This window comes from Platalea leucorodia, assembly GCF_965183815.1.
Source record: "Platalea leucorodia genome assembly, chromosome: 4".
Classification (NCBI taxonomy): domain Eukaryota; kingdom Metazoa; phylum Chordata; class Aves; order Pelecaniformes; family Threskiornithidae; genus Platalea; species Platalea leucorodia.
Genome location: NC_138826.1, coordinates 96084121 through 96228299, shown reverse-complemented (window position 1 = coordinate 96228299; position 144179 = coordinate 96084121). Strand labels below are relative to the sequence as shown.

The window sequence follows — 144179 nt, the reverse complement described above, 5'->3', positions numbered from 1 at the left end:
CAGCTTAGCTGGAAAGGCTAAAATGAAAACAGTTTGGGACACTGCTGACAGCCAGCAATATTTTTCAGAACTGAGGGGAAATAAGGATCCCTTTTGACTAACTGGACCGAGGTCATTCTGATCTCATTCAACACTCTGAACTAATTTACCTATTTGTCTCAGAGTTCCTAAAAGAAAAAATCTACTACATTCAGATAGCACTTTTCAGCATTACAGGGCCTTACTCTTGTTTTAGGGTAACACATGTGCTGTAGGACTAGAAAATAAACAACAGTTTATTTCATATATTTTCATTCTAACGTCTAAAGGCAGATTTGGTATTGAAAGAGTTACTTTGTTTATCAGTCTGGCTTAAAACCAAACAGTTTCATGGCTGCTAATCAGACTAGAGCAGCTGCCAACTTCAGAAGAACACGTGTGCCAGGATGTCTGCTGCTTGCTTTGTAATTTCCCAGTACAGCTCCACAGGCTGCCGAGTCCTTCCTCTCGCATCTGAACCTTGTGGTCAAAGAAGAACAATTTTCTGAAATGAGAGTTTATAGATCTACAGTGCTATCCACCTGGAAAGAGGATGTTTTGTAGCACTTTTTATAAGTTTTTCTATTAATGCCAGCAGCCAAGTTTTCTCCACCCCTGAAGAGCTACAGCACTTGCTGGCAGCAGCACCTGCAATGCAGAAGCCAGAGAGGGATCCAGCCCTTGTCATCTGCACATGGAAGGGAGAAGACTGCCAATGGAGACCTGCTCCCGGTGGTGTAATAACCCATATGGGTTATTCCCACATGGGTCAAGCCTTGCTCTTGAGTTTAACCTGGCCCATTTGTTTCTCCTTCTAAAAAGTAGGAGCTGCTCAGATATTATGTTGGCCATGGAGATCCATACTGGATAGTTGTCAAATCTGCAGCGTATAGTAGGTTTTGATCTTACAGGTGTCATGCTATCAAGACAGATTACAACAACCAAATACAAGGACACATACTATAGAGGAAAACAGGAGATTACTGACATTTTTTATTAAATTTTCTGTAGAGCAGGCATTCTCTTCCATATCTCACAGATGTCTGAACTAACCAAAAAGAGTTAGTGTTTCCTGCAATGCCTTTTTAGGACAGGCAGTTTCACGAAACTTGGCCAGAGGACACTGTGGGTGCAACTAGTCTACTTGGCTCAAGAGGAGACTGATGATGAATTCGAAAGACACCCGCTGGGCACCTTTCTACTGGTTAGACTCACTAAGTAAGCAAAATACATCCAGGAGGGTAGGTGGGAAGCATCATATACATCTGGCATGCTGTTGCACTTATGACCACTGTTGGAGACAGAATGCCAGGCTAAGTGGACCTTTGGCCTGAGCTGCTACAATCATTTCACGTTCTGACATTAATTTATGATAATTATGGTAACTTTAATTATTATTTAAATGCAAGGTATTTGAAAGGACTTTGCATACATTGATACTAATAATTATTAATAATGCATTGTTAATTACATTTAAGGATGACCTCAGTGGGACCATTCATGACAATACATAGAAACATTGAAGGAATATTTGCAGGACAAAACTTTTGGGCATTTGCCATATCTTCCGTGCTTTTTAAACGAGAAAAAATAACCTTGCTTTATAAGTGTTGTGTGATAGCAATAATTCTGAAGCTGCTTTGTTAAGGAGCCATAAAACATAGCTTTCTTTTCTGCAGAAATAAAAATTCAGTCTTGATCTCATATGCTTTAGATTATGGGAAAAGAGGTTTGTGTGTGCAGAACTAAACCCATTGTATTGTCATAAAGTCTCTTCAAACTGTCAAAACAAATATCTCTTGAAGCTTGAATCAAACTACACGCAGAGAAAAAAAAACAATGCCATGAAATTGAACATTAATAAGCTCAATATCTGTGTAGTTTGTTTCAGCACTTCCCATGTAACTTCAATAAATGTGCATCCACTAGGATTAAGATATTCTCTCTCCCATAGGGTACACTCTTGCCAATTTTCCATTTATATTTTGCTTTCAGGGAACAAACTGATCGAATTAAAGTATCATTTTAAGTTTCCTACAGTGACTTGTAAATTCCAAGTTGCTTTTTTACTACCCTTTGCTGATACAGCCTATCATGAGACTGGAAGATATTAAAGACTATTAGCTAACCAAAATGATTTCTCTGATAAAATTCAATTTCCCCAGGACAAAAGCTTACCCTTTCTTCCCAAACCTGTAACAGTGCTAATACAGACCAAGAATTAGTCATTCTCAGAGAAGAAGGTACCTCCTAAAATCTGCTTTAGCTGATTCCTTTTCCTAATGTTCATTTTATACTGACAGTAATCTTGAAGCTATCAGTTACAAACATAACGAAAGTTAATTGCTTCTCATAAGAATGGGACCATCACCTCCTTTTACCTTCCAACCCCAACCCACAAAAAACAACCAGAGAAGTTTGTACCATCACCCTAAGCATCTCTCAAACACCCATCTCCCACCATAGCCAGCTGTGCTGGGCATGAAGGCGACTGGCAGTGTGCCGCATTCCCTCCTGACCCTTCTCTGTTCCTGAATGGCTTCATCATCTCAGTACAATCTTCACCATCTTTCAGCAGCAAATGGCCCTGCTCCCTCATGCCTCTGGGTCTCTTCATGCGTCCGTCAGCTGCAGGATTTGGTACGGTGAGGCAGCGTAGCGGCGGGTAACACAGTGCAAAGGCAGCACGCCCTCCGTGCTGCCTGCATTTACACTCTCAGAGTTTCTCAGCTGCAGTTTATGTCTCTCCCATACTTGGTTAAACTCCTTTTCTGCATTCTTTACTTTAAATATAGCTTTTAAAAGGGCTTTGCAAAATTGAAGCAAAGCAAAAAATACAAAAACGGTAATGCTTTTTCTGGATTTATTATTCTCTTCATTTCTTCCTATCTGATCACTCACTAGCAGTTTTTGCCATTTGCAGGGAAAGGTTGGGCTGTTGCGTTGCATCTTGATATCTCATCTTTACGTTTTTAGCCATTGGTTCATGCAACATAAAATGCTCTTGGAGACATTTCTCCAAGAATTTATTTTGGTCATAACGTGTAATCTTTTAATAAAATGTCCTATGCTCTCATGTTTAGAAGTCTGGATAAGTATTTTTCAGCTTTGAGGTGAGTCTTCATTTCAAACTGTGGAAACCACTTTGTACCTTAAAGAGATACGGCCAAAGGTTGTCGTTTCAATGAACACTTTCTTTGATGCTCTGAAGTAATGAGAGGTGCTGCCTTTGATCTACCGTCCTTGAGAGGGTGGCACAGCAGCCTCTTCTTATTCAAGTTAAAATAAGGAAGTTAGTTACTCTTTGTTCAGTAATTAAACAGTAGAAGCTATCACCCAAGTGATTGACAAACTAGATTTATTTGGCAAAATAGAAGGTGAGGCAAGCAGGTAAAGATGTTTCTATGGGATCAATTGCAAAAAAAAACCCCAACACAGGAAACTGCCTCCTGCTGCTCCTCCTGTCTGTGTTGCGGGAAATCCACTGCCGACTGCATTTCTGTAGATATTGAGGGTTGTGCTAAAGAAATACTTGAATCTTTCAAGAATTTATCTTCCAAGGAAAACTTTGCTAGCAAGGCCCTGAATATTTTGTGCCAAGTGGCAGAGCTTTCATCAGTCATGCAGAACTGGCTGCGTTTTGCAAGAGAGACCACTGGGACAATGTTTCTAAACATCACCAAAAAAGTTTCTTTTCTCTGTGAGGAAGCAGAGAGGCAATTTTTACATGGCTGTATTGATTTTTACAGCATAGTCATCTTCCTCCTCAGAACATCCCAACAGAATAAGAGTATGTTTAAAACAATACGGAAGTGCCATATTAACTTGATGTGCTGATGATCATATTCTACATAATACACCTGCAAACACCAACAGGAAAATGAGATATCAAAACTCAAATGAGAATTCAAAGAATTGGGAGCACAACATGCACCAGGCCTACATTTTAATTTTTCCTATTTTTACATAGCTATGGCCCAAGTGATTTGGTAGTGCTTCTCTTAACAATGTGACCATCTTTTAGACCTAGAGGAAATGTATACCAAGTAGACAAGGGCCAAAGATGACAGAGGGAAGCAATTTAATACAGTGGGTAAAAATTACTTTATATCTTATGCATTCATTTGCTTGCTTGCTTGACGTTTGTAAAAATATTAAGTAGGGTTTTTAATAGGGAAAATCTTGATTGTTAGAAACTTCTAAAATAAAAAAAAAAAAATCTTGATAAATTGCCATAAGTTATCTTTAGCTATAGTAGTGTGCAGAAGATTTTAGGCATGGGAACCAGCTTGTTCTACCCAGTCTGCCCACAGTCTGCATGGGAAGCTGCCAGGGAAAGGGCACCTGAGGAATATTACAAATTACTAAAAGTAAGTTCCTCACCCAGAGATCCTAGACTCCTAAAGGACATGCTGGTGTCCTTTCTTTGATGAAGCTCAAAGATATAGGGGATAAATCAAGAGGGGAAAATGCAACAGAAGGTTCACAGCTGTCCTCATGTCTGAGTTACTTTCCTCTTTCGTTTTCCACTTTGTTTTCTTTTTCTGCCAAAAAAGAATATATCTTCTAGCTCATAACCTGGTATGTTACAGTTATATCAAACGATTCATTCTACCAAAAGCAGAGTGTGGGTCTAATTGGAGTGAGCAGTAAATCTCTGCAGAGATTTCCTTGTTTCCCACCAGAGTTTTGTGTTTCTGGGACACAGTTCAGCGGCTGGACATGTGGATGCAGCTTAGCATTCACCTTGGGAATTTCAGTATTTGATTTGCACGTATCTCTACACAGGCTGATTTTGGCAATTCAAACACACATATTAGAACAAGAAAAAAAGCTGATTCAAAACACCTCTCCAGACTGTATAATAATCTGTTTTGCAATTTTTTGTTCCTGCTTACAGATTTTTAACATACTTGCAATCAATTCCAACAGTTCAACTTTTAAGAGATATAGCGAGTGCCCTTTATTAACTCAGTGAATTTCAGTGGAGTCTTTTGGGGGATTTATAATAGTTTTCTCCAATGTTTTACCTTGCAAAATTACAGCAGCTGCTAATAAATGTAGTTAGCTGATTAAATTAAATTCTGCTCTTTGCACTCTCAGATCTCCAATCCTCGAGAGGCAAATCAAGAACCATATTCAGAGGCCACATGGATCCTTTCACCAAACAGGGCTTGACAAGATACTGTTCCTTATTATACCTATTCAGTGCTAGCATAGGGACAGTACTTTGAGTCACATAGGCAGTAATGTCATGCGCCCTGGCTTTTGGTTTGACAATTTGTCATCAAAACAAATTGCTGCAAATACCCTAAAAGCATTTTATATATAAAAGCATTTGAACAGATTTGTATCCAGGCAACAGTTGTAAGTTTCTAGATAAATTGCCTATTACTCATTGCTTGTAAATTAGTTGCAGCTAATTTCTCCTAGCAAACGAGGTCTGCATAGGCCTGATAAAGGGAATTGATTAAAACAAGTATTAGGAAAGCTGACAGAACAAGTATTGTTTTACCAGCCTCTGGCTCTGCTTTTTCTGTGGATTATGAATCTGAGAAGGACTCCAGGATTCTTAGCAGTGTTGCGAATTCTGACCATTGCCGAGTTGCTGACAAGGCTGCATGTTTCTTTTCTCTAGATGGAAATGCTGCCTATTATTTGCACTCCTAAGAATTATAATGACAATATAAACAAAGCATAAACCAGCTGAAAAAGCATCCCAATGAAAAAGAAGTAACAAGGTGAGTGCAGGCCCCCGTGGCTGCAGGCAGATGCCCTGGTGACTCCAAAACCTAATGCTAGCTACAGGCACATAACAGCGGAGTTCAGGTTTTTGTCATAAACTGACTACAGTTATCTCTAGCTTCAGGATCTGGTTTGTGGCAGATGCCTTCAGAAGTTAATATAACGCACAGCTGTTTAGAAACCACTGCCCTGCTTACAGACCAGTTGCTGGACTTTGTGGTCACATCTATATTGGCAAGTAAAATGGAGTGGGAGATGCTCCTTGGCTCTGAGACAAACAGTATGGCACAATGCAGGTATACAGCTAAACCCTCTGATCCACTTAAACAAAGCACTTGTATTAGCATTATCTAGAGAGTAATATTGATATATTATCATATTATTATCTATAATATTAACAAAAAGTGATACATTATTATATTTTATATAATAATATAATTATTATGTATCTATATAGAACATGATACATTATCTATATGGTAATTAATAATACTAATATATTATTATATTACTATCTATTAAACTAATATATTACTATGTATGCATTATGTAAATATATTTTATTTATTAAATATATACTATATGGTAAATTAATGTGCTAGTATTAATATTATGCATAAAATTTAATATATTAATGTGGCTGTTTGGGAATGGTCTCTGGCTTGTGATAACCACCCCAAGCCCAGAGGTTGTTTGGGAAGCACTAGCTGACCAAGGCCAGAACTGGGCCAAAGTCTGTGCAAACATTTTAGCAGATGGTGAGCACATAACAGAGCTCAGCTTTGGTCCTGTTAATGTATTAATGTGCACAAAGCCTATAATGCTTTCAGCCTCAGACAAATGCCTTGTAAAAGACAGATCCTCAGTTTAATCCTGTTGGGTTGGTATGGCTTTCAGGATACCAGCCACCGCCAGAGGAGGAGGCATTGCCTGGACGTGTGGGTCTGGAAAGAGAGGCAGAGATGAGGCTTCTCCAAGTCACCCCATATAGCGGCTCTGGGGCACAAATGGTATGAACGGTGCTAGGGGTCAAGCATCGTATATCATCTCCTGCGTCTCCTGCCTAGGGAAAGCAAAGGTGAGGATGCTCACCCCGCGGCTAAGTCTGAAATACAATCACTGCCTTATTTGTGGAGAGCAGAGCAGCCCACTCAGATCAACAGCCTGTCTCGAAGACCTGCCACAGTCATTTTTTTTAAAGGAAGGTACAGGGAGCCACGTAGCAGGCAGTCAACAGCTTGAAACCAGAATCCTCTTGTCTGGGGCTGGTGAATGTGCATTGGACGCTATTGGAATTTCAAAATACCCAAGAAGGAGCAACGTAGTGCTTCTGCATGTTTTCAGTCTCTCTCTTTTTTTTTTTTTTTTTTTTTTTTTTATCTCTTGTGTTTAGATGCTTTCAATTGCAAGCTCCCTATGAAGATATTTTTTATATTGAAAAATGCTAATTTGTAGAAACTTTTGATAAAAACAAAGTTCCATGACAACAAATCCACTTCAATTCACATTAAAGTGAACTCATTAATGATGGCAAGAATAAGTGTCTTTTAATGCACTGGGAATCTATTTTTCTCTTCTTGAATTAGCATGCATTAATATGCACAATGTAATCTAACAGTGCACACCTTCTCTATTTGCAAACATTTGCCCATTGCAGTTATTCAGGTATAATTCATTCAGATATAACCTATACTTATAATCCCAGAGAAAAACTGTAAAACAGGAACTGTAAAGTTTACAGTAAGCTGTTAAAATACAGAAAAAGTATTCACTCACACACACATATTGTCCCACAATAGCTCTGATTGTAATTAAGGCCTTTTAGTGTTTAATTAGAGCAATCCGATTTTTAAAAGCTTTATTTTCTTTCAACTCTTCAAGGTGTTATACCTTTCTTTGTTGTCTCCTACTAGTTTTATACAGGACTGTAATAGAAAAATATCTTGATTTTTACAAAGGCACTTTTAAATATACCCCAGATCTTGTTCCTGGATGTGAGTTGATTTCTATATTCTCTTCCAAGCCAGTCTTCTCAGTTATGCAATAGATACTTGCATCTAAGTCCTCCAGGCAGAAGTATTTCCATTGGCCTTAGCAGGATTTCAGTCAAGCTTTAAGTAAGAAGACATGAATAGATTTTCTATATAAATTGTCTCTTCACCCTTCTTTTGTGACCCAGTGAACACATGCATAACAGAACCAATTCACTTGTCTCCTTCCTTATTACTCCTGATGGTTAATATGTACAAGAATGTCATTAAGCCATTGCTCACGGGAACTGTTTTCTAGAAAGGGGGACTATCAACACAAGCCAGCAGAGAGACCTGGATTTAAAAAATCAACATGCATAATTCACCTTCTTAATCAGTGACAGAGCAGTGTCATGTTTCTTGAAGCTCCCAAGAGCAAAAGCAAAATCCTCCTCCTGATTTCTTCCATCAGTTTTAATGGGACAAGAATCCCTTCCCAGCTGCAGACTACTATTTTAAAGCTATTTTGGATATTTTCCCTAGTTGGAACTGATAGATTAGAAATACCACTTCTACTTTTTACTTGCTACCTCTCCCAGGCAGTGAAACTTGGTTTCCTGTTATATATATTTATAGATAGCTAATGCATATGTAGGGACATCTTTACCAGAAACATTGACTCATTTGATTAGCTTACCAGCTGTTACTGCTTACCATGAATGTTCAGCTTCCCCCATTTGGATATCTACCCTGAGAGCAAGATTTGCCAAACAGGACAGACAAAGTAAAAATAATTGCTTTGTTAAATAAGCTATAATAGTTGTTTAACTAAATAAGATCCATTGTGCTTTGGAAGAAATATATTTGCTGCTCTCACATTCTTCTGTTTCAGTCTTTCCACTCTGCTTAGATATATATCTATCATCAGCTGTGTTTTCTTCCTTTGTTATAGATTATTTCTGTTGATATCATTAGTTTGCCCTTCTTATTTGGCAGTGTATCTGTAGGGCTTCTGTGGTGGTTATTAAGCTTCTTTAGAAAATCCCTTCCCTTAAGCCTCTTCACAAAAATAAGAGAAGTGACATATACATGGATGCTGTTTTTTTCCCCTCAAATTTTCTTTGGGAGACAAAAAAGACATTTTCATCTTTATTCCAATAACCAAGGCAAGAAAACAAAAGAAGGGTAATCATAGGTGTGAGCGCCAGGCATCAAACCACTCACCAGGGAATAGTCAGGGCTGTTGATTTCACTTGGGCAAAAAAAAGCATCTTTGCTAGAATGGTCTTATCCCTAAATCTGTCAATATACTTCCAAGGAGCATAATGTTTGCTTTTGAAACAGATTAAAGATGGCAGGCTTTGAGGAGGAGGTGAGGAAGCTGAGGAGGAATGTTAGGACAGTTGACCTTGAAATTCACATTTCAGGATTTTCAGATACCCACTCCATACTTCAATGTATAAAGCGTGGCATTCTAACCTCCCTTCGGCATTCTTCTTTTTTTTTTCCTGATTTCAGCATACACACAGAGAAACACCTCTATAAAAATGTTATTTCCAGCCTCTACAACTTTCTTGAAAGTCTGGCAATAAATAACATATTAAAGCCCAGGCTGCTATATTTAAAACATTGCATGAGAGCCTCAGGTACATTTCTAGTTTTCGTATTTTCACCAAAAAGCATAAGATGACTCAAGCATGGACTAAATATTTAAAACAAAGCCAAGCAACTCCACCTCCCAATATATATTTGTTCATTGGCCTAAAATCATAGAATCATTTAGGTTGGAAAAGACCTTTAAGATCATCAAGTCCAACAGTTAACCTAGCACTGCCATCACGCTTCATTGCTTTGGAAGAACCTGTGATTCTATTCCTGTTTTAAACTAGCAGCATTATGACTGCTACACCTCTACAAACAGTGAAGTAAATCAGTAGCAAAAAATGACTAACACAGCCCCTTTCAGCAGTATACCACAGTGTGTTTTTTGTAGTTGGCCATAAGTCCTGAGTAGAGCTAGCATCCTCCTCAGGCTTGCAAAGAGGGGCAGAAGGAAACATCAAAGCTGATATTTGGCTCCTTATTATTTAGGAAGAAAATTCTGGAAGACTTTCAGTCGTCTCATACCTTTGGGACATAGTTATGGGGCGTGCAAGTAGCTGTGCAACCACATCGAGCCTGCCTTTGAAGGTCTCAGTCCTGAGGATACGAGGAAGAAGTGAATGCTGTAAGCTGGCTGGGCAGGAGGCCTGTTTATTTATCTTCTTAGACAGACTTTCCCAGGATCCCTGAAGCATCTGTCTCCTTAGGGTCGACAGGGAAAATGCCTCTAGATTGAGTAGTCCTAATCTTTTGTTTGCCTTAAGTCACAGACAACACTTTCACTGTAGTTTTGAATGGGGGCTGGACAAAACCTGAAGCCTACCCAGAAAGGAACTATGGAAGCCATTGCTTAACCAGAGAGGAGTTTTAGTGCATTTTCTACATGGATTTTTTTCAGCAAGTTCTCACTAAACTGAGACCCTTGCAAGTGTCTTGTCTCTCCTATTAAATGTTCTGTCCAACCAACAGAAGAAATTCTTAGACATCTGAACAAATATGAAACTAAATTTAATAAAACTGCTCTTGACTGCATTCTCTTTAAAATATTAAAATTGCCCAAGACAACAACTTGGGCTATACTAAGATTGTTAAACAGTATTATTTCTAAAAAATTAAGTGGCAGCTATGGGGAGTTCGTTATCACTAGGCTAAATTGGTCTCACCTGGAAGACATCCCAATAAATCAGTTGTCTTGTATTAGCCAATTACAATTAAGTGGAGAAATGGCACCTTCAAATACATACAGAAAGTGAATTAAGTATAATCTCAATGGGGAGCTGTATCTTTAAAAGACTCTTGTAGAAGGTATTCAGGTGAGTTAAGCACATTGAATGAACTATACTTCTGTTCAATTTTTGGCTATTAGCGATTACTGAACCCATGATCAGGAGTGTCAGGAATATGATGTAACAGGAATAAAACCAAGATAATTCCCTAAGTGGAAGGCTAGAACAAGTACAGCCTCTGCAGAAGTGAAGCTTTATAGTATACTGAAGACATTTAAAGAGGGCTTCGAGATACATTAAAAAAAAGACATTAAAAACGCCTGAGAAGCCAGTGAAGTTTTAGCCATTCTTCATTCAATCAGACAGAAGGAACTAAACACTAATTCCCCTATATCTGAGTAGTTTGACAGAGGTGGTGTTGTATGCCACAACAGTGTCTAGGCCTAGAGTAGGCTGAGGTGGGGGTTGTAATATTATCAATAGTCATGTTAAACCCAGTATTTCAGTAAAAACATAAGGCAGGGGACCAAATGGAACAAGATTCAGGATGTGTGTTAAGGAGCAGTTCTTCAGCAGCAGTTGAGGTGTTCTCAACAAAGCATAGAGTAAAGCTGAAAGAGCCCATGAACTGTGTTTCATTCTACTTGCCCTAAAGTAGAGTTAGAAGACAAGATGAATAGGTTAATTGCTCATTAAGTTGCAGAGTAATTCCTTACTATATCTTCATGGAAAATTCTTGTATCCTTGAGTGGAATGACCTGCAGTTCTTTCCCTGTACAAACCTACTGCTGGTAATAGTACTAGTAACTAGCAACATTTCTACTGCCTTATTTCCCTGTTCTAGTATCAGCAAACACACACACACACGTGTATGCATTAGAAAAGGACCTTTGTGGACCCGCTACTTACATTGCTGAACACTGTAGGAGAATTTTGAGTAAATTCACTAAAACTTCCACAGGGTCACTCTTCAATGCTGTGTGATTTGTGAGTTTGAAGCCTCACAATCTGAACAGAAAACTGAACCTAAATGTCCCCCTTCCTGGACAAGTACTCTCACGATTAGACTGTAACTTCAGAACCAGGCACCAATAATGGCCCACCAGATAAGCCAGCCTTTCACCCATTTGAAAAGGAAACAAACTAAATATTAGCTCTGTTCATTTCTCTGGGGGGTGCAGGGGGAAGAGGGGAGCAATCTCCAACAGAAGACTCAGCTTTAGAGACAAAATCACAGAACAAAAGAATTTTAACTCTAACTCTTTCTTGTGTGGGCCTTGACACCTGTCCTTTGCAGTCTACTGGGTGCGTAGGCATCTCATAACAGTACTCTTGGGTCCAGGCTTCTTCCAACCACCTAACTCATGGCAAGGTCCGCAAGGTCCCTTGATGGATCTTGCTCTTAATTCCCAACTCCACTTGTTAAAATCAGTGCTCTTTTTGTATATTCAGCTCACTAACTCTAGTGCATTTATACAGCCATAAAAATACAACTAGACAATGAAATTGCAGTAATCCCTGCTGACATAAAGTACAGAAATGACATATCTGATCTTCCTGGAACTATTTAGTTATATATGATTTCTTGCAGCCATCCTTTTGTATGTTTGTCATGTTTTTACTTTATACTGTCTGCATTTAAAAACATTCATAACAGAAATGAATTATACCATCTGGTCTAGATGACGAAAACCTTTTTAGATAAGAACATTTGCCATCTAATGGATACTAAAAGGCCTAACTATGAGACAGTTGTTGTCAGAATGGCACCAAAGTTTTCAAAGAGTTGAAGCAAATGTGAAAACAAAATGATGTACATTGTGCAGTTCAAATCCTTTGGTACCTGTGAATGAAGTCACATCTTTTTATCCATCCTGAGCAACAAGAGGAACAGACAAATTTAGATGAATTACTGTTCCTAGGCAGCACTTCAGCATAGGGCAGGATCCCTACTGCATTTCTAGAATTGGCTTGAGCTTGTTCCCAAGTCCAAACTTGCCTCTCAACACATTTTTTGCCAGTCAAAGAGAGACCAGAGGCATACTCACACTCACCTGCAGAGTGATGGGGCAGGTGTCACCCTCTTCTGAAATACAAGAAAACACATCAGCTCCCAAGGAGTGCTGCTGAGTGTACACATTATCTTCAGTCTGCAAGTCCCTAATGAATGTAACCAGATCGTTCCAATGGGAAAGACTACATCCTTGTATATCATCTGTCTTGTAAAATTGTCATCATAGCACTGCATCCCTTCTAGAAGGACTCAGTATTTCTGCAAGGATTGCACATGGGATTTCTCAGCAAAGGAGATATATGTAGGTTAAATTTCCTGTAAACAAAGCTATAAACTAATAAAAGAACATGCTAGTGATGACAAGCAGAATTCCTCTTCTAATGAAATATATGGCACAGTCAGAGATTACTTTTTAGTTCTACATAATGGAAGGAAGATATACCTCAGAAATAAAATGTGTTACGTTTGAAATGGCACCAGGAGTTAAAGGGAGACTATTTTAGTTCATTTCCACTAGTCTCTGCACACGCATTATAAAGTTGATGTGTATCATTGGAAAGTCTATGCTGCCTATACTTGCCAAACTACTGTTCCCTCTCTGCTCAACAGGCCAATGTGGAAAGTCACAACAAGACTCTGAGATCAATGTCTTATCTCCAAGGCATACAAGAGTTGTCAGTCTGTCCCACATTCTCCTATTGGACCCATGGACAATTTCCTATAAATAACCCTGACCCAGATTGAATATGTAGTGTAACATAGTTTAATTGTTGTCAGATAGCTTTTCCAGTGTGTCATTTACACACATATAGGGCAGAAGCTGTGAAGGAAAGTAGCTGGAAAAAAAATCAAGCTGTGGTATAGTTTACTTCTTTTCATGTAAGCAGTTTTGTGCATGTACACTTTTAGCTGCCCTGAAGGGCATACATCCTTGACTGTATTGTTTTATGTATCACTTTGACTATACCTGTTCCTAAACCAATATAATTACTGTCATCGCCTGTCCCCCTCAAAGGACAAATTTCCAAATTTCTATGTTCTTTGCCTGGGAAAGGCTACTGGCTTTTTAAGATCAGCTTCTGTGATCCCAGTCCACTTAGGACAGCAATCAAATAGGCTCTGACAGCTATCCCAAGCAAGGCAGAGTTAAATGCGAAATATATAAATTCTGGCTTGAATTTAAAGTGTTCCAGCACTAATTTCAGTACAGTTTCAAAACTGAAGCTGTAAGGAGAGTTTTGCCAGCTTGGGATCACCAACTGCCATTACACAATAAAATGTTGCTAACAAAGCTTCCAGCTAACACTGTAGTCAAGCTATGTGTTGATCTGTCGTCGAATGAGATGAGTGTAAAACCTAAAGCAGCATTTTCCTCTGTCCTTGAAGTTGCAACCCCCTTTGAAGCACACCGCAGTGGCTCCCTACCAGTCCTGCTTCCTGGCATCCTCTTTTAAGCCTGCTTTGTAAATGCAGCAAGTCATGTCCTGACTATGGATGGACATACACTGCACAGCGACTGAAGGGAGGAATAATACGCCTGCTGTTCAGCATCTGTATCCCCCTCCTCTTTCTGGTTAGAAAGGTTAAGGCTAGAAAGGTCATTAATCTGACGATTGCCTGCATTTTGGTTTCATTCACCTCAGGGGAGGTTATCTTGCATTTGTCACAGGTATCTTAAATAATGTTCTTTTACTTTCCTTAATTGCATTTTAGAATAAGAGGCAAAGAAGGAAGTGGTTATTTGTTTCTTGGTCCAGCTCCTCTAGACATAACCTTTTAAAATCCTTTAGAAATCCTCAAAACTGAAAAGGCTACATTCTTTCCCTGCATTCATCCTTAACATTAACTTATCCAAAATCTGATTTATTTTCCACAACGGATGATGTAAAAGTTATACACCCCATCCTCAGACCTGCTACAAAGCTTTGTCCAGAGACATTGCTATAGTCCTTCACAGCAAAACAAGCTGCTTCTTATTCCTGCTCTTATTTACTGCAAACTGGACACAGCTATCTGAGAATGATCTGAACTTCACTGTATGTCATTGTTTATGAACAACAAAATGGCTTATTCATGGCCAGATTCTGTGTCAGGGTGCCTTTTTCTTTTCTTACTTTCTTTCTTTCTTTCTTTCTTTCTCATTTTTTTCCTTCTTTCTTTGAAAATCAATGATCAGATTTTCAAAAATGAAAAAAAAAATGGTAGTTGCTTTGTGCTGACTGCTTGGGAAAACCAGGCTACTCAATTAAGGGACTAAATGAATCCTTGTGGACTTTAGCTTCAGGAGCTTATTTATCACAACTTATTTTTTCAGCTACTCCACAGTACCCTCATTAATGACATTATCCTGCTGCATCTGAGTACACTGTTAGAAATCAGCAAGGCTCCCTGGCTGACACGAGAAGAACACACCCTACAAAAACTTTTTGCAATTGATGCTGCTGATGCTGATGGTGATGAGTAAGCAGGAGATCTTCCAGCTTATTTTTACTTTTTCTATCTTTAAAGTATTCATTCAAGCACATCTGTGTGTCTCTAAATGCACTACAATGTTGGATGACGAGCCTGTTGCTAGGCTACTAACAACATGTCCTTTTATATGCCTAAAAATACATTTAACTTCTGTATTTAATGATGATACTTCCTCTGTATTCTAAAGCACACATGATAATTGCAGAGCACCTTGACGCTTTGGGAAGATGAATGTCTTATTCCCTGGTACGCAGACCTATTGTTAGGATTGTTACAGAATCTGGGATGAGGCATGAGTGCTCCTGTTTCCTAATTCATATATGCTTTCTTGGCAATCGTAAGAAATAGAGCTGGAAAGGACTTTAAAGGTCATATTACTTATCTGTCTATATAAGGCAGGATCAACTAAACAACTCCTGGCAGACATTTGTCAAACAAGAGTCTGAAAGTTTCTAGTGATGGAGATTCTTTGACCTCCCTAGGTAACCTAATCCCATGCTTAAATATCCCCACTAGAAGGTATTTCCCCAATATCCAACCTAAATCTCCCTTGCTGCTCTTTAAATTCCTTATTGCTTTTATGAAATGCAGTTCATGGGTGTTGCCTGACTAGACAGATTGAAAAAACATAGCCAACAACAGCAAAATTAGGTACCAGGCCTTTTTCAGACTACAAAAAGAGAGTTATTTCCAATAAATAGAATAAAGGCAGCTCTTGCTCCTGTTTCAGACTGAGATGCAAGTTTCTAAAACATTTTAAAAGCGGAAACTTCAATACATTCAGAATTCTGTATCTATCTGGTTTCTTCTCTTCCTGATGGAAAGAAACACCATAGAAGAGACCTGATATGAGTTTGAGGGATTATTGAGGGAGGTCAACATGGAGGCTATACTGAAAACTTCCATGCAGCCTTACATTCCCACTTGTCCAGATTGCTCCCCATAAGTACAAGTGAGTGAAAATGAGCATACACTTAATTCCTTACCAAGTCAAGGCCTTGGCTCTTACGGGCTGGAGAACCGAGTCTTTGATGATGCAAGTAGATAGTGGACAGGGTCCTACAGTCCTGTATGAGTAAAAGAGCAAATTTTCCATGTCATGATGAGGAACACCACAACAACCTGCTTCAAAAGGATACCTGCACAAAGCCCCAGCACATGCAGGGTGGTGATGGATTTCTAACACTGTCACTGTGAATAACGTATTTTGAGAAAATAATGGGTATTTTGGTCTAGCTGCTGAACCAGAAGAGGAAAAGATGAGAAAATGAAGCCAAAAATGCACAAGTGGTGGTATCAGTGAAGTCTGGTGCCTTACAGATTTGTATCTTAAGGGTGATCTCAGGCATGGATTCTCCACAGCCTATCCATCAGGTCACCAGAAGGATCTCTCTCCTCTGTCAAGCTACTGACTTTCATGAAACATGGAAGACTCTACCCTGCTTTCAGGTTCAGCCAACCAAAAGTTATTTCCATGAGAGATGCAGATAGTTCACATGTTCTGATCAAGAAGGTCTCCAAAATTAGGTCAATTAGGTTAAATAAATTTATTGCTCTGAAGTAAACAATAATCAGCATTTTGAAAATGTCACAATGGAATGGTATGACATTTTAAAAATAAGAATGACAACCACAGCCTCAGAACACATTAAAAATGTTAAACTGAGTCCTTACTAAAAAAAAAAAAAAAAAAAAAATAATCAAATTAAAGAAGCAAACTACCAAGAAAATGGCACTGTCTAGCTCTCGGCAGACTGTCTGCCCCACCCTGAAAAATCATAAAAGAAAGAATGAGCTCGTACAGTACCAGAAAACCTGAGAGAAGACAAGAAAATACCATGAAATGAAACAATGTGTTGGAAGATTTGAAGAGGTGAACAATCCTTTGATGTGACACTGGTGTTTTTTTCCCTTTTTAGTAAGGGCTGGATGGAATCTACACCAGAAAGGGTTCAGGATTAATTGGGGTTTCTACTCAGAAAAGACAGCTCTTCCCAGGAAAGATATAAAAAACTCGATGCAGTGACCTCTTCACTCTTAGTGTAGTACAGATCTCTTCAGCTCCTCAAGACTCACACTCCCCCACAGCTATGCTTCCCAGGCAGAAAGCACCATAATCCCTAACTAAGCAAAGCCTCTTCTTTTTGTTAACTAATTGCCCTTCATACAGCTATCTGAGCTAGAAATCTGCCTGTATTTTACAGAACCCTCATACAAGATAGCGATTACCAGAGGTGGCAGAAACAAGAGCACTGGAAAGAAATGAGACTTTGTGTTTCTTCTATGTATTCTCCAAGGTACTCATGTCAAAATCCTCTTCCAGGACAACTGATACAATAATTAATTCAGTAATAACAACTTCAGTTGCTCTAAAAAAACTTCTGGCAGAGACAGATTTGTGATCATCCCACTCTAGTCATCGCCTGTTATGCTGCATCTGGAGTACTGTGTCCAGTTCTCGTCCCCACAATTCAAGAAAGACATGGACAGACTGGAGAGGGTCCAAAGGAGGACCACAAAGATGATCAAAGGGCTGGAGAACCTGCCCTATGAGGAAAGACTGAAGGAGTCAGGTCTCTTTTCTCTGGAGAAGAGAAGGCTCTGGGGGGACCTCATCACAGCATTCCAGTACTTAAAGGGTGGCTACAAAGAGGATGAAGGCTCTCTCTTCACAAGGAGCCACATGGAGAAAGCAAGGTGCAATGTGTACAAGTTGCACCAGGAGAGGTTTTGTCTCAATATAGGAAAGAAATTTTTTACAGTGAAAACAATCATTCACTGCAACAACCTCCCCAGGGATGTGGTAGATTCCCCATCATCTGGGGTTTTCAAGATGCGATTGGACGGTTCTATAGATAATCTCATCTAGGCTCCCTTTTGCATAAAAGGTTGGAGCAGATGATCTTTTGAGGTCCCTTCCAAGCTGGGCTGTCCTCATATTCTATGATTCTAGGAAAATGTAAGTTTACATTAGAATTCCTTCTGTTACTTTGGCTGAAGACATCAGATCTCAATTGCAGCCTTTCTGTATGTTTGCACATACAACAAAAAGTATGGTGTCACCTGTGAGGTCTCATTCGACAGTGACTGGAGTCTCCTTCCTTTATTCCAGGACAAATAAGCAAACATTAGATTAGGAGCTGGGCTGAAGAAGAATATATATGTTCTTTGGGCTGCTGTGGCCTCAAGCAGGCAAGGCATTGCAGCTGAATAAATTACTTTCTCAGAGAAAGAAGTTTGCCAGTTCATTTGGTGGATCGCAGAAGCAGAGTGACCAAAGAGAGAAGAGAGCAGAATGCCATCTATACATGCATTTGTCATACTCAGGAAACCTTTTGTTCCATGACCCGTTAATGCTGCTATTGTTACAGAAAGATACTGCTTGACTTGAAACAAGAGTATTTAATCTGTCACATCTGACTGCATTTGTGGCTTATTGATTGTAAAAGTGTCCCTTTGCACAAATCAAAACTGTAACAATAAGCAGCCAAACCAATGCTTCCAATTTTATAATGTAGTCATGACCCAGATGATGTGATAGGGCAAAATACTGCTTCAAAAGGTGTTGTTGGTGCCCAATAAAATTCTCTCCAAGAAGAAGAAATCATGTATGTGAAAGATATTCTTCATGCACTGAGCAGCACTATATGCCTACAAAGGTACATTCAAAATAACTTTGATGGCTAAATATCTGTCATTGGTCCCTTGCACTCAGAGTGACTAAATTATTTTTCTTTTGAATCAACAAATTTCCTCCTAATTTAATTCCTTATCTAAGTTGTCATAATAATGTAACAAATTTTAGAACATGGCAATCAGTGGTAATAGACCAAGCTTGTCAAAGCTGTAAATAAACCAGCAATCTAATCTTTTCAACAACTACTATCATCACATATGAATTTGCAAAATAAATAATTTTTTTAAATTTCCTGAATGTTTCTTTGCTTTACAGAAAATAGATTAAGATGAGAGGCATTCAAATAATAGCATGGACTTGGAATGTGATAGAAAGAATTTATCAAAGGCTTATGAGAATGTAAATTAGCAGTAGCCCAGAACCAAAATCTTGAATAAACCACTTAAACTTTGGCTAGCTAAAATCCTAATGTTAACTTTTCTACACCTAATTTTGGGGAGCTAAAACTAAAATGCCCCAGAGCTTGGGCATCAGGAACAGCTGGTGCAAATAAAATCAGTTCTTTTTCCTTTTGAATCTGTAAATTAACAGCAACATTGTTCACCATTGGTTGTGCCTCGAAAAATCACTTATACCTGTGCAGAGCATTGTGGCAATAATCTAGCTGAAGACTATGTGAGGTGCAAATCTCTGGAGAACAACAACTCATTAGCATTTAATTTTCTTTGATTGCTGCTTTCCACAAATTATGGTCAATGTTGTCATACCTTATCATATTTTCTCAGAGGTACGTTCAAAGACAGATTTCAGATGCAATAGAAGGGAAGGCTGCATGCAAAATAAAGAAAGGATAAAAAACAGTAGACTCTGGGATTCATCTTAACCCATCTTTAGATGCATAAATCTGCACTAGTCATCCCAAGCTCACATTATAATCACTTTAGAATAACAGAGACTTCCAAAGAGGGTTTTGCATAACCCATCATTTACTTATTTCCCATCATTTACTTACATAACCCATCATTTACTTAATGATGAGATGAACTACCTTTTGGAGACGCCCACTGACTGGAAGAGAGACTAAAGAGAATCTCGTTCAAGATATTCTGACTTTTAGATGCCCAAATTGGACTCTACATGTCACAGTCTTAAGCCCATGAAAGAGGAATGTGTCCCTCTATCCATACTTAAAATGGACCCCTTGATGATTGGCATCTTCTTTGTCTAAATGTTGCCTTGTTGCCTGCGGCTGAGGTTCAGCCCTGTGCAAATGTCCAGAACTGCTTTGGTTGAGGAGCTAAGCACATAACCTCCACCAAAATCCTATTAGTTTCCAAAAATAAGTCCTCCGAAGGGACCAATCTTTTAGAAAACAAAATAGTCCTATTTAAACATAGTACTTCCAATAACACTGGGTCTCTCACTGGACAGTGTAAACAAGTTTTGGAAGGAGGGGAAAGAATGTTCCCAGGAGTTGCAGCATTTCACATGTAACCTTGTGTCTAACTGACTTTTATTAGCATGCTGGAATCAGTTCCTGGATCAATGCTTGGATTTTCTGGATTGCTTCACTAAATCAGCTAGTCTTTCAGGACTGTGTAAAAGCCCTGGTATTAGTGGACTTTGCACTACACTCTGGAGGATCAAACATCTCACATGTAGGAACTGCCACAACTAACTTGTAAGAGTTTATGGGTGGGATCACAGGAACTCTTTCAATTAAATTACAGTAGTCTAGGAAGTGGATGTCCCCTGATAGTAATTTCTGTCCTTGGACTAGAGATTACAGTGCCTACAGGAGGGCACTGGGATGGAGGGTGGATCCACTTTAGTGTACACTCACTGAAAGGTGCACATTTAGCTTGAATCACCTTCAGCAGTGACTTAACATCACTGGAATAGATCAGGTATGTTGATGTTGTCTCTAATAAAATCTTGTGTTAGTTGGGAAATACTTTCCAGCTGAAAGGGGCTATTCCTGGAGCCAGAAGCTGCTACAAAGGGTGCAGGTGAAGCTTGACAGCCACACAGCCCTGTCACATCACTTGGAGGGTGTGAACTGCACTCAGAAGGGCATGTGATGAGCAGCACTCCCAGATACCCATTCTCCCTAGCACCTGTCAGTAATAAACAGCTGGAGTTTAGGAGAAAGATGTAATATTTTCAAATCCCACAGCTGTTTCCAAAGTCATCATGCCTTTACTGTTGTAAAGCACATCAAATTGGGCTTTAAAACTGTGGAGATCCACATTTAAGGAGCACCTTATCATTGAATGGCGCTATTGCACAAATGATGTCAAGACAGTTTCATATGCACAAAGATTTATTAGGGTGGTCCATAGCTGGTGGCATACATCAATTATAAGAGTGCAAGTTACTTCTCAGACACAATAAAAACTAAGAGAGAGAGAGAGAGAGAGAGAGAGAAAGGGAAGGGGAGGGATAAAGGGAAAGGGTAGAGAGAGGGAGAGGGAGAGGGAAAGGGAGAGGGCGGGAAGCTGTCTCCCATTCACTGATTGGAATATGCTAATTAAGTGCAAGTGCTGCACATCCATTGGCTGTTAAGTTCCAGCACACAAGTATTATCGGATAATATTTATCCTGTATTGAAATGACTGCTATTTACTTTGCTGTGCTCTGTATTTGCTTTTTCTCTGCTATAAACTAAAATCTGCAAAACAAGAGGTGAAGGAAAGAGGGGGAAAAAGGCACAATTCTCACGCCGGCGGTAGTCACCTCCCATGAGAACCCCTCTAACAACAATATAGAGGTTTGCAAGCACAAGGTCATGCGACCAAAGGCACCAGAATAACACATGGGGAAAATACTGCCACAGTGACTGGAGAAACAGTATCATGGCACCTCGGGGTGAGACTGCATCAGTAAGGCTGAGATACAAAGGCACCTAGGGCACTATACGACAGTGATACTGACCGTCTTCAAAGGAGGACAGGATTAGCACAGAAACAATTGCTTTTCAACTTCTTCTTTGAGAAAGTCTCACCTAATAACATGAACACAACCCTGGAATACACATAAAAAGTCAGCAAACAGACCTGAACCAAGTCTTTTCTTCTCTGATGGCAAAAAAACCCAAGCAAAAATAATAAATTAACTCACTGGCACACATCTGTGGAACGATGCAGATTAAATAGTGTCTATGAGAAGCAATCATTAATATTTATAAAGAATCTCAGCAGCAGCTGCCAAATGATGGAGGGAATCTTTGGAAAATTTCAGACTAGCAATAAAACAACTTAGAGTTATAAGAATGACAAGTTTGCATATGAAACCAAAATGTATCAACTTACTGAAAGTCTTGTACTATATGTTCCTCCAGGGTTTCAGTATTCCTACACTGAGAGAGAGAAGACATTTTTTAAATAAACCATTGCACTGAGATCTGACAGGTTTTGGTGACTCTTGAAATTAGTACTGGGAATCTTTATTCAAGTCCTGCAAAATACATCAAGAAGTTCAACTAAAATACAGTCGAAATGAGTCCACAGACAAAGCTTTCAAAAGAAAAATTACTCTGGCAGTAAAAAAAATGTTCCGTCTTTCCTACAGAACTGCTCCTTGTTACAGAGACAGTTGCTGAGTGCTCAGATGAGACTCTCACAAGATAAGCAGCAGAGGGAATATTCCCCTCTATCAATTGCTCCATGCAGTAAATTTTATGTGTAGAAGTTTTATAAACGGAAAGTGCCTAAAAGCTTTCGCTGTGTGAAATGTAGTGGAAAAAAAATGTTCTGGTGTAGAAGTCTGTAAAAGAGCAACAAAGGAAAGCAGCTAACACCAAAGCTGAAGAAGGGGTCACTTCCTCTCGCTGCTAGCAGCAGTGTGTGTCCATGCTGATGTGTTACTACGCTTGAGTCTCAGGGGCCCTTTTATTCATAAGAAATTCAGCTCGATGTAAAAGACTATCACTTGTCCTATACAAAACTTTCGTTTCCATTAAACATGTCATAATAATAACAAACCGCAAGTCATGCATAGGCTTTTCACCTTGGAAACAAGCTGAGAACATCATTGACAGAAAAATGTGCTTTTATATAGCCTGACATTTTTCCTGCCTTACAGATCTCCATACGCCATGTTCATACTGTCTGCTTCAGGCAACCATGTTTCTGTCAAAGGACCATAGTTCTCACTTTGCTCTGTAGCCGTGTTTTGCCCCCAGCATATCCCCTCTCCAGACACAGACCTCAGGCTTCCCCAACTGCACATGACTGGGTCCAGTATGGGAGAATACTGCCAAGGAGGACAGAGCGAATTTCTCATTCCCCTTCAAGCAGTGATGAACGCTATCAAAACTCATGTCTGAAAGGAATAATACAGGGCTCTACTTAAATCACATTGTATTCAGAGCTAGGGTCAAGCAGAAAGCAAATTAAACGGATTAATGTTACAAGAACTACTTCAATAATGAGCTGCTGTGACATGATCTTTTCTTCAGAGAGATTTCAAGCAAAAATAATTTTCATGTCTGGCTAGAATGACTGTTCTGGGCAGCACACAGTTTATTTTGTTTCTGGGAGACCATGAACAATGACTTAAATAACATAAAAATAAACAGAAGCAGATCCAGAACAAATGTGCAACTAAGAGATATGAATATAATTAAGCTTTTATCTCTGCAAACAAATGGTAGGAGATATGGGTTGTAATTGCAGTAGTTTTAGACAGATGGGATTGATTTGTTTCCCTGTAAATGGTACACCTGAAATGCTTGAAAAAGAAAATATAATACCACTCTACATTTTCAAGGTCACCAGTAAATAGCACCCAATGCATTGACACCCAGATGGATGAATGATTGCATCAATGGCACAGTGACGGAAGCAAAGAAACATCTTAGGTTTTAGCAGATGCAGTGTTAGAAAACCAAGAAAATGCTGCTCCATTCTTGACAGGCATGAATGTGAAAAAATTTATACATCTTTTCAGGATAAAATACACCCAAACAGAGAGGCATTTGACCCCTTTGTTACAGATCATAGAATCATCGAATCATAGATGCTTTGGGATAGAAGGGACCTTTAAAGGTCATCTAGTCCAACACCCTGCAATTGGCAGGGACATCTACAACTACATCAGGTTGTTCAGAGCCCCATCCAGCCTGGCCTTGAATGTTTCCAAGGATGGGGCATCTACCACCTCTCTGGGCAACCCGTTCCACTGCTTCACTACCCTCATTGTAAAAAATTTCTTCCTTATATCTAGTCTGAATCTACCCTCCTTTAGTTTAAAACAGATCTTAAGTTCCAGCTTCATTCATTTTATTTCCCCCACCTATAGAGGATATTTTCAAATAAGAGCATGTAAATTCAGATATGTGTGTTCTGTCAGTATCGGTGCATACTTTACTGATAAATCCTCCTGTGCCATGTGAGAATGGCCACTCCAGTCTCAGTGGCTTGGAATTGACCATATTTGACCTGAAAGAATATCTCCAAAAGAGGCTACAATAAGTAATATCTCAATACTCATGATTTGGTGATTTTTTTTAATCTAGTGAGATGGAAATATCTGATGAAAATCTTTGCTACAGCAATAATAATTGAACTAAATGTAAATGAAAGATTCACAGCTGAAAACAGAAAAGATAAAAAAATAGATAAAATACAAACATTACCAGAGACAGAAAATCATCAGGCTGTGAATATTGTCCTTTGAAGACTAAGACACATTTGTCCAGGGATTCTGGTAATGATGAGGATAATCTTGAGTCAACTTGCAGAAATGCAAATAACATCCCATCTGCATATAGTCACTTACGTACAATGACCTAAATTTTATTCCACTATACACATATATACAGAGACATGAACACTAGACTACAAGAATGTTAGGGCTTCAAAATCAAATGGTTAAATCGACTACCATCAACCATATGTTAATCCAGATAATCATAATGCACACCACGTCACATATATTGGTAGACAATGTAGAAGCCCGTATCTTCCCTGTGTCTATAATAGGCATTAAATTTAATGTCTGATTGCTGCTCTTTTTTATGAGATCTTTGTGTCATTCAGTACATAGACAGACAGAGTTCAAAAACTTTCTGTTATTGTTTGATGATCATCTTAATGCTTTAGGTGTTGCATGCCAATCAAACTTTGCATTGAACATGCGAATTCCTCATGGACTTCCTCTATACTATTTGTCTTTCCAATATTTGAGCATTGCATACATAGAAATGCATTTTCACAGCATCCTGTTGAGATCATGGGTGTTACGAGCCCTGCTTTACAGATGTGGAGCTGAAGCACAAGGAGAACAAGGCTATAAATAAACCCTAATTTTCAGAGCCTGGTCTGAGTTGCACATCACTTGATTTTTCAGAGTATTTATCCTTATAGAGGAATTTGTCCCTATAAAACATACAATACACTCCTTTTTATGCCATAGCATACAAAGAGGGAAAGATGTTTTTACCCTCAAGCTCTTGATGATATTTCAGATTATCTGGATTTAGACTCTCAAATGTAATGGTATAAGAACAAAAATCCTGAGCTCAGCTGTGGCAAGCTAGTGTGAAGAGCTGAATGTAGAACAAAAGTGCCCATAGTAGCCTGTGTTGCTGAGGAACACATGGTCACATTGTGTACTACTTGGAGTTTCCTAACAGTTGTAAATCTCTTGGCTAAATATATCCAAATATACTTTTGTCCTGTGTTTCCCACTGTGCTCTAGTTGGGAAATGATTAAAAATAGACATAAGTATTGAAAGATTGCCAGAGATCTGTATTTGACTGCACTGCTTTCCTGCAGAACTTCTAATGAGAGATAAGCCTTATACATGGCCTCACGAAGGACTGGTGAGAAAGTGAGATAAGTCTACAATGATGCATATTCATGTGTTACATGAAGAGCTGAAGCTTTGCATTTAATCTGATTTTCTATATCCTAATTAACCAGCTAAACAGCAAATCATCTAAAACAAAATGGTATATTTTTGGACACTTTTAAAACCATCAATAGGTGGTTTTCATAATTATTTTAAATTCTGCAGGACAATCTAATAATAACGATACACAGTAATATTGTTATCACTTTAAATTATTGACTGCAGAACTGTGATTATAGAGGCAGGCCTTTCTGCCATTTTTGAGATAACTGTCATGATGTAAAAAAGATCTGCTCATATGGTATCTTACTCATGCTGTCCATGGCTTCTAAGGAGATCCTTCTAATAAGGATGCTCAATCCTTTACACAAATAGACTTCAGTATTCTCCATGTCAATACCTATCAGACAGGAAATATTTTCAGGTTATGACCGTAGCTGCACATTGCCGTCAAATTCTGACAAATTACATACCATATTGTCGTGGTTTAACCCCAGCCAGCAACTCAGCACCACACAGCCGCTTGCTCACTCCCCCCTGGTGGGATGGGGGAGAGAATTGGAAGAGCAAAAGTGAGAAAACTCATGGGTTGAGATAAAGACAGTTTAATAGGTAAAGCAAAAGCCACACATGCAAGCAAAGAAAAACAAGGAATTCATTCACTGCTTCCCATTGGCAGGCAGGTGCTCAGCCATCTCCAGGAAAGCAGGGCTCCACCACGCATAACAGTTAGCTGGGAAGACAAATGCCATTGCTCCAAACACCCCCCCTTCCTTCGTCTTCCCCCAGCTTTATATGCTGAGCACGATGTCATACAGTATGGAATGTCCCTTTGGTCAGTTGGGGTCAGCTGTCCCGGCTGTGTCCCCTCCCAACTTCATGTGCACCACCAGCCTCCTCACTGGTGGGGTGGTGTGAGAAGCAGAAAAGGCCTTGACTCTGTGTAAGCCCTGCTCAGCAATAATGAAAACCTCCCTGTATTATCAACACTGTTTTCAGCACAAATCCAAAACATAGCCCCATACAAGCCACTATGGAAAAAATTAACTTTATCCCAGTCAAAACCAGCACATATATCTATGTTGTTCATGTCAGTGCCACAGGCTAATAAATAGTGTACTTTTGGAGTGGTTATTGCTTTGGCCAAGCTAGAAACTTAGTCAAGCTTTAGTCATTCCATTTCTAGTTAAACATAAGAAATGAACTTTTTCAGCTGTTCATCACCTATGCAACAGAGACATTAATGGAATGCTCTGAGGAGGATTTTTTCACATGTGCTGTCCATGGAAGGTACTCTGCTTGATCTGCTACTCAAAAATAAGGAAGAAGTGGTTGGGGATGTGACAGTCAAAGGCACCTTTGGCTGCAGTGACCACAATGTGGACCCTGAGGGAAGTGAGTAAGGTAAGTAGCTGAGTATCTAGTGTGAGGGTATAGGGAAGATGAAACCAAAGTCTTCTTGAAGGTGCTCAGTGATAGGATGATAGATGAGGGTCACGAGTTAAAACAAGGCAAATTCTGGGTAGACAGGTGGTTGGGGTTTTTTTAACCCTGAAAGTAATCTAACACCAGAAGAGATGGCCCAGGAAATGTGTGGAACCTCTGTCCTTGGTCCTGAGCAACCCGACTTAGATCGGACCTACTTTGGGTGTGGGACTGGACCAGATGATCTCCAGAGGTCCCTTCCAACCTAAATTGTTCTAAAAACTATGACAAAAGACCCTGGACTTTAGGACAGTGGAGTTAGGTTTGTTCAGGGAATTGTTAAACCGATCCTCCTTGGGAGGCTGTTCTCACAGGCAAAAGTGCCCAGGGGAGCTGGCTGATCTCCAAGGACAACCTCCACAATGTGTAAGAACAATTCATCCCAGTTTGCAAGAAAATGCACAGGCAGAGCAGAAGGCTAGCTTGGCTAAACAAGAAATTCCTAAATTCCTAACTGAGCTAGATAATGACCAGACTGATAACTAGAAAAAGGCAAATACTACACTCATCTTCAAAAAATGGCAAGAAAGAGGGTTTAGGGAACTATAGGCTGGTCAGTCTAGCCGTAGCCTCACGACAATTCTAGAGCAAATCTGCATGGAAGTCATTCTACACGACACTGAAGTGCTTTATTAAGTAACGCACAAACCATACTTGCAAGGAAGTTTAGTGCAGACTTCTTAATGGGCAGCTCTAGACAGCTATTAGATGCAAAATGAGTTTTGAGCAGATAATGCAACAGCTTGGCTGGATTATTTAATAGATTATTTAATAGATTCAGCATAACATTCAGACTAAAAACTAGAGACTGAAAACCTAATCTATTACTCAATAATTAAATTAATATTAATTAAATAAATTTAATTTAGTCAGAATGCTATGCTGAATGATCAGTAGCCTACTCCCCTTTTCTCCTGTTTTGAGGTATTAGCTGTATTGCTATGATGTTTGCATATTACCGAGTTGTCAAGAGGACATGGAAATTCTTTTTTTTTCCTTTTTTTTTTTCCCCCCACAAGTCTCATCTTGTTGATTGAATTAATGTTTAGACTGTCCTTTCTCCAGCCTCCCACCACTACTCCTACTTTCCTAGAATCCTACTAAAGCTACTTCTGCTTTCCTACAACAGTGAGATTAATCAGATCAATGAGCTAATCTGACAGAAAGCTAACACACACCCTCAAAATGCGTCCATTACTCCTGAGTTTAAATGAGATCAGTTTGTGAACATGAAAGCTAGAACCAACACAAGGGAGGGAAGGATACAGAGAGCTAGGAATGAGTGGAAGGTCATGGACCAGTTTTCTCAATTAATTTTCTGGACCCAGCTCTCATCAGAGTCTGTGTCAGCACAAGGGAGAGGCTGGGGATGTAAGATCACGAGCACCTATGGAAAGCAACTGCTCTTCTCAACATCAGCAACCTGTTAGATTAACTTAACAACAGTACTCTCAGAAAATCCTGGCCATATGGAATAACTCTACTTCAGGAGGAGTATATTTATGCATAGAATTGCCCATTTAAAATGTTTTTGACTTCGAAGATTTACTGTTATTGTTCATTATTTACCTTACTGTCCTGCTTAAGCTCTGTCTGAGATCAGGACCACACTGTGCCAGAGGTTGTACCTATTTAAAGAGACAACTCCAGCTTCAAAATAGCTATGAGAGATGAGAGGTGAAAGAAAGGAAAATTATTATTCCCCATTCACAAAAGGGAAACTGAGACACCAAGCGATTAATGATTTTTTTTTAACTTCCTGAGGGGTGTGGATGCTCAGTTCCCATCCATTTTAATAGGAGTTGAGTATTCAAAGACATGAAAAAGCTTTGTAAATCCTACACTGAATGGATTCCCAAAAGCCTCCCTGGAATTTAATGTAGCTTCTTTTTTATAAGCATTTAAAGTAAGATATGTGTATATGCCTATGTCTGTATATGTTTGTGCACACTCTGGCTTTCAACAAGCAGCCAACTCAGCATATCTTTGCCTGAGTTGGATTTATTTGTACTGCTCTGTGGAATATCACATAATCCATTTACAGGACAGTGTGTAAGTGTTTTGGGTAATATACAGGCTGAACAGTTTATCCTTATACGCTTACCCAGACATGGGCCCTGTAAACTGCTTGGCTTGCTCTACTGACTGAATTTTCTAAATATCATGGTCAGCTGTTTGAGATTTGTAGGACACCACAGGCAAATTTTCCACACTGCTTACAGTGCCAATGGTCCCTAAGAAGTTCTCTCTTTGCAGGGTATTGCCATTGTCCAAATTGCAGGCATAGGCAGGCTCCAGGCTATGCAGTCGCCTGCTAGCCACACGCTTGGCTGCTCCAGCCTCTTCTCTGGCCATCCCAGAAATATTGGATGCCAAAGCTGCCCCCAGCCAGTCAAACTGTCTCTCACACATGTATGCATGTATAGGAGACTTAAAGTAGACACACATATAATAGACTTGAAATCGCTAGAAAGTTTGCCACCTATTTTGGTTGTCCAATCACCCAGTTTCACCCTTTCCTCTCAGTCAAGCCTGCAATCCATAAAAGACATTTCTGCTTGGAATATGACCCACACCTGTGTCCACACAAATCCCAGTGAAGATTTCATGTAGCCCTGGCAGTGAAATGAAGTAAGTATATCTTCCTGATGTGTGCTGTAGATTAATTGAGAGAAGAGAGGAAGGGGACAGATTGAGAAAAGAGATCTGAAAGACAGAAGAGCTTTCTGGAGATGTTTTGGGCTTAGCAGGTATGATTCAGAGTGGGAATTAGAAAGCAGACAAGAATATAGTAAAAGGTAGTCAAAAACAAAGACAGAAAAAGAAGCTGATTGATTGTTACTAGGTTGACTTTAAGCTAATAAATTGAAGAAACTGTGGGTGGAAGGAACAAAGGAAAACAGCAGAGCAGCCTCATTCTCCTAAAGAAACATTAGCTGACTGAGCAGGAGGCCTCCGAGCTGGATACTGCAGCCCTGCAGGTAGCCGTCCCTTCTCAGCCTCACCAAGGAGGCACGATTAATACAGCATTAGCTGAAAGCAGATACCCTCAACTCTCTGGAGGACCCCTTCTGAAATCACACCACCTCTAAACTCTGCTCAACTACTATACAGTGGCCGTGCTATGTCTTGACAGACACTTGTGATGGGGAAAAGATGTTCAATTCACATCATAGTTTAAATAAAGTCAAGATCAAAGGCACACATAATTAATTTCCAGTCAGTGAGCTCAGGATCAATACCACTCAAAATCAGTACCAGCAATACAACAGATATACCACAATACCAGACACTTAAAAAATGTTAACATATACCCACAAATTTCTAAACACCCCTCTATGACTAATACTAAAAAGTTCTACTCCCCCTGACACACACCAGCACCCAAACACGCTTGGGTGCACACACATCCCACATGCCCTCACCAGCGTGGGTTATATGCACCATACTCTCCTGAGAGTGAGGGTTCCCCCACTTGTACATCCCTCCTGTTGCAGATGTGGGTGCTCCACATCCCATACTGCTCCCTACAGCCCCCTAATTCAAAGCTGGTGAGAGATCATCACACAAGGTCATCTAAGCATGCCCCAGGAGTGGGTCCTTGCTTGGTGCACCCCACACTGTCACTCCAGCTGATGGATGCAGGCTGCTCATCACATCCAAAGGGGAGGACATGCCATCAGACAGTGGCAGAGCTCGTGATGCTGGTGAGGCAGCTTCTGAGAGTGTCAAACCAGATTTACATTACTGCTCCATTCCCACTCCAACGTCTCTCCCCACTGTTACAAATTTTCATGTTCATACTGCTTCTCAAGCTGACTCCTTGGTCTCAGAAGTCTCTTCATAATTCCCTGGTACCTGTTTAATCTGGCCAACAGTTATCCTCCTCTTTAGCATTGTCAGTTGGGCAGACACCCTCTCATACAGTTTGGGGTATCTTATTCGCACACCCTGTGTACATTCACACTCCCATCCAACAGCAGTTGTTATTCAGGCCATCCTGCCAAGGGTGGGCTGTGCAGGCACCCCTGCAAGTGCTGCTGACACTGCGCCTGAGCTGCCAGATCATACTTGATGAGCATATGACAGTATCATCATCAGCCTCAGGGAAACATCTGTGAAGATGCCAGTAAAATCTGTGGGAAGATACCTCACATTCCTTGTGGAAGCTGAGCCCTAGACATAGGCAAAGCAGTGCTCCACAACCTTGCTCCAAATATCGAGGTACTGGGATCGTCCCCAGGGTGCCTGGCTGAACCCCTCATCACATGGATCCCCAGAGACACGGCTCTGAGCAAAGAAGACAGAGCTACCAGCTACAGCTGCAGAGCCACTTCCAGCAGCTTCCTCAAGCAATAAATGCAAAAGAAACCCACGGTTTTCTGCTTGTCCATTGTTAAGATATGTGCGAAGGTCCATTGTCACGTTCATTGAGCTGTTTATTTCAAATACATCAGAAAGTTATTTTATTACCAGACTGCATTGCAATCAGTCCTTTGTGCTTCATGTAGCAGGTACAGTAGAAAAAAAACATAAATAAATGGAGAGGTGGTTCAAAATGATTGTTGGTGCATTACTGTCAAAATAATAAGTTCTAAGAGTTCACTAAGTATTTTTTTAATCTAAGGAGTACATAAAGTTATAATCTTTTCATTTCCTCAAAGTACTAGGAAAAGGAAAAGGTTTAAAATAGCAAGGTCTTAACATATAAATCAACAACCCATTAATATTTAATGTTTAAATGAAATAAAGATTTAAAATATTTATCACACTTCCTTTGTTCACGAATCTGTCTCAAAGAAACAAGGACAGGGACAAGAAATAACATGTCACTTGGTTGTCACAATGATGTTAGCCATCTTACTATCACTCCTCCATTTGTAAAAATCTAGCCTACTCGTCAGACAATTAGTGATAAATGAATCCACTTCTAATGCTGTCTGCCCCCATTAAAGAAAAAAAATATTGTCTGTCTCCTCTATCATGACCTTTCTCACTGAACATTTAATCTTTTCCAAACAAGGTCCTGCTATCCAAAGATCAGTTTTATCACCTGCAGTATTAACTTTTCCCATTTGGGGCTTATGTGGACCCCTCAAGGTGTCATGCCTGCTTATCCCTTACCCATCTTGCTGTCATTTTGGACATTTTTGAGACCCCTTTTCAAAGAATTATATACCTCTGTGCGTGTGGAGCAGAGAAGTAATACAGGGTAGCTTTAGATAACTATATTAGTCAGCTAACCTGTATAGGCTGCCCAAATAGTTAATATAAGAGTGATTTCTCTGGAGATGATCTCCAAACATTCAAGATGGGGTCCTGCTCTGACCTGCCCTCCATCCTCCCCTGACTACATATGAAACCTCCCAGCTGGGGCTCCTATGCCATCCCTGCCACAAGGCTGCTGCACCCTTACCAGCCTGATTCTCCAGCCATCCAGGCTGGGAAAGCGCTGGAGGGCAGCATGGTCACTTCTCTTATTTGTGGATACAAGGACACTAGTATGGAGGCAGGAAGGATGAGGAGAGTATGGTGTCCTCCTCTCACTGCCACATTCAGATGTGGCTGGGCTTGTAACCAAACCAAAGAGCAAAAACAAAATCAAGCACTCCCATGTTCAAGAGCAGACCTGTTGCCTAAATTAGATGCTAGCTTCCAAAACACATACCAAGAGCAAGGCAGCATGAACTTGTTTGGGCCAGGTCCAGACAAGCAGACACAAAGGGTGACTCCAGAGAGTTGAGTGGTCATTTTCACTTTATTCACTAACCCTCCATTCTAGCAGCGTGCTAGTGGCAGGTCAGCACTAATGATGAACTAGCTCTGAGAATGCATACAGACCAATCCTCCCATCCTGTTAAAATCCTTCCTGCAAAAAAATTAGAGATAAATAGAAAGAGCGTAAATTGCAATCTGAGAATTAAAAAAAAAAAAATCAACATGTCTGAAGAATTGTCGTGAATGGGTGATTTAGAACTCTTAAGGAATCACCAACAAAGGTATCAGCAAAAGTAGTATTAATATGATGTTGTAAAAGTGCGACTTAAGAAAGTACGATGGCAAGGTTCACTCTATTAATTCCTGCATGGAAGAATCATACAAAGGAAAATTGAGTTACACTCAAGTTAGAATGATTCACAGAGAGACCAGAGAGGCAGAGTAAGGAAGACCCTCCCATTCAGTCACAAGGTTCAGAGTAGACCCCCTTGCTTTCTAAACTCCTGATGGAGCTTAGGTGTGGCTAGTTCCAATCTTAGTCTCAGACTTGGTCAACGGTTTATGTCTAAAAGATTGTATGTGCAAAATTTATGTAATGTTTCATTAGCATCAATTCAGCATGCAATCAAAGTAACCAAGACGAAATCAAAGTTACCATACTACAAGGTTATGCACGATATCAGTTGCTTACCAAAGATCTGTTGTGGTAAAAGATCTCTCTGCCTTGAGGAGCAATCTTGAGAGGCGTCCCAGCTCGAAGGAAGATCACTGTCATGCAGCCACACTGCCTAGAAGGGAGAGCTCAAAGAAGACTCACTTAGGCCGTCATATTTATAGGATAAAGTGGTTGGCTTGTAGTCAAATGTGACTGATAGAAAAGTTATGCACAACACTTCTTGTACCCTCAACTTTCTTTGTTACTTGAGAAATGAGTCTTGGAAAAGCCACCTGTTATTCATGTGTCAATCACATGATCGGTGTTCCAAGCTCATATGCACCGATGCTCACTGTGTCACTCTGCTCCTTTGTGGGTTTTCAGAGAACAGCTTGAAACTAGAGGAGTTCACGGCCTGGCTACAGCTCAGGCCTTTACCTCTTCCGGAGCCTGCACCAAACCACTGCCAGTCTGGTCAAGGAGTCAAGCGCATCCATCACAAGGATCCATAAAAGATTTTTCTACTACATGGTCAGAACTTTGCAGTATTCCAAAAATACATCACATAACTCTAGTTCAGATGCAAAGGTAAAGATTACGCCATGATGAAATTCAGAATAGGAGCCAACTTCTTGGCTGTTTGTATATTGGCATAACTCAAGTATGCTTGGGAAATAAAATATACAAGTATTATGGTCTCAGAAAATTGACTGTGAAAAATAGAATAAATGAGCTTCCTTAAAATCCCCATCCGTAAGTCTTGCCTAATTAGAAAAACAGGGGTTTGAGCCAAAAACAGAGTTGATGACGTTTATAATGTAGGCAGCATTCTCTGCTGGACAAGCCCCTGATCAACCTGAAGTAATTACACCTGTTTTGAGCAGGGGGTTGGAGGCCCTTTCTAACCTAAATAATTGTATGATTCCATGATACAATATCTAGACCTTTTTCTTTTAAAGTTAATCCCACTATAATTTAGTACAAATTCTCAGTTTTTGATGGGCATGTTCTTCATTAAGGAACGGCATCAAATGCAATATGTGAACAAATTTCTGGAGGAAATGATTGCATGTTGCAATGTAGGACTTACCTCTCGGTGAGATGCCTTTTCAATGAACTATGCTGTCTCCTGGAGGATGCATTTCCTGGGGGAAGAATATCAGGTCATTTTCTTTATTATACTGTGAAGTACTCGTGTGCTAAAAATTGCTGCAACCCTCAGTTCATATTGCTGCTGTGCCACTTGGTATGACAAATTTCAAAACATAAAGGCATTATTTATACATGGAGTGTTTTTATATTATTATTCCATGAGAGATTTATGATTCAACAATCATGTTGCCTGGTTATTACCTTCCTGTTCATTTGCATCTGCATCCAAGAAGTTTTAGCCCATAATTCTTTTTCACATAATGCAGGTTTTAATAGCTGTTCAGAAGAACACTATATCTAGTAGAAATATACTTCAGCAGCTCAGTTGGCTGTAATACCGTAAAGGAGACACAAAACTGACATAGACATATGGTTAAAGAGGGGTTATAACGCTATCTATGTTTGCTAAGTCCCCACCCATCTCCATGGTCATTTCAAGAGATGGTATGAGGGCTGAGCGGTGACTACCCAGAAAGTGTTCCAAAATCTGTGGCATACCCAGTCCTTTCATATTTGGTAGCACATTGGGCCAACTATTCTCCCAGAAGCAGAGCTGTTTAAATAATGCATATTTTTTTAAGAAAGGACTTGGACAACAATATTAAACTGAGATCAATTCAGAATGGAGAGATTCTTCTAATTTATTGAAACAGAAAATTGAAAACAAATCATCTTGTTTCATTTTGCAGATGAATCCCTATTTACTTTTTTCATAAACTGATAATCTTTAAATGAAAAACTGATCATTTTGACATTTTGCAATTTTTTTCTTACACTTTTTTAGCTGAAACCTTTCACCCAACTTGAACCAAATTCTCTGATGGATTTGATTCTCTCAGACAAAACCAACAGAGTCCTCACGCATACACACCCTCCTCTAGAGTGTCAAATGAGGGATTCGCAGGAACATCCATAAATTCCTTTATTATGATAGCTACAAACAATAATAAATTGAAAAACTTTACACACATTTCTCTAGCAATGTTAAAGAAAAGTTAAAGGCAATTCTTATCTCAAATCTGAGGAATAACCCAGTATGGAGGATGGAAGACATCTGCTCTGGCCTCACAAACGCTTACTCAAGCCTACCCATTTTCCTCAAGTAATCACACACTTGACCACAAATCCACAGCAAATATTCAGTCCTGCTGCGGGTCTTGTTCAGACCCATCATTCTGACTCTGTCTGCAGCCAAGCCCTAGAAACACACATTGCAGCTATCACTGGTTCTTCGCAAGTAGGACACTACTTCCCAGCTCCACTGCCCGCCCATCAGATGGCTCCCAGGCTTCCAGCAGCCTCTGCCTGGCATCTCTGCCTCCACGGTGCCTAGTGCCTGAGCTGCTGCCTTCTTCACGTTTGGAGCTCTCCTTGGCGCTTGAACCAGGGTCAATAGCCCTAGCAATCTACCACATTGTTACCAAAAGCAATCCAGCACATACATGATCAAATTCAGGGAGAAAAGTACTTTTCACAGTTCACTTTCTTCAAACAAAGATCAGAGACAAGCCCTCAATGTGTAATTGGATCCTTATTAGTTTGAGAAGCCTCAGTTCATTTAATTGACATTCAAAAAGACAAGTATGGCATGCTTAATGAAAATAGGGAAGATATATTGGCACCTTTATTTAACACTCGGTTACTTTGATGTAGGCTGGCTTGTTAGCATATTAAAATTAGAACTGAGACAACCTTACAAGCTTCACACTCTTAAAACTTGTTGTAGTTCCCATTTAAGAACACTTTATAAAAGAATTAATGTTGTTGCCATATGACAAATTTCTCAGAATAAGCCACGAACATGCTTTTCCAAATAGACATATACAAAAATCCTGAGATTTACAAGAAAGCTTCTATCTGAAGCTGTTAAACTAATTGAACTTCTGAGGAAGTACAGTCACTGGTATCCTTGGTACCATTTCTTTTTATTCTCCATGATCATTGTATTCCCGTCTTTATTTAAAGAAAACTTTTAAGGCTCTCACTCCTTTCCCCACATCTCATTTCTTTCTTTTCTTACCCATTTCAGTCCCAGTATTTTCATATTCAGGACAAATACAAGTAGCTCTAATAATGAGAATATAGTATAACTGATTTGTATTTAAAATTATACCTGTAATTAATCTCTGTTCTTTAATAAACAAGCTGTTTTGGTATCTGGGCTGAGACTGCTGAAGGACAGGGCAGGCTGGAAGCCTCTGTGTTCAACAGCTGATGTACAGAGCGAAAATAAAACAAACTATGTTAGGAAAATATTCCACTTTCAGATTACTGTCCGACTGCAAAGGATTCACAATTTCTATGTTTGCTGCCTGATAATGTTGTGTTTAGTCTTAAATAAGAAAGTGAATATTTTACGGAAGGAATAGATTTTTTTCTATCTGTTTATATAGCACTCAGTATAATAATCTTTAAAAGACTGTTTTAAAGGTCTTTTTCATAGTGTAGACAATAAGGAGATAATGAAGAGAATAACAGGTTTATATAATATTCTCTCCCTGTCTGACAAACAAATCAGTAAGGACCAGAAATCCACTTATATGGCCACATACCCCTTGCATAAGAATAAGATGTATACCACCCCTTCCTCCAGATATCATGTCAGGTGTGCCAGGGACCAGGGCAGCCCCTGAGGACAGTTCACAAGGGTTCTTCCAGACTCTTGCATTACCTTGAACCCTGATGTCTTCAGCCAGACCTAAGATCAGGATCCCCAAATGGTGGCAGGTTGTTGTCACCCACTAGATACTCACTGGCTTTGAGAGTGATTCAGTCATTACAACTCTAATTTCCAACAGAACACTCTGAAACTTCAGAAAAAAAACAAGGCTTGGTAAGAAAGTGGTGCCAGACTGTTCAAGCAGCGATCAATTTCAAACCGCAGACATTTAAAAAAAAAAGTAGTCATATAAGCAGCTTAAAATTTGAACTCTTCATCTGCCAAGGAACAAACTGCAAACTTTAATAGTTATTACGTAGTCTGTAGATGTTCTCAGGGGGGCAGGAAAAAATTAGCACAAATGCTTCTGTAATTGTGTCATACAAATTGGCATTGTTCACTGACCCTCAAACCTATATTTTCATCTCTCTGTTGCAATTTGCTGTTCCGTAGTGTATGTGCTGCAGAAAGCTTGCTTAGTAACTGACTGTTTTCTATAGTCAATGCTTCCTCAGACGTATTTGCTTGGTACTGAGGCAGGCTGCAAATGTGCCACTCAATTACACAGCAACCAAGCAATTGGCGGCACACATGGCCATTGGGTTAACATCGCATAGCATGGAAATGGTTCATAAACATAGTTCTGTATGTGAGACATTAAGGTGTTTGACAATATTGTTTTAAAGCCTACCCAGGGAGAAATAGCCTCCTTTTCTCCACAGACCACAAAGGAAACCACAGGTTTTCATGTGATGCAGCCTTTTGCCAAACCCCGCTTTAAACCAGATAGCTGCAATAAACTTGTTGTTGATAGGGATTTTGTAGGATTGGGCCATAATTATGTTTGCACTTTACTGGATTTTGAGTCTTGTAGTAAGTGGTCTAGTTCTAAAGAGCCTAGGACATGAAGGAGCTTTTTAAGTACCTTCTCTGACTTGCCTTCATGTTCAATGCAGGATTTTTTGTATGTCTGAAGGTGTATATGTACTTGGTTTCAAACTTTGGTTCAAATAAGATTTTTTTTTTTTTTGAACCAAGACAGTTTTCTGATTTATCTTGTCCATTACCTGTGATACACTAAGCATTTTCATCTCTGGGTGATCATTCACATTCTGAGCATGCAGCATGCCTTGGGGAGCACAATGAAGTCTAAAAGTTCCTGCCACTAATGAACACTCATCTAAATCATTTGCATTACCTTTTACACCAGAGGGGTGAGACATTTTGGAATAACTTGAATTAATAAAACTAACTTATTAATTTTTAAAGTTCTGGGGCATTCTGTGAAGAGTAGAATTTAAAGAAGCAGAGTTTAAAAGAATATTGAGAGTAGAATTTGAAGAAGTATTTCCATTCCTATTTTCCCGTTCTTATTGTTACAAGGTAAATCATAATTTGATAACAATGTGAAATTATACAATGCTAAAATATTGACTTTGAAGGTTATGGATATTGTGACATTTTCTAGCTACATAGCATACTCACAATATATTTTCATAATGTTTAGTGTTAACAGAAATGTTGAAATTTCTAGGAAAAATAATACTGTTTGCACAATTTCTTTCTCGTACAGATGCAGGAGGTTGATGAACAATTTGAATGTAGTTCAGTTCTGAGATTTTTGTCTGAATCAACTCTACATTTCCCTCCAGGACACAAATGCGTGTATAACTTGTAATTGGTTGATTTCTTAACCTGAAGGCAGAGAAAATATTTCAGCTTTGGAGAGCAGAATAGAAAAAAACCAGAGTATTACAACTTATGCAGTTTGTATCAAAACACAAGATTAAATTTTAACATATGAACACATCTGTTTCTGACAAGGATGTTTTTATTACAAAATGGTGGACTTACCTTAGAAATTGATTTACATGACAATATTCGATAGCATTCTAAGGATAGTCCTTTTGTACCTCCAGATATTTTACAGATAATACACATAAAATACTGTATTTCTTTTGATCACAGTCTCAAGTTAATTCTTTGTCATTTATCAATGAATTAATTCTACCTTACAGCCTAAACACAGATTAAAATTCAACAGGACTAGTCTAATTTTACATTTATGATATTCCTTTCATCTTTCTTGATTTATAGAAAAAAATCTTTATTAAAGGAAAACCTGAACCTACTGAATTAATACATAAGTCAGGTATTCAGTCAGTCTGGTTCCTCCATTTCAGTGACTGAAAATGTATTTTTTATAGTGTTCCCAGGTAACTAAAAACAAAATTCAACACTTCGCAGCTTAGGGACAGTCCTTGCTTAAACTGCAAGTAAGATGAGCTTAACTGTCTCATTCTCAGCAGAACAAAACCTCTATCATAAGGTAACCTCCTTCTCTTGCAGAATCATTAGGAAGTTTCTACCAAAAATATCAGACTAAGGTGACATTGTGGGGAAAAGGAGTCCCAAGACAAAGACGCTTATACACCTATACGTTCATTATGTTGCAGAGATGCAACCACGTGTCGTCTCCTCCTTTTATTCCCATGGAATAATGAAGAGGTGGAGGTGGGGAAAGTCTTGGGCAGAGCAATTCTGCCCTCTGGGCTCCCAAACTAGCCAGTGGCACCCTGGTAGGACTTGCCTGCAGAGTCATCTGTATGCACTACTCAGTGATGTCAACTTCCAACACACTAGTCACTCGCTTTAATTTGTTCATGCTCAGTTGGATATTCACTGCACTGTTTCATCACAAAAAAAAGCATGAGAAGTAGCTAAGGATATGCCTGTGCTAGTGCCTCCAATATGGACATCACCTGAGATACTTCTTGATCACTTTGCCTGTTTGTGTGCATACATCCATGGGCAGACAGCCTTGTTAATAATACAAGTGGTCCAGTTCTGATCATCTGTTGCCATCACTGTTAGCAATTTAAATAAACACAATACGCTTTAGTCATCCAGTATGCACCTTCAGTGTATGTGCATTTTTAGTGCACTCTGAGGGAGCCTTTATATGACATCTTACTCCTGTTTGATCTTCCACATCCTCATCAGGGAGACTTTGGCAGGGAAATTTCCCAAAGACTGTGTGTATGCTGGGCATGCTCCATCCAGGATCTGCAGGAGCAGCAGCAGAACAGCCCTATGGCAGCTCCATGTCATTAACTAGAGTATTAAGCACGTGCATACCGACATCCAGGCACTTCTGGAGCTCTAAGTGTTTGACTTTCCATCATATCATTCCTTTAATACAGTATACATGTAAGTGTCATACAACCCAGTGTTACTCTTCTGTGTGAATGGAAACACAAATCAAGACCAAATGCTACAGTGGAGTTTTTAATCTCTTGTTTCACAGCAAATGCATCAAACTCCAAGATACCCAGGTGCTGAGGAGAAAATAAGGATTTGTTTCATGAGGTTTTGCTCACATATTTTTTGTGAACAGACAGTTACAGCTGAATGCATACCATTTCAGAACACGAGATTGCATCAGTCTTGTCAACAGAGGATCAGGAGTATGAATCACATCGCCAGCAGACTGGAATTTGTATTAAATGTATCAATAAGCAGTGTGTTCACATCATGACTGTGCTTGCCAGAAGGCTTGTATTCTCTGTGATGAAGTACAATTTTTCCCGTCAGTAAGTCAAAAGCTGGAGCCACTCAGCATTAAATCATTTGAGGCCAGACATTTATTAACACATTTAGAGACATGGGCAAACATTTCCAATATACTGTAATAGCTAGCAGATAATTTATTCCTAGTATCTCTTGGTGGTGATATAGATAATAATTGAACTCAAGAATAAGCTAAGGAATACAAGACCAGCATCTTAAAGCAACAATTTTGGTTTAATATATACATGACTAAACGTATAAACATGAAACAAATTTTTAATGTTTTGTGCCAAAATTCACATTTGGGTAGCTTCATGGAATTCAATGCACAGAACAATAATCTTGGAACCAGAGAACATATCTATATCTTTTCACCTAAATAAAATAGCAACATCAGAGATAAAAGTTGCATTTGTGATCGAAATCATGCCTTTTGTATTATTTCAGCTTCAGAACTGATCTACATATGTTGCACTGTGCCAAGTTTATGTTTTGTTTTAAAACTTACGGTAGGTTACATGCTGATTTCATTTAAATAATGATGATGATGATGATGATGACAACGATGGCAATGATGATGACAAAAATATCAAGTCTTTCTTGTATCTCGTTTTGGTATCTGTTACTGCATCAATTCTCTTGAAAAGTGGTTACTGGGATGTAAGGTGATGTCTGTCTCTAGTTCCAACTCCCCAGCCATAATTTCCAAAGATTTTCAAGGTCAAATGTTTTTGTTCAGCATTTTTTCAAACTTCTTTCCAAGGTGGTATTGAAATATTTCCTCCACAAGGTCCTACTGATTCCTGTGTTGTTAACTGAGAATTCAGGAGATTTTTTGCTAAAATTTGGATAACATACAATTTTAACAATTTTTGGTAAGTCTACTGAAATGGATGCAAGAAACATAAATCCACAATTCTGAAGGTCTTTCAGAGTGTCAGTCATGATATAAAAAAGCATTTGATGAATACAATAGCACTTGAATATGTTTGCACTGCATCTCTAGGGCAACATTTGGATGGAAATTTAAGAAGCCTTTGGTTAGAGTTTCATTACCTCCAAAGTTCATTATGAAGCTGGATGATAGAAAAGGTTAGTTAAATTAGTTGCTATGATGACCCACTGGTGGAAAGCATATGCTTTGGTCTGCTGTGTTGTCAGGAAAAGGAAGCGAGAGGGAGTGGGCATGACCTACTTAGTTTCACTCAAAGCCTATTCTTTCTTTTGTTCCTGAAAAAGTGAAGCACAAGTAATGGAAATATTACAGAGGGCTTGTAAAGATGCCCAGAACTTGCCTTAATGAGATGACCGTCAGAAAGTCCTAAAGTGGCAATAGCAGGAGCATCATATAAGCCCAAGAATAAGACACAGCTGCTATCCTTTTGTTTCAGAGAGGCAAAGTGAAGACAATCTCGGGTACCTCTGCAAGAGATTAGGGTGGGTAGAGTTTGGGAACTGTATTGCAGATCACAAAGCTCTACCTGGGACCATGAGAGCATAGAGGGGCCTGGGGCTGGCACACATAGGACTGGAGAGGTGGGTTTTGGGATGGCAGTTGGAGTTTTGATGTGGTAACATAAATTACATCAGGTTTTATTTCTGATTTTCTGAGACATTTCCTTTCAATTAAAATCTATATGGATCAGCTAATACAGTGGTAAATAAATTATTTGTGAACTGACTTGCTGTAATGCAATGTCCATTTGAATTGTTTTCCTTTGCAATCCTGTTTTGCTGCATGCATGAATCATCTGGTTCACAATCATGGATGTTTCCTGTAGATACCCAGGGCGTTCAGGGCCAAATCCCTACTTTGTGAAGACAGCAGAAAGTGGCTTCCTTGGTTTGTTTTTGTTTGTTTGTTTGTTTGTTTCTTTTAGGAATCCAACCCAAATGGGCTTTGAGTGAAAGAAGTGAGTAGCTGGATCATGTTGCTTTGCCTTTGTCTGCTCATGATACTCTTCAGCCAAGAATAGCTAACATTCATAAGCTCTGGAGGACACTTTTATCCTGGCCATGTGTTTGGGAACTAGACAATACAGCCATGTCTGCATGCCATGTCTGCCTCACATAATAAACCCTGCCAGTTCCAACTCGGGTCTCCACATTACACTTCCCCCAATAACACAGAGACAGGAGCAGTTTATTTGACCCGATAACTGGTTACCACTGTCAGAACTAAGTGAAATTGGCAGGACGTTAGCTTGGCACCATCTTCACAATTTGTCAGCATCATTTCATTGAAAGATTAAAGAGAAGTATTACCACCCGACACCTCTGGCTTCAGTAGTCACCATTTACAAGTATCTGAACTGGGACTGGCTATGAAAACAAAGCAGCAGTTCTGTAGAATAACAGAATTATCAAAATATACTGTAAAGAATGCAAAACACATGTTGGGAATTTCCTTTCATTCTACTAGGTTGAGGGTTTTTTTCTGTAATAAATCTATACAGAATTGATAGATTATATTGTCTTTGATTCTTCTTACCTGTATTGCAAAACATAAACCAATAATTTTTAAGAAAGAACCTAATTCCTTTTACTGAACTGTGCCTTTCCCAAGTGGTAACAAAACATGGAAAGTTCAAAAAAAAAAAAAACAAACAGATAACCAGAAACTACACTGCAGTGCCAGTATCAAGAACATAGCCATTCACTTCAAGAACGTGAACTTGTACATGATGTATTTTTCTGCTCAGAAATGATTTGTGTGAGAAAACAGAATCTAAGAATTGATGAGAAAGGCTTTCATCTGATAATTGGATTTTTTCATTTGCATGTACTTCCACAGAGCCTGCAGGGACTTTTACGTTCAAGTTTCTGATTCTCCCATATGGATTAAACACCCTGGCCAGACTACAGTGATGTCTCACAGTCATCCCTCTTAATGAGACATTGTAACGCCTATTGGAAATCTAAGTGACAGTGAATTGGAAAAGATATAGTCCAGCTGAAGAATCAAAATAGAGAGGAAAACAAGGACACGAGATGTTCAAACTACAACTCCCAAGAAAACTGATGGCCAAATTTACAAAGACAAAAATTTCATTATATTTTTAAATGTCTTTTTCTTTAAGAAATAAGAAAAGTCCTGTAAAGACACTTTATCAGAAAAAAAAAAAAAAGAATTATCAAAATTAATTGTGTCTGTCAGGGGTCAGTGCTGTCCATGGGGCAGGACATGCAGGATAACGACTTACATCTGGAAAATGCAGCCCAATCCACTTTGCTAGGAAAAAAAGCAGGAATACTTGCATTCAAATACCTCCTGATGGACTGAAATTAAAAGTTCATAGCCTGTAGTTTGACACTGTGGCACAATAAACTTTATTTTTCTTCTTAACAGCAGGACTGATCTCAGGGGAAAGAAAACAAAAAAATCAGAAAGAAAGCACTTGAGAGATGAAAATATCATTGTTTTGAACATTACAGACAGTGAGCATTCATTATTGAACCGAAGAAGTTCTGGCATTTCATTCATTCCATGATCAAAATATCTGAAATATGGACAGTTAATATTGCTCTCAGACTTTTATAGAACACATTGAGCTACTGTTATTTGAGAAATCAAGCTCTACCAAATTATTTATAGAGCCAGTAACAAATACATGAGCAATGCAGACATGTAAGTAGTAGAAGTTATACTTTTTAAATACCAGAGACCAAATCAGGTGGTGTAAAACTGCACAGCTCCACTGCGGTCTCTGAGCAGTACCGTGACTTACGTCAGTTCTGGATCTGGATGACCATTTGCGTGCAATTTGAATGCCTCTTTTCCTTGCAAATGTATACCTTTTGAGGCTTTCAATGTGTTTTGCTGCAAATCCAGTAGTACAATGACACAGGTAAGTCCTTGAAGTGTTTCTATTTACAGTTCCCTTCAACACTGCATATTTTACTGTGTAACTAACTGCAATCAAAGGAAGTAGAAAAAAAAAACAAAAAACACCATTAACCATTGGATTAAGTCATAAGGGAGAACCTAACTGAGAGTTAATTTGACTGAAAAGTCTTAGAAAAAAAGTCTTAGAAAGTCAGTGGCTGAATACAACAAATATCAATAGTACGGATTGTATCTTGGATGTTAATACCCCAGATGAGGACACTGTCATTTGAGTTACAGAATTGCTGTAACTGGGGTCATGTTGTGGGGCAGAATTAACAACTATTAATTAAAGAGAAAGGAAAAAAAAACAGCAAGAAAAAAACTATCATCAATTGCAATTATAATAAGAGGCTTCATACACACTCTTCCCATTCCTGTGTGGCTCTGGTACTATCTTCATCCACCTTCTTCCTCTTTCTACTTGCTGGAGACCCATTCTTCTTGCCAGCTGGACTGGGACACTAGCTCTTCCCACCATAAAGAACAGCAGTATTGGTTTGTACCCCTATCTGGTCTAACTATACAAGGAATAGAAAGGATAGACTATTCAAGTCATATCAGCACACATTAACCTGAAGAGTAACTACTCATTGTACAGCAGCACTTCTCACAATTCAATCAGTATTTAGTTTAAATCAGTAGTTGAGTACAATTTAGACTATTAAAAAAAAAAAAAAAAAACACAACCTTTTATAGCTCTTCCATTGAAATTTGAGATTGCTAGCACTCATAAAAATGAAACGTGAATAGCACTGATGAAACGTAGTATAATGTAGGCAGGTGATATGCAAGTATCACCAAGAATCTCTGTCAATGCAGCTCTATTCTCACCTGAAAGAGCCTTGCTGATAGTCCTTCCATACTCCTCTGATAAGACTGCAGACACTGAAAGTGGAATAAATAGCTACCTGCATAAAACACCCACAAACTAGCAAGAAAAAGGCATTTTGAGATAAAGATATGCAGATTTATTTTTATCGTGAAGGGGAAATTATTGATTCCGAGCCTGAAGGGGTTCTAAGCACACTCTGTCAGTAAATTGCATGCCAGAAAAAATAGGTCTGAATACCAAATGAAAGTTTACATCCCTAGTGTCCATTTTTATTTAAAGTACGTATACATGTGTGTATGTGTGGGGAGTTTCGGTTAACTGCTTGCACATCAGGGAATGCATGGAAGATCAAATCCCATGGTGTGAAGCCACAGACCTGGACTGCTACTATGCTGCTGACCTACTGCAATCCACAATGGCATTTGAAACTGAAGTAGGTGTTCAGTGTCACAAGGACACTGAATTTTTTTTTTTTTTTGAAAAATGGTATTAAGCTGCTAGGCATTTTATAAAAGTATATTGGAGCTAATTTAAAACAGGTATTAATAACAGCTGGCAATGGATTTTTCTGACTTTCTGCTCCCTTCTCAAGATTTGTCAAGCTGTCCCTCAATCATGCCAGAATGATGAACAAATTGAACAATTGAACAATTTCAAATTGAAATGGTTCAATTTGAACACATATTCAGGTCTAATTATGTCAGATTCTTTTCCAATTATGTTTCAATTTTTTTGACCAGTTAGTTGTAAAATTTTACTACTTAGAAATCCAGAATCACAGAAGAGAAAGTACTTTAGGACACGAAATATCTAAGATACTTTTTATGTATCTTTGTCAGTCTTTACAAGAATTCATTCTGATAACACAGTGGTGATGGAAGTACTGAGGCAGGCTTGCACAACACAGAAACTTCCTGTATATGCTACAGAACAGCACAGAAATATATTTACACAACAAAAGATAATTTTCCAGCTTCCTTATCCACAAAACAAGGGACAGTGGTAAAATATCGATATGTCTTGCGAACATAGCAAATGTAACAAAACAACAAAAAGCATTCAACATTTATGCAGAAGTACTGTTTTCCTCAGGGTCTCTGTCTACGAGATGAATGCTCCCCGTGATCACCGATTCCTCTTGAGCCAAGGTATTCTCCAGCTGCTTATTTGTGCAATACGGAATGTGGCCACAAAAATACATGTAAATCCATGGGTTGGTGCAGCTATTTAAATTGCCAAGGAGCATGATAATGGTGAATGCCGAACCTAAAATGAAATAGTTAAAGGAATAACAGAGTAAATAAAGTGCTCATACAAATAAGTAACATTTTCACAGTCTGCTGCTTTCTGGTGTGCCTGCTCATATATTAATCTAATAGTAGGAAATTCCCATTTATTCCATGCAATTTGTAATTGTTGAAGGTATGAAGCACACTGTATTGTATGCATTTCAGAGTTAAATAGTTCCATAAAGCTCTTTTTGATGTAGCTGCATTAAATTTAAAAGCATTGCTAACCTCTTACAGAGATATGGATAAATACAGATATAGATAAATACAGTTATAGATATTGATATAAATATACGTACAGTAAGACTCAAATTTACACTGACAGAAAGAATTCTTAAAGATCAGCAGGGTTTTTTTCATCAGACAGAGCTTTTATCTTTTTTTTCTCCTTTGGTTTATATCCTTGACTTTAGAATAGGTGAACTTAAATAAAGTCACATACAGAGTCTGCCTTTCACAAAGAGGCAACAGGATAAGTTTGACAAGATTAATCTTGTTTACAACATGGTTACAACTTTGATATCTCTCTCGGGCTTGCTTTTTTTGCCTTATAAACAGCTGACTCACAACTTCTAATTGTTTCATAGTGTACTACATATTGATTTCATCAATATGATTTCAATATTAAAAAAACAGATGTCTTATCACTGTTGTATCTAGTAAATAAGAAATCTTTATTGGATTAGTTTGAATAGTTAATGACTCCTTTTCACCTCAAGAACTCAAAATATTGCTGCTACAATACCTAAAACCTCTAAAAGTCTGAACCCTTGCCACAGCAGACGATACTTTTCCCTGTGCTGTTTATTAATCTTTAAATCAGTAATCACTCAAAACATTCACACACACACAAAATACATACTTATATGATGTTTTGATCACAGAACACATGACGTTCTCTGTACCTAATTAAATATATAATCCATACAATAATCAATCCAGGATTTTCTTTTTAATCATACTCAAATGATCACATGTAACTTTTACACAAAAGCAAAGTGCAAATATAAAGCAATATAGCAATGTGCCAGCCTGCTATGAAGTTATGAACGAGGATGGAGAGTATCTTACCTTCGGTCACGACACTGGGGAACCACACAGACCACAGCTGTGCAATAAAGAAAGGTGACCAACAGAGAACATACGCAACAACTGTCACCACTGTCATTTTTACAGTCTTGATCATAGCCTTTGAAATACAGTTTACACTGCTTGCTCGGGATGGCAGGACTTGCTTCTGATTTGTTACTTCATATTCATTCTGCTTTTTCAAATATATATTTCTTTTGATTATTTTGCAAATCTTAACCTGGCACATGATAAGGATGGCTGAGGGAATGAAGAATATAACTACAAAAATCCAAGTCACATATGCCCTTGGGCCCCATGGCTGAATAAATTCACCCCAACATTCAAAGATACCTGGAGATATTTCAGTCTTAGAAAAGATAAATGCCTGTGGTAGGCTAAGAATCAGTGATATAGACCAGCTGGTGCAAATGGGGATGTTCCAGAGAGCTCTCTTCTTTTGGAAAGTGACCATAGGGTAGCAAACTGCTTGATATCTGTCCACTGTCATGACCACTATCATATAAGTAGAGGCAAACATGCCCAGCAATTGTAGATACTTGATAATTCTGCACAAGAAATCTGGCCCTATAAAAACGTCTGTAATATCCCATATGAGTTGAGGCAGCACTTGAAAAAAGGCTACCACTAAGTCAGCGATGCTGAGGTGAAGCATGAATACATACATCCTAGACAGCTTCTTTCTTCTTCGCCACAGCACCAGTATGAGAATAAAATTGCCCACAGACGCTGCCAGAAATATGACCCCCAGTACAGCAATCTCTACTTGAGCTAATTGCTCATCTCTTTCTGGTCTTCCAACAGGATCTGACTGATTTGTCAAACTCAGGAATCTGTGAGGAGAAGGACTCTCGGTCTGATGTGTGTTATCCTGCATAGGAAATGAAAAATTCTTCATAGTGCACAGAAGCTACTTACAGTAGCTGCTACTTGCGACTCAGGTTGACAGCTGTGAAGTACTGGCTAGCAAACAAACCAGCCCGAGTTCAGGTTTCAGTATATCTTCAAGCAAATCTCCTCCTGCTTGTGCGAACTAAAGCAGTGGGACCTGGATCTTGATAAAATTCTGCCTCTTGCTGGCGTGCAAAAAGGCTTTATATAGGCTCCCAGCAGAGCCTTATGTAACTGCAGAGCCCTCGGGTAGGCTGCAGGGACCGCAGCCAATGGCAGACCGAGCCACACAATTGGGGGAAATATATAAATAAAAGGCAAACTTCAGAGGCTCAACGTAATTCAATTACTCACTTCAGTCAAAGCCCAAACTTGTAAATAGCTGTGGCCAAAATCATACTTAAATGATCTTACTCGGGAGAGTTCTTGCAAATATTTTTTACGCAAACCAGAAGTGCACGCTTCGGCTGAAGCGGGAGGAATGTTTATACGTAGACGGAAAGTTGGGCCCCTGAGCTCAGGAGCATCGTAACTGCAATTCTCCAGGCTCCTGGGGCACAACCACATCCTAAATGCAGCACAGACAAAGAAATGCATTTTTCCATAGCTTTTTTCTTTTTTTTTTCTCTTTTTTGCAGTCACCTGATTCTGAAAAAAAAAAAAAAAATTTTAACTGCCCTAAAAATAATCTTTTTTATTTCAAGACAGGGTCAAGGCTTAGAGGTTTTTTCTCAGCAAAATGAAAAATAACACATGTGAAATAAATTACTTTTAATGGGACTGTGAGTCCATAGAAATATAATAATAGAAAAATAAGTGAAAATTCAGTGGGAAATCCAACTGAGGAAAAAAGGTCTCTACAATGAAACAATTTCTAAGGGTCTCTATTCTACTATAGTGCTAAAGGCTGGGAGGTCATTTTTCAGTACCTAATCCTTTTTATTTTTGTGGAGTAAGTTGTATTATGACCACAAGAACTTCATTGTTCTTTGATCTTCCAGTATGACTTTTGCATATTGTTAGCGGCAGATAAGAAGAGTAATTTTGATTTAATTTTATTTTTTCTCCCTCAGTCTGCCCTCTTAATCACAAAAGATGGATTTAATAAAATGAATTAATTTAATATGAAAGATAACACATGTTTGTATGCAATCTTGTCTGAAGCTAGAGCACTCATATCCTTTTGGCTACAGTTGGGAGACTGGCAATTTGAAGTCTTTCTGAGGAGGAAACTGATAAGGTTAAAATTATGTTCATGCTGCATGTATAGTACATAATACCGCATCTACACTGATTAATCACTGCGATCATGACTATGTTATAAAACCACCTGAGGAATCTGACAAACAGACTACCATCTCTTTGGCACTAAATGTTTTCATGTATCAACAGACAGGGGAAGGGCAAAATTCATAAACAGGATGCTGAGAGAGACTACAACGGTTTATAAAAACAGCATGATCTCTTTTCTCTCCCTCTTTCCCCCTTCCATCCTGCCATGAGACTGATGTTAATATCTCAAGCAAGGGTAAGACTATGAGAGCAGACAACAGACAAGCTGAAAAACCTCAGGAAACTTTGCCACCCACAGCAGCCAGAAGTATCCATAATCCAGATTTGGCTGAACACTGATGCAGCTGCCTGAGTCTACAACAGCTTTTCTCTATGACCATGCCGCAAAGAGTATGAATCACAACAACTTAATCTAATATGCCTGATAATTTTTTCCTAAATGGAAGCCTTGGATTCCTGAGGTTGTTTCCTTTTAGTTTTCCCCCCAGTTTGGAATCTATCCCAATTAATGGGAAACAGCATGGCAAGACCGTAAGGGAACAAATGGTTTTGCCTTTACCCTCACCCTCCCTTCACCCAGCAACTTCCAGAAGAATAACTGAATTGGCCACAGACCACGAATCCCTGGCAATTCTGCTGATGGCAAACACTGCGCTGCAGAGCAGGCTCGCTGATCTCCAGTTCTGCCTTCAGATGGAGACAAAATTTCAGCTCCAAAATCATTTACTTTGAACATCCTCCCTCCATGAGTTAACAAAAAGCCAGGTGGGATCTTTATTCTTCTAGCAGGATACTGAGTAGCCATCTACATCTAGGCAGAGCGAGGACTAAGTGGGCTGAAACAGGAACATGCTGAATAGAAAACTAAGCCCAGGGTCAGACATGGAAGACAAATTTACATTTCATGATCTGAAAGATGATCGAGGAATTATGTGTAAAAAGACCAGAATATGCAACATGAATCACTTCTGGGATACTATTGGAAGACTAACCAGAATATAGTACCAGAAGCATATAGTTGTATGATTTTCCCAATGCATAATGTATGGGTAGACATATATTTCAGGCAAACGTGTTTTATCACCTACACCTAGAATAGTTCAACAAGATCCCTGGGAACAGGCAACTCTTCCTAGGCGTACACACGCACACAGCACACACTGTCTGGGCAGCAGACAGGCTGTAATAGGTGTCAGACCCAGCATGCGGACATAGGTTAAAGGGCAAGCACGTTGTGCAACAAGTAGCCTTTGCCATGTTTATAAAAAAGGAGGTGGCCCTCCTTGTACAAGCTGTCCTAGTGATGTAAGACTCTACTCCATCTTGCATATAATCAGTTCAATATATGTTAATGCTTTCGTAACTTTATAATTGTGCCCTTTCCATCTTTTTCATCCACGCTAGCAGACATTCAGGATAATGTTATATTGAAATTGAATCCACTCTGGGAATATAACTCACTGAGAAAAGAAAAACAGGATAACAGATGAAAATGTTTAAGTAGTCTTAGCCATTCTTTTACTCCGATAGCGTCCTTCTCCTGTTGCCCAGCTTTGCTTCATTCCAAACCGTATCTGTCCAAGTTAAATTCTTTTCCTAAATTATTTACTTTCAGTAGTGTGGGAAGGCACATTTTAATTAACTTCTGCTCAACTTCTCAGTGTGGGCTCTCATCTAATGTTTGTTGGTTAGCTAGTAGGGAGGGATTCAGCTCACAGATTAAGACTTAAATTTAAGTGTCTGCTTAGAATTACAGAATCACACAGCTGCTCAAAGCAGGGGCTGAATTCAGGCCAGTTTACTTAGAGTTTGTCCAGTCAGGTCTTGAAAACGTCCAAAAGCAGAGACCCCACAACCTCCCTGGCTAACCAGTTGCAAACACTTAATTATTTTCATTGTGGAAAAGCTTCCCTAAGTGCCACCAGACCCTCCCCTGACTCTGACCACTGTTCTCATTCTTCTGCCATGACCTCAGTAAGAGCCTGGCTCGGACCTCTTGCCAGCCTCCCCGTAGGTACCGGGGGACACTGTTAGGCCCCCTGAAGCCGTCCCTCCTCCAGGCTGAACAAGCTGTACTGGGAGCCTTGTGGAAGACGTTGTACTTGAGGAGTTAGTGATGTTGAACAGGACGTGACTGCTCTACTGGGCCCTGTACTTAAAGCCCATGCTGGGCGCAGGTGAATGGTATAACAAAGATGATGTCCCAGCCTGTCAGGAGAAGATATATGACTGATATATGCTACACAAAATAAAAGTCTCCATGGCGTGGGAGGGAGAAGGAACCCCGCCACAGACGGCATCTGTGCACTGTGCCAGGGGAAGATCCATCTGGCGTCTGTTTGATGCTGCACAAATGTGGGGTTCCAAGCATTGGAAGGGACCTAAGATTTCCATGCTATCTATATTCCTGGTTTTAGCCTATCTTACAAAAACAGCTATTTTACCACAGCCTTTATTGTTGCACCCCTTTGGTGCAGAGCACAGGGCCAGCCCACTCAGCCTCCCCCAACAGGTTATGTCTTCCAGCACTCCGATCATCTTCATGGCCCTATGCTGAGCTCACTCAAGCTCATCACACCTTTTCTGTGCAGGGGCTCCACAGCTGGAGGCAGTATTACAGATGTGGTATAACGAGTGCTGAGTAGAGGGCAATAACCACTTCCCTCTTCTTACGGATTATGTGTGAGCTGTGTGTCCCAAATTCCATCGTATCCAAAGGAAATAAAGGCTTCAGTTCCATGCCTAAATGCAGGTACTGAGTTCTGTTTGAGGTGCCCCAGGGTACACTGAGATGGCCCAAGACTCGTTTAGCATAGCTTTTACCCTACCATTGTGTTAGGATTGTGGAACAATTTAACTTTCTAAAATCTTTCCATGTAATTTCCTCAGTGTATTATTTTTTAAATATATCTTGGAAGATGAGATATTGCCTAGTTCATTGTTATTGTTGTGATTTACAAAATTCCAATGTTATCCAAATAATAATTCTAATAATAATCCTCCTCTGGCATTTGATACTTTAAATCTGTGGTACTGTCAAGTAATCCATATGAATTTAGTGAGGCTATACAAGATGCAAATTGGGTAAGCATTTTTTCTGTACCTGTAGCTGGGTAATCATTTCCAAGTCACTTTGCTGTTCAAGGAGATATCTTCAAAGCTAGGATTTAGGCAAATCTCAGCCACAATTTCTCCTGTGCAACAATACTGACTATACTAGCCTGAGAACCTTAATCATAGAATCACAGAATCATAGAAATATTGGTTGGAAGAGACATCTTGAGGTCTTCCTCCAGAGCATAGCTGCCTATTGAAGTGGGACTATCACCATCACTAGATCAGGTCAGACACAGCTTTGTCCAGCCGAGTCTTGAAATCCTTCAAGTATGGAAATTCCACCTCTCTGGGCAGCCTGTTCCAGTGATCTTGGTGAAGCATTAGTTCCTAGATCTCCTGCCACCACTGAGAAGAACTTGGTTCCATTAACTCTGTAGCTGTCCTTAAAGTACTTATAGGCTGGTATTAGATTACTCCTTAACCAAATCTTTGCCAGACTAAACAATCTTTGTCTTCCAAAAACTGCATGAAGTACAGTGCATTGCAGAGGCTTTTTGCCAAGCCAGGCGAGGAATATATGCTGAAGCAGAAATACATGCATTTTAGTGTTAAAACTCCCTCACCAACTTCTAAAAACCAGCAACTGTTTCATCTCATGACAGATATTATTTATTAAATACAATTTGTGAAGATAGTAGGTTTGCACTCTTTTACTTTGGAATGCATAAACAAGTTCTAAAAAGTTCCTATTTAAGAAAAGATCAAGTAGAAAATGCTGCTGTCTGCTTTTGATTTAAGAGACTCAGGTCTGCCTCTTTTCTCTGTGAGATTCTGTAGATCTGAAGAGCTAGTAGATTATTGCTACTGCACTTGTCAAGTCATGAAAATCAATTAATTAAGAAAAGCAAATTTTTGCACGGTTGGCTATCTCTAGAGGATTTTAGAGAAATGAAAAATTATTTCCTTAGTGCTGATGTGATTCTAATTTTTTTCAAACATTAAAATGTAAAAACCAGCTACCATAGACCTTATAGGGCGGAAAGGACTCGAGTGTGCAGTAAAAGATTCAGTTATCAAGAAAATGGTAGAAATATTTACTTCTTAATATATTTTTATATAAAGCATTTACTTAGTAATATATTCTAGGGTAGATAAAAAAGGTTAACATAGTATTGCGTTGAAATTACCCTACTGATAGGGAATACATTCGAGGAGATGTATTAAGTAATGTAAATACATACCAGTAGCATGAAATGTAACAAGAACTCCTTTTGGAAGTAGTATAATGGATAGCAAATGGATTCTTTCATATAGGAGATTAGTGAAAGTTACACATGAGCACTGTTCAAGGATTTAGCCTGTAGCACGCATGCATTTATGGCAAAGTAAGTGCTGGAGAGTGTCCAAAGAAGGGCAACGAAGCTGGTGAAGGGTCTGGAGCACAAGTCTTATGAAGAGCAGCTGAGGGAGCTGGGGTTGTTTAGTCTGGAGAAGAGGAGGCTCAGGTGGACCTTATTGCTCTCTACAACTACCTGAAAGGAGATTGTAGCGAGGTGGGGGTCAGTCTCTTCACCCTAGTAACGAGTGATAGGACGAGAGGAAACGGCCTCAAGCTGTGCCAGGGGAAGTTTAGGTTAGATATTAGAAAAAACTTCTTCACCGAAAGGGTTGTCAGGCACTGGCACAGCCTGCCCAGGGAAGTGGTGCAATCACAGTCCCTGGAAGTGTTCAAAAAACGCGTGGGTATGGTGCTTAGGGACATGGTTTAGAGGTGGACCTGGCAGTTAGGTTAACAGTTGGGCTCGATGATCTCAGAGATCTTTTCCAACCTATGATTCTATAAGTAGATTCATATTTTTCAGTATTAAAATATTGCTTATTTCCAGAATGCGGTGGATAAACTACTTCACTCTAAGTCATCTTTACTGGACTAAAATTATGTACACCTTTTTGCTGCTGTACTGGTACAACCTCCTACTGTTCTGGTTTCTTAAAAAAAAAAATCCCACGGCTAATTCAATAGTTATACTAACATACAAGGTTCTTTGGACCACGCTTAATGATTCACTCCAACCCTACATAGTTAGAAAGTTATTAGAGAGGGTGTATGGAACTAAAGCAGTCTCAACTGCAACAGCTAAAGCCAATGTGCCATTAAAAGACAGAGAAAAATGTACTGCAGACAGTATTGCAGACACCATACATACAATCATGCAATGTAGGCAGCTACTAATGCTGTTGTCACAATACAAGAAGACACAAAAGGATGAGTAGTGTCAATAACTCCATTCCTCAGAAAGAGTTAAGCTTTGATTTGGATAAAAACCATTTGGGCCAGGAAGGAGAACTTCTAGGGAAGCCAAAAGACTGTTAGAAAATGTCAGGACAACCCAAAATCTCATCAGTTTCCAGTCCAAACACACTACAAACTACCCTTAACTTTTCAAATTAACATTATAATGAACACGGGACAATGTTCTGTCCTGCTAACCCTGTTTACATACCAAAAGTGGAATTTAAACCCTTCAAAGTGGATCTAGGTCTTAGTTGTGCACATGCCTATGCTTTGTGTGTGCATGTGTATGTGTGTGCAACAGCTGCTCCCCTACACACACACACACACACACACACACACACACAAAAACTGGATGCCTTTCACTTTCTGTGAAACTATGTTCACTTCCCAGATGAGTAGGTTAACTGTGTATTTAAAGGAAGGGGAAGTTACTTTAGTGAGATTAAAAGCTACATAACAACAAATCCAGCTTTATATCCTTAAAATGCAGGACTGCAACACATCAAGCTACTATAATTACTGTTAGGCAATATTTTGGAACAAGATTCTCCTAAATTAAGTGCATCCTTCAGTAGGAATTAGCCACAGGCATTAAAGCCAGAGAAAAAACAACAGACATGGGCCCCCCGTGACTCGTAAGCAGGCATGTCACAGGTACTCATCATAAAACTGTACTACTAACTACGTACATTACTACGCGCCTCTTTTAATCCCTAAGGAGATTATGTCTGAAAGAATAACTTTTTAACCTGTTTCAGTAAAAGCTTGATTATTGACCAGTGCTGACCTCATTCTTTGGGCGCGTTTCTGATTTCAGAGACATTACTGACAGCAGCAATTGAGAGTCCCACGCAGCCCAAAGCCTGGAACTGGTTTGCTTAATTCATGTACTTGAATTACGATGGCAGAGTTATCTTCCACAGCTTGTGAATCATTCTCTAAATAACACTTTTTTCCCATTGCTGCTGTAAAATTTTGTGCAACTTTAATAAATAGTGTTTACCTGTGCAATACTGAGCTTTTACTGGTACTTCTACAACTTTCATCAGGCTACTTTAAGTTGAGATAGAAATAAATCATTGTAAATCAGGTACGTAGGCTTCTGCCAAAAAGTACCTTTTTCATTTGCAGCATTCCAGACAGTCTGAATTCTCCATTAGGACACTAAATGGCCTGCCAGCTCACCTGCCACCAGGGCCATGGAAAACAATTGACAGATAAGCAGCCTCACTGAGGCTGGTCAGAGCAAACAAAAATGGAGAAATAATATGCAATTCCAGGAGAAGGAACTATGATGGCCTGTTTTTAAAGAAGAATGACAAAGTACTTTTTCCACAGATGAGAAGTTATAAACAGAGTTTTTTAATAAAGGGAAAAATGCTAAGATGGAACCTAGTATAATACCTCAAGGTCTGGTGCAAAGGTCAGACATATTTCAACATTTTAATTAAAAGACAAAGTAAATAGCAATGACTCAGCTTCTCTGACAATATTGAATAAGCAATTGCAAACAATGAGGACAGGGAATTAATTCCAGTGGACCTAAAGAGACTGTGCGTTTTGACCTCCTTCTATTCATGCCAAGAACTTTGGCACTTGCACAATCATACTCTCAACCAGACGCTGCACTAACAAAATTCACATCTATCAGTTCTTGAGTGCTGAACGACAACAGGATGACTACTAAAGTAACCACAGGGGGCTGAAAAGGAATTGTAATATGACCTCTAGCATGAGTCTGAATTTCAAATTCTAAGTAATCAACTGCATTATTCATGATTACTATATAATTATTTGATCAGTACACTCTTGTTTTTAGCAGCTAGATTTCTAGAGTGAACAAAAGCGCTGATCAAGGCCAGAGACCATTGACTATGAGCTGTGGAGGCACAGGAAATCGAGGCTAGCTGTGTAAAGGACTTCAGATACCAATTCCCTGAGCAGAAACCAGAACCCTGATTTAGGGATCCAGAAGACCGATTCAGGGATCCAAGCTCCTTTACACTGTGTGGGAAGCAGGAAACTGCTTGGACTTGGCAAAGCAGGAAAATGAACAGAGGGGGGTGTAGCTAAATCCCAGATCCAGTTTCTAACCCAGATTCTTAACTCCAAACAAGAGCCAGGTACATTTACCCATTCAAAATGCAGAGCCCATAACTCTAAAGGTGTCTTACAACCATTCCTTCAAGGAACAGGCTGGGAGTTGTCCAGTTCTTTGAAATGGGGTGAGAAAATGGAGATCTGTGGGCAGGAAGAGGAGGAACAGCAGGAATATAAGGGAAGAGGAACAGAGAGAAGGTCATTGACAATATCTAGTGTAACACCATTCTGAATAGAATATTTGCCCAGGTGATGAAAGAAAATAGGTTCAGTGCTACTTTCAGCCTGAGAAGGTTTAAATACACATTTCTGATTCCCTAAGAGAATTTACTGTTCGCAAATTTATTGGCAAGGCAGAATGGAAAATGCTTTCTCCTCTTGCTGAATGCAGGTGACTATGCAGAAAAGAATGGAAGATTCATGGAACCAAGAAGAAACCCTGCAAAAAGGGGCATAACGTTGTATCCTTGCGACTAAAGCATTCCCATGGGAAGGGGAATGCCACAGTCTGGTGTTTGCTCCTATATATGCATTTTATACCAAAAGATATTGCATATCGAGAATAATCTGAGGAACCAAGACCAGAAGCTATGGCCATCCCTGTAGATGACTTCCTAACCATGAGGCAGAAAAGTCTTATTTACTTTTGCACTTACTCTCCTGCTCCAGCACACTTACTTTTCTCATTTGGAACAACCCCAACAGGAAAGACAGCATGGGAGTAACTTGGGTCTTACTGATTATAGTTCATAAGGCTGCCCACACTGCGCAATGCGGCACTGAAGATAGCCAGGCTGGCTTGGAGTCTGTGCAGCCACAGTAGCAGCACAGAGACAGAAAGATCAGGTGGGATTTAGTGCAAACTGTTACTGTTCAAGTACTGTATATGCACATCATGGTTTAATAGCAATGAGGTCTGTGCTGGTTATCAGTCCCATGTATGCACTATACATCTATACATAATAGGCAATGCAAAGCAGGTTTTTGTACAGCAATCCCAGGCTGTCTTGTTAACTAACAGCACCTTGTGCATGCACAGAGAGCAATTGCCTCGTCCACGGTGCAGACAGCAGCTCAGATCCTGCAAGCGGTCACATCAGTGCAGTGCTACAGCTAGATGAAATCACATTTTAATGGGTGATTCAGTGTGGATGTAGCCTTGGGGACTCTGACCCTCCTGCTACACTTCCTTTGGAAGATGTATCTGGGAGAGGAATGGGGTAACAACCCAAAATGTTCACTGGCTGCTAGGTGAACTGATTACATAATATTTAGTACAACAATTTATAATATTCTATGAAAGTGAGTTGCCTCCTTAGCGAACATATTACTTGCATATTATTTTCTAAGATTCAATGACAACAAGGAGCAAAGAAGCCTAATTACTTTAGATAGCTGATGTAAGACAAAGATACTAAGCATCTGCAATGTAAGTCTCACATCACCTGCTTTTTGGATTTACGGAAGGCAAATTCACAACCATGCTACTATCTGGCAAGGACAGTTTTCTCTGAAAGTTTCTCTTCTTTTTGAGTTGTTTAAGCCTTTTTAAGGCTTCAAGAATTTTTAGTTCTTCTTTGAGAAGAGCAAAATATTGAAGGGAAGTAACGTAGATAAAAAAGCAATAAGAAAATAATGTAGAAATGTTCCACTTGATTATTTGCAGGATTTGGGCCAAAAACTGCAGCCAAATGAAAGGTTGCAGAAAGTATCCATGCTATCATAAGCATGATGTTTTGTGTCTGCGTCCGATGGTCTTCATTCTTATTATTTTAAGAACTTTCAGTGAATGTTCATTCAAGTCGCAAATTAATTTCTCAGTATTCTATCTCTGAAAACAAGGAAATGTTTTCCCATTTTCGTCTGCCATCTAGTGTTAAGAGGCAGAATACCTGTGTTCTGCATTTACAAAGCTTAAAATACTTGGGAGCACTACACAGCTTCTCCCTATGTCATGTCACGTTGATGAAAATAGACAACAGCATTTTTCCTAAGGCTTAATTGAAGATGTTAGATTTAAATAATTACCTCAGAAACCATTATTAGCAGACTACTACCCTACCAACGTATATTAATTTGTCATAGTGCTTTCAAATACTTGGGGTATTTTTAATTTGCTTGAGTCTCTTAGGTGACAGTGCTGTATTTCCAGGATACCATCCATAATCAATACGGCAAGTAAAAAGAAAAACCAAACCACAACCCTGCCTGTATATACTGAAACGTTATCCATAATTATAATACCTTTGTATCAAATGTATAGTGAAAGTACATGCAAAAATATTTTCTCAGAATTAATATCTCACCCCTGGAAGTTGTTCTATTCAGGTTTAATTCATCTAAACCAAAGTCATGGAACAATAAAGAGTAAGATTTAATTTTGTAAGGAGTTTCAGAATTAATTAATTTCAGTGTATTTGCACCACCTTTTATAGTGAAGGAGACTGTAATAAAATAGAAAACTTTCATAGATTGGGACAGAGAACCCTAGAAAGGCAAATTTTGGAACAATTACTTCTGATAAATATCCAATTTTTATCAAACTGCCTCGTAACACATTACGACTTTTTCCCCAAGTAGCACTCCAAGACAAACATACATATGGGAATGTTAGAAATAATGTACACCTTATTAAAATATATCTCAAAATGCGATAAATGGGATCATTTCCATACTATGTGAAAACTACTGTAGTTGGAGTTAGCCACCCTCTGAATACCGTAGGTGGATTCATCTCGCTTATCCAAAAAGTAGGTGTTTAGTCAAATGGGATGAATCAACTCACCTTTGACTATTAAGAGAGCTTACAAAATTAGCTTAGTTGAGTGTCTATCTTTTAAATAAATAACTTTAAGATCATGTCTTCTTAATATCATGACCACAGTGAAGAGAAGGCTAGATTGACAAAATGTTTGAGAAGGTGTAGATGCAGAATTTGTGCCTGGGAATACACAAATTTATCTTTTTTCGTCCAGTGATTTTAGTTCTTTTGGAGAGTTGAGTGGCTGTTTTGAGAAGCTGATGAATCATGGGCCTCTGAACATGTCAGATCAGACAGGCCCCTTCATCCTCCGGGAGAGCTGTGTGGCAAGAATGCGTGGGTTTGCGATTAGACCCAAAACGTGAAATCCCTGAATCCTTTCCTCAGCAAAGGTATGAATCGACATACCAGATGTACATATCCCAGTGGCAAGACGAATGCCTAAGCAGGCACAGAAGAGAATTTTACAATGAGATTATGGGAGAAAGTGTGACTGTTCAGGAAGGAGCTACGTGCAGGTAAAAGGGATCAGCTGCCACCTACCTCCAGTACCTTATTTGCCAGTCGAAGAGCAGCAGGGCGTGCACTGGCAGCATGAGGCTTCACGTGGCCAAAGCTCCTTCTTACTCAACTTGTAGGTCTTGTTTTGCCTAACCCTTTGTTGTCGTAAGAATGCAAGTTAGCCTGTTTAAAGCCAGCTCAGGCTGTAGCTTCAGATGGGCCACTGCTTCTTAAGCCATTTTATGAGATCCAATTCTGTTCACCACGCTGGCAACCAAACAAGAGTCCTGGGGCTTGCACAAGGGCCAACACAGCTGGGGAAGCTGTTCAAGCTAACACTGCTACACAGTCTAAAACGTATCAATACTGTGTTGCTCTCATAACAATAACTGGCCTTTAACTAAAGAAACTCATAAAACAATGGGCAGCAAAACCTCCCTCCTTAGCTACATCTGGCACATAGGGCAGATGCCACTACTGTTTCAGCTATTTGTTTTAAAAATGAACTTAGCCATATATAATGAAAACCCACAATAAATTAAAAAATAGCATACAAGCCTTAAAAACAGTTTCCAGGAGTAAACCATCACTAGGTAATACAAACAGCTGCATAGTCATCTACAGACAAGGCAGGCAGACCATACCTGCAGAACACGCCACTGTAATCCAGAAAGCAGCAGCTCCGAACAGATGAGCACCTGGGTGTGAACCACCACCATCCTGTGCCAAAAGGATCCTAGGCAATACGTGGGTCATGAGCTCTTTGTGGCCACTGAGTACTTCACTGAGGAAGTGACACTGGAATACTGCTGTTAAGTCTTGCCTTGATACTCTTTTAAGAGTTCAAAAATTTAATTGTATTGGGTTTACATGGCAATGTTTTGGTAGCAGGGGGGCTGCAGGGGTGGCTTTTGTGAGAAGACACCAGAAGCTGTCCCCATATTGGACAGAGCCAACGCCAGCTGGCTCCAACTTGGACCCACCACTGGCCAAGGCTGAGCCCATCAGTGACATTGGTAGTGCCCCTGTGATAACATATCTAAGAAATGGTAAAAACTGCTGTGCAACAGCAGCTGCGAGAGAGGAGTAATATGTGAGAGGAACAACCCTGCAGACACCAAGGTCAGTGAAGAAGGAGAGGGAGGAGGTGCTCCAGGCACTGGAGCAGAGATTCCCCTGCAGCCCGTTGTGAAGACCATGGTGAGGCAGGCTGTCCCCCTGCAGCCCATGGAGGTTAACGGTAGAGCAGATATCCACCTGCAGCCCTATGGAGGATGCCATGCCAGAGCAGGTGGATGCCCAAAGGGGGCTGTGACCCTGTGGGAAGCCCGTGCTGGAGCAAGAAGTTTGCTGGCAGGACCTGTCACCCTGCAGGGGACCCACGCTGGAGCAGTCTGTTCCTGAAGGACTGCACCCCATGGAAGGGACCCACGCTGGAGCAGTTTGTGAAGAACTGCAGCCCATGGGAAGGACTCACGTTGGAGAAGTTTGTGGAGGATTGTCTCCCGTGGGAGGGACCCCATGCTGGAGCAGGGGAGGAGTGTGAGGAGTCCTCCTCCTGAGGAGGAAGGAGCAGCAGAGACAACGTGTGATGAACTGACCACTACCCCCATTCCCCATCCCCCTGTGCTGCTGGAGAGGAAGGAGGTAAAGAAAATTGGGAGTGAAGTTGAGCCCGGGGAGATGGGAGGGGTGGGGTGAAGGTGTTTTAAGATTTAGTTTTATTTCTCAGTATACTACTCTGTTATTAGTTAGCAATAAATTTCCCTAAGTTGAGTCTGTTTCGCCCAAGACAGTAACTGATAAGTGATCTCCCTGTCCTTATCTCAATCCATGAGCTTTTCACCGTATTTTCCTCAACGCTGTCTTATTGATGGAGAGGGAGTGATAGAGCGGCTTGGTGGGCACCTGGTGATCAGCCAGCGTCAACTCACCACATTGACTGGAGGCAAAAGAGGGACTACAAATTTTTCAGTTAATATTCATAAAATATTCAAGAGCTGGAGAATGTCTTGCACTGAGAGATGTAGAAAGTTCAAGCTGTTCAACTTATAAAAAAAACTGTGGTAACAATTACAACATGCAATGGCTGTAAGTTTTCCTTTGGGGAAGAAAACACCAGGAAAGAAAATTAACTTTACTTTTTGATTTGTGAGAAAGAACAGAAGCAGATGACTGGCATCTGAAACCAGAAATGAACCATGAACCTCCTCACGTTCAAGGCAAGGTGTTCATCACTCTACTGCGGCACGCGGTGCATTCGCCATCCTTCGCAACCGCCCCACGCTTAGGCAACTTCACGAAAACTGTATTTCAGGGAGGGTGCACGGGCGGGGAGCTCACAGGCCCGCTGCTGCTCTTAAGTCTGGCTGAGTAACACCGACGTGCGCCCCGAACCGGTCACACCTGTGAAAGACACAGTGTTTGCGATCTTTCGCCAAGTATGACGCGGGAAATGCGGGGGATGTGCCCGCGGCGCCTGCACCGAGCGGCCGGAGAGGCGCCAGGCCGGGCAGGGGCCCTCCTCCGCCTCCTCCCGGCCCCCTCGCCCCCAGCGCCGCCGGGGGGCCGGCACCGAGCGCCCGAGCAGCTCCGCTCCCAGCGACCGCGCCCGGGCCCGCGCTGAGGCGAGGCGACCCCGCCCCGCCCCGGCCCCACCCCCCGCGTGCCGCTCCGCACGTCGCCGCCCCGCCCCCGCCGGCCGCTGCTGGCGCGCAGGCGCAGCAGCCACCGCCGCCGCCGCGGCCGCCACCTTGCCCCGCCTGGCTCCGCCCCGCGTCACACCGCCCCGCGTCACACCGCCCCGCGCCACGCCCCCCGCCCCCCGGCGCGTCGCTCAGCTGCTTCCGGCGTGCTGGGCGCGGCGCAGGCGCAGTACGCGGCCCCGCTGGCTGCTCCGCGCCGCCGCCGTTGCCGCCGTAGTGGGTACCGCCGCCCTCCTGCCCGCGCCGCCGGGGTGACACCGCGCGGGCCGCGGCCCCTGCGGCCGCCCTGCTCGTGAGGGGCGGCAGGCGCTGCCTGGCGCTCGGCGGCGGCCTGGGGAGCGGGGTGAGGCGGGAGCCGTTGCCCAGCAGGTACCCGCCGTCGCTGCCGCCGCCGCCGCCGCCGCCGGCGTGGGCCGCGTCGCCCCGGGGGGTGGGAAGGGGGATCGGTGAGCGCGTGCCAGGCACGCGGGACTGGCATGCGTGACGCAGGGGTGGGTGTGGACGCGTGACGTGGGACTGCCGCCGCCGGGCAGGGCCGGGGGCGGGGGCGGGGGGGGACGGGACGGGACGGGACTCGCCGCTTGTTTACGCGGCCGCTCTCGAAATCATTTCTGCGAAATGGCGCAAGGTACAGGCAGACCCCGCTCCCCCTCCCGGGGCAGGAGGCGCCCGCCTGGCTGTATATCAGCCCGCCCGCCGCCCCGGGCTGCAGCCCGGCTGCGCGGCGGCGGTGGCGGAGCAGGAGCTGGCAGGGCCGGGGCGGGCAGGGCAGGGCGTAGGTTCGGGCGGCCGCTGAGGAAACCGTAAGTAACGACGCTCCTGCCCGCGGCGGCATCGCCTCTGCTGTTGCCTCGGCGTCGGCCTGCGCGGGTGCCGGCCTGGCTGGCCTCCTCTGGCGCTTCGCACAGGAGCTAGAGAAGCCTGAGCTTGCCGTGTAGGCAAGGAATGGATTTGCTCCTGCAGTTTCAGCGCAACTCTTGCATGCTGTGTAAAACTCTGATCCACCTCAGAAATGTCTGCGTCTTCCTTGTAGAGTAAGGATGATATACTGCCCTCAGCTCTTAGGATAGGAACGTTTCGTTGAACTTGTGGCTTTATACTGAAGCTTTGCTCAAAGGATTGGTGTCCTTCCCTGGGAGGAATTCTGCAAAGGGGTGGTAATACAATGACAGTTTCATTTGAAATTTGGTCTCTGCACAAGATAATTTGCTAAAGAGAGACAAATTTCTCTTTATTGGAAAGACCAGCAGGCAGTTTCCTGTGTGTCACAAAATACTTTCAACAAGTGTTGCATATTGCTCGAGGTGGACTTAAACTGGCCTTTAAGGAATAACGTGTTGAAATTCAAATGTTAGGATGACACTACCAAATGTCCTGAGAAGTAGATATCCCCACGAGATTATTTGATTTGAATGTCTGTCTGTCTTTACTGAAAGAATAAATAAGCTGCATCTGCTTTAAGCAACTCTGTGATTTTAGTTTACCTTGTTAGTGGTTTTGGGTTTCCATTGTTGTTTTTTTTGTTTTTCAGATAACACTGTCATACGAAACTTATTTATTGAAATATATTTTCTGGAATGAAGTACGCAAGCAACATAGGAAAGGTGTAATTACTTACAAGTGATGACAGTTCATTTATCTTTAGACGCATATTTATTCTTCGTGATTAACCCAAAAAGTCTTTGGTGGAAGCAAAGAAACAAATACCTGTATTTGTATAGACCAAATGTCTGCTGGAGGATAAATCATGCCGTTCACCTGAGAGTTTTTCATACAAGTGAACCTCGGTGCAGATGGGCCAGAAGCAGAACATTTTGGTATAACAGATACATCTACAGCCATGACTTTTTATGCTACAGAGTTTCGAAACTTTTAACTTCTTCTTCCAAAGGACTTACAAAAGTGAACAATCGCATGTCACGAATTAAGAATACTATAGAATCTGTTTCAAAGGCAGTGTCTGGCACTCACAGTGAACTGGTTTCACGGATAGCTCGATTAAAGTCACACTCAGGTAATCTGGGAAAAGCAAATAAAAGTAATGCAGATGCAAATAACATTAATGCAAATCTGGAAAATGATAAACAAGTCACAGATGCCAGAACTCGGGAGGATTGCGACAGAGGCCCAGCTGCAAAGAAATCCACTTGTGCAAATGAAAACTCAGAGTTTGTGTTAGTAAGTTCAAGTGGCACTTATCAAGATACTCCAGAAGATTCAGCGTCTGCTAAAAACCACCTTTTTCATATAAGCTACTTTTCTACAAATTTTGGAGAGACTTACAACTTCGTAGCTGATCATATCAACTGGTACTTTAATACTAATTCTGTTATGGATCAAGAGAAAAAAGGGGATGCTTTGTTACAGGACTCTAAAAGTGAAGAGGTGAACAAGCTTGATTCATCAGAAAATGCTGTAATGGGTGAAGAAAAGACAGTGGATTCAGCAGCTACTTTAGCTCCTGAAGCAGAGACTCTGGGTGCTGAAAAGACAAATACTGCTATTCCAGTTTCTACTAAAAAAAGTATTGCAAACTTTCTTTCATATCCCAGTAACAGTGTACAAGCTTTTGTAGACAGTTACATTGGTGGGTTGGTTCCCAAGTTAAGGTCTGATACGAAAGTTGTTTCACAAGAGAAGAGTAAACATCCAGAGCAAGAAGTGTCTGAGAAAGACGAGGACGACAAAGCAAAAGAGGCTAAGACTGCAGAAGAGAGGGAAAAACATCTGTCTCTTCAGAGAGAAAAGGCAAGTCTTTGTTTAGCGTTACTTCTTTATATATTGTTTCTGTGTATATGTATGTTTTATACAACTGTATATATACACTAGACACATACGTGTAAACTTACATATAGGTATATATGCACATATACTTACATAAATAAGTATATACCCGTGTATATACTTGCATACAAATAAGTACAAATGTATTTATATAAATAAGTATATGTGTATATACACATATATAAAAACTGTATAAGCATATATACATACTATATGTAAATAATATGTAAACTTACATATATGTATATGTACTTATTAAATATGTGTATATGTGTATATACTTTTTATATAAGTACATGTATGTATAGGTAACTTTATATATAAAGTCTATATATGTATGTACACATACGTGTATGTATAGTATATACATATATTTAGTTCATATATAGGTAGAGAGAGAGAGTACATAAATATAGATCGATCTAGTTGCTTCTTTTTATTGTTGTAGTTGTAGTAATCTTGCACTCCTTCATGGTCCAAATACTATGATTTCAGAGTTGCCCTGAAAATACATCTGAGTACATACTGACACGTTTGTTTGGTGTATTGTTGCTGTGAGCTGCCTTTATTTATTTTTCTGGTAAACAAAGAATCAAAAGGTTGCCTGTTTACGTTTAAGCAATGCTTACTTGGAATCTGTAGCAGATCTCTGGTACGACATGCTGTCCATTACTTCTGAGAAATCTTAAAATAACAGTTTAGGATTAGTCTTGGCAGATTTTACACATTTCTTAGGGTAGTTTTATGTTATTTGTGTAACTTTATTTGTTTTTTTTTTAGATTATTGCAAGAGTGAGTATTGATAACAGGACTCGAGCTTTAGTTCAAGCCCTACGAAGATCCTCTAATCGAAGAGTCTGTATCAGCAGGGTTGAGGAACTGACCTATCATCTTCTAGAATTTCCAGAGAGCAGACGAGTTGCAATTAAGGTGCAAACAGTCTTTATGCTTAGACAAAAAATAAATACCTGACAGACGATTGACATAGAATAACATAAACCTTTCTTCTGTGCTTTTGTGGGCTAGTCATACTTTCTATTTGTAAAGGTTACAATGTGAATGTCTCTTTTTATAGCTATTTTTTTAGCTGGTTCAAGCAGATTCATGTGCAAACAATCAGTAGTTTAGCTAAAGGTTCTTCAGATTGCAATGTTTAATTTAGAAGCATACAGCATTGTCATGTGGATAGATAGTATAGCTTAGTCTAGCAGTAGACGAAGGTCGTACACTGTGTCCTCTGTCGCAATTGACCAGACGGGAATGTACGGTACAGCTGATCTGCATATGCACAACAGTTTTTATGCTTGTTTGCATGTTTCCTTTGAAGAGAGAGGGCAAGAGTGGAGTATCACCATCAAATAAGTTCATGTAATGTAGTCCTACTCATTCTCTTTCCTGCAGTGAGAGGACAGGAGGTGGGTGGTAGACTATTCTAGCAGTACTAGCCAAATCATAGCATTTGTCAGTCTCGGGCTTTTTTCCACAAGATGTGACAAATCTGTGACATAGATTGTAGAATTGCTGGAAAAGAGATCTTTGGGAATGGAGTGCAGGCCAGATCAATCATCTGAGCAGGGTAGAGGTCCAGCATCCACATGAATAGGTGTGAATTACTTTATTATGAAAGAGTACATTCACTACTCCCATTTTGATTGTAATACTCTCTAGCTTTGTGATAATAATTGTACATTTAAAAATTACTCAGTGCAAGGAAGAATTTTAATTTTTGTTTTGTTTTAATATTAGTGTACTTAGAGGGCATTTCCTGTTTTGAAGCAGTGTGATACCTGTTCAGCAAAATCTGTGCTTTTAGCTATACTTGGTATGCTCCATACTTGAGTTTATATTTGGCCAATGTGACATTAAAGTCAATAAAATTAAACTGCTGGTAAATATAGTTTTTCTAGCTATTCAAAAGATTTACCCTTCACCTTGATTGTTTAATTCTGATGGGTAGTTACTTTAGCAATGGGATGTGTACAACATAATATTGGAGTCCTTTCTCTTGTTAGAGAGAGAGATGGGTAAATACAGATTGAAAGAAGTTTTCCTCTGAGTTTAACTAATATATTACTTTTATACTTAAATGCCAAACTAGTAAATTTAAGCATGGATTCTTTTCATATAAACATATAGTTAGAATGAAATATCTTTATTTATCAATAGGAAAAATTAATCCCATGCCTACTGCGACTGAGACAGGCAAATGACGAAAGTCTTCAGGCTGCTGTTAGAGAGACTTTAGCTATAATTGGATATACAGACCCTGTAAAAGGCTGGGGAATTCGAGTCCTCGCTATTGATGGAGGAGGAACAAGGTAAAATCTCTGGGTTTTTTATATACTTGTAGTCTTTTTCATACTGTAATTGGAAATAAATTTTCAGTTTCTCTTTGATAAGTTTGTGCCCAAAGATGCAATTTATGATTTACACTTCTGTTACATTTGACTATTCAAGTGATGGGTATTACTTTTGTATGCATTTGTACTTAAATTTCCATGTATTAGTAGTCCTATGACACTGAAATTACTTGCCCATTTAAAGCTGGCTATACATTTAAGTGCTTGAATTGGCTCTTTCTCCTTTCGGAAGTAAATTAAATAGTTATTTGAGTTAGTCTGCTCACAAGTCTTATCTCAGAAATAATAAATTGGTGTGAAACGCTGGAAATAGTTTATACTCTCATGATTGTGTTGACTTAGTAATACAAAAAATGTTCTTGTCTGGAGGGTGACCTACCTTAGCAGGACTGGTCTCATATGAAAGAATGAATAGGCTAGTGGTGAAAGCTACTCTAGCCATGCTGTTGATTTATATTTCTTCTACAACAAACACGTTTTTTTAATTTATGCACCACACATCCTTAGTTACATGTGCTCTCGTTCTGCGTGAATTTATGCATCTACCACAATTTGTAAAGAGTAGTAGCAGAAGCATGTTCATTCAATTTGAAGTCTGATGTTCACTAAAAGCTGTGTTTTCAGGTATATTTTAAGAAATCTTGTTGGCAAATATTTACTGATTCACAGATCTTTATTGGTAGGAAGTGAAGTATGAAGTCAATGCAGAAACAGTTTCACGAACTCCTTGTTTCTCCATAGTATTTTTTTTACTTGCATCAAAATCAGTTGCCTTCAATAAGGAGTAATTATATGCCATAACTTCAACATTTGTGTTTCCAAAAGTTCATTGTAAACCATAAAGATTTTTACAAAGTAGAAAGAAGGATGCTCTATGTATAAATAAAGTGTGTTAATTTTTCTGTTAGATTTCTAGGGGAGTGACATTAGAAGATGCCTTATCTTTAGAAGGTGTTATCTACATCTATAACACTAAATGAAACAAGTCCAGAGGGTGAACCTGAGTACTGACTACTGGCTGTTGTGCCACTTAATTGGTGGTGTTCAGCCGGTTATAGTTTTGGAGTGGGTTGACTAGTGGTCTTCAGCAGAAGCCAGGACAGATCCAGGGGCACCGTGCAGGAGGTGCCATTCTCAGCAGAACGTGTTGGCAAGATGGTACTTGATTTGGTGCTCCTTTTGCCACATGCAGTTCTCTAGCTCTAGCCCAGCAGAGTTAGCACCTTTGCGTGACAGAACTCTTGTTTCATGCTATAGAAGCACAAGTCTGATGGTCTGGAATGCAACTCTCCCATTATTTCTGACACACTGAATTGAGGCAAAAAAACCACAGACAGAAAAATACTATGTCCTAAGGGGCATTATATAGCCTTGTGAAGACCAAACTTTGAGTGCCGCATGTTGTGGATGCAGCTAAAATCTATCCTGATGATCATCCCTGAGCCTTTGCTACCAAACAATATGGCTGTAGCTGTTGAGTACTGTTTTTGGTATGCCCAAGTATGTAATTTATATTCATCATTCCATTTTAATTGTGTTCTGCTACTCTTTCATTCCCGGAAATATTCACGATCCATACTGTTATAGTTACTCAGTTATAGTTAGTTATAATTAAGCAAAGGTGGGCTTAATTAGAGCTATGTAAGATAAAACTACCATTGTATGTGAAGGGTTTTTTGTGTTTCAGGGGTTTAGTTGCACTTCAGACTCTACGGAAACTAGAAGAACTAACTGGAAAGCCGGTTCATCAACTTTTTGACTACATTTGTGGTGTAAGCACAGGTAATTGTTAAGCCACAAGTTGGAATTTTGCTATGAATATAGTAGAAGAACATCTGAGAATAAATGTAGGTTTTGCAGAACTTGCCAGTTTTTGACTTTGAGTGTAAGTTGGGAAAATACAGGTGTGATTTCTAAAGTCTTTCTTCTTTCTTCTGAATAAGAACTTCGGGTGATTCATGATACACTTGTAACTTCAAACAGATTTCTCATTTTTTTCAACAAATGCGAAACCTTCATTTTATGCACAGATAAAATATCTCAGATGTTTATGGGGCTTGACAGACAGCTAAAGTAATGTCCCTCAAGGCCAATAGTGTTTCCTGTCTTTATTAATGACCTGCACAGTGGGACAGAGTGTGCCTGTAGCAAGATCGTGGATGATACTAAATTAGAGGATGTGGTCAATACAGTGATGCTCTCTGTTCAGATCGGCCTGTGCAGGCTGGAGAAATGGCTTCACAGGAACCACCTAAGGTTCAATAAAGCCAAGTACCAAGCCCTCCATCTGAGGTGGGCTGACTGGCTGGAAACCAGCTTTGTAGAAAAGGACCTGGTCTGGTTGGAACAAGGTGAAACGAATCATCAGTGTACCCTTGCAGCAAAGAAAGCTGACCGCATATTGGCTTATACACACAAGAACATACCCATCAGATTAAGGGTCTCTGGCCACTGTACGTCTAGTTCTGGGCTCCTCAGTAAATGCTTAATCTGTTGGGTACATTGTGTACATACTGAGTGAGTCTGGCAGAGGGCCAAGTAGATAATCAGGGGACTGGGGGTCATGACATATAGCGAGAGAGCGCAAGAACTGGGTTTATTCAGCCTTAGGAAGGGAAGGTTAAGGGGAGGTCTTATTGCTGTTTCAACTAATGGGAATATACAGAGAAGGTGGAGCTAGACTCTTCTTGAGGGTACACAGTGATAGGAGAAAAGCCAAGACAAGCTGGAATATGGAAAGTTACAATTAGGTATAAGGAATTATGTTTTCCTTGCAAGGATGGTCAGACACTGGAAGGAGTTGCTTGCACAGGCTGTGGAATCTGCATCCTTGGAGATATTCAAAATGCAGCTGAACAAGTACTGAGTAACCTGTTCTAATTGAACCTGTTTGAACAGGAGGTTGGACTAGATGACCTCTAGAGGTCCCTCCCTGCCTTAATTACTCTTGTGACTCAATGATAAGTTACTCCTCCCTAGGAAGCAGGCAACTCTAAAGCCTAAGTTTCTTTTTAAAAGACAGTTATCTCTTTCAGAAATGATGCTAGACCAGTAGCAGCATAATGCTGATTTCTAACATAAGAGGTATGCTGTAGTGCAATAGCTCAGTTTCCTTTAGAAACTCACATACTTCAATTTTTTTGCACTGTACTAATCTTCCATACAATTTAATTCTGAAATAACATTAAATGCAGATCACCATGAGTAGATACAATGTTCATGTTTCCAGAGATTTGCTTAATAGGCTCAAAGTAGTAGAGAAGAGGAGAATGTTTAGGTCTACTAGACAGAATTTGTTTGTAGGCAAAATATAGTTCCCTGCTTTACATTTTTAAGTCTTTGAAAAAAATCCTTTGTTAGTTAATTTAGCAGTAAGCAGTTGTTTCTTTGGAAGATAGTTTCACTACAAAGCACTTCTCTAATGTCTCCTTCAATCATAATAAAGACATTTTATCTATTATAGAGAGGCCTGGTGTTCTTAATTCGATCCCACTACTCTGATTAGAACTAACTTTATTCTTAATTCTTCACCGGATTTGGGGTTTTGTAACTGCTAGTAAGTACTTAACGTATTATTTTAAGCTCTGTTTACACTATCAACCTTTTGTCTGCAGTAGTCCAGCTTGCACTAATAGGTGACAAGACATGGCCAGGAGAGGCTGTACATATCTGTCAGCATGTGCTAGCAGTGTACATTACCATTTCAGTTTGTGTTGACAGTACATAGGCCAATAGGATTTGCAGAAGCTTGCAGCTGGATGAATTGTCGTTCACAAGAGTGAAGTATTAAATGATAGGAAGGATGCCTCTTGTGCATTACAGGTCTCTTTTTTTCTGCTGTGCTTTTCATATCTCTTAATATCATTTAGCTGTTTTGCCTTTGAGGTTTAGAAATAATCAGTTTGCTGTGAATTCAGCATCACAGAGTGAGTCTGTGTAGTTAGCTTCCCTGTACTTCACTGGTCGTCATAAGGTGTAAATGCAGGCAGTCACAGAGAAAGATCACTGTAATGATGGTCCTGCATACTTAGGTCACCTGCCTATTGCTGAGCATGGCATCTGGGCATGGAAGCACCATAAAATCTGCAAGCACGTGCAACGCAGTGATAGCCACTGAACTTTTTTTATGGGGAACCAAGTTAATGTAAACTGTGTACCGAATTTGTGCCTGTTCTGTGCAAAAATCCAGATGTGAAAACAAGGCAATTGAGAGGAGGAAGTGCCATTGCCCCATGAGCTGAGCTGCTGGGAATTCTGAAAGTGAGGGTGATTGCCACTGTTCTCCAGAGTATGACGTGTTTTTTATAGATGCACAGAGCACTTAACCCATTGAGGACAACTTCTCTGCAGGTGTGCTGTGGCTGTGGCTTGTATGCTCTTTTCACTGCTCATGCAGTCTCCCAGTAGATCAAAGATACTTCTCAGTAGTGGTGCACTTATAACTCAGTCACAGGGAGCAGCTTATAACATCAAGAGTATATGATAAGGCAAAGTGTGATCAGCACATATTCAAATGTGCTGGCCTGCTCCAAGAATTTTAAAAATATATTTTTTTCCTAAACTTCTATATTGATCTAATAATTAGTGGCATTCAGATGCATCATATGAGGGATTCGATCTTTGACATACTGTGATCAAAGGTTCTCTAAGCATATTGTTTTCCAGTACATTTTACTACAAAGACATCTGAGTTGTACCGGTCTCTTTGATCATCAGTTTTGGATGTATGTGAAGTTTGCATAAGGACTTCACATAAGGATATTCTCCCAAAATATTCTTCTCAAGTTGTTAAGGACAGCACAGGGCTAGTGCCCCCAAGCATTCTCCCAGCCTTCAGTGATTTGCAGATGAGGAGCCTCCTTAAACAAAGCTGGCATCTCTCTCTGTGTTCATGGTATTTTAATTTTTTTTTTGCCCATGATGTCTTTCCAGTTTTGAAATGCATTTTGGAAACCTTTCTGATGGAAGAAGTATTTTTGTTCAGGAGAACTCGTGAATAAGTCAAGTCGTGGTATTATAGTGCAGGAAGTGTCCTTAGGAGGTTATCTCGTTTCCCAAGGGAAGGTTCAGCTATGTGTGTTTCACTATTGACAATTTTCTAAGATCTTGAATCATGTCAGACCTCTTCAGAAAATATCTGCTAGTGCTCCGCTGTCTTTATTTTTCGGAAAAAAAAAATCCAAATATCCAATGTGGATCTTCCTGCTGCAGTTCAAATTTGTTTCCTCTTGTGCTTACTCCCCAGGAGCATGGATAACAGATTCTTTCTTTTCTCTTTGCAGCAGCCTTTTTTACATTTAAAGACTTTTGTCATAGCCTGTTTACTCAGGCTTTCCTTACAGACTGATTTCCTTGACCTGTGATTGTTTTGGAGACTTTTTTGTGTGGTTTTTCTTTTTTTCAATTGGTCTACATCTTTTTTTGAAGAATGTCATTCAGGTCCAGATATAGCTCTTCAGCAGAGGTCTTACTAGTACTGAATAAGGAAGGAACACTTTTATCTTTCACGTTATATTCTTGCCTGTCTTGTGTCTTATTAGCCAACTGTATCCCTGTGTTCTTCAAAATAGGCTCCTTAGCCTCCCAGGTTTCATTTAGGTGTTCTTTTCCACCTGAAGTGTTGGCCATCAAGGCTGAGATGGTGGCTGGAGCGTAGGAGTCTGTGATACAGAGCAGGATGTGATGGAAGTGTCAAACTTTTTTTTCTCTGGACCATCTGATAGAGCCTGCACTATATCTTTGATTTTGACCTTACTCCCCTATGAGTGTCTTGTTTCCATCCATTAAGTTTCAGCAACTTCAATGTGTACCTTGACTCTGATATTACCTACTGTCATTTGTGTGCTGATGCAGACCACAGTTTTTTGGTGCTGTTTCTCAGGAGGTGAAGTGAAAATGAGTTTGCATTTGGTGTGAATTTTGGCGCTTTGGCTTTGAAACTGCTCACCAAAATAGCAAATGCATGTTGTTATAGAATTGGTCCTGAAGAGTTGAGGAAAAGAAGGTAGCAGAGGATTTGCATGATTCAGGAAAATGGCATTTCTCTGCTGCTGTATGTTTAGTCTGTGTTGAATACAGGCATTTGGTGATTTGGCAGTTGAGTAAGTTTCTCTTGTGTCAGGTAGGCCCAGGTTATATTAAGCATGTGGGCTACATTTAAAAAAAATTGAGACCATCAGTCCACTGACTCTTAGCTATCATGGCAGTGGGATTTGTGAGAGCAAAAGAAGCTTGGAAGTCATGTTTCCTTTAAAGCCACCTCTAACTTTCTTTATGTAGTTCTTTCTGCATATGTGTTTTATTCTTACTCTGTTTCAAGAATTTACTCTCTTTAAAATTCATTTTATTCAAACCTATTGCATTCATTTCCAAATCAGAAAAATTGTGTGTCCTAATTATTCCTAATGCTTAATTACATGTCCTCACAGTATTGCACAATTAGATTTAAAAGTTGTATGTGTCCCTTTCATTTTAATATATCTAAGAACTGTAGTGCTGCATTAATTGTATTTTTCCACAGTCTTTTTAATGGTATTCTGCAACCATGCTTTTTGGATACTGTTGTTTTGTTCCTACAAGGGTAGGTCGTATTTTTTTAAGGCACACACTAGATGGCAGTATGTATGAATGACTAATTGTAAATGGTTGCAACCAAATGTATTCCAAGCTAGTCAAAACTCTGTTCTTTTTACAGAATTTTCCTAGAATTTTTCTTTACTTACTCAGAGTTTGCCAGATATCAAGTAATGCTCCAAATATATTTTTAATACCACAGCATAGATTTCTCTTACTCATTTCTCTTTCCAAATAAAGCAGTGGATTTAATTTGCTTTCTGCCATATGCATGTTTGCAGGGATGAAATCTGTGAAATGAAATGCCATTTGTCAACTTCTCATAGTTCTGTTTTTGAAAGTAGACTCTTCCTATCTTGTATACGTCCTTTAAAACATAGTTTGTGATCTTTGAACAGGAATTTAGTGATACAAATGTCAATTGATCTTCCCTTTTCAAGATAGATATTCCGCTAACCTATGAACTATATTAAATGGTAATCCATCTTTGTAATCTTACTCCAGGCTATATTTTACATTTCAAAATATTTCTTTTTCAGGAGCTATATTAGCTTTTATGTTGGGATTGTTCCATATCCCTCTGGATGATTGCGAAGAACTGTATCGCAAGTTAGGATCAGATGTTTTTAAGCAGAATGTCATTGTTGGAACAGTCAAAATGGGTTGGAGCCACGCCTTTTATGACAGTGATATCTGGGAAAAAATGCTCAAGTAAGTAAAAAATGATCAGGTGAAAAATAATTAGTATAATGTCTGAGAGCCTTCGCTTTTGTTATTGTTTCACTGGTAAGCAAATTCTTAAAACAACTAGAAAGGATTAGCATATACTCTCATTCTTTTGAAATAGCTGTTTTCATATTTACCAAAACATTGAAAGCCTTTAAGGTAATGATTTCTGTTTCTGGGGAGTAGTCAGCTTTAGTGCACTGATTTCTGATTATATTCCAGTGTTCTTGCCAGCTCTGCTTGATCTGACTCATTATAGATGTGCTACAAATTTTACTAACAACCTGCTGTGCTTTTTTTCTTATAGGAGACATGATGAGAAATGAAATAATGCAGTAGGGATTTTTAATCTTAGCTGCTATATTGAGGGGTTTTGCCCATTGCCCCTTTCTTTGGAAAGGGAAATGAGCTGTAAGGATTGCAATGAAAAAATATCTGCTGTGTCAGAGTTGCCAGTGAAATGGTGTTTGTTCATACTTATGTATACAAATGCATTAATGGTTATTCAGGAAAGGTCATTGGAAGAAATGATTAATGCTTTTTACAAGTTTTATTACTTAGTTTTATTCATCTGTATTTGTACTGATAGTTCCATAGTTTATAATTTTTAGCAAACTAATGTCATAGTTTCCCAAACAGTGTAAGCTGGCACTGCTAGTGAAAGAACTCAAACAACCTTCTCTGAGAGCAAATGTAAAATGGTAAAAAGCTGCTTTGGATAGGTTCCTTTGACAAGTTCCTTTGGGAACATGATTAATGTGTTTTATGGGATTGAAACATTTTTTTCTAGACATTATAGTGGGACCTGTGCTGCTTGAGTTTTAAGCATCTCACTTTGCTGAAGTGGAGAGAGAGGCTTCCAAGCACTTGTCTATGCTCTTGCATGTTTTTAGGAATAAATGTGTTTACGAAATGAGTATAATGAGTTTTTCTTCTCACATACCTGGAATTCCTCTTTTTTAAAAAAGAGTTTTTTCTCTGCCTTCCCTCTTTGCCTCCCCTGCCCAACTCAAAGAAGTCTTGTGAAAATCAGAATTACCTCATGTGAAAGTATTTTACATGCCTTTAATTAAAATGCTATTATTCTTTGCAACTACATGTAACACATGAGGGGAGGTAAAGCACTCTGCTCCTGTGCAATGGACAGAAGCCAGGCAATTATTATATTATCCATAGATTAAATTAAAAATTAAATTTACTGATCAATAAATTACTTTTTGTTGACCTAATTCTGCAGTGTTGAAGGGAGATGCTATGCCTATACAACATTTTATTGAAACAGTAGGCTTTCCTGCAGGGAAAACTGCTTTATATTTTGTTTTAAATTTAAAAGCCTTACCTGTGCTGTGTGGGTTTTTGTTGTTTAAATGTAGTAGACTTGTCAGCCTCGCTTGCAATAGAGAGTATCCATTTACAATATACAGGCATGCAATATACATTTAGCCCTACCACAATATTGATGGTATTATTTTCTGTGAGAAAGTATCCTTGCTGAAAATAATTAAGCTAATGTTGCATTAGGCTAATGTTGCATGCACTCATGAGGCATATTATAAATTCCATTTCAGAAAATGACAACTAATTTTGTTAACTAACTTTTTATTTTGAGTGCTGTAGGGAATTGATTTTATGTCTTTCATATATGTTTGTTTTAACTCTTCCTATGTATTCCTTGAATAGCAGTTTGAGGATTGGTTTTAATCAGTTACTTTTATTAATTTGTGCAGAAAATTATACTTACCGTATATCAGTCTATGTATATGTTATATTGAATTGCATTTGTAAGAAGAACTTGGCTTATAGTTCCAAGTTTTCTGTGTTCTTTTGACTGTTGTCTACATATACAATTTTCTTCTTTCATCCTGTCTTGAGAAACTAGTGGAGAAATTTGGTGAGCAGCTAGGGGTTTTCACAAGCTAACCAAAATCCCACACTGGGAATTTGTAATCTTGAGAAGCAGTCAAGCACTGTGTAGAGGGCAGGGTAAAAGTTACGTGTTCTCTGTTGGTAGGAAAATGGATAATGCATGTGTTTGGGATTACAAGTAATAATACTTCAGTATTTGTTACGCAAATTAAAGTATAAATTGAGACTGCTCTCCAGTGACTGGACAGGCAACACACCCTGTACCAGTTAGTCACTCCGGACATACTTCACAGATTTTGTGGCATTATCAGTGAGATGTTTTGTATCTTTATGGAACATGCAATAAAAGTCTCTCCTATAGGTTTGGTAAAGGTGTCATAGTTTCCTGGTACTTCTGTCATTGTTGATAGAAGGGGGTTAAAGTTACAATCTTGCCTTTCGAATTGAATGCTCTTTCTCCAGACTATTAGATTGCACCCTGGCTGGAGCCCATTAGAATGTTTCTTTAAGCATATGGTTGGCAATATGTTCTTCATAGCAGGATTGAAATAAGTGTTGCAATATTAGTTGCTCAAAGTAATGAAAGAGCAACGTTTGTAAAGGAGACTTGTTGTTTAGGTAGGTCATGTCTAGAGGACGTAGGTCACAGACAGACACCAACAAAGCAGAAAAATGGAAAAAAAAGATTGCAAATGAAATTATGTGTAAAGTAATAACCCATGAGTGGAAAAATGTAAAATGCTTACAGGATTTAAACTAACCTTACTATCAAAAGTGTCCATAACAACACCGAAATCAGTTTAATGAAACATCTGCGTGCTTGTGGTCAAAGAAAATCATTCAGTGTGTGATGGCTGGGATTGAAAATACAGAAAATATTATGGTGTCGTTATATTAATCTATAATACAGTTTTATTTAACATACTATTTATGGTCCCAGTTACCCCATTTTAGAAAACGTTTCTATTGCAAGATTGGTAAAAAGTAGCCAATGACCTACAGGCAACTCACACAAAGGAATTAGGACTCTTTATCGTTAAAAAAAGCAAACGAGTTAAAGCGGTAATTTGAGATAGTAAGATATTTGAAGAATTGTCGTTCTTATCTTTTCTTCAAGAACAAGGGGCTATTCAATAAAATTAAAATTAGGATACTTCCTCTTTTAACACAGTTTGTGAATAAACTGGAATTAATTGTGTTGTGACTTCGGTAAAGAAAATAATTGAACAGCGAGGCTTGACAAAGACATTTAGATAATATGCAGTTACAGTATTAATGCTAGCAACAAAAGTAAAATAAATTTGGAGGTGATATTAAACTTTTATCTTTAGACCTTAATGTCTAAAGTTGCATAGTAGTTTAAGGGATTTTTTGTACCTACTCTGAAGCATCAGTTCTTGGCCTTCATAAGAAACAAGATGTGAGAAAATAATTATTCAGTTTGACAGTTCCTGTAATTAAGCAGTGGATATTGCTTATACAGTTTTTTAATCTTTGCATTCAGGGTTTGGGAAAAAATATCTAATACAGATATTTAGGAATAAGTGGATGAAAGTGATGCAAATCAGTAGATGTCTTTCATATCTCACCTCTGTCAGTCTCATTTTTATTTCTGAATATTTCTGCTTCATGGTTCTGTGTGCCTTCATCTCCTTCTGTAATCAGTGAGTGCAGATGGCACTCTTCCCCTTCTGTTTGGTGACTGTGAGACTGGAATTAATGCATTTATTGGAAAAAATAAAACAAAACAGTGCTATTGATGTAAGAATTGTGTCAGCAGTAGTCTTCAATCATAGGACTAGAAGCTGTCCCCCTTCCTTTCTTCTTTTCAAGGACGTGTGCACAGCCATCCTTCAAGCACAAATATCCACTTGTGGAACAGTAAATTGTCCTACCTCCAAATACAGTTTACTGTCTACCTTGAGGACTACTGCTGTTGTAACATTTAAAGCTTCTTTTATCTTCTGACCTGACTAGATTGATAAAGGTGTTGTTTTTTAACAGTGGAAGCGCTACTACCTACTGTCGCAGTAGTGCAAGCTCTAGATGGATGATCTCAACAGCAACACATGGAATCACGTTACTTAAAAAGCGTGGCCATACCGAACACTGTCTTTGCAGAATAACGTAGATGCACAACCTGTGTTTGTGTGGGCTGTGTTCAACAGGAGGAAGAAAACTTGCTGATTTAAATGAAAGCCTATTTGGAATTGTTATGGATGAGCACGCACTCTGTAGAGTTTTATACCTTTACTGTAAGCAAATCGAAGTTGAAACAGTTGCTGATACAAGATTATGGGCTAGTATGCTGATATCCTCCAGTCTCCTGCACTACACAGGAGGGTTACCTGCTAATTAGCAATTAGAATACTGACCCTGATGTGATGATAAATTCTAATGCTGACCGTTGGTGTGATTTCACTGTCAGATTTATAAAAATGTAGGCATATCAAAAAATTCCACCTGAAAAATAGATGTTAAATGCATATTGAATTATTGTTACAGAAGATTACATGTAGATGTTTTCACTTTCTTCTAATTCACGTAGAATGTTGTCTTTCTTTTCTTAGCTTTTGTTTTCATAACAGTTCAGGAGAGTAATTTTCTTTACTATAAAACTGCTTAATAAAGATATTAATTTGTTTTGATTCTTAAATGTGGCAAGGTACTTTGTTTTCCTCTCACAAAGTAGCTGAGTAATCCTGATGATTTATGGTTAAGTATGTGGTGAAGTGAGTAACTGAATCAAGACCTCAATCATTCTTCAGACTTATTTCCAACAGCCTAGAAGGTTTGAAATATTGGTCCGTTGAAGTCAACCATAGAAATACAATTATTAACATGAAATCCCAGCATTGCTTCTTTTAAATGCAAAGTTCTCAGAAGTAAGGATGATAAAAATGTGCGTCTTTTGTTCATGCTAAACTGATGGAACATTTTCCTTTTTTTTTTTACACTTATTTGTAGGGAAAAAATGGGATCAAATCTTATGATTGAAACTGCAAGAAATTCCAAATGTCCGAAGGTAAGTATAGTTTTCTAAGGTAAATACTAATTGTGTATTCCACAAGTACTTTTTTAAGAGTTCCGAGTAAGAGTACTATCCCTGGAAGAATATTGAATAAACAGCATGAGTGTTGATATGCTCTCCAAGCTTCCATATGAGATAACCCATGCTTTTAAAGGATAAAAATTCATTGGATTCTTAAATTTCTGCAGCAATTTCTCATATTTTTATTTAATACTTTAAGTTAGAATACGTTTCAGAGATGTTAAAAGGCTTATAAGCAGAGAAATACTAGGTCACCTTCATGAAGTTGTGCAAAGTTTGTTTTTTTCATAGAAGAGAAGCCTAATATCTGGAGATCCTGTCATGTCAGCTGTGATCTGTGTGATTGTGTGGTGAGAGACCAGGGTTTTTCCTCACTTTATCTGGATTACCAGGTTTTCTCCAGTCACATTCATAGGCCCCGAGATCTCTGTTCTTCCTGTATGATCTGAAGGGCACCAGTTAATTGGAGGGGTGTTATATACAGCAGCAGTACAAGAGTGAAAGATGAGAAAGCATGGGTATTTTATTTTTGGTGAAGGATAGGGTGTGAAGAAAGAAGAGAAATATAATAGCGCATTTCAGAACAATCTGTAATTAACAGGTGTTTTGGTGTCATAGCACTAATTCAGTGCTTTACTGTTAAATGGAAGATATTCACATTTTTCTAAACATAGAAACGTGTGCTTGACTGACTGCGTTCCTAGTCCATGTCTAAAACAAGGATGTGAAAAGGCTGGAGTGGTATGTTGCTTTCTGAGAGAGAAGCTATCCTATGTTGACTTGAAAGTTATCTTTGAACCAGGATCTTTGGCTTCCTTCCATGTTCTTCAGTAATAAAATGTGAATATAAATAGAGTTGAAACTAGCTATTCCCAGTAATAGCTTTGTAGTGCTGACAGTGGTGGCACTCTTTACAAGGCACAGCAAAACCAAAATAAAACACACAGTGGTGTGCTCTGCTGCAGTTAAATTCATGGCAAGATGGATTTTTCCAGAAGGTCTTCAGCACTTTACAACTTAGACTGCATCATGAAGTAGAAGTGTATATGGGTATTACCAAAAATAAATTCAAGCATCAGTTTGATAAGTTTTCTATTAAATTTTCCAAAGTTTTTTTTCTTACTGCTTCTGGTAGTGCTTAGAACCAAACCTACCTTTTGACAAAAACAGGAAAGTTTTCTTCCATCAAGTGAGGGAGTAGGAATCGTGCATGTGTTTTGCTTCTGCATTGTCATATAGAAGTTATACTTTTCTTGTTTGTTTGTTTGTTTGTAAGGATGGACTTACTGTGAATTAAATGATTTAACTTATGTAGCTGAAAAATGGAAATTAATACAGTGATATCACAGCATCAGCTGCTAGTGCTGTTGAGTAATGTTTCCCAAAAACACTCTACGCTGTAAAATAGTAAACAAAATAGAATCGAACACCCACTTGTCTGCTAAAGAGTATTGTTCTCAACAGTGCCAGCCAGACTGAGTGCATCATCACTGAAAGGTCTTGCATGTCCTAACTCTCACCCATAACTATAGCTACTCTCACCTCGTGTGATTATATCTGTAGGATGTTATTTTTTTTGCAGTCATACATTCTGTTTTATGGAAATACCATTTTGGCTTTTCACTTCGATTTACATATATGACTTTTTGTTAATGACATTTCAGTGTCCTTACAAAAAAAACCTTGAAGGATTTGTTTGATTCTTTTGTTTTTTTTTTTTTTTTCTTTGGGAGAGATTCTTAACTGCAATCCTTTAACTCCGGTTGCAATATTAACTAATCATTTTCTTGGAAAAATAATTTGGTTGACGTTTCTAACGTTCATATTTAATGGCACTGTTGCATTGCTGGTTACAGGCTTTTGAGAACGAACTACTATTCATAAAGGCAAAACATTTTAAAATTATATAGATTACACCAGCTTTTTGTTTAAATATCAATGGATAGATATTAGTAGAAACAGAATAGCCAGTGGAAACAATTAGTTTCAGGTTAAAAATAGCATTTTCTTTAGGGAGTTTGTCTTTTGGTTTTGAGTTTTTGCTTTTTACTTTCACTCTTAAAAATTTAGATAGGCATTATAAAAAAGCAAATCAATAAGGAACCAAGTAGGATTCCAGAGATGCATTTATTGTATACATTGAATTTCATATTGTGGGAAGTTGTCATTATTATTATTATCATATATAATTATTTTTGTTCCTCCTAACTCACTAGGTAGCTGCAGTAAGCACCATTGTAAACAGAGGAACACCACTGAAAGCATTTGTTTTTAGAAACTACAATCACTTTCCTGGTGTTAAGTCTCATTATATTGGAGGCTGTCAGTACAAACTGTGGCAGGCCATTAGAGCATCATCTGCTGCACCGGGTTACTTTCAGGAATATGTTTTGGGCAACGATCTTCATCAGGTAAGTTGAAATCTTCTCCTTTAGTAAGTATTTTCCAATATTATACCTGAGAAAAAAGCTGTCTGAGTTTCTGAATCAGAACTAAGCGAATAAGTTGGTAGCAGAAAGGAAATCTAGGAAGGGTAGGGGTAAGAATGGAAATTTTGAGCTTGTATGTGTAACCCTTATAGAACTAGAAGGGCTATAGGCTTAAAAATCTTAAGTCTTCTCAATACAAACTTAAGCTGTTCTGCTGTTCCGTCCTTCTCTGCCTGGAAGGAAACCTTAGATGAGTTGTAAATTGCTTCTGACTTCCTGCTTACAACTGGTATTTCATTGAGCATTATTTCACTAAACAGATGGTATGACTTAAAATCTAACAATACTGTAAAGTGTGAAAAAAAAAAAAACCAAGTTGTGCATTTCAGTGTTCCTTTTATTAGTGCGTATTTTCAGTTTACAGTCTACTTTTAATTATTTCCATTGATAGCTTATTAAGTTCTACCCTAGTTCTGAGCTAGTAAAAAGAATAAGAGATGCCATGGCAGTAAGATTAAACTCGGAGGACAACTGCAAAAGAAATTCCCTTGAGGATAAAGCATCATCTCCTATGAACAGTGTATGCTATTTTATTGTATTATAGCTTCTGTTGGTGACCCTGGTTAGTAAAGACAAGGCAAATTAATTTCTTTAGTAGTTTTGTAACCATTGTATTCTTGTCCTCCAGTGCCCCTTTATTGTTCTGCAGTTCTCTGAGTTTTAAAAGAATCCTTTTCACAGTACATATGGATTTAAAACTATTCGTATTCATTTTTAAAAAGATCTGTTGCAGATCTGTGGCAGAAAAGGCTACAAAGGGTGACTGAACCAGAGACCTTCAACAAAGACAGCGTAGAATTCTATCACTTAAATTTAAAGAAAGCATCTATTGTATTTCCATCATATTAATTCATATGGTGGCATTAGCCTTAACTACTAGAAAGCAATAATAGCGTGTTTTGAGTAATATGTACCTGGATCAGAGAAAGAATTTCTCCTGGTGTCCGTTAAAAGGCTGTGTAGTCTTGTTAGTATTGTAAGGTGCATAAGTAATACTGAAGTTTAAAGACTAACAGATAAATAAGAAGATGATATAGTGAAAAATTCATTAGATTAAGAGATGATAAACAGAAGCATTAATACAGAGAAACAGCTAGAATTTAATCTCAAAAAAAAAGCATACTTCCATATTTTGAATTTACATTTATAAGGAGATGGAATCATTACATTCAGATATATAAAAACACTACATAAGTTGGGGGGTGTAGGGGAAGGGTTCCCATGGAGGGCAGGATGGTGCTACTACATCAACCAGATTCTGAGAGTTCTTCCATTTTATTCTGTTTCCCCTTTTTGTTTAGGGTCTTTCCCCCCTCTGCCCCCAGCCTCCCCAGTATGGTATATCTTGTTATCCCCACATTTTAATCAAATACTACCTGAAATAAGCAAATGAGGTTTTGGGGTTTTTTTAAAGCTAAAAATGGAGTAACACATCAGATATTCCAAGCCTGAGCACTGCTTAAAATCCTGAAATGTGGTCATCTTCCATCTGGCCAAGCAAAACTGGAAAGGGAGCTGCTTTAGCCTTTGGAGCTGTTCCAAGCTGCTCCTTAACTGCTTGAATGGGTCAGTGTTAAGCTATGTAAAGCACTTTTCTTCCTCTTATCACCTTTCCACCCCCTTTTTCCTTGAATTGAGAGTACATCGAAGTCTGTCTCTGCTTCTGTATGAAGAATAGCTAAATAAACAACATGATTTTTAATTTCTACGTAGTGCTTAGACAATTATTTGTCTTAACATCATTTCTGAATTGCCAGACTTGTGTGAAATGCAGTAACGTGGATATTCATTTAATCTATATTCACTTTTAATTCCAATTTACCAGACTAGAGAATGTGTGATTAGCATCAAGAGAGATCAGATCCAGTATTCTGAGCCACACAGAGCTAGAATGAAGCCTAGTTCATTTTTTCCTTACTCCAGACTCTTTGGACAAAGCGCTTCCATGTGATCTTACCAACACTGTTTCACAAATTCACCATTCTTTTCTATTTGACATATTTTAATTACTAGAAAGCAAGGGCTTAGGATGTGGTTCACCTTTGTCAGCCATAAAGAATTAAATATGTTTTCAGTAGTAAAACTGTTTATTGTAGTAGAAGTACATGCTAAATTTTCTGACTTAAACTTTCATATCATCTGAAAAATCTCTCTTCTACCCAGGCATGATATTTAAACACTTCTGGATTCTTTTAGAAAGACATCTTTCATGGCTTTCATGCTTTTCTTTCCCCGGATTACACTTCTCTTACCACATCTCTATTTACATAATTATCTATTTTCTATGTGATGTGCTTGGGTTTTTTTTATGGACAGCCAGCTTGCAAGGTGCTACATGGCAAATGCTACATAAATGTCTTCATGCAGATTTCTATGTCAGATTATAAATCCATGCCTGCACACTCAACTACCGTAAATTACCTTGTTTTAACCCTGGGGTAAGAGCCTTCATGCATGTAGTAGACTGTTACCCTTATGTTCTTGGGTGTAATGGTACCTCAGTGCAAAAGAAAAGAATACGTATGCATAACTATGTTTTTAAACAAACAGAATCCTAAATGCAGTCATATTCCTGTTTAAAATAGATTTGTGATTATTTTTAAAGTATATTAATAACTCTTAGTCCTTGATTATAGCTCATATTATAAATATGAGATAGTAGATTTTTGTTAAGCGTCTTTTATTCTAAAAGTGCACGATGATTGTCATGTTAAGTTATTGACCACGTCATGTATGATACTAACATTTGTAGTTTATATGAAAATACATGTTCTTTTCTGTCTTATCACTTTAAGCCTGTACACTGTCTAACAGGTTGTGCTGCTTTTGAACTACAGAAATAAATGAAGCATAACATTGTTAGGCATTCTCAATAGTACCATGATTTTTGTAAAGTGCATCAGCACAGTACTCATTAATTGTACATAATAATTTATGCCAAAGGCTTCAATATTGTAGTATAGTGTCAGAAAGATGATGGTCTTTTGAGGATTTTTTTTAATGGATTAAAAACTTCCATTAATTGATCAACATAATGTCTTCTCTGAACATAAACCATGCTGGTTTCTTATTAACTTATATATAATCTGCTTCTGCAGTGTTGGTTATTTCTAAATAATTCAAAGAATAGAGACAGCCAAAATGTGAAAATGATTGTAAAATGTCTGTGAAAATTCGGAACAGTAAATATAATGGGATTTGTTTCCTGGCTTTGAAGTTTGGGACTCTAATGGATTACATATGGAGACCAGGTTTTGTATTGGCTTATCAGTCAGTTGTACATTTAAATCTGAATGAAAAGCACTCTGGCAGTTGATCTGACTTGGGACTCTTCAAATGTGTGAAAATATTTGTTTTGATAATGGAAATTTAGTGGATTTGTTTTATGGTCAGCCTGCATATTCTTGTCTTATGTTATCTAGCTTTTGTTGAAACTGGAGTCCTTTTGCAAAGTGTATGAAGTAGGTGAATGAGAGTTATGCATAGGGTTGAGATTAATTTGTAAAGATTTTATGTATGACTCTAGACATATAGGCTGGAATCATGCCTAAACTGAACTGTAGCTGTTTGCTTTAACCCTTACTTTTCCATAATATATATATTTATATATGCATGTGTATTTGTGTACACATATGCATGCCCTTTCTCTGGGAACACTCCAATCTGACTTCCTGTACTAGTCACTGTAAATGTTTGAGGGGATTGTAAAGTGTGTTAATTTATGAATAAAGTAATAATTATTTTTACAGTTCTTCTGATGTAATGGTTTAGAAAGAGATTTCTAGGTGTCTGAAAACTTAGTCTTATTTGTGCTGCAGATAAGGTGATGCCAGGTTTGTTAAATTTCTGCAAAAAGTAAGCAGTTCAAAAACAAATAGCAATATTTACATTCAGGTCAATCATGCCATGCTATCTGGTTCCACTCTGTCAAGTAGGAAAAAACAGTGCAGCTGTTGGTAGATGAGGGGAGGAGGATTAATATTCTTTGTGGTTCAAAAGAGGAACACATTAACATTCAAAGGGATTTAATCCCCGCAACATGCTTCTCCAGGAACTGTGCAAATCAAGAGAGTCATGATGTTACCAAGTCATGATGTTACGATATAGAAGCTGTGTTGCCACATGTCAGCTTTTTTGTATTAAAATCTATTTATGAAGCACTGACGGTCTCTTAATCTCTCCCCAGTCCTGTTACAACCAGTGATTTTTTATTTTTTTTTTCCCCCTGCTTCCCACGAAGGGGTGTTGTTTCTTACATATTCCTCTTTTTTTTTTCTGTTGTGTGAAAAACATTTGGGGTACTCAATAACATCACTTCAGCAGACAGTACGGTATGCTGAGGAAATTGCCAATTAATTAAAAGAGCAATTTAAGATTTAAGAAAATCATTATTTACTAGGTTTTAAAATAAAAACTAAATTTGTCCCACAGGATTAATTAAAAGGGCAGCAGGGGTTGTGTGTGTGTGTGTGTGTGTGTGGTGGTGGTGAGTTTAACAAAGCCACAGATTTTTCTCAAAATAAAATATGCTCAATTTAATACAAAGGACTTAATCACCTTTTTCTTGATAGCTTCCCATGATTTCATTGCTGCATTACAATTCCATTTATTAAAATGCTAGTGTTGACTTATAGTAGTGTTCAAATAATCGTATTTTCTTTGAGCAAGATCAGATACCAAAGCAGTTAAATTGGCAGCTAATCTGTTAGTGGAGTTTTAATAACGCAGGTGTAACAGGATGTATGGTGAGAATACAACATGGAAATAACAAATATGTATAGTACAATAATATGATGTAACTAAAATTTCAAGTCTCACCTTGGTTAAGAAAAAGATAATATACAGTTTCTTTTTATTTTCCGAACTTTTCCCTTCCTTTTATTAGGCAGTAAATCTGTAAAGCCATTTCATCTTTGTAGCTTGTTACAGGAGAGGCCTTCAAAAGTGATTCGCTTAGTGGATCCTACCCTAATTGGTTTTACACGGTAGCTTTTAAAATTAGATTCAAGGGTGCTTCCCAGGCTCTAAGAAGACATAGAATATAGGTCACATTGAAGTTCTTTTCATTCTTAGGATATGCCACGGTGATCAGTATGCACCAGAGATTATGCAGACTGCAGTTTAATAGGTGTATCTTGTTCTCACAATGATAGAAACAAATATTTCTTTGTTTCTCTGCCTACTTGTTGCCATACACATTTTCCTACCGCCTTGGAGGCAATGTCGCCTACTGTTTAAGGAAGAGGGAGTTTACTGGAATGTGTTAGCTACATGGATATTTGCATTTCTTTTTCTCTTATGGATTCTAGAGGTTTGGTTAGCAGCTCTTAAAATGGATGCGCATGATGCAGTTTACCAGCCTTCATGAAATTGCTGTGGTTACTGCATCAGTAGCGTTTTGCAGATCAGACTGAACTGCAGAGCAGAGCAGTCTGTTTGCAAGATTCCCTGCGGGGACTTGCTAGGTGAGGTGTTATGGGAAGATTTGTTTAGTGAAATGAAATTAAGAGTATATTTTATTTAGGCATTTAACTTGGATGCATTATAATTTTTATCTCCAATGATTGAGTGATGCTTTCTTAATGTAATTTTCAGAGTGCTTATTTTTAAAAAAAAAAAAAAAAACCCTCACTCCCAAATGAGCTGTATTACATTTAACTATTTTTTTGCTCAGACTTCTGAATCCATATATCTTTGGTGACACTGTTTACCAGCTAATATTTGCTATAAAACAAATCTTGTAAAATCAGAGGAGGCTGGTATAGTGAAAAATTAAGAACTGAGTCAATTCAGTAATCTCTGTACAGACAATCTAGGTTGCTGCTCTCAAGTTCTGATGTTACCGGACACTGTTTCTTAGATCAAAAAGAACAACTTACTGTCAATTCTTGATAGCTTGTAATTTTTATTTTCCCAGGTTGTATATCTGTCTAATACTGACTTGAACGGGGCCATATTTCCATATGAAATAGCCATGTGATATTCATTGCAAATAAAAGCCTAAGAATGTAGTGGGACTATTGATATCCTGTTACCCGTTCCCTGAAGGAAATCTTGTTTATGATACATAGTGGTCTGGTGCTTAATGCGAACAATCACTTCATGCTTTGTCAGCTGCCATCCAGCCTCTAATTTGCCTTCTGTACTGTAGTTTAGGAAACTGCCCTCTTCTTGTTGTGGATCCAGGTCTTACTGCTGTGATAGGAATAATTTTCACCAGGTATGCAAAATGTGCATAAAGTCAGTTAGTTCAATACCCAGTGCATTCCCATTAGTCGAAGAGGGCACAATGTCTAAGCCCTATTTCCTGTACTGAGCTTCTTGTCCAATACAAGGATTAATCTATAGTGTTAATTTTGCAAATCCCAAATCAGTTGGCAATCTCTTCAGAGATTCTTTGCCTTGCAGTGTTTCTTTTATTGGGACTATAGTTACGCTGCTGGTTTTAGTAGCAGATGTATTTTAGATTTTTTGCTAAAGAATTTAGAATTACTTCAGCTGGCATTTCCTTAGGAAAGAAGGGAGTATAGAATGAAACAGTTTTCCTCAGGTCAAGTTCAGTCCTCTGTCATGGTTGCCGACTGCATCATAGACTGTAGTTCATAAACATGTAAAGCTGTCTTTGCTGTTGCTGCCCTTGTAGAAGGTTATTTCAAGAAGATGTTTCTTAGTTTTTCTCATGGCTAGAAAATTTCTGATTTTTACTCTAACTCTTTGTAGCTGATGGATAAAAATTGTCCCTGTGCCAGTAATGTTCTCTAGTTTAATTAACTTCTTGTAGTATTGACCCTTCTGATGTGGATATAGAAAGCACTCATACCCTTTTTTATTTCGTTAGTCCAAATATGCCAGTCTGTCTCAATCTTGCAAAATAGGCTCTGTGTTCTCTTGATCATCCTAATGGTCCTTCATTGCACCTGCTGCAGTTTGAGTAATCTTTCTTGAAACTGGGCTATTCAGCGTGTTTTGGCATGACCCAAGACATATTGTGCAAAGTTGAATGCTATACCAGATTCAGAATTAGCACTGGCATTTCTAAATTAGAAGCAAAATTCAGAGGAGTTAATTTGATCAGGCTGGAACACTGTATTCTAGATGATGTCTTAACTGTGTCATGTATTTCCTATTTCAGAGAAAGCTACAACTTAGAATTGCAGTTGCCTTTCAGCAGCTACTTCATATATAGGTGGCTAAATCATTCTATGATAGTGCCCGACTCAGATCTTTCTACTCATCTTTCTGATGGTTGGTCTGACTCCAACTGAGTTCTGAAGAGCATAGCTTTGTGTTTATGAACACTTTGGCTATATGTTTTCTCCTTTGGGTTTCCTTAGACCTTAGAGTTGTTCTGTAGTTATAGTAAGGCTTTTGTATTTGCAAAGCCTCTAACTTTATAGTAACAGATTTCAAAAACAGTTGCATGCTTTTGAGAAAATAATAATAAAGAGGAGGAGCCCCAAACCAGCCATTGAGTAACTGGTAGAAAACAGTCCCAGGCAAAGAGTTCCCCACTCAGTATAGACTGTTGTCCCATCTGATCAGCTGGTTCTTTCCCCACTGTAGTCTCTTTCATCACTTCCAGGGGTCTGGTATGTAAAGCGCTTTATAAATCCAGATTTTCTTCATCTAAAATTTTCTGTTGCAATTTCTATCTGCCTTTGATAAACCCGTGTTGTATTTTGCTGTTTAGGCATGTACTTCTTAATTTAGAGGACTCATGAAAATGCAGAACTTTTTCTTCAGTTCTTTTTCCTCCCTTCCTCCAGTCCCCCTGTGGATACAAATACTACGTAGTTCATACCCAAATCCTGAACCCATCACATCAATTATCTCCAATAATTAGTTTGCTTTCTTAAATTTTATCCATTTTAAGATCAAATCCTTTAGTTATGAACTTAATTTGTTTCAGTTGCAATGAAATGATATCTAATGTTTGAGTCAACAAATAAAGAGTAAAATTGTATTAAGAACTTTAAATAGCTTACATGGTTTTATACAAAAAGGGTTTTTATGGGAAATCCAATTTCAGTTTGAAATTACGGTATGAAAGATAAAAAGAAATCTGTGGAATGTGCAATACATTTAGTTTTAGAAGTTGGCTGTAGAGGTAGCTTACAACATTCTGATTATCGTACAGTTTTATACAGGTGAATGACCAGTAGGTTTTGAGTAGCATTTATCAGTGATATATACAATAATATGCGTTACCTGGATTACTTACAGATCACTACTATTCTGCATACTCTTCCATATTTTTCTCAAAGCATTTTGAATTCCCTGTCATTTTACTATTCCTTAGTCAACTGACAGCTAAAAGCATAGACCAATTAGTTGGCAAAACTAATATCAATAAATCATATTAATAACAATCAGGTTATTGATGTAAAATTATATTGAGTCTTAAGAATATTTACATTGTTAGCTTGGGAAATGAAATTTAAAGAATTTTGAAATTCTAACATGGTCAGCTTTCACAAGGATTAGGATATCTCTGGATCTGGGATTTGTTGCTCACTTATGGAGGTTTTATAGTAATGTGATTCTTTTGTGTAACTCCTAGAGCTTGCCCCTTAGTCTGATACATCCCATCATAGCAAATAGGGTTTTTATACGCTTCCTAAGTTAAATGCTGTCAGAAAGGACAAACCTTCTAGACTTGAGCCCCCTAGTGTCATCTGAATCCAGATTTTATTTTATTCAGATCGGGGAGGGGAAGGGTGTACCCTTGAACCTTGCCTTTGCTTCACAAACATCATATGGAGAACCCAAGCCTGGGCCTGTGTTTGGGGCCAGTGTAGATTCAACCACAGGCCTTTTTTTTCTCTTGGGTTGCACACTATGATCCTTCCTTGTAATATTACAGGCAATTCATCATTTAGGAACCACAGTTAAAATACTATTTTGGCGATGCGTCCTGTTGTTCATTGCAGAATTTATGTAATTAAATCTGCGGTGCGCAGCTTGTGCTTTTAATGACGACACATTTTATTGCCCAGAAATTCTTTCTTTCGTGATGTCTGCTAATATTTAGCAAATCTTTATCAGTACAGTGTAAGAGTACATTTTCCATATCTGACGTAAAACCACGAATTCAGTAATGTCTTCAGAGCAGCCAGTCGCTTTCTGTGAATTAATGACTTGCTGGGATGAGTTGTTAATGTAAGATAATCACCCAGCAGTCTACTTCAGCCAACCATTCATTCTAAAGAAATGTGAAGAACAAACATGGCTAATGTAGGGTAAAATAATGTAAAATATATTATTAAATGTTTAGCTCATAATAGCAATAGTATTGATAGCTCTCAGAAGCATTTAGCGTAACATTTGTATGTATGCAAACAGTGTATTATGGTGCTGCTAATTTTTAAAAAAGAAAGATAAATACTGTATGGGAGAAGAGTTGTACTGAAAAGAAGCTTTTCAGTAAACTTTCAAACTTTACTAGTTTTTTTTTTACTTTATGTGATGTGATCTCATTATGAAGTGTTCTTTTTTTGCAACTGGTGTAGTAGAAGTACAAATGTAGCTTGTGTACCTTCTGATTTTTTTAAACTGTCAAAGACAGCAGTAATGGAAATTTTAATATTAGTGACATTCAATAATATAAATAAAAATGCATTTAATTTTCATTTCTGTACATTTTCTAAAGAATTTTTCCATTAGGCAGTTCAAGGGGAATCCCTTTTTCAGTGCACGCTTGAGCAGTTACTTGTCACAGTTCTAGAGTGTTTGTTTTTCTAGTGTCTGAAGAGAAATGATAATTTTGAGATAGCCTTCCAAAGTAATGAGCACAAGACATTTATTTCAGGAATTTAAGGGAGCATTTCTGCCTCTCCTTAAGTAACGGAATTGATTCATTCTGAAACTGTTAGAAATTTGGTGTATAGGAGGATTGTATTAATAAGTAACGGAATTGATTCATTCTGAAACTGTTAGAAATTTGGTGTATAGGAGGATTGTATTAATATCTGTCACCAATTAAGGTCTCTGTTGGGAATCAGCATAGTGCAGAATACATCATAAATTGTATGTAGTTGACCCAATAGCATCCCTGTTAGCATGATTATGAAGCAAGGGGGAATCTTTCTAAATAAATTGCATTAAATATTTGTATAAAGAGATAACTGTAGGTCATTGTATGCTTTATAGAAAATTATCTATTTTATTAAAAAATCTTTTCTTACTCATCTCATACAGCAAAGTGGATCAGAGCCACCATTAGAATGAAGCTAAAACAAATTGTTCTAGTGCACTGTGCATTTTAAACAGATTTGTTAGAAATATTGGCACTGCCATCCATTGCTTGTGACCAAGATAAAGAAGAAACAATTTTTCTGCTGTATTGTTTCATGTTTATAAAATATTATACATTTTATGGGGTCAAAATAGTTTGTGCAGGGACATAAAGATTTCCTGTACTTGCTGGGAGCTCCTCTTCAACAGTTTCATCCTCAGTAGTACTGTGACCAGACTGACTGATTACTCACCAGAGGAGAGCCATAATTAATGTAATATTTCAAACATTTTTGTATATATTTAACAGAACAGGGAGATCATGTAGCCTTTGTATTGAGGAGAATCTATCTGAGCAGAACAATATGGGGCTAGTTTATTGCGCAGTTAAATCTGAATGTATAGATTCCTTTTTCACAAAGCATGTATTAAAAACTGTAATTTGGTAGCCCAGTGATGTTTGAGCAAGCATTAAAGCTTTATATGTGAATATACTAAACATTCTCATAATGGCACTGGGTGCCCAGTGCAATGAGAGGACTAGGTCAGGATGTGAATCTTGAAGTTAATCTGTATGAGTAGATCTTACAGGTAGTAAAATAACTCTCCTGTTCCTCATTCCTGTCTTCTACTCTGAGGGCATTTGCTGCTACTTACGTAAATGTATTGATCTGATTTTCCAGAATGATCTGGCAAGGCATACCTGTTTTACTTACGGAAACCAGAGTAAATGTTTTTAGAGTAGTTATTTTAATTTTTCTAAGTAGTAACCCCTTGTTATAGTGCAGCAACTCTTCAAACTCCTCATTTGAGGCAATAATCCTTATCCTTAATCTGCATATTTATTATATTTATGTTGACTTTAAACATAGAATTTAAAAAATATTTTTCAAAAGTCTATTCAGAATCTGTCTTCTCCTAGCCTGTGATAGCTTTGTACTAATTCTGTCTCCGCTTTTTCACAAAGACAATGAAAATAAACAACAGAGCAAGTCTGTAAAAGTGAACTAAAATGCAGAGCATGTCTGCGTAGGCAGTGAGGTGAAGTGGTTACTATGGAGCCAACAAACTCAGCTTCCAAATATCAGACTTGGCTTTCTTAAGTTATATATCCTTCATCTAGTGCTAGATTATTTTCTTCACAAAATTTAGCATCATTTAAGTGAAACTGTGCAGTACACAGGATGTTAAACAGAACGATTGCAAGGCACAACTTGAGTCTGACAATGTTAGGAAATGCAATGATAGCCTATGAATGTACAGAGTATTCTGAACTTGTCAGAAACAACTGCCCATGGTAAAATATGGTTCAAACTTATTTTTATTTTAATATCTTCATTTAAATAACTTTCTGAAGTATTGACTTAAATATGTGAGTGGTGACTTTATGCACATTCACCATAATTATTTAAATGGGACAAGATTTTCAGAAGGTCCTGTGCTACCAGGCTCCCAGCTGGTCTGGAGCACTTTCTTTGAGACTTCTCAATGTATTTTCCTTCTGATTTGTAGAATTTGCCCCGATCTGTTTCATAATGTTTAACCAGGCCTTTCTTTATCCCTTAGAACTGGGCAAGCAGGGTATCTTCACCAGGGAGTTTTCATTGGAGCATATGCCTACCAAAGGTGCATTTTTCCTGCTTTAAATAATTTACGATCTGGTAGTCAAATCATGAGGGTACCTTCCCTGACTATTTTGCAACTATCAAAAAACTCATAGAAAATATTAGCTACAACTTTAGACTTCTGACTAACGATCAAGCCCTAAAAATATGATTACAATTGCATGAGGATTTTTTTTGAAAGAATCTCTAGGAAAAAAACCTTCATCGAGTTCACTTGGGAATTAGCTGATAAAATATTAAACAAAACATAACAATTGAATATTTACCACTTGGAAAGCCTTTGGCAAAAGACTGAAAGTAATGTCCCAGTCCTTGAGTTCACTGCTTTGCTATCACTAACAAGCTTGGGTTTATATGTATTAAGCTCCATTTTAAGATTAATTTATTTGATAACTTCCATTATTTTTAATAGAAATTTTAAAAAAGCCTTTTTCCCTACTGTTTACCTGCATGATGACATTAGGAAAGTTAGACAGCCTTTTTCAGCACTTACTTGCATTAACATTCCTAGTATGGCACTTTGTGTTTGGTGTACTGCCAGCAAATTAAGTTGACTCAAGTGTGGAGTGGTTTTGCAAAAGTTCAGCACATGAAGAAACATCTAGTACTTGCCAGTGCACTGACTGTAGCAGCACAGAAGAACGCAAGAGGGAAGGGGTGACTCACGTATGTTTGGGAAGTGAAAAAGAGAGTTTGCAATTGGATTGAGAACTAGCTAAATGAGATGAGATGGTGAAATGTAGGGAAGGCCAGACAATCGAAGAATGGGAGAACAGAGAGAATGAGGGGTCTACTCTGGCTGTTTGCCCAGCACCAAGTCCTGAGTCATAACTCGGGACAATTGCACATTTTTATGGATGTTGGTCAGCAGTTTAGTCATTTGAAGAGTTCCTGTAAGTTACCCTTTCAGTTACAGATTCCAAGGTATGAGTTACACATGGAAAGAGCACGCTTGCATTTTCCACAAGACTTAGACTGGACTGACAAAGTTCAATTTCTAATAAGAATGGCTTTTAAAATGTCCAGCCTCCTGTTCAAAGCCTTATAAAATTCAAAATTAGGTCAGGTTGCTCAAGGCCTTGCCTAGTTGAGTTTTGAAAATATCCAAGGATGTAGATTCCACAGCTTCTCTGGCTCTTATTCTGCACTTTTTGAAAGAGTCTGGCTGTGTCTTCTCCCCCTTTAGGCAGTGGAAGACTGTGATTAGATTTCTCCCTGGCTTTCTCTTTTTCCAGGTTAAGCACACCCAGTTCCCTGCATCTCCTTTAATATGTTACGTGCTTCAGCCCCCAAACCATCTTAGTGGTTTACTGTATGTGTTCCAGTTTTTCAGTGCCTTGTAACTGGGTGTCCAAAGCTGTACACAGTGTTCCCAGTTTGACCTCATGAGTACTGAATAAAAGGGGATAGTCACTTCACTTGACCTACTGGCTTTGCTTTTAGCCTAAGTTTATGTTGATAATCTAGTAGTTTATCTAATATACTGCTCATATTGTCTCTCTTCTTCTGTGTGCACACAGACAGTACTGTACCATAGCAATGTATCTAATAATACAGATGAAAGGAGGGACATTTGAAGACATTGCAGTCTATCAAAAAGGAACTGATAAATTTATTAGGAACTGAAAAGGTTTAGGGCTGTGCATAAAGTCAGCATTGCTTTGTAGAATTCGAATTGCATCTGAAGCTTACAGTATAATTTAAAATATCACTTTATATCAACAAGATTTTTACACCATTGTATGTGGTATAAAGACCGTTTTTCGTTTGCATTATTTTGTTTATATGAAGGCTTTAGGAGATTAGAATTGTTCAGTGCTAGTATGGGTCCATGAAATATATGCTTTTCAATTATAAATCATGTTCTGAAAATATATTCCATAAAATAGATAATGGGCACAAAGAATGGAACAATACTGATACACTTTGAAGGTTGCATTCTGTCAGTGCATTTTGCACATCTTACTAATGTTGGCATTTGCTGATCACTATACTTAAAATCATTCTAAAATGCATTATTGTGTACATACAATTTTATTCATAGAAAGTCAGACACGTGAAACTTCCCCACAGTCATTCCATGGAGTGTGCAGTGCAGCTTGTCACTAGTTCACCTAGTTTCCCTAATCTTTTCAGCGATTGTCATATTTTTTGCCATAGCACACCACAACTATCCGCTTTGCTGTATTTCTAAGTAGTATTTTACTAGTGTTGCTTTTGTTTGTTCCCCAGGCATGAATGTCTTTCAGTCCATGGCCTGAATCAATACATTTAATTGTTTGGGTTAAACTTTTTGCTTCTGGATTACTATTCTTGGTTTGTTATTCTTCGCTCCTGCAGAAGCATGCTGGGAAGATCCTAAATCTACCATCATACTAACTGAAAAATTTAAATTTAAGATTGAGACAGAGGTGGATCAAAGACAAGAGATTGTACCAAGAAAACAACATTTTAAGTTGAATGGACTCATAAAATGAATGGCTTCCTTCTGAAAAAAAGAGACAAACAAGAATTCAGATTTTGGCCAACAGGCATCTCTCTACCCATAGATCAGATACATTGGCCTTGTTTACTTCCAGTTGTTTAACTGCATGAAACTTTAAAGTTTAATTAGTTAGAAACAAATATAGAAGAGGAAGCTGTTGTGTTTGTCACCGAGACATTCCATACTACTAGCAATCATTCAGTCTTTTGGTTATATTGCATTTTGGTTAATGTATTTTTATAAACATCTTTTAAAAGCTGAGTGCTTACAATAAAAATATTTTACTTGGTAAATTATAAATAATTTAGATTAGTTTTTATATTATTGTACAACTATAGAATAACTTCAACAGCATCAGGAAAAAAAAAAATTAAGATACCAAGTTTGGCAGTTCTCCAAAACAAATTGACAGACTAAATACATAGGAATTCAGAGCAAGGATCAGTGAAGATTCTTGTGATCTCAGTATATCTTATGTACAAACTGCAGAATTGATCACTTGGAATTGTATTCCAGTGTCTCAAGGACAAGCATGAAGAAGGATATGTCATGATTCAACGGTTGGACTCAATGATCTAAAGGGTCTTTTCCAACCTTAATGATTCTGTGATTTCTTAAAATTATTTTTAAAAATTTAGATCTGGCTTTCATATTTCTGTATTGCTAGTTTAATATATTTCTTAGGAAGGACTTTTTGTCCAGTTTTATGAAGATAGAGGAATTATTCAGAATCAGAAAGGTTAGTTTCTATTTTTTAATCTTAGAACTGGAAAATTCTTTGTTGTTCACAGTTTTCTTAGTATTCACATACATGTGAAATCATTGCAACTAATTTTAAAACTTGTGAAATATTTTTCCACAAGAATTTCACCCTTTGACATAATGAGCTCTAAGGCTTCTGGAGCTGCAGAATGAAATAAATTATTGCAGTATTTTCTTCATTGAGTCCTTAATAGTCTGATTTAACTAATAACGTTATTTATTGCATCAGTAGTTGATCATTGTAAGCAAAAGAGCAATATGATGAACATCTTTGTTTAACAGACTAAGCTGATTTGAAGCACAATATTGATCGGGATGTGGTCATTATCAACCATAATCTGTTTGGAGGGGAAGAAAAAATTAAATTGCCTTCCTTATTGAGTCCTACTTCTAACTTTCCAAAAATTACATGTATCTATATAAATGCTAGAAGTTATGTGAAAGGTGTCTAAATTGAAAATTACTAGGAATGGGTATTTACTGTCATTTCAATAAACCTAAATTGGAGAATGTTTAAATATGGAAATCATTGCACAAAGCTATTAGTTATCATCACAATACACATTTGGTATGTGTAGATATGTGTACTTTACCTTCCTTTGATCTTTTATTTGTCAAAATTACAAAAATATTATAGAATTCCAGTATTACATACCCCCTAGCTTTTGATAACACTGATTTTCCCATGGTGAAGCAATCATGTTTAATTAAATTATATTGACAAGATCAGTGGTAATTATTTGGTAAGCATGTTTTTAATCTAGGATTTAAACAAAAAAGTAAGTACCACAAAGATAACTATTAAGATTTTAGACTGAGATTCATGGGGAATTATATCAAGGACAAAAACATCCTTGTATTTAGTTTTCTGTGTAGAAGCTAATTTAAACATAAGCAAAGGATAATAGGCACTGAAGAGACCATTCATCTTAGCAGTGTTTTGAGCAAAGCGGACAGTATCCAGAAGGAGTTCAAAGAGCTTTTTGTAGGTTGAAAAGAAAAGCTTAATTAAAAAAAAAACTCAAAAAACTCATCTCAGTAATCGTGTTTTTACTTATCTAGAGCAGCTGTAGTTAAAAGGAGTTCCTGTAAAATGTTTATCAATTCCAAAACATTTTTTATTCTAAGCTATTCCTGAGTAGAGTTGCCTTTTTTTTTTTTATTGTTCTTGTAATGTGATGGTTAGGTATGGGATATAGGGAGTTTAGGGAGCTTTTGCATAATGCTTATTGTAGTCAATATTCTGTTTTTTATATTTTACTTATTTTCTTTGTATAGATTTTGAACAGCTATAAAGATCTTCATCTCTGCTATTGATAATGTTTTCAGCTTAAGTTTTGCCTTTATAACTGCTTTTTTTAAGGCATTTCCAATATAGAAAGTCTTATTTAATTCAAAGCCCAAAGTAATCTATTTCTTAGTTGAAGTGAAGATCATTTTACTTCCAAGAAGTGCCGAGCATACTTTTTGAGATTTGCTGGATCAAAATCTCCTTGTCCGAATGCTTCTCAGATTTATTGTCAGTCATACTGATTCTTATTAGTCCTAAAGTATTTTATCCCAGCCTCATCACCTATGCTTTTGACATGTTCCTAGCAAAAGATGTCTCCTCACTTCCAGACTTGTAAGAGTAGCCTTTGTTCCTATTAGTCTTGGGCTGAAGTCTGATCTTCAGTCAACTTAAAGAAGCCTCACGTTCCCAGGGCCTGGTCCTTAGGGGGAACTTGAATCATCCTGATAGCTGATGAAAGGAAAATACAGATGAGCTCAAGCAATCTAGGAGATTTCTTCAGTGCACTGATGACAGCTTCCTGGCACAGTTGATGGAGGAGCCAACAAGGAAAGGTGCTTTGCTGGACCTGATGCTTATGAAGAATAACGAACTGGTCAGGGACATGAAAGTAAAGAAAGCCTTGGCTACGGTGACCATGAGATGATGGAGTTCAAGATCCTAAGAGAAGGGAGCAGCAAAAAAAGCAGGACTACAGCCCTGGATTTCAGGAGAGCAGACTTCATCCTCTTCAGAGCTCTGCTTGGAAGAATTCCATGGGCTATGGCCTTGAAGAGAGGAGGGGTCCAGGAGAGTTGGCTGATACTTGGTGATCACTTCCTCCAAGCTCAAGAAAGGACCATCCCAACAAGTAGGAAATCAAGCAAAGGTGGCAGGCATGGATGAGCAAGGAGGTCCTAACTGAACTCAGACATAAAAAGGAAGTGTACAAGAGGTGGAAGCAGGGGCAGGTGACCCAGGAGAAGTATAGAGCTCCTGTCCAGTCTTGCAGAGATGGGGTTAGGAAAGCCAAAGCCAGCCTGGAGTTGAATCTGGAGAGGATGTGAACGGCAACAACAAAGGATTCTACAAGTACATAAACAGCAAAGGAAGACTAGGGAAGACGTGGGCCCGCTACTGAATGGGGCAGGGGAGCTGGTGACAAATGACATGGAAAAGGCCAAGATGCTTGATGCTGCCTTTGTCTCAGTCTTTACCAGTAAAAACGGCTTTCAGGAATCCCAGGCTCCTGAAGCTAGAGGGAAAGTCTGGTGCAAGGGGGACTTGCACTTGGTGGAGGAGAACCAGGTTAGGGAGCAGTTAAACAAACTGGACATACATAAATTCATAGGGCCTGATGGGTTGCACCCATGAGTGCTGATGGAGCTGGCTGATGCCATTGTGAGGCGACTCTTGTTTATCTTTAAATGATCACGGTGAGTTGGAGAGGTTGGGAGAGCAAATATCATTCCTTTCTTCAGGAAGGGCAAGAAGAAAGCTCTGGGGAACTACAGGCTAGTTGGCCTCAGCCCAATCCCTTGGGAGGTGATGGAGGAAATCCTCCTGGAAAGGATTTCCAAAGTCATGAAGGACAAGAAAGTGATCATGAGTAGTCAGCATGGATTGACAAAGGGGAGCTCATGATTGACCAACCTGGTAGCCTTCTGCAATGAGGTGCCTAGCTTGGTGGACAAGTGGAAAGCAGTGGATGTTGTTTACCTCAGTAAAGGCTTTGGCATGTATCTCCCATAACATCATAGACAAGCTGGCAAAGCATGGGTTAAATAAGTAGACAGTGAGGTGGACTGTGAACTAGCTGAATGACCAGGCCCAGAGGGTTGGGATCAGTGTCACAAAGTCCAGTTGGAAGCAAGTCACTAGAGGTGTACCCTGGGAGTCAATATCGGGGCCAATACTATTTAACATCTTCATTAATGACCTGGATGATGGGACAGAGTGCACCTGGAAGAAGTTCACAGATGGTACAAACCTGGGAGGAATGGCTGGTACACCAGATGGTTGGGCCCACCACTCAGAGGGACCTCAACAGGCTGGAGAATCCTCTTGAAGTTCAACAAGGGGAAAGGCAGAGTCCTGCATCTGGGGAGGAATAACACCGTGCACCAACTCACACTAGGGACTGACTGGTTGTAAAGCAGCTTGGCAGAGAAGGACCTTGGGGTCTCGGTGGACAACAAGCTGAACATGAGCTAGCAACGCATCCTTATGGCAAAAAAGGCCAACAGCATCCTGGGCTGCATTAAGAACAGTGTTGGCAGCAGGTCAGGGGAGATGATCCTTTCTCTCTGCGCTGCTGAGGCCATATTGGGAGTACTGTGTCCAGTTCCCCAGTACAAGAGAGACATGAGCATACTGGAACGAGTCCAGCGCAGGGCCACAAAGATGATTAAGGGACTGGAGCATCTCTCATATGAGGGGAGACTGAGAGAGCTGGGACTGTTCAGCCTAGAGAAGAGAAGGCTCATGGGGGATCTTATCAATGTGTATGAATAAAGGATGGGAGGGAATGAAGATGAGGGAGACGTACTCTTCCCCGTAGTGCCCACTGACAGGACAAAAGACAATGGCACAAATGAAGACACATGAAATTCCATCTGAACACAAGAGAATTTTTTTACTGTGAGGGTGGTCAAACACTGGAACAGGTTGCCCAGAGAGGTTTTGGAGTCTCCATTTGTGGAGATACTTAAAACCCGACTGGACATGGCCTTGGGCAATGTGCTCTAGCTGACCCTGCTTGAGCAGGAGGGTTGGACCAGATGAGCTCAATAGATCCCTTCCAGCCTAAATGATTCTGTGATTTTCCAAGTCGTAAATCCAGGCTATAGCATGCTGTGTAACGACTGTGCTTATAATGTAGCTTTGGCCAAGCTTATTTGGCCAAGCTTAGGTCTTGCGATTTTTTTTTTATTATTATTATTTTATTTTTTTTAGAATCTGTAGGTAATGATTTGGATTTTGTTACAGAACATATCCTTGTAATACCAGTAATAAACATTTTGAGATGCAGACTTTTTGATTGTTTACGAAATTGTCAATATGCATATCTGTTTTACCTAAAAGGTCTTTAGAAGCTGAAGTCGTAACTTCTTCAGATATTCAGTGAATGCTGTTGTTTCAGCCTACCTCTTCTATACAACACTCACAACAGCAGAACTGACCACAGACCCAGGAGCTGCCCTGCCCGTGTCCATAAGCCCAGGAAGCCTCGCTGTGCAGCTGCTGCATAGCACAACAGAACAGTTGCACAAAAGATGGACGTTAATGCTTGTTTGATTTAATTGATGTTGTATATTAGTGCTGTGCTAGTTTAGTTTATAGTTGCAGTTTCTTTTATGACTCTATGTTACGTATAGTACTAACACCTGTATTTATTTTTAATTTACAGGATGGAGGTCTGCTTCTAAATAATCCTTCTGCACTGGCAGTTCATGAATGCAAGTGTCTTTGGCCAAATGTTCCATTGCAGTGTCTAATATCGCTGGGCACTGGTCGATATGAAAGTGAAGGAAAGACCAACGTCACATACACCAGTTTGAAAGCCAAACTCACCAACGTTATCAGCAGTGCAACTGACACAGAAGGTTGGCGTCTTGAGATGCGTTTGTATTGTGATTGTTTTCAGGTTTTTATGTTTTCTTAGAATTATAGTTCCAATTCAGAGAGCAGTCTGCAACCTTTTGTCTTTCCCCTTCTCCTCTCTGCCTGCCCCATTGAAACTACTTGAAACGTGTCTCTTCATAACTCATTATGTAGAGTTCGTGTTTTAGTACCAGTATTACAGGTTTTCTGGAGATGATAATATGAATGCGTTTCATAGCCTTATCTCCATGAATCTTCACTATATTGTTGCTAAGCTTTTTTAGTTTATGGGTTCTCAACTGTTAATATGAGGTTGATGACACAAACAGAAATACTTAATAGTTAATATAGAACATTGGTTGGTTTTCAACAGCTTCAGAAAAAGTATTTACTTCTGTTCTTTTCTCTATGTGCTTTTATACATGTGCTTTTCCAGGGACTAGACTGTCTCTGCCAATGGTCATGCCTTCCATTGCTGTCAGGAGGAGCCAAGCATGTGTTTTCCAAAATAAACTGTGTTCCTAGGATGGGAGTACACTGGAACTCCATCACTAGCAGTTTACATCTGTTTTGTTTTTATAAACAGGAAATATTGATATGCAGATGCTCCCCCCCTCTTACAAAGGAAACTGATACTGTAAAATGCTAGGGAACAAGAAATACTCCTGCAGTCTAGATCCCTTGCTGCCTGATCTCTGACAACTGACTGTCATTACTAAGAAGACGACAGATTTTGGGCCGCCTTTGTTTTTTGCACAATCGTGGAAAGGCAGTGGGAATTGTGGGAAGGAGAGAGGTGCTGTCCACTTTCTATCAAGGGAAGAAAAAGTTTCATTGCAGCTGAAAAATCAGGCAAGAAATTTGATGGGGAAGAAGAGGAAAAGACAGTTCATTGTGGAGACCAAAGGAGAGGAAAAGAAAAGAGGGGAGAGTAGATTTGAGCAAATGCAAAGTTATATTATGAAAGAAAAAGGGGAGAGTATTAAATAGGGCAAGAAAGATTGGATGTGGTGAGACAAGAAAAGACATGCAGCTGAGTAATTTACAGGAGGAGGGACCAAGGAGAGAAGATTTCAGGTTAACAAGAATCTTTTGCTGTAGTCTTACCCATGATATTTTTTTCAGTATAAAATTTTTATATACCAGTAGATGTTTCAAAGAATGGAGGAGCGTGGTAAGAATGGAAAGAAGATGGAAATAAAAGAGAATGAAAGATGAAGGAAGTCATGGAAATGGAATTTTATGGGAGCCAACAGAGAGAAGAGAGATCTAAAAGGAGAAGATAGGTTATAAAAGAGAGGGGGAAAGGAAGAGAGGAACATACAAATACATTACATAGCCAGTTTATTATTGTACTAGTTAACTGAACTGTTCTAATTTAATGTGAACATTTTAAATTAAATGAATGTTAAATTCAAACCCAAAATCTGTAGTAATATATAAAAAAATGAAGTAGTTGCACACAAAAGAAAGCTTTAAACCTACATATTTTTTACTGCAGTCTTTGAGAGTAGAGAAGAATATATAGCTGTCGTTTTCATAATACCCACTTCTGTTAGTACTGAGTGTAACAAATCATGGGTATCCTGAATGGGAACATGTAAGTTATATTCCTGCTCTTCAGAATGTGCTCTCACTTGTAAACGAATGGAATGTACATGTAATTAAAAATCTGGATAGCTGCAAAGCCTCCTTAATTGTCATACCAGTGAAGTTGTCGTAGACTAAAAGATGAAGCTTTTCCAGAGCAAACAGAGGTACAGGGTCATTTGCAAACCTTCTAATGAGAAAGGGTTTCTGATAAGGCAATGGTGGAAAAACATTTACTCAGCAAAGCAGCACGTATTTACACTTACTGTGTCACTCCAGAGCACATGTCGTTCAGAGACTGTAGGACAATTTGTCTGTCTCATGTAAATATAACTGTTTCCTTCATTTGTTTTCAATACAGAAGTTCACACCATGCTGGATGCACTGTTACCTCCAGATACTTATTTCAGATTTAACCCTCTTATGAATGAAGACATACCGCTGGATGAAAGTCGTAAAGAGAAACTCAATCAGCTGCAGACAGATGGAATTCGTTATTTAGAACGAAATGAAGAAAAACTGAGAAAAGCTGCAAAAATATTAACACAAGAAAAAACGACTTTGCAGAGACTTCAGGACTGGATAAGATTAAAGGCTGACATGTATGAAGGCCTTCCATTTCTTTCCAAATTGTGAATATGTAATGCATGAAAGATCATAAATGTAAATGTTGTTCCAGAAAATCCATTCAGTACTGTAAAGGAAGAATGTTTATTGGAGGTAAAAAACATCTTTGGAAAGCTATCAGAATTCTGGAGAAAGCAATGCAGGATGGCTGTTTTGTGCACACTTACTTGATACAAGGTTTTATGGTGTTAATTATTTTTTGAACTTTATGGATCTTACTGTTGCTCTACTTAAGTTTCTTAAAGTCGGTAAAACTGAAAATTATGAAAACAATTGTGCTATGCATTTTTGGATGTATGTACCATAATTATGGTGGCCGGAAAACTTTATTTATCAACTACCAGGCTTATTCAAATTGACAAAAAATAAAATCCTCGTTCACTTTAGTGTAGGCAGTATGCCTGTTAGGCTCTTATGTAGCCAGTGAATTTAATGGAAATGTAACGTTCTTACAAAAACTTTGCCTGTGTTAATTGCACTTTTACATTTGAAAGATAACATTTAAATTCTTTTTTTATTTTCAGTGGGTTTTGTACATAACAGTATTGAGTAAGATGTTTGGATGACTATAAATGGCATATTAAATTATCAAAATTAACTGATATTTTTAGGACTTGCTGCGTATTGTTTTTATTGGGAGAACTTCAGAGTGGTTCATTCATTATTTGAAAATAATCCCAAGCCCCAAAACTTCACTTGAGCAGCTATTCCTGTCACAGGATAAAGGAAATAAAGTCTTGAAATCGGTCACACGAGTGAGAAGCTCACTATAGAAGCTTTAGTTTTGGATGCCAAATTTAAGGTGTCTCCAGTCAAGAAGATCAGCAGTTGATACATGAAATAATAAGTTATACCTTTCCTTTTCTCTTCTAACTTTCATATATGCATCCTCTTGAAATTAGAGTTGTGGAGTTAACGTTTAGTTACTATGATCTTAGTGCTCATTGCTTTGCAACTTTCTGCTTATGTCAAGAAGGGTGGTGTGGTAAGCTGTGACGATATAGTACATCAATGAAACATTTTCAACAACACGAAGGTACACATGAGTTCTTCAAAACCGTATGACTGCAGTGAAATTTGAGTTAGACACAGCTGCTGTCACATGTTGGGGATGTACCCATTAATAAGATGGCTTGACGGGTTTCTGGGTGAGTTTTTGCCTCTTAGTAGACAGCTACAGTACATGAAAATATTTACTAGATTAAATGCATGTTTTATGCAGTAGATAAAATGTCCAGTCTCACTAAAAACCCGTGCATTTGTCGCTGCCTTTTTGCGACTAATCACCCGTCATTGCACTGTCTACTAAAAATAATGTTTACTTTGATAGTTGCCTTCTGTACTTGTCTTAAAACATTGAAAATGTTACTAGGCTGCCTTTAGGAAAGGAACTTTGAAGAAGACAGCTGAGATCCTTTGTTATCTTAGGAGTTGCTACATAGTATTCTGTGACTGCAAGAAAACATTTGATTTGGACTGTTCTTTTTTTAATCTGATGTATTTTTGGTTGTTACCTGTGTCGTTTTACCCAGATATCCATACTTTTCTGGTGCTTCCTCAGTTCTCTGGCTTGTTTTTGCCAATGGAGCTAGTAAGCATCATAAGTGCATAAGCTGTAGCCTTCACGTTTTTTAAATTGTTCCCAATGCAAACAAATTCTAGGTGCATAAGGACTAAAGAAGCCTTTGTCATTCAGTATGTGAGGAAGGGAAAAGAGCAGAAACAGAGAGAAAGAGAAGTTAAAAAGCTACAGCAATTTGAAGATAAGAATTCAAAGAACGTATATTGTTCATTGCTCCCCCCCCCCTTTTTTTTTAACTACAAACACCAAAAGTAGTTCCTTGAATAAGTCAATAAAAATACTAAAAAGGAAAGTTTTATGATCTTGGTGCAACTGTAGTTTATGCAACTTCCCTTCTCCATTCCAGTTGCTAAGAACTGAGTAAAAGAATAACGAGATAAAGCCTTTCCCATTGGTGTAAGACAGTTTAAGCATATAAAACAGAAATGTCAACATTTTTCTGATCAAGGCAGCTTGTACAGAGTTAAGCTGTGTTGGCAGCATCCTAAATCAAAACAGACAATATAGGATAGTCTCCTGTAACAATGTACATAGTGCACTTCTTTCCCTGGTAAAGAGTGAAGTCATGGCATCATCCATAAGGCTATCCAAGGCATTATTCTGAATACCTAAGTTTCCAGTCATAGCTTTTTGGGATAAGCGTTTGTTTAAGACAAGCCTTACCTGTAGGGAACAAAGTGATAACATTTGCACTTAATTTTTATACAAATAAAACCTGTGAGTTACTGATGTTCAGACAGCGGGGTAAGTGCATAAGCTGAACCGAGCTTCGCAGGTAGAATGTTGTTTCTGTTTGCCATAATGCAAGAATTTTTCTTCATTGAGAAGTTCTCCAAGTACTCTCTATTCTTCTCATGGATAAATTTAACATTATTCTGGGAGCTGATAGAGAATGTAAACCAGGAAAGCTACCCATCTTTTGAACGAGTACAGAATATCTCAAATTAGCTTTATTTAAGTATCAGGTTTTTTTCTAGTTCTTTATGAGGTGCCTCACCTCCCAGAAGACTACATTAAAATATTCTAGGCTGATGAGTGCAGCTATTTGGCTGACTTTTTAGATCCTATATTTAAGAAATTGCAATATACTTGTGAAGATATCTGCATTGTCTCCATGTTATTTGAGGTGGCCTTCCCAAGTGGATATACATAAATGCATTTAACCGTCCCACAGGAGTGAAGGCAAGTACTGTTTTGCCTTCAAAAGGGTACTTGCAAAATGGTACTTGCAGCTGGTTGCTTGCTTTCTGCAGAATCCCAGTGTGTGTTGCTTCTGCCCAGAAACCAGGACATGAGAAGTGCATGGGCTTCATGTTAGACCTCTGTAAAGCTTGAATTTAATCTTTGGTTTGCACTAAAGAAAGTCCGGTTCTGAGTTGCATAAATAGTAATATTTGAGTTAGAGCACATGCATGTAAAGGTAAGTGATAGCAACAACACTAGGTAAATCTTTCATGAAGCACCAGTTCACTCTTGTGACTATAGAGGGTAAAAAAATCATAGTTCTTAAACCGATGAGGTCAAGGCTACATATAAAGAGCAAGAAGAAAAAGGCTGTATTTAAATCGGTTCATTCTATGAAAAGATTCTGATTCAGTTTAAATGTATTGCTAATTTTATACGTATTGCTGTATTCAGGATAGGGAAGGAGTTTATTTCAGTTAGGGCAAGATCTGGATTTGTGATTACACTGTTTTTGCTGGAAGTTACTATCTTATCTTCATTCACCCTTTTTCCTCTTCTTTATTGCTGTAACAATGTTTTATCTTAGGTGTGGCTTTTAAAAGTACACATGGAATTGAGTTGAGCTAGAGAGTAATTAATTCAGACTGTTTTAGGCCACTGTGTGTATAAATTCACAAGATGCATCTATTGAATCTTTTCAAACGGCACTCTTTGATCCTCAGTGTTGCAAGTGCTGCGCTGTCTATCAGGCACTAATTACAAGTTGCTCTCCCCTCTAAATCCCTTTAAAATGTGCAGACGCAACAGTTTTATCACTCTGGCTGTAATTACTTTTTAGTTACTTCAAAAAAAATGTTAGCAGTTTGCAAGGAATCCCAGCTATCGTGGATGTGTTCCTACAGCACTGTGTATAAAGCAAAACTATTTTGGGGAAGTTTATTGAGGCATTAGATGTGGAATCCCACATGATACTTTAATAGAAGAAAATGGAATAAGGAGAACTGCAGAGGAATCAGGACTGGCTAAATAAGGAAAAATAATTTTAAATTAAGGGTGTTTATTGGTAGGGAGCAGAGAGATTAGTGCTGGGTCAAATACTAGCATATTTTAATCATTTGGATGGATTGAATAACGTGATAATTCTCTTCACAGGTGAGTCTAGGAGGGATCATGAACATTTTGAACAACAGGATTTCAGTGCAGCGCGAATTTGAGAATAAAATAGGCTAGAATGAAAAAAGTGCCTCTGAAGAATGAAAATGTAAAATTAACAATGGGCGAAGGAATAATCTAATGCAGGACATCACGTTAAAGGAATCCTGCTTTGCAGAAGTACCCTTGGGAATGCTGTGCAGTTATCCAGTTAACAAACTGAAATTGAGTCAGCTGTCACACCTACAGAAATAAGGATGTATATCAATGCACCAGGGAATTCCTTGGCCAGGAAAATGACAACAAACCTGAAAAAAATGAGGTATCAATGTGAATTCTGAATCTAGAATAAGAAAGCACAAGATGATAGTAGATAACCATTCCAGGTTACTCATGAGGTCAGAGAAGACAACAAGGTTTATCTGCCCAGATGAGTGTTCCCATTTGAAATGTGCCGGGTTTGCATCCTGGAAAGAAAATCGGGAAGTTCATTCATGCTTTAGTTTAGAAAGTGATTGTGGTGGGTTGACCTTGGCTGGACGCCAGGTGTCCACCAAGCTGCTCTATCACTCCCCTCCTCAGCAGGACAGCGGAGGGAGAAAATAAGATGGAAAAAAACTCGTGGGTCAAGATAAAGGCAGCTTAATAAAGCAAAAGCAAAGGCTGCATGCAGAAGCAAAGGAAAACAAAAGATTTATTCTCTACTTCCCACCAGCCGGCAATGTCCAGCCACTTCCTGGGAAGCAGGGCTTCAGCACGCGTACCAGTTGCTCTGGAAGACAAACGTAATAACGAATATCCGTCCCCCCCCGCTTTCTTTTAGCTTTTATTGCTGAGCAGATGTCATATGGTATGGAATATCCCTTTGGTCAGTTTGGATCAGCTGTCCTGGCTATGTCCCCTCCCAGGACCTTGCCCACCCCCAGCCTGCTGGTGACGGGGGAATGTAGGAGAGACAGCCTTGATGCTGTGTGAGCCCTGCTCAGCAGCAGCCAAAGCACTGGTGTGCTATCAACACCTTTCTAGCTAGCAATACCAAGCACAGCACTATGAGGGCTGCTATGGGGAAAATTAACTCCACCTCAGCCAGAGCCAGTACAGCGATTATGTCAATTCTTTGCAAAACTGACATAATGTCCTTGCTCTGATTTTGAAAGGCAGGAAGAAAGAGTCCAGACCAGGAAATGAAAAGGTATAGACATAAAATAATCTCCCTTTATGCAAAGTCAGAAACAGAAGAAGCCTCTAGGTCATCTCTTAGTTTCTAATTATCTATGCAGAAGGAGATCTTAATTGAAGGGGTTTCATTACCAAAGGAAAGAAAATAAAACTTTTAAATGTTGAAGTGTGATCACTGATTTTAGGATTTTTCCTGTCAGCCTCCATTCCAGCAGTGATATGAAGATACTTATTCTGTTGCACAAGGCACAGGCAGCAGCAGTTGAATATAATTATAGTTTTAGTCATTGCTATTAGAGAATGAGATATTCAGACTAAAACAGATGCAAAGAAGGGCTGCCAAAGGGAAGATTTAAGAGAGCATGGTTTGTTTCATCTAGCAAAACAAGGGCTGGAAGTAGGGTACATGCTGCTGTTCAAAAATACTTCATGAAGGAAAAGATAGTAAGGTAAAGGACAACACTTGCATAAAACCAAATGTGCTCAAACTGACCAGAAATAAATTTAGCCAGAAAGTAAAAAGGTGCTAAAGCCCCAAGGAGCAAGATTACAGGAAGCTATACAGAGAATTAAGAGAGCAAAAGAACCTGTTTCAGTGCAAGTTTTAGAAACTGAGCTCATGAATGGGGTTCTATAATGCACTATGAGAATGGCTACAGTCTCCATGGCCAACTGGATCCCTTCTAACCTATGCAACAGGTAAGAACTCATTAACCCCTTACATGTAACAGCACCCATAGGCTTATGGGAGCTTCTAACAGCCCCTTCTCATTAGGCCTAATAGATGAGGGTTATGTCTTATCTTTGATCCATCACTTACAGAGCGTTTCATTTATTTTGCTTTCCTTGCCTAGCTGGTCAAGAGACCTGACAGAGGCTGAAGTAATACAAGACACATGACAAGTGAAGGAAAAATCTGGCGTGTGCTTACTACTTATTGGCACCATTAATTTTTCAACAGAGATTACCTGTATGCTGCTGGGTCAACAAATAGTGCGTATTTTCTTCCATTAAAAGACTGTTCTCAAAATCACGAGTATTAAATACAGACATAATCTTTTGCAGGAGAGGCTGTGTTAAGGCTTCCCGTTTCTGCTGAAGGACTGCACTCCCAGGCACAGCTGTGGTATAAATCTGTAGTCTTTTACACTAAACTACACTCAACTACATAAGGCAAGAAGGCAAAACCACTTTTTTTTTTTTGCACTGTTGCCTAAAAAGTGAGTCAAATTTTCAGACCTTGCAGAACTGTTCCATCTGAGGAACAGTTCAGTGCTAAAAGTAAGGTATATTTTTAGTGTAATCACATTCATTTACAAGGAAAAATAAGCATGCCAAATCCCTCCTCCTCAAACTCTGTAGGAACAAGATGTGCAGGCTCTTTCCTTGCTCCAGCCGCACATCACTGAGGTGTGAACTCAAGGGGCTGCTGCCCCCTGGTTCCCCTGTTTGCTGCTCAGCCTCCTCACTCCCGGCCTCCTCATTTCCATACCTGCAGTCACGGAACCGTAACCTCCTGGTACGTACCAGTTAATTCCAGTGTGCCACCTGGTTCAATACTTTGCTGATGTCCTTCACTGTTTGCAGCTACTTACACAACAAAACCAATTTTTTTTATTGTTCTTTCTTCAAGATTTAACAAGGACAATCCTATTATTATTTCATAAACTTGGCAGACTTCAGTAAGGGGGAATCATTAGTGATTTTCAGCACAATATAAAAATGAAACAAGTACTGAAACACTCCAGTACTTATATCCCTGGTAATGCATGTTTAATCTTTAGTAGAAATGCAATTTTGCTTTTTATTTATGGTTTCATATAATTTATCGGTTTCTCTTAACAATATCATCAATGGCTCTTTTACCATATAGTTTCAATAGCATAAAAAATACACAGTAGCATTTTGAAATCTTTACCTTTCAAGAAGAAGCTGTAATATAGTGTTTTCTTGTAAAACCACAGAGACAACCTGGGCAGATTACTAAGACCATTAAAGTGCAATGCTGAGTTCTGCAAACTTATGAGTTTAGCATTTAAAAGCTTTTTTTCTTTTTCAAAACCTTGTAAACTGGAAAAGGAACAGCTTTTTGTGTTCACACCATTATTTTATAATTTAATGAAATAATAATCATCAGAGTAAGTACTACAGGGAAACAGTCTTCCAGAATGTCTCAAAATTTTGACAGCAAACTCCCCGAAGTAATTTCTTAAAAACCTGGTCTGTGTCCCCTTTTGGGCATAATTTCAGCAAAACTGCTGTTCCATGCTTCCTCACTGGCTGCTCTGTAGAAATCAGAAATATGGTCCTGTCGTGTCCTGTTCTTTCGTACGCCTCATTTGAACAGATTTTCAGGCAGGCAAGTCAGGCAGTCATGGAACACTTCTAACAATGAAATTACAAGACATATATTGTAGAGAAAAAAAGCAGAAATATTTGAGAGTTTAAAAGCCGAGTAGGGAATATTTCTGTCCTCCTACAAGGAAAGGCAGAAGTCTCAGGTACTGCTTAAAATGTAGAGTCAAAGGACAAAACCATTGGCACTACTAAATTTGACTTCAAAGCATTACTTTACAGAGTCTACTAAGACATAAGCATGTCATACCTTCAAAACTTGAACATTGTGTCCATTCTAGCTGGTTTATTTCTTGCTAAATATTAGATTTAAAACCATCACCAAGCAGGTCTGAACAATACTTAGACAAATCTGGGTATGAATACAGTGGGAAAGACAACAATATTTCTATAGCAGACTGAGTTTTAAATAATTTGCACCAAGTCATAAATCCTTGGGAAGAACTACAGATCAGTAAGGAAAGCTTAGATGAGATTGTCAGGAAGCAAGTGTACTCTGGACAGCTGTTTATTGCGTGGGTTCAAACATATATATATATATATTTATAAATGGTTGTATATATTAGAGATAGTAAAGAAAAAAACAAGACAAAATATTTCCAGCATGATGCTGTTCCTATGTATTTTATGTCTGGCCTGTAGAGTACATTCACTTCAGACTGTCTTTGAGAAAAGCAAAGCTTTTTCTCATCTATTATGCAGAGCCCGGCACACTGCAGCCTCTCAGGTAAACGTCATCTCTCTTCAAACCAATACATTTACAGCAGGCACATCATATTGAAACAAATACTATTAAAAAAGAGACTCGTTTCCAGAACCAAATATATCCAGCATGTGGTAGATCAAAACTGAGGGGTTGCTACCGTCTTTTGTCAGCAACTGGTATGAGTTGGTTGGGAGGTACTGTCACTGTGGCACACCCAGAAAGCAGCATTACTTCCATGCAGTTTCTGCTGCGTGGTCACTCAGCGACTCTGCAAATGGCCCCTGCTGCCACGGGAGACTGTGGCAGCCATCCGTGGGCAGCAATCGGTTACTCAGAGGATATTCTCTTCCTTCGCATTAGAGTTGTAGTCACTTCATGTTAGTAGTGACTCTGACCAGTCAGGCCTTTATAAAATCAAACCACACAGAAAAAGATACTTCTCTTTCCTTCTGGAGATAATGAGGAAGAAGACTTAGATAATTACTACTGTCCAGGACACAATGCCTTTGCTTTCCTCCCTCACAATAGCTACTTGTAAAGAAGCAGCTCTAGCAGCCAGGCCTCAGAAAACAATACTCCATGGTCACAGTAGCACACAGTCATCTCAAAGTCACTAAAAGCACTGGAAAGGACTATTTCTCAGGTCCCCAAAATACACTGAAATCTCTGATTTCCAGTTGGGCTTAGACTGCCAAACCCTAAAGGCATTGTGAAAGACTGGCAGTGTCAAGAGGTCCCTCTAGAGAAGGTCCTCATGGTAAGTTCCCCATTGCAAAAGCACTTAAGAGGTGTGGAGTCTCCAGAAAAAATAAACTCCAGCTGACAGTAGGTACCTTGTTCTGGTAACCTTTTCTGTCAAGAGCATCCCTGACAGACCTGGTATCAAGTGCCCAGCTGACACATAGGGATGTTTGTGAAATGGGCAGAGAGTTATTCTTAGCAGGGAGCTGGTGCCAAGCCTTCTCCTTTCTGCCTGGGACAGTTCCTCGAAAGAAGACGCCCATGCCAACCTTCTGTCCTGGAGAAATCTACTGTACAATGAGACAACAAAGTTCCCAAGCTAGATTCAGTGTTGGGCTGAGGGGTGTTAGAGCAGGTTTTTAGGTGTGTGAGGAAGGGAGCATGTTTCCTGAGCAAGCCAAGGGATAAGTACGGGTGCTGCTTTGCTAACCCTACAAGCCATTTGTATGACTTTTGGTTGTCATCATGGGGTGATGTGGGGATAGGCAGGCTGCTATTCCAAATGTCAAGTTTTCTATCATGTGGGAGGGCACTCTCCTGTTGGTGGTGGAAAAACATAATTGGTCCCAATATGTGCCTGTGCTGCCATGCTTTGGCAAAGATGTGCTACCTACGTGGGCAAAAGCATGCACCACGGAGGTGGCGTGGAATGTGCTGGCAGTCTCACAGCAGGCCACATGAGCAGGTGATCTGACGGCCATGTAAGAGTTCTGTTCCTTCAGGAACATGGCCCCCGGACATCAGCTGGGTCTTTCTCCAGAGCCCCAAAGCATTATGGGTGCTGCCAGAGGCACGCTAAGGGAAGACAACGAAGGAATCTCAAACTGAGCAAAGCAGACCCAAAGCCTGTACAAAGTAGCAAACTGAACTTCTAATTAGGTACTCAGAAGTACGTACTTTGTTTATCATGACAGTTCCTGGACAGCTTTTCTTCCCTAGTTACCTAAAAGGAAGCAAGAATAAAGAGCTTCTTCAGAAGGTAAGTCACCCTGTCAGACTGTATGTGTAAAAACAAACACATTGCATCTCATAAACCCCTTCTCCACAACAGTAAACAGCAGATTAGAAAATGATCGAATGTAGTTTATTTTCTAATCTGATGCAGACGTACTCAAATAGCTTTATAGAGATATAGCACTGCAGCCTCCATTTAGCTTGAATTAAACAATACCTGCCACAGCTAGTCTGTATTTTAGTGTTAGCCTCTTGTCTGCAGTCACTTACTATGAAGGTCAACAAATCAGATCACAGAAGGCTCATTGGTAGTATCTTACACCTTCGGAGCTTTTATTCAGGTATATGTGCCAGAGCTGCGTATCTCCGATCTCTACGCATATGTCTCTCATTACTAAAACAAGATGTCACCGTAGATGGTGGCAAGTAGTCAGCTGTGCACTCAGCTGCATCTACTCTTCCACATCTCTGTGAACATGTCTACGATTTCATAGTTTTGCTCAAACAAGTCATCTTGCCTTAGTCTCATCCTGCTTTTAAGGTCTAGAACAATAGCTGTTGTGAATCAAGGTCTAGGTTTACTCCCCTGGGACAAAAGGTATGATAGCATTTCTGTATTAGTTCCTACCTGAGTACTGCTTCAAGATCTTCCCTTTCTCTTTCCCAGAAAAGATCACTTTTTTTCCTGTGTCATTGTTCCACATTCTGAAGAACTCTTATTTTTTCTAGCCCTGCTCTGTGGCCTTATCTGTTTCTGGTTTGACCTCTGACACCCCCATACCAATAATGCTGTGTTTTAAAGTACTATCTTTAATGATCACATGCCTAATTTTGAAACTTAATGCTGCTGTTATCAACAATTGTTAAATGGCTTATAAAACAGTCTTTGTGCTCATCTATTTCTCTGTTTATTTCTGGACAAGAGTGTACTTGCCTAAGATAGCTCTCTTCATGTTACTTCTTAAATCTGTGCCATAGAACAAAGAATGATAAAAGTGTTGCAGCAAAAAAAAAGCAATAGCCTTGTCTCTCCTGCTCAAAAATGTCAGTGTTACAGCATTTCTAAACCTTTGAGCAGAGCACAAATGTTTCTCAGAACAACAGATGACTGAAAAAATGAGAAAATCATTATTACACAGTTAAAATAACAGAAAATCGTAGATGGTGCCAAGGAATTGGTTTTGAGTACGGTAGAAGGTTCCTCCCTAATCACAACAACCAGAAAATAAGTGGAGGTTAGCAGAAAGAACCAAGTTTGATGACAAAGATAATACATATACCATGTTTTTTGAAGAGAAATCTAGATGACAGATTAATATATTTGGCTTGAAGGCACAGACTGAAACAGTAAGCCACAACTTCATTTGTGTATTGATTACAGATATTCGTGTATCAAATATGCAAATTGTTATCGAATGTGCTAAACAAAATGGTTATTTAGTGTATTTAAATATGTGAGGGAACTCAGACTTAAAACTGTTTCTGTGATCCATGGTAGTGGAAAATAGTGAACAGTTGCGTGCACATATACAGAAGAAAACCTGGATGTGTCCACACCCAGTTAAAAGTTCCCTGTAAGGAGTACAGGCATTCTTCTGGCTCCATCTGAGGGACTGTATTAGATTAAAAAGTCAGGGAATCGGTCCCATAGATCCAGAGGTTTCCACTGCCTCTCCTAAGGTTCGTTGACCCACCTTGCCTCCAGCTGTGAGCATCAGAGTCTGACAGCTATACGTGTGGGCTAGCATCAGCCTATGATGGATGACATTGCTTGCCACCAGTTGGGATTTACAGCACCAAGGAGCAAGAAAACCGCGTGCTTTACCTTTTTAGGCTTACTTGCACTCTGCCTTTATTATTAAAGAAATGAAAAATTCAGTTAGTATTAGTCAGTTTGAGTAAACCAGGAAAACTTCTTCGCACCACTGTTCGTGACGAAGTATCGCATAGTCTGTGCTCTGTCACTTCAGCCACCTGATTTGAGGGCATGTAGCTGGTAACTATATTAATTTGCATCTGCAAGTTTTCAAAATATTCAAGGGAACTCCTGAGCTGAGGAAACTGCTGGACTCTTGTAGCAGTCAGCATCACAGCAAGCAGGGAAGTGAGTTCCAGCACCGGAGGAGGTGAGTGATTATCCCTTAAACATGAGCCCTGCCTCAGCACTTTGGAAGGAGCAAGGGTAGTTACGGAATGAAAGACTGGCAATCTTAAATACGAACTGGAAAAGGGCTCACTTCCAGTGAGAGTAAAGTGTGAACACCAGGGATCATACATCATTAACTAAGGTTTTTCATTTATTTTAGTGAGATACAGCACATATAGATGGAAGATACCCAAACTTCACAATAATTGCTGTACATGATACTAGCTCTTCCAGTGAAGTGTAAATAGGGAGACAGAGAAGACTCATTTCCAGTATTCTTCTCAGAAATTTTGTCATTTTCCTTCTGTTTGTGAAAGGAAAATTATATGCTCTCACCAGAAAAGAATGGAAAAATAATGAAGCTCAGGGACTATGCAGCAAAGGGCAGGGGGCTAGGGGAGATCAAGCAGCAGAAGACACTGAAGCATTCTGTTGCTTTACTGAGAAGTGCTATGCCCGTACACCATGAATTGAAAAATGATCAAACAAAATACAAAAACACAGGCAGAAGCTCATTTGCTAGAGACAGAAACATGGTAAAACAAAATAGATCTGCTTGCTGTTTATGTATCAGTGGAAATTTCTATTAGGAATGAGATGATAAAAGAAAGGTATTCCTTCTGTTTATGCTGAGGTTCCCACCTGCACATGCAACAGGACATTTGCAAATTTGCTGCACCTCAATTTAATCTCAAAAGCATGGGGAAAATCATCTCTAACAGGATGTCACCTGTCAGCATTTGGAACATCTCAGCATCTTCTCACTTTAAAATTCCTTTCTTTTGTTAAATGTGTGTATATTACATTTCTTGTGATGAATGAATGCATTGTTTTTAATTCACTTGTTGTGTTCCACTTTAAACATTTTCGGTAATTTTTTCTGAGTCCTTTGAAGCATTTCATTCATCTGGGGGAGATTTCTTGAACTCTTCTAAATTCCCAATTCATACCGAGAGGTCATCACAACTATAACATTCCCAGGGGATCTCAGCTCTGCTTCCAGGCTTCCCCAAGGATTAGTGATTAGCTATTGCAGTGATCATCAATCACATCTCCTAAACACCATTTGGTGCTCGGACTATGACAGACCCTATGAATTATTAACTAACCTCACTGCCAGTTAAAGCTGAGAATACCCACATACGGCATTACAGTATGCATTGTTATTGAGGTGATGGGCTGCGCAGGTGTTGCTTTTCCTCCTATCCTGGGTGTTTTGTCTGGGTGAATTGTACATTTTCAGGGTCAGAAAATGTCTTTTCTTTGCTATTTTGGACGGACATAAAAAAACCCATGAAGTGCAAAACCTTTCACTTCAAGTAATTATAGCTTTCTGGACCTTTAAAAATACATAATTATCCTGATATGGTGACCAATACAAGAGAATCTTGGAAATATGTTTGGTTATGCAGAAAAAAATAAAGCTGATATTGTTCACTGTTGTCCGCTTCTGAAAGCTACAAGGACCATGAACCGATGTCTCTCCTCTGGGAACCTAGTAGATCCAGTCAATTTATCCAGAGACTTTCTCACTAAAACTGCTTCAAGAAATCCAAACATAAGCCATTAGGGCAATCATGTGTTTGTAATTTAAAACTAATCTCATCCTTAGAAGATCCAACAGACTTAGAGAACAAGGTGTATCTTAAGCAAGCAGATTGGAAAAGCCCTTTGGGCATTTTTCTAGTTCAAGACCAAAGGATAACTTCAAAAGCACTTAATTGATGTAATTTTTCTAGTTCAAGACTAAAGGATAACTTCAAAAGGACTTAATTGATGTATTTTTCACCAAAGTTTTCCTCTCTTTCTTCTCAGTTTCTCAGGTAAAACATTTCCTTCATTCTAAGTCTTACTACACGTGATCAAAATTCATATTCATGTGTTGGGAAAGAGAGCAGACTTTACTCTCTCACCAACTTTGCTCTTTGTCATCTGAAAAGACTTAAGTACGTGCTGAATTTTTTTTGTGTGTGAATCATTAAGTTCATTCACATTATGTATATGTACAATAAGCAAGTGCATGAACATTTAGTGGATTGGAATAAAGTTTCACTAAAGCAAGAATTATAGCTCTAACAGCTATTAGGCATTTTCCAGAATCTTGGTGTTGCTTCCTAGCTCATTTTCATAATGGAAAACTCCCCACTGAAGACAAACTCTCTTAACCTGTGAGACACGTAGCTGAAAGATGTAACAGGTTAAATCAAAACGTCAAGCTTGACTTTAAGCTCCAGTTTTGAAAATGGAGCTACTTAGTATTCAGCGCTTTAGAAGTCCCTTGCATAAACTGCCCAGTGTCTGTAGACTTTTGATCTTCGTGGAGCAGTTTTTCAAGAACCTTGAACCATGAATTATGCTTGTAAGAGATTTTTAACTGTCTCAGCCAATCTCTTCTAATGGAAAAATGTGAACTCTAATCATGCACAGAAAACGTGTTTGGTGTTTGCAGACAGTTTAATCTGCTGTGTGTGAAGGACTTCCGTCCTTTATTTATATACTGGATATAACATTGGTCCTGTTGAAATCAATATCAAATTTCCATTGACTTGAGCCATTTCACCATGGTGAATACAGCTGTCAAAAATGGATATAATTGCTGTAATATGCCATGGATCACATTAAATGTATTTTATATAATCCTTTCTCTCTCAAGTTTCTGACAAGTTCCAACGGTCCTGTATGTTCCTTGAGATCACCTCCTAAGCACAGCTAAAATTACCGTGGTCTGTATACTTTGGTATCTGTGGATATTTTAAAAAGTTCACCTCTCTTTTTTACCTGAAAAACTTGATCTCTTAAGCATTCTTAAAGCACATCCATCTGATTGATTAAGCTTGACACAAAACCAAGCTGATGGTAACATCTTCTTGTGATTGGAATCGTCCAGGCTGCGAGAGACGTATGTTTAACTCCTTTTTCAGCCTTTGCTACCTAGCAGCTAAGAAATGGAGTATTCCAAAATAAAATGGTGCTGTCATCTCTCCTTCCGAAGGCATCTCACTTTGCATGGAATTATTAAATACCCATAGGTACAAGAGAGAATGCTCTAATCATTAGTCTAGATAGCCAAGCTACTGGGGAGAAGGGAGGCCAGTCACAAATCTAGTTTAAAAAAAAAAAAAAAAAAAGACATAAAAAAGCAATGAAATATGCGCAGGTATAGGGTTAGAACTCAAGTTTCCCCATACATAGGCAAATATATCAATTACAGAGTTTCTGTGTGTTTGTGTGAGATGTATTTTATGTGTGTAATCTTACTTACTCTCAGTGTTTAACTATCCTGTACGAGGTGGAAGAGCGTCAATAGGGTGGACTGAAAACTCTGCCTTCATCCTCAGATTCTCCTAGATGCTGTTCCAGGGGTTGTGCCCTGAGAAGTTAAAGTTCATTAAGCAACAGAAACAACTGAACCCAGACCTCCTACTTCCTTTCTGAGCACTCTAATGATAAAGCTAATGGAAGATGAGACAGGTGATAGCATCTCTCCATCTGCTCCTCGAAGAACAGGATCCTCTCCTTCCATTTTGCATTCAAGCATCTAATTCCCGAAGGAAGTTCCAGCCCTGTGAATCTCTGGCAGTGTCTCCCAGCAGCTTGGAATATCTAAAGTCCTAAAAAGGCAAGATTAAAACCAGAGCATTTCCATGTGGCTGTCACTAACTGGCTCTTTGCTTAGCCTGCTAGCCTTCTTAGTGCTAGAAGAACTCTAATTTCTTGTAAGGGAAGCCTATAGCTTATATATCAGGCATGGCAGTACCTAACTGTAGTCACAAATTGTCTTTTGAGAAAATAGTTCTGAAGCCTTGAATTAGGTATTATTTTTCAGTTCTTGACAGCACATCAGAACACTTCTGTGCAGTCTCTCTCCTGTACAATTCTCTTGCTAGCCTGGTTCTCAACATATTTTACATCAAAACACATCCTCTGGCTGGTTCTCTGTGAAAGCTGATTCTGTTACTGTATACCAAGCAGTGCGGCTTTTAACTTTAGACATTATCACTTAAGCTTTTGATCTTGTCTTTGGTCTCTTTTCTGCTTAGAAATACTCACATTGTATGCAGCTATAGTAAATAAACACTAGCTTCCAAAAAGTATTAGTCCAGCAGTAAGTGCGTTTACTTCAGGATTATGGTATCAGAAGATCCTCCAAAATAAATTTGAAATGCCCATAAACAAATTAGATGAAAATTAATCTCAAAAGTTGTTCGGTTTTTGATTGGGAGGGCCCTATAATTTACTGCATACCATTAGTCTAAATTTTATTGACTTTCAATATCTTCAGTGGGGTATTCCTCACCGTTTTACTTTGCGTAAAGTACTTTGCGTGCTACACCGTGCTCCATTCACCACTGTAAGACCTCAAAACAAGTGGGACAGTGGGATAACTCATGTTACAATCACATGGGTGGCATTCAGCTGAGTAAATGCAGACTCGTACAATGTAGACATTTACAGCTGAACGAGACACCCGCTGGTCCTGTTACAGTCAATGGAGAGAAACAGGCATTTCTAGGATGCAACTCAGCTTATCCTAACGTAGACATCTAAAATAGGTTAGATGAATCATACATTAAAAGTGCCTATTTCTGGTTCCCTTTATACTCAGTGGAGAGCGTGACTAGCTCAGATGCAGACGTTGACATAGCAGACATCTAAAGTTAGGTGAGATGAACAACCCAAGATGTCTTTCCATATCCCTTAAAAACATCTGGTCTAGGAACAAAATGTCAAAGAATTCTTTTCAGCTAACACTAGCTTCTTCCAATGTATCAGCCCTCTGAATATTTTGGTAACCTCTTCCTAAAAACACTTTGCAAATGTTCAGATCATGACTGATACCCATCACAGATAAGTTTTTGATAGCTTTTCCTGTGTCACAATACTGCAATTACGTGTATCAATTTTGTGTATCAATTAAATGATTGTGTCACATACCTGATCAATGCTTCCCTAAACAAAGACTACCAAAAACCCTAACAGATTAATATAGAAGAAGGTGGTAGATAGCTAAGACCATCAAGGCTGATATTAAAGCAACATGAAGACTAAACCACTACGTTTGGAACTGCCCATGCATGGATATAATTGCAGCAGGCAAAGTGAGGAGAAATCCTACAAAAAGTAGTATGATGACTACAGAAAAGATGCAAGGCAGCAGAGAAGAGCTCTGAAAGTTACTATTCCTTCAGCCACACAACTTCTGCTTATCATAATGGCTGTTGCTGTTGATGCCAACAAGCCCACCTGTTTCTTTTTGCTTGGTGCCACCACCCTACTGCCAATATGGATGGCACTCGTCCACAATAGTAGATGCCATCACGAGCAGAAGTAACTCCTAGCTCTGTAATAGGCTTTGTAAGCCTTTGATTTTACTTGTTTACTGATAATTACATGTATACCACCATTTGGAAAGTTCTGCTTTGTGCTATTGAATGTGTGTATTTGTTTATCTCAGTAATATACAAAATACGGAGTTTAAATTCTTAGGGGAATCATAAGGGTATAATTGTACCACTGCGACATTTCAGCCTAATCATATATTAATATAGAGTTGTTTATTACACCTGCCCTGCAACGGAGAAATCTCTTCATTTATTTGGTTTCCGTGGTCTAACTTGCACCAAGTGGATTGCCACAGCCCATTGGTTTGTGCCTATAAAATTTGGTATATTGGCCATCAAAATACTAACCAGATCTTTGCTCCTACATTTTAAGAAAGTTAAACTTTCAACTCAAGTCTTTCCCCTCAAGTGTGCTGAAGTTCTTCAGTCCACCTCTTGGAGGTTTGGCTCACCGTGTTCCCCTGGGAATCTGGCAAGGATGCAAAAAGATAGCTGTCTGAGAAATCATGCTTCTCTCAGCATTTTATACTCATATTTTCTCAAAGCCAGGAGTGGCTACATATTCTCCTTACGGAACAGAGTATCTTGAAAGAAAAGTCAGGCAATATCCTAATGTTCCAGGCTCCCTGCTTACCTGTTGCTGAATGTTTACTTAGACTGTAGTGGTTTTGTATTTAAGATTAAATAAATTAGTTGGCAACCTGGGAGTTGTATAGCAAGAAAAAATGTAAGCAAACAAACAAAAGAAAAGAACATTTAGGGATACACAATAAATTCAAGCACTTACTTCCCTCTCTTTATAAAAAGGATTTTCTTCACATCCATCTAATCTTCTTTGCACATGCAGGTCTCAAACGATAATATTCTGGCCTCAGACCGATAGGAGCTTGAATATCTCCAAAGTCTGAAGCAGTAGTGTCTGACTTATTGTTTAACCCTTGGATATTTATATGCATGTGCTATATCATTTATAGAATCTGTTATTCATCTAGAGTGTTGTTTTTCAGTAGGTCAGCCGTTCACATTTAACTTGCCAGAGTCGTAACAGGGTTTCTGCAGAGATGCAGGGTAAGGGCTTTTTGCTCATCTTGAGCGTTGCGTTTTGCACTATTAAGTTATCACTGTAGAGTTCACCTTGAAAGCTGTTTCCTGAAATGTATAATAAAGAATTAACCACTATAAAAGTTGCCACCTTGCAATGCACAAAAGACTATTCCTAAAATGGCTGATCCAAAAGCAAGTTCAGCAGCAGCAGATAATCACATTTACTACGTTAAATGTAGACTTGGAATAATTTTGAGCTGTATTGAGCATAGCCCACAGAAGTCTCAAAATGATATTAAAATGCTTTCCGACATTGAGCGTTAAATGAACTGCAAGCTGTGAAAGGGAAGGTGAGCACTGTGAGCGCTTCTTGATTGAGAGGCATGCTCGGCAGAAAGGTTTATTTGAAATAACCCTCGTCTGAGACTCTTCTCCAAACGGTATCATCCACAGCTTCTCTTCAAGTGATTGCATCTAAGCGTCTGACTTCCTGAACTTGTGAACTGGAAATTTAACCTAATTCAATTTTGCTCTGACTGGTGAAGAACGCGCTGGTACGAGCTGTGGGCAGGCCACTGGCTCCGCTATTTGCGGCAGTCCCCAAGACAACCAGCATGCCACGGAGGATTCCACCGCCCCCCAGAAGAAGCCGGCAATGCAAGCCTCTGTCTTTCTGAAGTCAGTTTAATTTACTGTATTGTTGTACCCACAACGGCCGAAATTATTGGCTCCAATCCTGAAAACACCCGTGTTTAACTACACACGTGAGCAGCGCTACCGAGTTCAATAGGACTATTCTCGAGTGTAAAATAATATCCTTGTCTCCAGTTTGGGAACTAGCTGAAACCATCTATTTAGAGGGGCACTGCCGGGCTAAAATAATGCGTCTATTTAAAACGCCGCCTTTGCCAGGGCCCGCACCGCGGAGGGGGGGCGGGCGTGGGGGTGCCCCGACGAGCGTTCGGCTCTCCCCGGCCGGGGGAGGGCAGGGGAGCGGCCCGCCGTTGCCCGACTCAGGCGCTGAGGAGGCTCCCGCCGGGCCGGGCCGGGCCGGGCCGGTTATCTTCCAGACGCCTCACAAGGGGCGGCGGTTCGGCGGGCGCTGAGAAGGCCGAGCCCCGGCACCGCCTGCAGGTCCGCTCGCAGAGCACGATGACGATTTTATTCTGATTTTCACCCAGGTGGCGGAGGGAGGGAGGGAGGGCGGGCGGGCGGGGGGGACGGCTGGGGCTCCCTCCCGTCCCCCGGCGCCGGCCGCGGGGCGATGCCCAAGATGGGGGGCGATGCCCAAGATGGAGGCCGCCGCCCCGCGCCACCTCAGGTGCGAGGGACCCGCCCCGCTGCCGCGCGCGCCCCGGAGCAGCTCGCGCAGACGCGCGCCTTCCCCGCCCCCCCTCCCACCCCCCGCGGGAGCGCGCCCCGCGGTAGGGCGGGGGCGGGGGTGCCGGGGAGGTGATAGGCGCGGGAGCGCGCCTGCCTCGGCTCTCCGCGCCGGGCTGCCGAGCGGGCGGGAGGAGCAGCAGCGCGGCCGCGGGTCCCCCTCTCCCCGGGCGGAGGGGCTGCAGCTTCCCGTGAGTACCGACCCGCCCGTCCCTGTCACCGCGCCCGCCGCCGTCGCCGAGGAGCCGAGTGCCGGCGCCTTGCACCACCGGGGCTCCCTCTGAGGGGACGGGCGAGCGGGGCGCGACGCAGGTGGCCCGGAGCGCGGAGACCTTGCGGCGGGCGACGTCTGTGAGGAGGCAACCGGTGCGGGGCGGGGGGGGGGGGGTTGCGGCGACCGGTGGGGACCTTCCCGGGGGCGGGCGGGCCGGCACCGCCGCGTCGCAGCCGCGGAGCGTCTCCGCCCGGCCCGGTAGGGCCGGGCGGAGACGCTCCGCGACTGCGACGCGCCCACATCCCTGTGTGGGTTGGTCGCCATTTCGTGCGCTGGCCGGCGGGGGTGGGGGCGAGGGCCCGGCGTGTGCGGGGGAAGGAGCTGTCTGTGCTGAAGTGCCGGGTTTCGGCTTTTAGACGTTTATTTTTCAGCCTTTTTTTTTTTTTTTTTTTTTTGGTTTTTAATGCCTTCCGCGCTTTGCTTCTTGCAGCGAGTAGCAACGCCAGTTTTGTGGGGGTATAAAATAGCTAAAATGTGGCTGGATTCTGAGCTGTTCCTATTTGCCCTTGTTTTGCTTCCTCTTGATGGCGATTAACGCAGAAAATTGCAACAAAGTCTGAGCGGCGAATACACTTGCTCTTTGGTTAAAAAGTAATAATTAACTAAACCTTCAGCTACCGCTGAACTCTTCAGCGTAGATGTGTTAGTTTTGAAGTCTGAAATGTGTTTAAACCAAGGCTTCGGAATCTGGGTGTAAACAGTACCTGATTAATAATGCCAAGCTGTTTAAATATTTAAGATCGTAGTGTGCTTCAGCCCAGTCAATAAGGCTGTTCCATATTGACAAGTACTCTGTGAAAGGAATACTATTTCTTAGCTGTCTATATAGTTAGATAAAACAATGGAAAATGTGATGTGTAACTCTACAGTGGAACCTATAGATCATTATAAGATGTTCTTTTATCCATAAAGGTCCAGCTTTTCACTATTTATTCAAAACAACCTCCCATTGAGTCAAGAAGCCAGTATTAACCACCTGGGTTTCTTTTTTCTAATGTTGCCTGTCTTTGCATATTTCTTTGTCTTTTTCTGAGTATTAAAACACATTTTTATTCTTAATTAAGTATATTACAGAAAAGGTAGATGAAACATGAAAACTTCATTGCATCTAGCAGGTGCACTATTAATCATTTCAGCTTCTTACATAATTTAACATAATCACTGTGATAATTTGTGGATAGTAATTATATGGGGCTGTGCATAGAATAGGTCACTGTGCAACATCAGAAGGCATCTGGACTTCCTTTTGAGTTCGAGAGCAACATATATGCCAAGGGATGCATCTTGCTGGTATTCTTCGGCAAAGGATATCCACTAGAAAGAGAAGAATACTGTAGTGCTACATACTAGCTCAAAGGACCTAGAAGTCAGAAAACTGACTTGAAGATGCAGCATATTTTTAATATTTGTCTAATCTGTTTGATATTACTATTTGTATGTGTCCTGGTTTCGGCTGGGGTAGAGTTAATTTTCTTCCTAGTAGCTGGTATAGTGCTGTGGTTTGGGTTTAGGATGAGAATAATGGTGAGAACACACTGATGTTTTAGTTGTTGCTAAGGAGTGTTTATACCAGTCAAGCACTTTCCAGCTTCCCATGCTCTGCCCGGTGCACAAGAAGCTGGGAGGGGGCACAGCCAGGACAGCTGACCCCGACTGGCCACAGGGCTACTCCATACCGTATGGCGTCATGCTCAGTGTATAAACTGGGGGGAGTTGGCTGGAGGGCAGCAATCACTGCTTGGGGACGGGCTGGGCATTGGTCAGCGGGTGGTGAGCAATTGCAGTGTACATCACTTGTATATTCTTCTATTATTTTTTTTCCTCTTCCTCTGCTGTCCTATTAAACTGTCTTTAACTTGACCAATGGAGTTTTCTTCCCCTCCCCCCCCTTCTCTCCCCCATCTCACTGGGGGTGGGGAGGAGGCTGAGTGAGCAGCTCTGTGGTACTTAGTTGCTGACTTGGGGTTAAACCACAACAGTATGAATACACCTCAGGCATTTGTTTAGTTGATGGTTGTCCTTAGTTTTGAATAGACATTGCAAAGTAAGTGACCAGAGTTGCTAAAGAGTTTGATACCAAAGTCTGTGAAAGTCACTTATTGGAATTTCGAAGTACTGTGAAATTCTCTTGGGTGTCTAAAATTAGCTGTCAGACTGTATCAATACAGAATTGGGAAAGTGTTGTATTCTGAGAATATTGAACGTAAAGAAGCAAAACCAGAAAGCTGCTCGATGTTGACAGAACTCAGGATCCATTGAATGAATTCACATTCTGGATTGTGCAAAGGCGATGTAGCTAAAGGAAAACTGTACAGCTGTGTGACCACATTGGATGATGGGGCAGTGTGTACCAGCTGGTGTTAATGATGAAGCTAAAACCCTCTTCACAACTCAGAATAAATCCACGATTAATCATACTCGTATTGGTATCTTAGTTCTGTAATTAGTCTTGCTGACCATGGTAAAAATACTCAAAAGTAATAATGTTCAAGGTGAATGATATCATCAGACTCTGAGCCTTAGTTATCAGTCCTTATTTTCTTGCAGAAAGCATAATATTTATCACATATAACACTGCTCATTTGATAAGAAGGGTTGTAATAAGAAAATTAGGTTTTTTCGAATGGTCTTTATTTTCAGGAAATGAAATAACAAATCCAGTGGATGTTTACTGATGCGTCCTTTTAGCTTGTTGTGCTTTGGTGTTTCTCTCTGGTGCTCAAAAAGGTGATGGCAGAAGCTTTAGTAACCAAGTTAGAGTTTCTTGGGGTTGATGAGATGTCTCTCTGACAGATTTTATTGGTTTGAGGATTCGGATTTCAAGTAATGCTAGTCTCCCTATTCTTCCTGCTGTAGGGAAATGACCCTCCATGATATCTGGACGTAAAACATACTGAATACACTAAGGGTTTGGGTTTTTGTTAACAGATTATTGCACAGCTCAAATAGCTCAATCAGCCTAAAAATTAAATCTGTTTTGCCTGCGGCTGTGGAATTGCTGTTAGTCTGTAGTTTTATTCATTTGTCCCAAATCACCTTGAATTGCAATTACTTACCTTCCATTGCACTGTACTCTTTGGTTTTCACTGGTTATGTTCATTTTGTTATGTTTTTTTGAACAGAGTTGGTAAAATGGGAAGCCATACAGAGAAAGTGTATCTTGGTAATGTTAAGCTCAGGGAATAACGTAGGAGGTTGTCTGCTGGGCAATATGCAATGAATTTGATTTTGCCTTCCTGAGTGGGCTAACAGTATTCAAAAAATTCAGTTATATTCTCTCCACAGTGATAATTTGTTGCATTTTAAATTGGTATGTCTACTGTCTATTCAGTTTAATATTAAAGATATTGTAACTTATGCATTTATGAATATCGTTGTGTAAATATAATATTAAGGGAATTTGTAAAGAGTTGATCTCCAATAATAAGATTAATACGATGCACCATAAGTTTTGTCCTACTGTTTGTTAACCAGGAAAGGATAGTTGCAAGCTAGCTATATTGCTTTCTTCTGAGCTACTGGAGGCTGGCTGAGCTTTCAGTTATTTACCTCCATAGAAAACTGAAAGGGAAAAAGTGAACAAAGGAGGTCTGTTTTGCCTGTCCCACTTGCTGGGCTGTTGTCTTTGCCCTTTTCAGTGAAGGAGGGGGTAGAGCTGGGTCAAAGTTGAAGAACACTGAAAAGGAATTCAAGTCTTATATTGAAATGTGAATGATAGCTTAGTTTGAGAGCTGAACGCATTTGTTTGAATTGATTTTTTTTTTCTGTCTGTGGAAGCTTTAACTGACAGATGGTGATGGACTGGCATATAGACTGCTAGAAGGTACAGCTAGATATGTGTTCAGACCCCGATTAAGATGCTCAGTAAACAAGTACATATCTGATGAGACTTTTAATACTGGAGATACTGATGCTAGACACAGTGCGACACACTAGACATTTGATTGTGTGAATTAAGGGCAGGCCCCTGCAGCTGGCATACATTCAGACTTACTTGTCTAGCCTAATTGCATTGCAAATACTCCTCTGGATTGCTCTTTAGCTTCTTCCTTCTAGTAAATGTTGAATACGTACAGAAATGTTCATCTGGATCCTCTATTAACTGTTGTAAGCAGCTTTCAATTTTTTTTGTTTTGCTGTATGAATCAGGATAAATGTATCTTAGTATTCATTTTGTGAATACACTGTTTTCCTACACTGTTTCGGTTTTGAAATGGCTCAATTCATAATGTGATTACAGCTTTCCCCTTGTTAACTTTTTAGTATGGAAGCATAACAGCTTGAATTATAAAATGTTTCTGTAAGAGCTCACAGTACCCCCATTCTACTTTAAGCAACCAAAGTTTATTTAAAAAGCAGCATTTCATGCAGAGCATCTCGGACGCACAAAAATAGCCAAGCAAAGGAAAAAAAGGCCAGTTCAACTTATGAGGACGTGATAACTTTAAAAACCAGCTGCATTAGAAAGGAACTAGCTGCCTAAATTGTCAGTTAAATGAGACAGAATCAGTATGAATGTGGTCTCTCTAAATTCTGTAAATACTCATGTAAGATTGCTGAATCTGGATGCAACCCAGTGGGAATACAGTTGTCTTAATACTTTGTCTGCACCGTTAGGTGTATATGAACCTTTAATTTCCTCCAGTTTAAAGTATGTGATTGTTACTGTTCAACAGCTTGTCTGAGGAAAACAAAAGTTGGTCCATAACTTCCTGGTTGTATGAGTTAGTCTTTGGCCACTAATTAGGCTTTTCCAGACAGCCACCCAAAATATTAACATATCATTTTCCTTTAGACTATTACCTAAGTGAGGAGCTGACCATGTTTATACATGAGTACAGATTTTCTTTGTTGTGCTGAGCTGTGCCTCTGACTTTTAACTTCCCTTTTTCTGTTTTTTCAGTGTTGCTGTGTTTGTCCAACTTGATTCTGAGGGCTCATCTAAAGGAGTTGCTTTTACAATGTCACAACACTGTAGGGCTCCCTGTGTGTCTGTGTGTATGCAAAGGCATTGTATATAATCAATTAGTGCAAAAGCCAGCTGTTGTACAAGATTTGGAGTCAGGGAACAGTTCTGCTGGTGAGGAACAATACCATCGAGTTAACTGACCAGTGCATAGGCACTGGCCAAGGGAAGTCTTCCCGCTCAATACTGTAGCATGGGCAGGGCAGTAGAAATGAACAAAATTCAAAGAAAGAGGCTGAAGACAATGCATTACGAAAAAAAAATCCATGAGGAGAACTACTGTATGAGGAGAAGGATGAAGAGCAAAATGTATTACTGACTTTTACGTTAGAAAGAAGTGGTAGAAGTGAGGGAGTTGGGAATAAATTTCACTGGAAATCTTAAAGGGAAAAGACAACAGTCTTGGGAGCTCTGAGTAGAATAGATTGAGAGGGAAAGTACGTACAACTCGTGTAAAAGTGTGTGGGATGAAGCAGGGAATAGCTCCTTGGTGTGAAGTGGGAAGTGCAACCACTCCTGAGGGAGGGAAGAATTTTGAAGAGCATGTCAAAAGCAGGGAAATGAGTTACTTGAAGGGGAGCAGAAGAAAACAAAGAATTTGCCTTATTGTTGGTGAAGGGTTGGGGTTTCTTTTGCTAGGAATTATCAAATCGAGCAGTTGAAGGAAAACATTACATACCCCTGTTATCTTCATGGCATATTCTCTGTCAGTTAAAGGGCTTTTCAAGAGTATTTAAGAATTCAGTGGTGTTCGTCAGTAGGCTTGTACACCACAAGTTACCCTCCGTAACAGGATAGATGGTCCTCTTCACTGCTTCTCCAGTGTTTAGAAGGGCTGCTGCTGTTCACATCTCTAGGGGAATCAAAAGGCAGGAGGTGTTGATGTGCCTTCCTCCTTACAATTTTCAAGTGATATGAGGAAGAGGTAAGCTTGGCCATGGCTATTGTTTGGGTGGGATAAACAGGTTTAGTGACTTGGTTACTGACACTTGGAGTAAGCTGGGATCTGTGGGTCCCTTCACTAAGCCCTCCCACTTGTAGACCAATGCTGTGGGTGTCTGGACAAACTAAATATACAATAGGAAGTTTAACCCCCTTGAGTTGCTGCTCTTTTCAAGAAAAATGGAAGGTATTTTTTCATTGTCAGCTCAGCTGAATTTGGTAGTTTTGTTGCAGTTGTTACATGGCCACATACAATCAAAATCTGTTTCTTGCTTTGGGTGAGATGAGATGTTATTAGGCTGTGCTAGGCATTTTACTGTTTTTTAATCTGTTCTGACTAGGTATTTCTTACTGAAGCTCAGAAAAGGGAGATATATGCCTTTCCCTTTCCCATCCTTTCAAAATTGTACAGGACTTGAGTAAGTTTACAGCAGGGGAGCTCTGTGTTAAGAGAAAAGAACAGAAATGGAGTTTCTGCATGCAGTGTTGGATGAACTGTGGCCTCTAGTCATTCCTGAGTCTTGGAGCAGTAAGTTTTGTGTTCTGGGTCCAGCTGCTGTGAAGAGTTTGTTCTTCATAGATGGTGAGCATTTTCAATTACGAGCAATTTAATGGTTCCAGTGTGATTAAGTTTGTTGTTGTTGTTAAATCAGTTCAAGACAGAATGGCAACCCGTTTTCCACATTGTGAATTGAGTTCTGAGTAACACTGAAAGCCAGAGTTGGCATTGTGATCTGTTGCAGAGTCCTGTCACGTTTTGAGGAAGTTGTTGCTTTCCCTGGAGTGGGAGGAAATCACTTCAGTATTGCAGTGATCAAGTCTGTAAGTCGTGAAGACGAGACCCCTTGTGACCGGAGATGTTGGACAGGATATCGTCTTTCCAGCAGATGTACAAGAGTCCTACTTCCATTTACCACCATATTTATTTATTATTTATAGTGAAGTTCATATATATATATATATGGAATCCACAGTCTTCTGAGCTCTTCTTTCTGTTGCAGATGTCATTATTCTTCCCTAGGCATAGCTTTGATTAGGACGTAGGGGCAGATGAGAACTATTATCGCTATTACTGCAACCCAGCCCAAGTAATACTACAAGGGTGTCTGGGACATCTGTGGGGGTGTGAAGGAACCCACCCTTCCTATTGGAGCTGTACGTACCTTAGGTATAGTTTGGCTTGCTGTTGTCTACTCATGAGCTGGTTTTTGGTTAGACATCTAAAACAACCAACAAATCTGATGTCAGTGTTCTACATACCAAGTGTATTTTGAATTCTCCTGAAGTTTTTCTGTGTGGTTTTTACATCACCTAATCTCTTTAAAAGCATCAAATAATGAGGGAGACAGGATTCCACCTGCTGCTTCTCTGATGATGAAGGCTTAGAGCTGAGAAACACTTTTCTCTAACTTTTTCCTGGATATATAGTACAAAGTAAGTACGGAAGCTGCATGACTTCTCCCCTGTCACATGAGCTGACATGCGGCTGTTAGGGGAGCAGTGCCAGTAACTGGACTACAGACCCTGGTCCTTCCTTTTTGAACGTTTTTTTCCATGTCAATCTTGCATGATATACAAAGTCATAGAAGCTTCTGTACAGTACAGCTCTGACAGCTTTAATGTGCAAATAGTCTTTTCAATATCCATCTTTTCCCTCAGAAGCATGTCATGTATTTATGGACCTTGGAGTCTAGTAGCCAATATTTCAATGTATTGCAAGGTGTAACATCTTCTCCCAGACAATACCAAGCATATAATCTCAATATAAATTGAAACTTCAGATGTTATTCTGGGGAATTTTTTCAAGTTTTCTGCTTTCCTGTGGTTTGAGTGCTTTAAAAATTGGTGTCTAAACTTTGTTCTAGATATGGACAAAACAAGGAACACCTTAAAATTATATGTGGGCTATTTCTGCATGATAAAGTTGAAATATAAGCAATTACATAACTGGAAAGCAAGCCAGCCCAGGCTTGCTAAATTATCTGTTAGACTAAAAGCTATATTATCTGTTAGATCTTGTAGGCAGTAGTTGTATAAAATGCATTTTTAACTTGAAAAAGATTAAAATGTGGGAACGTATAAAGGTGAGTGTGACCACCAGAGGGCAGACACATTGTTTGATGACTCCAAACAAAAATCCTTGGAGACTGCCTACACCTGTAAAAATACAGTGGGATAATGAATGAATAAATAACACAGTATAGATGCACAAAGTTTCATAAATATTGAGTAGTATTATATTTTGTCAGTGTAAGATGAAAGTAAATATATCTGCTTAGAATTCACCTGTGGTTTTGTATTCCTACAATGAAAGTCAGAACAGTTTATCAGATCATGTAGTTTGACCTGTAAATAATCAGGTGTTAAACTGAACCCATTTACCTTTATATTGAGTCCAGTGATTTTAATTCAAGCGTGTTTTCCAGGACCATGTTCATTTTCGTTTGAAAATGAAAATTATACTCCTTTATCAATAGTTTCTCTCTTCTAGTTAAAGAATAATTTAATTCTGTCTGAATTAAAGTTCATCTTTTCACAAAGATCCCCCAGCATTTGCATATTCTTCTTTTCCTTCTTATTATTAATAACATTTATGTCCTTTAAAGCATGTAATTTTGCTCTTCAGAGTATCATGGAAAATATTTAACATTATGGGCCTAAAATTAAATACTTTATCAAAGTAGCCTTTTTCAGGAATGCTGTACTGTAGGTTTTAGTGAAAGATGATGTTCAGTAATTCCTAATTAGCTTTCTTGCTGGGAATTTAGGTGCTTAATTAAAGCATGTCATGTGTTGGCTTTTACTGCTCATGCACCATCTCAAGCTACAGTGGTAGTGTCTTTTCTTTGAATTATTTTCCTCTAAAACATAGACAGCTTTTGTAAGGAAAGCAAAGTCTTTATCCCATTGTTTCAAAGTCACAGTATTCTTTAGAGGCAAGTCTTAAGAGCTTTGGTTGGTCTCAGTTCTACCAGTTGTGCTGGAGTGAAGCATCATCAAAATAATCTTAAATGCTGCCCCAGATTTCCAATTTCCCCACAGTCATTGCCAGCAGGCACAGTTCCCTTAACAGCAGGATTTCTGGAGAGGTCTTTGGTAAGAGTTTTGTAGAGATCATCCTCAAAACTTTTATCTGGAGGAATTTCTCCAAGGTACTTCTAAAGTTTTATGTACTACTTCACAACCTTCTCACCCCCTCGGCATTGAAATATGGGAGTAGGTTTCTCATTGCATCCAGAGAAATGTACTAGCAGAATTGACAGCATCAGACACTCAAGAATGATAGGTATTAATGATTTATGAAGATTTGCATCTTCATAGTTCACTTGGCTAATGTGTCCTAGCTGCTTTTTTTTTTTTTTTTTTTTTCTTTTTCCCTCTATATCTAGAAGCTGGGAATCATTTAAAAATAAACCTGAGTTGCTCTTAATAATTGGTTGATTTTTGCATCTGGGTTTTTGAAAAATTTAGTTAAAGTTATGAGACTTGACAAATCTCTACAAGGGCTGAATTCTGTCCCTTAAATACAGCGACAGAAACGCTATTGCTGAGAACACGTGCAATAACTGTAATCTGTTGGAAGTCAAATGAGTGCCAGGGCTAATGCAAAAGTTAGCATTAGTAGGAAGATTAGCCTTTATGTTCATTATGTTATGTAGGCACTTATATGTGTTTTCTTTTCTCTTCTGAGGTAAAGCTGTCCTAAAAGAGTCGAAGATTTCTGTGACTTTTTCCCCCCCTGCTTAGTTTAACTGAGATTATACTGAAAGACACACCAAAGAGTTACTAACCATACCCATGACAAAGAATTTTCACATAGCAAGCTAAAGTAAATAAATACCATTATTTTTATTATTATAGATGGGAAAGTTCAAATTACAAACTAATACGTAGCTTCCTGGTTTGACTGCTAATAAAAAGACATATCCATTGGAATGGAAGAGATAAGAGTAAGAAAGTGCTGAAACCAGAAGAAAGTGTAGAGATAACAAAGTAGGGGCAGGCAGAGCAAAGAGAAGAGGTCTATTTAATTACATGCAAATAGCTACTAACAGAATAGAGCTATGATTTCTTGTTTACTAAAACAAAACCTCAAGGTATCATTTTAGTGAATGATGCTCATAACTATGAAGCATTGCCTGAATTGGCAAAGAATTAAGTTAAAAAAAAATAGTGCAAAAAAGAATCAGTTCTAAGATTCTTCTCATAAAGACTGCACATCTGTTCCTTGTCTTGCTGCTGACAAGTAGAAAAATGACCTTTCACTGATGGTGTCTTGATCTTGGCTCCAGTGATTATTCTACACACTAGTATATATGTATATAAAAGATCTGAATTGTGACAAAATGCTGAAATGAAATTGCAAGTTAGTACAAGCATATATTTCTCTGAAGATGCAGAATAATGCTGATCCCTAAAGTTGAGTGCCTGACTTATCCTGAATGGTAAAGGACTGAGACATGTGTTTCTGCAAGCATGTCTATAAAAATAGTTGAATATTTGCTTTCATTAGTGGGAGGTTTTATCTGTGGTTGTGGGAAATAATTTATAATTCACTATGGTGAGCTAATGCACTACTCTGACTAATATTTGATATTTTTCAAAAATAGAATTCAGATTAATGGAATTATGAATTTCATAATGAATTATTTTATTATAATTAGATTAATTTTCTCCAGTTTCAATATTAATTTAGTTTTATAATTAACAAAAAAGGAACTAAATTGATATTGTGTTGGCATTGCCTTGAAATACGACTTGGAATTTAAAATATTTTATGTACTATTAAATATATTGCTGTTCAACATTAAATTACCTATCAAAAATAGAGCTGTTGATAATTTTTAACACTAAATATCGCTAAAAAAAAAAAAACCCATCGCTTTTCTGATAGAACACAAAATGCAACTCAACCTTGATAATGTAATTCAATTTCTGAACAGTAATCCTCAAACAAAGACTTGCGCAGAGTCCAAAATGAAGCGCTTACAAGTCTGTAAGTAGGACCCAGAAGAGCAACATTTTTTAGTTCCCTTGTCGTCTTTATCCCTTCATTGCTGTTTCTACCACCCTGTGATAGATTTTTAAATACCTGCTGTTCAGGCACAGGCAAGTAATTAGTATGTAAATCTTACTTTGAGTGCAATTGTGTAATAGGAGGCACAGAACTGTAAAACAAAACTTAAAGGTTCCTTTTAAGAAGGCTTACATACTTAAATATAATTAGACAGTCAGACTTTGAAGTAAGTATCTCAAAACCTTTGTTTTATAACAACTTCTGAGTTTTCATATAAAATTATTTTGCAAATTTCTGTGTGTTCTTTAGGCTGTGGCTGTCTGTCCATACAGTACCGGTCCTAATGAGATTGTAATTTATGATTACAGCTTCTAGAAACAATTAATGCGTACTATGCAGTACAGATTTTTAGCACTTAAGTTTTTAAGGAATATTGAAGTTTGCTCCACTAAACGTATTCACATTGGTCAGAAAAATAGTATTGTTTTACTGTTCAGTGCCACAGTTTAAAAACAGTGTGTGAAAGGACGTTTAGTGTAAATATTCCACTTTCTGAAGAATTTCGTGTAGCGTACCTCACTCATCAAAAGTTTTCTTTGCTATTTACAAAGCTTGTTTTGAGGCCATTGATCTCATTGGGGATGTAGAAAGGAAAACTTGGATTTATATCCAGCTAGTTTAATTCTGAGTAGTGCTTCAGTACTGGAAGGCTAACAACTATATTGTAAAGAAAATACAATATCCTGCAGATGGCTGAGGGAGTTAGCACCATTTTAGAGTTTGGAGAACCAGCATGGCCAGATTATCCTCACTGACTTGATCTTCAGCATGAATGGATGCTATTCTGTTGTAATCAAATTATTAATTAGATTAACAAATACAAAACTTGATGATGGAAAGGAGGTGAGTTTTGAGACTTTATTTCATTACATTTTGAAGGCAGGGGGTGGAGCTTCCCTTACACATTCAGCAAACTGTCCTGAGAATTGATAATGGTTTTAATGTTACACTGGCAATTTGTAATCATTGGAAGTATCATCATACAGTAGCTTTAAATAAAAGGCTTTTCATTGTGCATATTTCTGTTTATTCTCCAAGCTGTGGTTTCTGCTAAGGTTAATTGATTTGTATTTATTTTTCAGGTTATGTATTAACTGTAGTATAAATATAGAAGTGCCCAAATTGGCTTCCTGTGAGCAAGCTTAGGTCAGAGAGCAGGAAAGTTCCTTTTATGCAGTGCTGTCTGATCCGAGGTCAGTATTATTCGAGAGATTTGTGTCCTTTCATAGTCAACAGTATAACTGACCTCTTTGGCATCAGTTACACTGTTGAGTGTTCTTCTGTAACTTAATACATGTGCACATGTATTATCCCTGTGGGGTTTTTTCTTGATTATCTGACCCCTTTCATGTCTTGGATACTTGAAAATTAACCGTGCTGTTTAAGGTTGGCAGAGGATGGGGGGGATGGAATGAAGGTGGGAATGATACCTTATGAGCTGATGACTGTGTTGCACATCTGCACCAGTTCCCAGCTGGTCCTAAGGTGTAAACTGTGTGTAAGATATACTGCCACCCATCACTATCGATTCAAGACAGTCGCAGTATAAAGGTCCTATCAAAGGAAAACTGTTGGAATCACTTAATGGTCTATATAAAGAAATAAAAATAAAAGCAAACTTGGGTGTTGTAGTTGGGTTTTTTGGGAAGACAGCATTGTGAAGCTGATTACACTTGGACTGATCTGAGAACTTGTAAGTAGTAGATGCAACTTTCACTCGGGAAACACTGTTCTAGTCCTGTCTGGGTAGTATTTTAAAGTACTTGCAGGAACACTGGTGATACAGCGAATTTGCTTCAAGTATTTGAGAAAAATGTGTGAGAAATGTGTGGGGTTTTATTTTTCCATCTGGTGTCATTACTTTAAGATTACATGAAAATGTCTGTCTTTAGGGCTTTTTCTGGTTTGCTGTCTATCTAAAATGGGAGTAATGCCTCTAGGATTAATCTGAAGCTTGAATTGGACTTTTGATCACTTTCCGTCATTTAGTTCAGCGCAACTTTGATAAAACAAATGTTTCTAGGTATTATGCCAAGAACTTTTATCTGGAAACCACTGAGGAAGCAACACAGATGCAGATGAAGCAGGCTTAATGTGGTGGCAAATGTTGTGAAGTGACAGTAGTGTTTTCCTTGAAAAAGACAATGCAATCCTTTGTCTCCAAATAACTTTCCCAATATTGTTGCACAGTCAGACAGCTGTTTGTTTAAAGGGTGGATGGGAAAAGTAATTGACTGGTTTCTGTTGCATTGGGTAATGCTCATCTGGGGAATCTAATCTCTCGATAGGGTCTGATGGTTCTTTACTGGATGGTGATGGGAGTCTCTTCAGCTGGATTAGATGAGATTCCACAAGATGTTTTCTGCTGTTTATGCACAATCTGTTTCTCTTGGTTATATTAAACTCTGTACGAAACATTTCCTGGCTGTCTTGCGTATACACAGGAGACTACTGCGTAACCAGGAACAGTTTTGGCTGCCTTGGGGAGTCTCTCTGAATGTCAGATTCTTGACCTGGAATGCTATTCATACATTTAAGCATACAAGCAACTCATATCAGTTGGCCCGTGCACAGCAGGAGCTGCCTGGGGAAGCTTCAGGGACTGTCCACAATTCCCGACTGGAGAGGTCCTGTTTACCAGCTGCCTTGTTGTAAGGGCAGGTGGGAGTTCAGTCAGTCACCATGCTACGCAGGGGGCACAAGGGGCTGCTTTGAGAGATGTCAGCTGAACAGTTCCTGGACCATGGTGGGAGCTGGTGAATAAGTGTGCTGGGTATGCACACAGACACAGTCCTGATGCCTAGGACTCTAACCATAGGATGCACTTGAGTTTCATACTTTTTTTTTTTTTTTCCTCCACAATTATAAATTCTGTAGACCATGCCACAATATAAAGTATGTTGTTTTAGACCATAATTTGATAGTAAAATCAAGATAAAGGAACTGATACACACTGGAAAAAGCTTCTGGGAAAATTATATGGTATTTTGCCTGTTTTATGGAAGCATAGTATGCCTTAAGTTTATTTTCTATACTAGCGTTTATTGCTAACTTTACAGCTATTGCCACTAAGAGCATGCAGTGTTTCAAATAGCGTACTATAGCTTCTGAAATTGGAGGTCTTTATTCTGATGACAGCAATGGTGTAAAAATGTTAGTACTTCGTCAAGACAGTGTAGCAGTAGAGTTGAGAAATGGGAGAATGCAGCAAGCCTCTGAGCTTTCAGTTGATGGAAGGCTGGGAGAGTATTGCCACAAACATATGCATCTCCCTTGGGCATCTGCTTTTGGCTGCTGTCAGAGATGAGACCTTGGGCTAGATGCATCTTTGTTATTACGCTAAGCAAATTCCAGCCTTGGTAGGACATGCAGCACTTGTATTTGCAAATTTAAAGAGAATATCAGACTTTAAACTAGCTCAGGGCTTGGAAACTTACTGGACTCTCTAGGATACCCTTCTGAGAAATGTTAGTGTAATAATTGAACATATCTGTAAACATAGCTCTCTGTGTGTGTTTGTGCATACTAAGAGAGAAATCCTGTCCTCCTAACTTAAACTCAGCTGTACCAGAATTTGAACTATTTTGTATAGGGTGGCGAGCCAGCCTGCCTAATACAAATTTGTTTTTAGCATTTTGCCTCATGATGAGAAATAAGAACTCTCTGAAGACCAGTCCAATGAAGTGCTTCTCTGTCTTTCATTAAAAGTGTTAAGGCATAATTAGGATATTGTATCTAACTTTGCATTTGTTCCTGTGCTGAACAGGGTGGGAGGCAAGTGCTTAACCAGGTGACTTCCAGAAGTCCCTTCCAACCTTAACTACTCTCTACTTCTGCTATATGTCCTCTCTCCATTTCAGAACAAGTCTGTCTGTGGTTCTTCTGTGGGTGGACATTTCGGAATCATTGGAAGGAAGGACACTCTTTCTCTAGTGATCAGGGCACAGAAGAAACAGGAGATCTGGGTTCTGGTTTTTTGCTGGCCTTCATGGGCTGTCGGTCACTTCTGTTGCCTGTGTCCTAACTGCCAGCACCCAGAGTATGCTACATGAAAGTTTCCATTTGCTCTGAGCCCCTGTGCAACAGGGAACAGCTGGGAGAGCTGGTATGCCAGATCATGCTCTCAGCCTTCATTCTGTAGTAAATCATCATCAGCCCTACTCAACCAGCTCTTCTCATGTGGGGCTTGCAAGTTGGATCTCCCATCCTTAGGTATGTGATCTAACCCCCTGGCTGAGGAGAAGGTGGGCAGGAGCATTACCATTTCTGCTTCTCAGAAGTAGTTGTGATCCCCATCACATCTGACTTTTCCAGTTCTCCTAGAGAACTCTTGTAGACTTCAGGTGCTTAATCACATCTACTTACAAAGCTGTAGAGTGTTACACAGAAGATGAGTGTTTATCTACCCAGAACATGTGCTTTTGTGCACAGGGGGATGAATGAAGTCAACTCCCTAGGAAATTTAAGGCTCAGCTGGGACTTGTGTAGTGTATTTGGGTATCTGCCTACATCCTGGGACTTTCTGATGCTACAAACCGAATTGCTGTTCAGAATTTAAGTGCGATAAGGTGGGTTAGCATGAGGTTTAATATTAACTTCCTACCCTAAAGTTATAATCTGCTTTATTAATGGCAAAACTTTGTGTTGCTGTCCCATGATGTTCCAAACTGGAACATCAAGCTCTAGTTTAATTTCCTAGGACAAGTGGTGATAGTTCTCTAATTTAATTTTTATTTTTACTAAAAGATTAAACTTCAGTTCATACCACTGTGCTGTTTATGTATACCACAGATGCTACAAAAGGACTACTCATAAAATAAGGAAAAAGCCCAAAAGCAGTTCTGCTACATGAGTGCAACTCCTGGTTTGGATGTTGCATTTGTGAGTAGAAGACATTGATTTGATGTCACAAGTATTTTTAACAGGATTACAAAATGCAAATAGCATTATGTAAGACAGATTACCTATGGCTTTAATACAGGATTTTTTTTTTAAGCCAGAGGCTACATTTTGCTGGGTTATATATGTTTGTTTATAACCGAGCACATTAAGATTAGGCTCAGCAGAATACCATTTTCCAAATCCTTGATATTTTCAGGTTAGATGACTTCATAATTTTAAAATAAAAAAATGAACTTAAAATCTGAATTGTGATTGTTTTTTTTTTAATAGCTTTCAAGGTGGATAGCTCCTTTCTTTATTATCACTACAAACGATCTGATTTGCGTAGGTAAAATCAGAAATTGCAGTTGTCCATCATACCCCCTATAACTTTTTTCCAAAGGTAGAGAGCCACTTGGTTCCAGAACAACACAAAAGACCAAATGCATTTCCTGCATGGCAGAACATATGTAGACGACATGTCACATTACCAAGCAAAGCAGTGAAATGTTAGCTTTGTACTAAACTAGAAGGCAATTGAACTCCAAATGATTTCTAAAAGGCCTCATATGTACAGTACCACAAGTTCTTGACCTTTTAGTGAATGAAATTTCAGGAAGGTTACACAGCTGGCACAGAACAGCTTCATGTGACTCTGCATTGTTGTCATTGCTTTATGCTCTGAATGCCTGAAATGTGCCACTCCCTATTAGACAGACATGAGAAAGAAAGTCTCTTACAGAGGTAATGTTTCCCTTTGGAAAGCTAAAATCTTTGATGTACTCAGCAGCCAGGGTTCCCTACTAACAGACTTAACTGGAAGCATGCTTTTTTGTCCCCCCCAAACTAGTTTCAGCTTTTGTATTTCAATGTGGCTTATGCCCAGTTTCATTCAAATATGTTGACATCTTCTGGTTGGGGCACCAGATTTCTTCCAAACCTTTATTACCCTGGTGTTTTTCCCAAGGAAACATTTGGCAACGTTTCGTGCATTACAAGGTGCATTTAGTATATACAGGCCAAGGAAGAAAAAGTAGAACTTTAAGAGAAGAAAAGGGATTTAAGCACTTGTGAAATGTTAGTATTGCACATAAATGTGCAAGCAAAAAAAACCCAACCTATAGCTTGCATGTAGATAGTTTCTTCCTTCTATTTTAAAGAATAAAGGTTTTCTTGTATTCTGTGACTTGTGTTCATATATCTTTTTACAACTAGACAGTTTTACCATTGGCTTAGTTTTCATTTCTGCAGAGCTGTTCTGTGAGTACCAAAATATAGCTCCCAAATGCTACAGGCCGTAAGGAGTTTGAATGTTATGAAGATAATCAAAGCCTCTCCTTTTAGAAGATAAATTCCTGTAGTAGTCTCAATCTGCCATTTCTAGGTAACATTCAGATGGATACTGATGTGCTCTGCAGGGGGATGATAATGATTTTTGAGAGACCTGAGAAGCGGAATGCTGACGGGATATTTTGATGGTGATAATTTCTGGTAAAAATTGGGTGGAAGGAATATAAACGGTATGTATTCAAAGAGATAAAAATACAATGGGGTATGAAGTTTTATGTTCCTTACATACCAAAGAAGCAGCTGAGAAAGCCCATGGCTTCCTGCTAAGCTCAGCTCTCCCTGTACTCCTCAGTTTCAAGTAGGCAGGAATTAGTCCTGGAGACATTGTGCGCTCAGCTCTTAAATGACAGTCTGATCAAGGACATACCTATGACTTGCATGGCTTTCACATCTCTGCTCTTGAATATATGGGACTAGTGGGGATAATGCTTTCTTGTTGTGCTCATGGTCTGCCTTCTGGTCCTGAAGTGCTGAAAGTGCTGAAACAGAAGAGGGACAGTATTTGGAAGGGGAGAATGAAATCTCTATGAAGTCATTTGGCAGCTTGCTCCAGGGAGTAGTGATGCAGTCATTTCCTTTAGGTGAAAATGAAGTGTGGGTATTCCTATTGAAACAGGATTATTCACAGTGGTGCCTGAACGTATTTCAGTAACTAGGTCCTCTCAAACAAAAAGAAACTGGTTTGTTTTGGTTTTTTTCCTTACCTCTCTTACTCTCCCATGCTAAACCCAGATCTTCTTCATGCACTCTTTTAAATGTATTTGAGCAAATAAAATTTTCCTATTAGGTTATGTGACAAATGCCATTAAAATAAGTGTTTAAAATTGTATTTCAAAGTGACAGTTTTGAAACACACATGCAATGTAGACTAAGCTCTGTGTCTGTTCTTGCTTGCTGTACTAGACTAATGGTCCACGAGTTCCTAAGGCTGAGCTGTTCAATTTTCTTTATCTGCATGATTTAGGCCATAAAATATTATAAAATAAACTGAAAGTGGAAGAGAATAGTAATAGTAGACTAGCTCTGTGATACGAACACTAACTTCTCCTTTTGCTGGATTAATATCAGTGCAATTGATAAACTTCATGAATAAAGTTGCCTTCTGTGGTAAATAACTCACGGGAGAAGGTGGAGTGGGAGGAAATACATACAATGTAATTCCTTCTCTGCATTCTTCCCCTCTCCCCACTGCTGCCTCAGCTGGCTCTGAATGGGCAGGAGGAGGGGGAAAAAAATTATCCTTCTGAAATGGTTTATGCAGACCATTGCCAAATGTTTTCTGTGCTGAACCTACTCAATTTGTAAAAGGTGAAATGCTACCTGTTGAATGCTTGTGGACATTGAAATGTTTATTGCTTCATTTCATGCACAAGTCTTAGGTATCTACCCTGGCCTT

General features: G+C 39.1%; 2 protein-coding genes across 7 annotated transcripts; one reads left to right on the top strand and one right to left on the bottom strand.

Moving 5' to 3' along the window:
• Window positions 1–46566: 46566 nt before the first annotated feature.
• LOC309589537 (arg8-vasotocin receptor-like) lies at window positions 46567–48776 on the bottom strand (the record flags this gene model as incomplete). Its single annotated transcript, XM_082309763.1, has 2 exons — window positions 46567–46766; window positions 47861–48776. The coding sequence occupies 2 exons, from the start codon at window positions 48774–48776 to the stop codon at window positions 46567–46569; spliced, it is 1116 nt and encodes a 371-aa protein (XP_082165889.1).
• A 14920-nt stretch (window positions 48777–63696) lies between these two features.
• On the top strand, window positions 63697–106125 carry PNPLA8 (patatin like domain 8, phospholipase A2). 6 transcript variants are annotated; one of them, XM_082311010.1, is made up of 10 exons: window positions 63697–63851; window positions 65014–66230; window positions 67047–67196; window positions 68433–68584; window positions 70314–70408; window positions 75739–75910; window positions 80759–80816; window positions 83060–83254; window positions 103117–103312; window positions 105262–106125. In XM_082311010.1, the coding sequence occupies exons 2-10, from the start codon at window positions 65106–65108 to the stop codon at window positions 105534–105536; spliced, it is 2418 nt and encodes an 805-aa protein (XP_082167136.1). In that variant the 5' UTR covers window positions 63697–63851; window positions 65014–65105; the 3' UTR covers window positions 105537–106125. The 6 variants fall into 6 exon arrangements, with proteins under 6 accessions (XP_082167136.1, XP_082167139.1, XP_082167140.1 ...); XM_082311011.1 differs by lacking the exon at window positions 63697–63851 and adding an exon at window positions 64225–64285; XM_082311013.1 differs by lacking the exons at window positions 103117–103312; window positions 105262–106125 and adding an exon at window positions 99716–99824.
• Window positions 106126–144179: the final 38054 nt, after the last annotated feature.

Bases quoted from the DNA above. Each gene is read 5' to 3' on its own strand.
- PNPLA8 (XM_082311010.1), top strand. From the start codon at position 65,106: ATGACAGTTCATTTATCTTTAGACGCATATTTATTCTTCGTGATTAAC. The intron at 66,231-67,046 runs GCAAGTCTTTGT...TTTTTTTTTTAG, and splicing joins TGTCTCTTCAGAGAGAAAAG to ATTATTGCAAGAGTGAGTAT. The intron at 80,817-83,059 runs GTAAGTATAGTT...CTAACTCACTAG, and splicing joins GAAATTCCAAATGTCCGAAG to GTAGCTGCAGTAAGCACCAT.